General features: G+C 37.9%; 1 long non-coding RNA gene across 1 annotated transcript; it reads left to right on the forward strand.

The window, feature by feature from the left end:
* The first annotated feature begins 29,772 nt into the window (after nt 1-29,772).
* Nucleotides 29,773-117,291, forward strand: LOC310648025. Its single transcript, XR_014494002.1, has 2 exons — nt 29,773-29,857; nt 117,028-117,291. It is a non-coding gene; the product is annotated as an uncharacterized lncRNA (long non-coding RNA).
* Nucleotides 117,292-144,179: the final 26,888 nt, after the last annotated feature.

Genomic DNA, 144,179 nt, shown 5'->3' on the forward strand with positions numbered 1-144,179 from the left:
GATCAGACAAAAGTGTATGTCAAAGATGATACACTACGTTCAATGTTTTTAAACTTTTGTACTTAATAAAATGTGTAAATAAAATAAAATAAAATCAAAGTTGTTTTGCCACCAATACTTGTATTTACAATCTTTAAAGTTCTATAATGCAAAAGAAAGCTGAATTAAGATCATAAACACAGTTACAGTTTCATTTAATGACTGCTTCATTTAATGAATGAGTTGCTAGTCCCAATTATACCCACTAAAGGAAAATTACCTACGTAAATAAAATCTAATTTTCTTATTGATACATAATTTATGCATGGATGCATGCATAAGATGAAAAATCAGGCTTACGACTACAAAGAATGTTGAGTCTTTGTCACTTTAAAGCTCATGAATTAATGAATGTTAAGCATTTGTATTTACTCTGAGATTTTCTTTCTATTCTCTATTTAAGTTTCCTAGTTACTAGCCTTTTTGTGCTTGTGCTGCTCACAGCTGCCTGTTCACACGGACGAAAAAAAGAGGCAGAACAGGAGTGATCTTTTGCTTGGAAAAAAACATTCTTTGCAATTCTTAAAACTCAGGAATGGAAGAAACAATAAATTATGAAAGACTTAGCATACCATAACCATCACTCCATGTGTCAAGTTTCCAACAGACAGAGACAAATAAAGCAGAAATCCAAGGCTTGGAAATTCCTCAATGAACATGTTTATTAATTACAAAGTATCAGCACATCAAAAGTGAAACCAAGCCTGAAGACACACATAACAAAGAAAGTCCAGTTGCCTCTTGAAAAAGCACCTTTAGGACAAATAAAATGAATATATTTCCTCATGTACTTCCTCAAAATATGATTTTCTGCCAAATTATTTGTTCACTTGTCCAGAATATAACCTTTGAAGTAAAATGGCTGATATATCAAAATTTCACCCCTTGTTCCTCCTAATTGTTGTTAAAGTTGGGCTATAATATTCTTAAGAACATGGCATATTAGAGCCATGGTGGCACAGTGGTTAGAATGCAGCAATGCATGCTAGCTCACTGCTCACACCAGGAGTTTGATCCTGACCAGCTCAAAGTTGATTCAGCCTTCAATCCTTCTGATGTCAGTAAAATGAGGACCCAGATTGTTAGGGAAAATATGCTGACTCTGTAAACTGCTTAGAGAGGGCTGTAAAGCACTGTAAAGTGATATATAAGTCTAAGTGCTGTTCTATTGTTATTGCATACTTCAGTGTATCTCAGACTTGGCAACTTTAGGATTTGTGAACTTCAGCATGCCAGCTGGGGAATTCTGGGATCAAAGTTCACAAACCTTAAACTTGCCAAGTTTTAAAAACATTAGCATATTGTGAAGTACTCCTTTAATTTACTCAGTCCTGCCGGCGCAGATCTATGCAAAGTCAAACTTGAGTCAAAGTAAGAAGAAAAAGAGAGCTCTAAGTAATGACAAAATGAAATTTATACTGAGTGCAACATACAGTACAGTATATACACTGTGGAGAAATAGCATACTGGGCTCAAAAGCACAAGAAAACACTTTATTTTATTTATTTCATTTTATTTGCATAAATAATTAAAATAATTCATTTCAAAGCATGGAAGATGTGGGTATTTTAAAAGAAATGCACAAATATAATGATAATAAGCAGTGTATTAAGAAAATAAGGTGTAAATTACTTAGTGTAGAAATATCTTGCAAGTTAGATTTCTTCTTGAAATTCAGATGCTCTTGGTTTCTGACATAATTTTTCATGTGACATAAAGGAACATTCAACTATGTCATCTCCATTTGAAAAATGAGCTGGTTCAAGTAGAACTATACAACAATGAAATGCATGTTTGGCAGGAAATATCTAATCTAAGCAGAAAATGTTAGAGACAATTTATAGGGGGAGGAAGTAAGATACACAAATTTACAAATTAACATAGCTGTCAAGGTTTGAGATTATATCTAAATGAAAGCAAAATTGTATTAATTCAAATTCCATTTAGCAGTATTGCACACTTTTTAGATAGCCTTCTTTACAATGTGCTATATTCTTCTCCCAGTGAAATTCATTCACATTTCTGAAATATACTGTATAAGACTACTTTTTAACCCATGAAAATCTTCTCAAAAGTCAGGGGTCGTCTTATACACCGGGTGCTGAAAATTTAGGGACAGGGCTGGCTGGAAAACCTGGAGCGGATCTCCCATTAAGTCTGCGCAGGGAAAGCAGGACCAATTGGAGAAGAAGCTGCAGTCTGTGATTTTTTACAGGGTTTATAGGGTTTCCTGCCTTAGCAGGGGGTTGGACTAGATGACCTCCAAGGTCCCCTCCAACTTATTATTATTATTATTATTATTATTATTATTATTATTATTATTGTTGTTGTTGTTGTTGTTGTTGTTGTTTAATCCACTTGCACTGTTTTATGTTTACATGTTTGATGACAAACAGCCTTATGTTTATAAGTGACAGTTTTCCTACTAAGCACCTGCATGTCATAAGCATTTGAATTAAAATTACCATATTAAAATCAAATCTGATGTTTTTTAATTTTTATTTAGTGTGCGTTGGAAGAGGGGTAGTCTTATATGGCGAGTATAGCCCAAACCCTATAATTTAACAGGAAATGTAGGGGGTCGTCTTATACGCCCAGTCGTCTTATACGCCGGAAAATACGGTAGGTACAATAGCTATGATTTACATTACAAGGTTTTCAGATGAATTACAAAGACAATGCAGATGGAAAAAATTGTAAGGATTCTAGAAGAAAAATACCATAAGGAATAAAAAGAATAAATCTTTTAAAGCCTACTTTCCCTTTCTTTAGATTACTAAAATATTGGACAGTTGAACTTCTACCCTTCTCACTGCTTTAAGCATTTATTCATTCCATAACAAGTATCAAAATACTCAAAAGAATGAATTTGAATACCCAACAGTGTTACTTCCACCATTAATAGTCTACAATGTGAGATTTCTATGTCTGTTGACCCAGCTGAAAATGAGAGGAGCTCAATTGCATAGTGAAAGAGGTTATGTGAAAAAGAGCTAATATGGTCAATTGCATCCAGATGAGTTTAGTCCATTGCCAGCAAGAGATTTTAGTTTTAAAAAAAGTGGGTAAAGGAGTGACAAATGAACTCCAGTTTTATGTGGCTGTTATCAGATGGTATAATAATATGCCTCACCCTATCCCATTATGAATGGAACATGGTTTACCACAATAGAGTGGGTTTGCTAAATTAGATGGGCTAACCTTCACCATGTTTTCAGCAACTACTGGTATATTGTTAGATCAAACTAGGTCTGGAATGTGTTTACTCAAGAGCTTTTTTCCCCAATGTACCAAGCATGTAGACTGTTTCTAAAGGGAGTCAGTCTCTGCCAGCAGGACTTCTGTGGGGTGTGGGGAGAAAACAGGCCTCTACTGTTATATAAAAACCTGATGGGCTCAGCGAGAACCAGACTAACATATAATAAAGAAGATAGGTGTATGTAGTTTGCCCCCTATTTGCCATCCATTTACAGCTTTTATTTTTTAAAAATATATTGGGAAATCTGATCACAGATCTTCAGATTTATGTGCAGGAAATATGATGATTAGGACATACATGGAACATAAAGATTCCTATTTTTATTTTAAAAAGCAAGCTGAGTTAAGCATAAGAACAATATTTTTTTTAAAAAAATAAACACAGTTTCAAGCCAATGGTTTTAGAGGTCAATTGAAAGACTGCAATAATGGGTCAGCTTCTAGGATTCTTAGATCTTTTCATCAAATAGTCCAGAGGAAGGGAACGGAAAGAATGGAGACCTATAATTTGAAATCTTGATTTTTGTGTGGGAAGGGTTGAAGAGGAGTGGAGAGAGGCAAATCCAGACATTGAAATTAGTCTCCATGTGATGGTACAATGTTTAGACTCTCTCTAAAAATGCTCTTAGGGCAATTGGCTAGAATAAAAAAAGCAAGGTAAGATCTTATTTCCATTTTTTTAAAAAAAATACTTATATTTTAAACTATAAAATATTGTTTTATGTGTTTATTTAAATCAGTTTAAACAATATCTTTCCATCTCACAAATGTGACTTTGGATGGCTGACAAAGATTAAAAATATATAATACAAATACTGTATATCATAAAAAGCCACATTTTACAACCAACTAAAATACAAAGTGGCTGCCAACACCAACAGTTTAGGTTTAATTAATCTCCCAGCACTCATCCCTAGAAAAACGACCAGCTCTTCAAGATTTTCCAAAAGGTAAACAGAGTCTGGGCCAATGAAATCTTGAGAGGTAGAATGTTTCATGGGGAGGGAATAACTATGAAAAAGAGATAATTCCTGGATCTGACTATCCCAGATTGATGGCATCTGTAGCATGCCCCTCCTTCCCAACATAATGAGATGCAATTCAATATTACTCTGTTTGGAAACAATTTCCAGGTTACAATTTTATAGATGGAATTGTGCCACGTTCTTGAATTCAAGAGTTCCTATTTTAATCTGAGATTTCATTTTACAGGTCATTTACTTTATTTCTCCAATGTATTATTTATAACTTTTATTTATCTTCTTATCAATTTTAATTTGGTAATCAAATAATTGTATAGTTTAACAGGGACATGTTTTGACTGAAACTTGAATATAAAATGTCTATAGTAGTTTATCTTGTTAATGGTGTATTAGAATAAATTGTGAATATGATACTTTAGATTTGCTGGTTATTCAAGACTTGTTTCATATCCATCTGTATTTTATTGTTTATATTGGTTTCATCACTCAATGATATTTTCTACATTGTTTTAAATCTGTATTTATATCAATAGAAATTAAAAAAATAAAAAGAAATAGAAAGATACCATGATCCACATTATTGAAAGAAATAAGAAATCTAAGAAATCAAAGCAAGCAAGAAGGGACTTATTACCTCATCCAGCTTCATTCAAAGCTCATCCAAAATCTGACCATGCCATTTCAGTCCTTACTCTGGGCTTGGAACTCAATTTTGAGTAATATGCTGCCCAATGAATAGATGTAAATTATCTCAGAGGTGCTTTTTCAAAAGGCAACTGGACTTCATTTTTTTCAGTTTTCCACTTTGGAAAAACCAAATCCAGTTGCCTTTTGAAAAAGTACCTTTGGGACAACCAGGACTTGGGTGAATGAGAATCTCCATAGGCAGAAATACATTATCTTTAAGATATTGCATGTCCACTCAGAGTGTGATTCTTTCTTTCTCCATAATCACTTATGAGAAATCCATAAAGTCATTCTTCATGAAATTTCTAGCTCTAGTGAGCAAGGGATACTTTTGTAAATCATATTTTATTTAGCTATACATCTGAAAATGGTACTTTTGCTTTTAATGAGGTTGGCATAAACCAAAAGATAATTTGAGGATCATTTTTGTAAATTCCTATTTTCTTCCGGCAAACCTGCTATGACGTATCTCTTTCAACTTTTACTAATATTGGAGGTTAGAATTATAACAAAGTTTATTCAATGACTGGGGATATTGTTCAAACATTCATCTCCATATCAGAGGGCATATTTCTAACAAACAGGAGATTCAAAAGTCATATAATAAGGAAATAAAAAAAATATAGGTGGATGGTAAGGTAAATGGTAGAAAGCGTTTGTGTGTGTATGTGTGTGTTTATTGTTTTGCTGTTGTGTATTGGTGATACAGATTTTTGCAGCCCTACCTATGGCTTCTAAGAAAACTTCCTAAGAACCACAGTTTTGCAGGCTTATCAGAATAAAGAGTCCCTGTGGATTTTACTCCACTAGTTGCTGACTACAGCAGTACTCACCTCCATTTCAAGCCATTGAACCAGCACTGTCCAAAGACATTTCTGCTGTTATGTGGCCAGCATGACATCATGCTGAATGAACAAATGAATGAATGAATGAATGAATGAATGAATGAATGAATGAATGAATGAATGAACCTTTATTGTTAAAGTACAACCATTTATACATTGAGATTGGCTGAGCCTCTATCTATTTATCTACTCACATTTTCATACTTTAGAATTGGTAGGTTGGCAGGAACTGGGGTGTGGCACTCGTTTCTGAACCTAGGCTACTGGCCTTCCAGCTGACAAGCCTGGCATCTTAACAGCTGAGTCACCATGCCATCCATTATCAGAGTACTATAATAAATGTCAGTTAAATGGAATAATACTCAGTATAAATTCAGAAGTTTGTATATATATGTATAGAAGTCTGCAAATAATAGCTTATTTCTAAAGAATTGCATTCATACAGCTACTATCTCACAAACCTAAGGAGAATTCAAGCTGCCGTGAAAGGATATTCAGCTGAAGATAAGGTGTTTCTACAAAACTTTATAGCAAAATTCCATCTTCATTTATAACCAAATGCAGGATTCAGCAATTTGAGGCAGAATATTATAAAGACATTGGGATTTGAATACCTGATTCAGGAGTTTCTTAAATGATTCTTTAAAGAGTTTCATTTGTCAAAGATGAGGGAAGGTTTTATGTCATCATTCTGATAATTCTCTTTGGTGCCATGATAGGATTAATGGTGAATTATTTTGATTGGGAGCCCATTGAAACAGTAAATGGGAAATGAATATTTCAAGGAATCTTCAGCACATGGTAAGTGAACAGGACATAAAGGGAAATGAGACTTTTTGAATAGCTAGACCTAATTTCTTGATTAGGTCAGATAGAACTAATGCCCAGGAACACTTGCATCTATTCACTTTTGAACACTGTCTTGTCCAAAAACAAGAGGAGGAGGGTCACAGTTTAGAGTTGAGGCTTCCTGCCAAAGGAAATTTGCGATTAAAGACTTACACATTTTCATTTCTTTGTAAAAATAATGTGTATCAGTGTCTGTCTGTCTGTCTCTCTCTGTGTGTTTGTATGTGTGCATGTGTTTTCCCTTAGCCATTATGTAAAGTCCTTTCATCTTATCCTTTACCTTTTATCAGTATGCTAGTACATTAGAACTATAAGAAAAATGAACCATATTTTTTCAGGTAAAGATGTGCCAAGCATTTCTAAGTAGCCATGAAAGGTAGGGACATATATTCATCAGCTTCCAAATGTTAGAATAATATAGACAACATCAACATAATTTACATATTAGTGGCCAATGACAGTAATATGGAAAGTAATTAAAGTTTTAAATTATGTATGAATAATATAGACAGCTTAATGGGCAGGCTGTCAAATACAAACATCAAAACTTTAGATGGCTACTTGATGTTAGAATCAGAGTTTCTTGAATCTCTGTGGCAACATCTGGTGGAGAGCTGGATTTCTACAGAAAGTAGCTGGATCTGTAATAATTGTATGAATTGTAATAATTGTAATAATAATTGTAATAATAATTGTAATAATTTTATGAATTGTAGTACAGATACAAAAGTATTCTTTCCATAATTGTTGATGAATTGTTTCCTGTCTATATAATATCATTTTCAAGCCAAATCAGAGTAAGTGCAAGAACTCCCATTCTCCCCCTTGGCTCTGTGACAATGCAATATAATCAGTGTTCCCAGCCCTCACTATGATAACATGGGGGAAAAATTGCTCATTTATCAGAAACTAGGAGTCCAATTATAAACCTGGTTTCTGAAGACATTATTTCAATGCTATTTTCTTGGAAATCTTGAAAATAAGCAAAAGAGAAGGCCTTTCATGCTAGTGAACAGGGCATCAAAAGTTTTTCTTTTATGAATAATATAATTATTATTACTTTGAGGGGAGGATGTTGGCTAAATCCTATTTCACTTTTAATTTCACAAATGATAATTAGACAGGTTTAACATGCAGGGTATTTTGTTTTGCTTTGGTTTTGCAGTTTTTTTAATCTGTCCCTGGATAAATTATTGTTTATATCAATCATGCAGGGAGCAAGATTATATTATTGCTAAACTGGTACAATGGCTATGGTGAAGAAGATGCATTTCTGGAAAAGGGACAAAAAAAGAAACTTCCAGTGTCTATTAAAACAGAACCAAAACTTATCAGACCTGTGGTGAGATACACATAATATATATGCCATTCAAACAAGGAGAGAACTAAAGAATCTAGGTCAATGGGGCAGACCTCAGGAGCCTTTCTACACAAAGGACACAGCAATGCAACAATTCCCCAGTGAATGGCTCCTGTAGTATCAAACATTTTATGGTCATGTTTCAAAACCTGAGATTATTATGAGTATTTCTATTGTATTATTCATTGGTAAGGCAACATGAGTCAGATTTCACTTGAAGCGGCAAAAGGTTGGGATAATTATGTAACCACTGAGAGGGAAAAACATGTAAAACTCAAAAAGGCCTCCCCTCATGTGCCATTAATATACTTAAGCACTGTTGTTCAAGAAGCCCTTTTAAAAAGCTCAATGCTTTATACAGGGATAATATACTTTCTTTTGAAATGCAGCTCCATTATTTAATCTACTAGAGACTGGCTTGGAATCATCCCAAGGTATAAGAATATTTGCAAGAAAAGAATAGGAGGGGAAAGATTTAACATGACATCTCTGTCAGGAAGCACTGTCTGATGACTCATTAACACATTAGCTACAATATATGGTTCACTAGCTTATTTTGAGAATGCCACTGTCAACGCTGCTAACATCGGATGTTCTTGCTTTGACAACAGATGGAAATGTAGCTATTTTATCTATCGCTTTTAGAGTTTGTTGAAGCTGGGAGGGGAAATGTGGATGAAAGTCCAGCTAGTCATAACAATAATAACTCAGCTGTGGGAACCCAAGGTTATTAGGTCCAGAGTTGATAGAGATTTGGCAGGCTGGAGACCTAGGGAGAAAGCTTAGTGCTTCAAGTTAATTGGGGAATGTGATTTATAACCATTAATTGGAGGAGGGAATTGTGCTTTGCTACTTTGTGCCAGGGGAGGGGAATTCAGTTTTTGGCTTCAACTATGTAGTGTCGATACTTTGTTTCTCGAATAAAAGATTCTTTAAGGAAAACAATGCCTCAAAGTTCTTTTGAAGAGATTAATCTATCAGAACCATGACAGCCACAATATTTTGGCATGCAGCTTTCACATGCACCCAGGGCTTTGTAGGGAACAAATAGGACTCTAAGGGGTTTATTTCACACATAGTCTTGTGTAGGACAAGATCTGGTCCTAGATTTCTTACCTCTTTATCTCAGCAGACAAATTTTCAAAGTTCTACAAATTAATAAAAATAACTTTTTGCAATTAAAAAAACACAATTTCTAACCTTTAAAACATGTAGCAAAGGTTAGAATGAATATTTGTTTTTATTAAACTAGACAAATGGGAAAACAGAAACAAGTTTCGGGCTTTTGGTATTTCCTTAGTGCTGTTACAGAGTGGATTCACTGATTTTCCATGAGATACTTTGCCATTCATTCATTTATATAGTTGGCCAATTCAAACAACATGATTTTGAGTGAGATGCAAGAGAACACCATACAAAATAAATGCAACACAAGGAAAATTAACACCATAGATTAAAAATGATTGAAACAATAAAATCAAAATGGCCAAATTAAAATCTACCGCAAGGAAGCCAATTGTGATTTCACCAATCCTGACTCCAAGAGTGCCGAAGATTCATTAGTGACATGCTACTTGCCTACCACCTTCTTTGCTTTTTGATATAATGCTAGTAGTTAGAAACAAAGGAAGTCTAATTATTGTCACTTTTAACAAAGTGTGTAACCTTCCTACTCGAAGTTGCACTTCTTTTTTTACTATAGGAAATGCTGCAAATGTTCACTAGTGTTTCTGAATTTAAACTTGAATTATTTAAAGGAAAGCATTTTAAAGAGGGTAAGAAGAGATAGGGTGGACGGGATATCACGACACCAGCTCAAGCTGCCAGATAGCCCAAACTCTAGGTCTTTAAGAAAAAAATTGTAAATTTAAAAGAACCCAGCCCATAATATGCAATGCAGGTTACTACATTTTAAGGAAGCATATTAAAAAAAGATGGCATCCTCTGCAACTGCTTTGCTTTAAATCGAAGATACATTGCATGGTTGTCTGCCCAGTGGCACTCTACAGGGCAGAATGCCGGCCAATGATGAAGAGATACGAACGGGCACTGCACACAAGGGCACTGCACACAGATGGTCATTTGGGGTCATATGGCTGGATCATGTTATGAACAAAGACATATGGAAGGCCTTCAAAGTTGTTCCAATTCCAGATAAAATGAGAGAAGCCAGCTGAGGCATGTGGTCAGAGCTATGTGGAACCCATTATGAGGGGGCACTTGCACTAAGCCCAGATAGCAGCCCCAAGAATGATAAAAAAGGTGATGGATGGACTGCCTATATGAAGGCATGCAAACTGAAGACCAGAAGAAGTGTCAAGTAACTGTGAACCCTGGGGTGTGATGAGAATAATGCCAAAAAAAGAAGAAGAAGATGATCATATTGGAAAAGATGAAAAAAGGTCAGAAAGTATTTAATCACACAGAACATACTTAAACCAGCATATTTTCTTGTCCAAGATGTACAGGTGACCTCCACACTGGGCAAGTTTAAAAAGTCCCATGTCATATTTATTGAAAAGACAAAAACTTTTCAGCACAGCTCTCTCCCATGTTTTATGCTCCATACCTAAAGCCTGAAAGTCTGAAAAAAGAACTTTTTTGTGCAGAACTGCATAGTCACAAGCTTTCTTTCTATGTGGCAAAGCCATGATCAAGAAATTTCTCTAGAAATTGAACTAAGATCTAGAAATGTGTGCACAATATAAAGGCTCTCCTATCCAGTGTTATGGATCTATGAGAATGTTTAAGGTCAGCTAGATGGACATAAAATATTGGAGTCAGAGTTATAGTTAGTCCCAGTGAACCAAGATCCAATGAACAACTATACTTTGGTCTTGCAAGTAAATACTGCAGAGTGTAGGCTATAGAAATATGGACTTCCTGTTGATATAAAAATATTTTCTACAAAGTGAGATGTATGCAGAGAAGTATGTGAACTATTGGCCCCTGTTTTTATGAATACTATTGCACCAGAAATGCAACTTTAGGTATCACGTTCCAACTTTTTCTATGTGCCACTATGACAGAAAGTTTGAACTGAATTAAATATTGTTACAGATGTGAAATGTCTGCTTTCCATTGTTCCTTATCACTGTTTCATTCCATAAAAGTAAAAATGAATATCTCTCTTACCCTTGTCTCTGCCATTCAGACATTCTCTCTGTGTATCTTAATAATTGCCTGGACATATTAACAAACTGCTTAGAGTTTAGAATTATAAATTAGATGCTAGATTTCAGGGCAATATCACAAGATTTATTCAACTCTCTTCCTTAAACTCCTTGGAAATAAGTAACTCTTGATTAGGAAGCTGCTTTGAAATTGTATAAATTATGTAATAAATATGAGACATTATGATTTACTTTTGAGATGTATTGATAAATTACAAGGAAATAGAAATTGGTATTGGTCAGGAATCCGTGCCAAATAAAACAAGAAACTGCTTCCCCTCACATAGTCGATAAGATCATTCCTAAACATCTGTCACATTCTAAAAAGTTCAGGGAAAGAACCCAAGATTTAATAATACTTTAGATGTTCAAGCATTGGCCTAGACATATCAAATAGATTGCACTATACTAGTCTTTAGTCTCCTGATATTCCTGCAATAAATGGGCCTATACACCATATGTCTTCTGCTTCAGTACAGGTAGTTCTCAGTTTATGTCCACAATTGAGCCCAAAATTCTGTTGCTAAGAGAGAAAGTTGTTAAGTGAATTTTGCCCCATTTTATGACTTTTCTTGCCACAGCTGTTAAGTGAATCACTGCAGTTGTTAAGTTAATAACACAGTTGTTAAGTGAATCTAGCTTCCCCATTGACTTTGCTTGTCAGAAGATCACAAAAGATGATCACATGAACACTGCAGCCATCACAAATATGAACCAATTGCCAAGCTTCCAAATTTTGATCACATGACCATGGGGATGCTGCAACATACGGATCTGTGAAAAATGGTCAAAAGTCATTTTTTTTCAATGATGTTGTAACTTTGAATGTCACTGCATAAACTGTTGTAAGTCAAGGACTACCTGTAATCCTTGAATGTACAATTATTACCAAAGATATTTGAGAGCCTCTAACCTCTTACACTGATGTAATAGATGTTTGAAAACCATGCTGAAATTTAATTTTGTGCTTTGAAGATTAAACAAGGTGAAAACAGGTGAGTAAGGAGTGGAAGTGTCCAAGGGCTGCTTTTAAGAAAACCAATTTCCCCCTCTTTACCCAGATGGAAAACCCAACATATTAACTAAGAAAGTGCTCACACATTATATCAACCCTTCAAAGAGTGTGAAGTCATGATTTAGACATAATTTAAAAACTACATTCACTTTCTGTAATCCTTCCATTAAAAACAAATGCCCTGCAGGATGTATCAACAAGTAACCCTGAGAATAAAGAGAAAAGATAATTGATATACTAACATGTATTGCTTTTAGTTTATTCCTCTGGTGTGCTTTATATACAGACAAATATCACAAAACCCTATCTTTTGGGATGTATTGATTCTTAATTCTTATCTGAACCATTTCCCTGTTTCCTTTCAGGGGCCCTTCAAAGGCTTCATCTAAAAACATAAATGTAAAAAGTGAAAAATGAGTGATCTGTTCCCTGCTTAGAGATTACTTACATGTTATCTTTAAAGAGAACTGTCCTTTTCTCAGGATACAGAGATGTATCCATAGCATTTGTTAAGAGTATATTTTCTGAAAAACCAATATTAAATTGATAGGAAAGATTATTATTTTTTTCTTCTATCCCAGCCAGATGTTTTACACAGAAGAAACTGTAATATTTGAACCTGCACTCATGGGTGTTGCTCTGATTCACAATAGAAAATCAGACTTCCTTAGGCAGGAAAAAAAAGAAAAGAAAAGAAATGATAGGAAATGCTGTACCAAATAAATAAAGGACCATCTACTGGTATTCTGTATTTGACCGTGCATTTATTCAGTGCCTACCTCAATGTCAAGTTACAAGGAGGAAGAAGGTCAAGTTCATTGTTTTGTAGATACTTGCAATTTAAGACATTTCAATGTCTAAATAGTCCTTTTGTGGAACTCCTACGACTCTAGACCAAAGGTGACAGTGTCAAATAGCTTTTGAGTTTTCTAAGATTCCCCTGTTTTCAATCTTTATATTTATTATTGACATTGATTACATTTCTGCCAATAACTAGCAATTTGAAAGCATGCAAATGCAAGCAAATTAATAAGTACTGCTTTGGTGGGAAGGTAACAGTGTTCTGTATGCCTTTGGCATATAGCTCTGCTGGCCACATGACCACAGAAAATATTTTCAGACAATGCTGTCTCCCTCAGCCAAGAAACACATATGAGCACCTTGCCCTAGGATTGGACACAACTGGACAGTGAAAACCTTTTTTTATTTTTTTTTATCCCATTTATATCCTGCCCTTCTCCAAAGACTCAGGGCGGCTTACAATCTAAGAAGCACAAATCAATGTGCTTAGCAATAGCCTCCAATCTATGTATATGCCTGCTTATTAGGGCTTTCGCCCCGCCCCAGCAGCATTTTTACAAAGTCAGCTTATTGCCCCCAACAATCTGGGTCCTCATTTTTACCTACCTCGGAAGGATGGAAGGCTGAGTCAACCTTGAGCCTGGTGGGACTCGAACCTGCGCTAATTGCAAGCAGCTGGTGTTACTTAAGGAGGCATTAGCCCACTGCTCCACCAAGGCTCTTTACCTTTATATATATAATAATGTCCTTTATTTCCAATAATGTAAAGTTTTTGTTAAGACTTTTTCTTGGTATGCTTAGTGTTAAATATAAAGATGCAGAAAAGTGTGAAATTGGGATAACACAATAGTTTTATCTGCTTTGCTGTATATTGTCAGACTAGGGGTCTTTCTGATCCCAAGAGTCTGAGGTGCTGTGTAAGGTATGTGAGAAAGACCTTGAGAGTTTAGGCAAAGAGATTCTGCCAAAGGAATAGTCAGAAAAGAGGCAGCTTAGTCCATAGCTGGATAATGAGCAGGGCAAGATGCTCAGAAGCAGTGGTGGGATTCAGCTAGTTCACATTGGTTTGGCAGAACTGGTAGCTAAATTTTGTTGAGTTTGGAGAACCAGCTGAGTGTACACTGCTTCCAGAAGTCCATTCTAGGCCTTGGAGGCCTGGAGGAGGCCTCCCAGGCTTAGAACGGCCCACCAGAAGTGGGTGGATGCCACTTCCGGAAGTCCATTCTAGGCCTTGGATGCCCAGGCCTGCATCCACACAGAGAACAAGTTGTTCATGTATTTCAATCCCACCACTGCTCAGAAGAGTCTCTCACTAGTTAATGGTTTATAAAGGAGAGGAGAAGGAATGTACTTTCATACTAGCCAGACTGATATCAGCTTTGCAGATACTGTTAACTGCTTCAAGTGGAGAGACAGCAAAGGCTGTAAAGAGCTCCTCCAAAAGTAAAAGTTTTTTTTTTAAAAAATATTTTATTTTTATTTTAACTTTTTAACCATTTTTAATCTACTTTTAACCTATTTTAACCTACTTTTAAACCTGTTTTAACCCTGCTTGACTTTTTATAAAAGTTACAGACTTTTTATAAAAGCATAGAAAGGAGAACAAGAATAATACTAGGAACAATTCTAAAGGAGTTGGCTGCTAAAAATTGTCTACTAACACCACAAACAGTCTCTGTTATATTTGACCAGCTCATGGAACCAAATGGAGGGATCAAAGAATTAAAGTTCCTAACTAGAAAACACGTCAATAAGCTAGCTGAAGAAGTAAGCAGCAAGGCTCACATCCCAAAGCTTACCCATGATGTTTGGTCAGCATGTGTAGACAGGGAGTCTCAGAGTGAGGAGGATGCGATCGAGAGGCTGGTCTAGCAGAGACACAGGATCTTACTCCAAGTTGGTAACACCCCTCTGAATAAGGGTAGGTGGCACAACAGGAGAGTGGTTCTGCTCTCTCTATCCCAACTCTTACACTGCAAGGTATACTCTAACGAGCTAGTAGAGATTTTCTGGCTCCCCGACAGACAAGGCTACAAAAGAATATTGCTAAAATTTGGGCAAACTGTTCTGCCATCAATGTTATTTAGGCTTGAGACTTCATTAAATAAATTTTGTATTTGGCCAAGAAGGGTATTTCACGCCACCCAAATTCAGTCCCTGTTAAAGTCTGGGCAGGGAGCCAAGATAGTGAGGGAGGATGACATTAATCTTGGGAGTTCCAAAACACCAATGGCCAAACAAACAAGCCCTCAATTAACAAGGTTAGGAAAAGACAAGGACAATAAAAATAATATTTAAACCTACAAAATGGAAAGCTTCAGTTTATGGACGATGAAGAAGAGCTGGTTCACCAGTTTGCTACCATCTGCCCAGGAGACCAGGAGATGATTGGTGCAATTGGTCGGGTGTTGAGGTTGGCAGCTGCTGTAACAGAGAGCTTGAATGTTTTGCTCCAAGTGGCCTTTTGCAATTGTCTGAATTTATGTAATAAGTTGTTCATTTAAGTGACTAATTCCTTTTTAAAATTCATTTGAAATATTTAGTATGGAATATATTTATTATATTATAGGAATATATATATATTCAGATTACGAATAAGAATTTCTCATTTGCCAACCTATATTCAGATAATGAAGACTTTAGGAATGATCAGATTTGCACAGGGTTTTGTAACTTTGATTTGGTATAGAATCTATGTTTTAGTCATATTTACTCAGAATGAAACTCAATGTAAATGAGAAAATTAATTTTTAGAGACAAATCCTTAGGACTGTTGGTTTTGGTTAACTGCACTAAGGCTTATGTTTTGATCCTCTCTTTTTGATACAAGAAATAAATCAATATGCTCTTTGTAATAAATAAAAATGCATTTTTCAATATTAATCAGTACATTGGATGTTAAGTCCAGAAAAATAACCCTGTGATATATAGAAACCACATAATAAATGGTTGATAAGAATTTGCGGTCTAAATCTTTCCGTGTTTGCTTAAAAGTATCTTAACGAAGATTATGCTCATCCAAGCATATATAAAAATTGTACTCCTGTGATATAGAAAAGGCAGCCACCACCCTAAAATATAACATCTGGACTCTTAAGGGGAGAGATGGAAAATATGAAAAGAAATGGAGAGCTTGAGAAAAAATGAAGTGAAACCTACAGTTGAAGGGCCAAAAGTTCATCTTCCCTTCAAATTCCAAGTTCCTGTTTCTTATTACCTTTCTGCACGACTGTGGCTGGACCTCGTAACCTCTCTGCTTAGGGTGCTTAGGAAAAGCTGCTCAGTGCATCAGGCAGGAAACCCTTTCTCCTTTGGCCCCCTCCCTTTCAAAGTCCAACAATGCCTCATAAAATATTAGATCACAGATTAAAACAGACAGACTTGAAAGTTCACAAAGCACAAGCCTTGCTTGTTATTCAAAACAATTGTAACCTACCAAAGATTAGAAAGCCAAAGGAGACATACCAAAATAATGCTACCATTTTCAGGATACTGTTTGATGTAAAGCAGAAAAGTGGCTTTTAAGTATTCACTAAAACTTTCTAAGCCTGGCTGACTGGGCAACAGGAACAAAAATATAAATAGTCAATAACCTGCAAAATACGTTTAATTATTTAGCTATGATATTATTTTTTTTCAGCTTTATGGTCTTTCTCTTTTATACGTTGTACGTCTGTAAATAGGATTGCTTCTGCATCTTATTTTTCTGACAACATTTAGTATTTTTATATGCTTTATAGGTTTTCTTTTACAAAGTACAAAATAAAAAGCAGAGCAGTTGGTGATAGGTTTTCATGAAGGAAGTCATGCTTACCTTGCAGGAAATGTTAAACTTATAAACTCATAAACTAAGTTCAAGTAAAACCACAATATAAATTAGGAACAATTATATCCAAGTTCTTATTGCAAAATTCAGTACATTGGATATGGCAGATGCATGATGTTAAGACTTTGGAAAAAGTGCAGAGAAGACCAAGTAAAATGATTAAAGGCCTGGAGACTAAAACATATGAAGAAAGCTTGCAGGATTTGGGTTTGACTAGTCTGGAAAAAAGAAGGACTAAGAGTGGCATGATAGCCGTATTCCAGTATTTGAGAGGCTGCCACAAAAAGAGGGAGTCAAATTATTTTCCAAAGCACCAGAGGGCAGGACAAGAAACAATGGATGGAAACTAATCAAGGAGAGAATAAGCAGAAACTTCCTAATAGTGAGAACAATTAACCAGTGGAACAAGTTGCCTTTAGAAATTGTGGGTACTTCATAACTGCAGATTTTTAAGAAGAGACTGAACAGCCACTTGTCTGAAATGGCATAGGGTCTCCTGCTTGAGTGGGGGGATGGATTAGAAGACCTCCAAGATTCCTTCCAACTCTATTCTAATTATTAGAATGAAATCTGGATGAAATGTACTCAACTTGGAAGAAACCATCTGCAAAATCATTCATGTACTAGCAAGATATAATTTAATATTATGAGATAATAGGTTTAACAGTTTATTTGAATTATTTGACATGTCTTTAAACATTGACAAATTATATATATTCTACAGTACTTAAGGACCTTGTACTGAGGAAATTGAACTACATTTTTTAAAAATGGGGGCATTATTTAGCTTGTAAAAGAAATTTATTTATTTACTTAAGATTTATATTTCTAAATAAACTTGATAATGATCAAGTCAAGTAAAATCCATAAAGTTAATAGTTTTCTCAAGAAATATTTTTGTACGTGTTCAATATATCAGAGAGATCTTTTTAATCTTATTTCATAAGGTCAGAGATCAGTAATGTCTGGTCTTCCAGATGTTTAAGGATTTCAATACCCATCATTCTCAACTATTGGCAATGTATAAAATTAAGGGAGTTCAATGTTCATCATCTAAGTGGATATACAATGTCATTTGTTGCCATAGTTTGCTTGAGTTTCTTATGCACTTACATCATCCAATATTTATTGCAACTAGGCCTGCCATTTATCAAAATTGGCTTGAAGCCAAAGTCTCATATGATCTTACCACTAAGACTCAAAAATAAGACAAATAGATTAGAAGTGAAGAGCTCCAAATTGCATAAATCTTCTTTCCCCTTGCCTTCCTCCTACCCGTCATAACTACCCATCATTCTCGCTTTCCCCATCACTAAAGTGTGAATATACAATGCCTTGAAGACTGAGAGACCCTACAAATCACAGTTACCCAATACTCCTGCCTAAAATTTCACATGTACAAAATCTCTCATCACTCATTCTCATTTGTTGTCCATCTCTCTGGTCTTCAGCTGTTTCCTTCACTACCCATTCTATAAACATAAATTCCACTGGGCTGTTAACTATCTTCTTTCTTTGTATCACTCCAACAGTCTTCCTATCATGGTTCCGATAGATGAGACCAGCAAAATGGACTCCAAGGCAAAAACGTTTCCTTAAAGAACATATTTATTTGGCTACATAGTATCGGCATAATCAAAGGTGAACCCAAGACTGATTTTTCCCCAAAATTTACAATGTTACAAAGTTGAGCTTTCCACCCTAGTAATGTGTCATAAATCACAATTCCCAATTAACTACTTGTGCGGGCTTTCTAACAGAAGCTTTAGCCCACCAAAATGCAACCAGAAATGACTTTGGTTTTCACAGAACACTTTATTTTTTTGACTAATCTAAAAAACAGTCATCCCCCCCATCCCAATTCTGTGGCAACCAAAAACAAAGGAAAAATGGCTTCAGTCAAATTTGTTTGTAGAGTTGACAGCACTTCACATCATACCCGGCACTAAGTCTCCACCAAACCTGTTTACCGTAACAACCACTAGTACTACATATCTTCTCCAAACTCCTTGTCCCTCTTCCCAAACTCATACATAACAAAGAATGTGTTTTGAAATGTCATTTTTCCCATTATCCTCCAAATGCCTTCCAAGTACAACTAAGAAACAGAAAGTATAAAACGTCCTTGAAGAAGTTTTGATTTTCTTTCTCAGATGTATTTTTTGTGTGAAGATATGCTCTAAATTCACCTTTGATTGTATTTCATGCAAAATTTCACTGGCAGATTAAAAGTTCAATAAAACTGTGGAAACAAGGAAAAAGGTTTATTACAAAATGCATTATGGATAAAGCCTGAATCCTATTCTTACAAGGTTATGATTTGGAATAAAGAAAGTATTACAAAAAAAGGTGGAGATAACTTCCTGTGTAACCTATTTCAGCTTTTTTGTCTATCTTGGTACAGTACACCAGAATGGATCCTACCCTGTGGTACTGTCTTATGCACCTTCATCCATCTCACTAGAATAACCTGCATCAAAGGTCATTTTGCTGAACTCTTGTATCTTCTCTCTCAAAAAGAACGCTAATGTACTTAGTACAAGGGGAGAAAGGACATATAGCCTTGATATATTTGAGCAAATGCTTATTTATCTTCAAAAATGGAATAACCCTTGCTGTAACCTCCAACGCTCTGGAGGATTAACCTCAGGCATTTTTTGTGAGTAAGCTGGTCCATCATGATCTTGGTAGTGATGCACAGTTAGGGAGTAAAAAACAAACAAACAATTCTATTGCTAATTCTGTTTTGTCCACGAACAATTCCTCTTCACTCATTATCAGGGGAAGGGGGTAGAAGGGCTGCTGCACACTCCATCTTTGACTAAATACCTAGACAGAATTTTAAAAAAATGTTTCTTAAGTTTGCTTTTGTTCACTTTCATTTCTCCTGCAAGAACTGGAAAAAAAAGTCATAGATGTTCAGCATCAATAATAATTGTCCTGACTAAGCAAAATCCAGAGTATTCTGTGTATTAAGGAAACTATTCTTTATATGAATCAATTTATCAAGATAGAAAAGTGGCAGTTTATTTGTAACAAAGCAGCAAATATAGGAATGCTTGACCTGCATTTTATTTGAATATTTTGCAGGACTAGCTGTCGTTGTCCTATAGATCAGCCTAAATTAGGTGCATGTCAATATTATGATTAATCTGCTTCATTGATTATTTGACAAACTATTATTTTAATAAATTGCTTTAATTGTTTAATAAATTATTATATTTCATTGTATACATTTTAAATTTTTATTGCATTATGCTTTCTGAGGTATGTCAAAAACAGCTAGAGTACTTTTTTAAAAAATAAAAGTAAATAAATATATGAACAAACAAAGTATTTTCACTCATATATGGTATTGTGATAAATTTATAAAGTACATATTACATCCATCCATAAAATAAGTTCTTAAAAAAAGCATTTCTAAAGTTTATTTTGTGGTTTGGAACTCTGTTCTCTGCTTCTTCCTCTTTTCTCGTTTTTTTTAAAAAGGCAAATTCTTTTTTTAAAAAAAACCCAAGTGTGAAGCATTGTTGTGAATGAATTTTAATTATTGGATTAGTAAAATGGGAAACGTTTATGAACCACCTTACAGATTTTGACTAAATATGGATGATGAGGTATACTTGCTGCTTTGGGCATTACACATTAGGGCAGTGTGAACCAACTAAGGTTTGTTTCACCAAAACCATTTAAAGTGTCTTGGTTCAGTTAGGAATTCATGCTAGCAGGTAGAATCACTACGTCCTGAAAATTAGGCATTTTATTGGATTGTAATCCCATTCTGCCTATCCTACCTGCTCCATAAACCACTGGGGCTCCTGGCTAAATTCCTCACTGTGGTTCTACTTTCCCCCATCCCTAGCCCACCCACTCCAAAATATACAGCTTCTCTTTATGAACTTTTGCTACTATTATTTTGGACAAAGAAAAAAAAATCTTATCCAGGTATATCACAATACATTTTCCAAGAAAATAAAATTAAATCACAGGGACTTAATCACAGAGACAAGAAAGAAGATGTGATAAAAGCTGAAAGATAACAGCTCTTTAATGCACCTGGAAAATTAGTGGTAATATAAACTGATAGTTTGGTTACTTACTTTCCTTTATGTAAAACAGCTTAAGTGACAATCTTTTTCATTAACAAAAAAGTAATTATCATTTTTTTCCTTTTGTTTTTAAATAGCAACCACTTAGAATAGCCAATTGCACCACATGCTTCTAAAAGAGAAGGCCGGAATGCTGATGAATTCCTTGAAAAAAATGAAAGAAAGAAAAATGGCAGCTCTTTCTTCTATTCTGTGTTCATCAATCTTTGCCTCAAAATTCTTTGTTGTAGTTTCACTAAGCCTGGCATCCTTAATAAAGAAAATAATGTATTAATGAAATAGTACAGCTGGTGGCCAAATGGTAATAGACTGATTATAGTGGTGCAAACTGAGCAAACTTTTGCCTGTTCTTCTAAAACTTTTGTTTAAATGTTAACTTAATTTCATTTACAGGTTCTTAAGTATGCACTCATACACAGTTTGTGGGATCACTTAAAATTGTAGAGCTGAATTCATACATAACACACCAAATGAATGAAGGAATGATATAACATGGCAGCTAGGAAGTTACATTATTTTAAAATGTCAGTTTTGCTGAGGAGTAAATAAAGATTACTTATAAGACATTATACGGTGTTCAGAACCAATTACATTCCGCCTCCAGGCCAAGAAGGAATGAATAATTCTGTCCCCTTTGTATATATTCCCAAATCAGAAGTATGACATAATCAGCATGGTCATCAGATACTTGACATGGTAGAGGGAACTAACTAAATAATAGCATCCAACTTATGTGTTAAAATTAGTTGAATCAGAAGGCCTGGGGGGATTATATGTAAATGTTCACTTTATCCAGCGTGAAAAATAAAATAAACACAAAATTATAGTACATTCCAGATGCATAAAAAGGACCAATTTCTGGCTGAATAGAAAGTCAATTTGTAATTAGAGTTATCCTACTTTTTTCTCCTCTTTTTGCAATATTCAAATATATCACATATGGGAGATAACAAAAAGATAATTATGGATGTTGGAAAGATTTATTTCTGCAGATAGAATAGAATAGAATAACAGAGTTGGAAGGGACCTTGGAGGTCTTCTAGTCCAACCCCCTGCTCATGCAAGAACCCTTTACCATTTCAGACAAATGTTGTCCAAACTCTTCTTAAAAACTTCCAGTGATGGAGCATTCACAGCTTATGGAGGCAGGTTGTTCCACTGAATAATTGTTCTGTCAGAAAATTTCTTCTTAGTCTAGGATACTTCCATCCTTGATTACTTTCCATCCATTGCTTCTTGTCCTGCCTTTGGAGAATAGCTTGACTCCCTCTTCTTTGTGACAACCTCTGAGATATTGGAACACTACTACACCCCTAGTCCTTCTTTTCAATTAAACTAGACATATTCAATTCCAGTAATCATTCTTTATATGTTTTAGTCTCCAGTCTCCTGATCATCTTTGTTGCTCTTCTCTGCACTCTGTTGCTCTTCTTTGCACTGTCTAATTTGCAACCCTACATAAATAAGGTAAAAATGAATGGATATTATTTTGTATGTATAAGATTTAATTATTTGTTCTTTTTAGAAAAGGCTGCTTTATTAGTTGGTACCTAATCATTATATATATATATATATAAATCTTTATTTCCTGTTTGGGGCCTAGCAAGGTAATCTAAATAGTTAACAAGTATTTGACGCAAGCAAAAAAAAAATATTACACAAATAAGAGCTGCCACTGCTGTGGCTACTGCCTGTAGATGGCCTTGGGCTAGGCTGAAACAGGAAATAAAATTTGTCCCGTGTCTGGGACTAAGCAAGTGTATTCTGAATACTTAACAAACATTTCACACACACACACACACACTGTATGTATATATATATATGTGTATATATATATATATATATATATATATATATATATATATATATGTATGTATGTATATATGTGTGTGTGTGTGTCTGTGTGTCTGTGTCTGTGTCTGTGTCTCTGTGTGTGTGTGTGTCTGTGTCTGTGTCTCTGTGTGTGTGTGTTTGTGTGTGTGTGTTTTCTGAGGTTTTCGCGGGTGTTTGTAGGTAGATCTTTGGTCATTCGGGTTTTTCCCCACGTAAAATTGGAGGTATCAGGGCAACATTTCAATGAAATCTCATCCGTCATCCTCAGGCTGGTGACATATATATGTTGTTGTTGTTGTTAGCTGCAAAGTCGTGTCTGACCCATTGCGACCCTATGGACAACATTCCTTCAGGCCTTCCTGTCCTCTACCATCTTCTGGAGTCCATTTAAGCTCACACCTACTGCTTCAGTTACTCCATCCAGCCACCTCATTCTCTGTGGTCCCCTTCTTCTCTTGCCCTCAATCTTTCCCAGCATTAGGCTCTTCTTCAGTGAGTCTTTCCTTATCATTAGATGGCCAAAGTATTTGAGTTTCAACTACAGGATCTGATCTTCTAAAGAGCAGTCAGGGTTGATCTCCTCTAGGACTGACCGTTTGATCACCTCACAGTCCAAGGGACTCACAGGAGTCTTCTCCAGCACCATATTTCAAAGGCCTCAATTCTTTGTCACTCAGCCTTTCTTATGGTCCAACTTTCACAGCCATACATTGCAACTGGGAAGACCATTGCCTTGAGTATATTTACTTTTGTTGACAGGGTTATGTCTCTGCTTTTTAGTGTGCTGTCTAGATTTTCCATGGCTTTCCTCCCCAGGAGCAAGCATCTTTTAATTTGTTGGCTACAGTCCCCATCTGCAGTGATCTTGGAGCCCAGGAAAATAAAATCTGTCACTACCTCCATTTCTTCCCCATCTATTTGCTGGGAAAAGAAGACAATAGTTGGAACTTATGCTTGAAGTGATAAATGTGTTTTGCATTAAGTATTGAAAAGTATGTTCCTACTAATATTGGCTCAATCATGTTGAAGCTATTTCTTCAGCTCATGGAATTTGCTGGGAAATGTTGGGTTGTAGTAATGCTGGAAAATGCCTTATAAACAATATATTCAGTGGCAATCTTCACCCTAGTCTACAAATGGCATGTAATTCTAACCAATTGCCTTTGAAGATATGCAGTTCTATGTCAGGGAGAATAAACACTACCTACTGCTATTTAAAAGAACCAGGCTCTTTTCAATAATGGAACACCTTTCCCCATATTTATTTATTGAACTTTGTTTTGTAGTGTATGCCTGTGTTCCTAGCTCAGTCAGCATGCCTGTGATTTTACTTGGTTGGTTACTGTGAACTTCCTCAATTAGTTGTAATTCTTGCAGACTCAATGAAATTGGTTCTTTGAGAAGTTTCAGGAAAGTAACTAACAGAAAAAAATACACAATGCTAGTTTTTTTTTTTAAAATAGAAAAGAAACAACACTTCTCAAAATAATAATTTGTCTCTATGTACTAAAGTTACAAGAACAGTATGAGTAGAAAGTGAAGAGCCTTCCCCCCAACAAACACAATCACATACACACAACCTACCTAAAGTGGTCAAAACCTGCTTTGTGGAGAGAATGTTCTCAAAATTGGTCACTGTATTTATATGCTGAAAGCCACACCTTGCAGCACATTTCTTATAAATGAAGATATGATAGTCGTTAAGTTTTGAATCTCCCCTTTCACTTTTGTTATAGTTGTAAATATGAAGAACTTCAAATGAAAGTATCACTTGAACTATTTCCTATAAGGATTTTGTTATTGTTGTTGTTTTATGATGGAAGATTATCCTCCTTTCTCAAGCAAACTGGAAGATCAAAATACAGTCCTGAATTTGTAATGCATGGAATAGGCCCATAGGGTGCCTCAACTGTACCTAAAGAATAAAATAAGGAAACAAATTATCTTCCTCTGTTAAACATTGTAATTGATATAATGGTAATATATGGTGTGACATATATTTAAATTGGTTGCCACAAAAATGTATGGATGTAATTTATCTGCATAGTTAAGGCAATCTGATTCCAACATCCCAGCTGTCTGGGAAAAAAAGCCGTAATGCTGGAAAAAGTGGAATGAAAGAGAAGAATAGGAGGACCAATGGCAAGCTATATGGACTCAATTACAGTGGTGATAAGGACATCATGGGGATACTTGAAACAACAGGTTAGGAATAGATTGTCACTAGAGAAAATATGGTCACTGAGAGTCAAAAACAACTTCATAGTTCATAATCAATTAAACCAGGGATGAATCTTGAGAAAAAGTATGACTGTTATCTAAAAATTACATGATACCACATTACATTTTCATGGATTTGAATAACTAATTGAAGTAGATTTCATTGGTTTAACATGAAATAAATAATCAATGACCAAATTGCATTTATTTTGCATCTTTTTCACTATCTGATTTATCCTTCTTATCCTTATTCAAACACTTCTTAACATTCTTAGTAGTCAATGGAAAAGCATTCTGAAGGCCAGAATTATACTGCTGAGTGTATCTGAACAGTAAAAATATGCTCACCAAAGCTGACAGATCACTTATTAACTTAAAAATCCAAAACGTCTTGGACACAACTCAATCTAGTACTCATTGTCCATTGTTTATTTAAAAACTTGCTTCCCAGATATTGATTTTTTTCCTTTTAAGTGAACATTCCTCAGTTAATTATGATTATTGGAGTGATTAAGGTACTGGCTAGAATCTGGGATACCATGAATTCTGGTTCCCCTTTAGGTACAAAACTAGTTGAATGACCTTAGGCCAAGAACTCTCTCTCTCTCTCAATCCTGGTCCAGACAGTCTCCAAGAATCAAATATGGCTAAACTAAAGGAATACATACATACATACATACATACATACATACATACATACATACATACACACACACACACACACACACATAAAGGTAAAGGTTCCCCTGCACATGCGTGCTAGTTGTTTCCGACACTAGGGGCCGGTGCTCATCTCCGTTTCAAAGCTGAAGAGCCAGCACTTTTCCGAGGACGTCTCCGTGGTCATGTGGCCGGCATGACTAGACGCCAAAGGGGCACAGAACGCTGTTACCTTCCCACCATAGTGGTCCCTATTTTTCTACTTGCATTTTTACGTGCTTTTCAACTGCTAGTTTGGCAGAAGCTGGGACGAGTAACAGGCGCTCACTCTGTTATGCGGCACATATATATCATGTATATATGTATATATATCATGTATATATATATATATATATATATATATATATATATATATATATATATTTGTGTAAATTACTAACAAAGAATTAAAGGGAAACTGAGATGCATTTCTGACTTGTTAGTCGTCATCAGCCAGCTATACCCATCTGAGATTCGAACCAGGGCTGATTGCATATGAGGCAGTGTTATTTGCCTCTAAGCCACAAGGTCTCTCTCGCTCTGTTAGCTTTTTTTCTGCAAGGGAAGATATGTTTCAAATGTTAACTATTTAGATTACCTTGCTAGGCCCCAAACATGGGGCAAATCTTTATTTCCTGTTTTCAGCCTATCTTGAAGGCTATCGAACAGGCAGTAGTCACACCGGACAATTCATATATTTGTGTAAATTACTAACAAAGAATTAAAGGGAAACTGAGATGCATTTCTGACTTGTTAGTCGTCATCAGCCAGCTATACCCATCTGAGATTCGAACCAGGGCTGATTGCATATGAGGCAGTGTTATTTGCCTCTAAGCCACAAGGTCTCTCTCGCTCTGTTAGCTTTTTTTCTGCAAGGGAAGATATGTTTCAAATGTTAACTATTTAGATTACCTTGCTAGGCCCCAAACATGGGGCAAATCTTTATTTCCTGTTTTCAGCCTATCTTGAAGGCTATCGAACAGGCAGTAGTCACACCGGACAATTCATATATTTGTGTAAATTACTAACAAAGAATTAAAGGGAAACTGAGATGCATTTCTGACTTGTTAGTCGTCATCAGCCAGCTATACCCATCTGAGATTCGAACCAGGGCTGATTGCATATGAGGCAGTGTTATTTGCCTCTAAGCCACAAGGTCTCTCTCGCTCTGTTAGCTTTTTTTCTGCAAGGGAAGATATGTTTCAAATGTTAACTATTTAGATTACCTTGCTAGGCCCCAAACATGGGGCAAATCTTTATTTCCTGTTTTCAGCCTATCTTGAAGGCTATCGAACAGGCAGTAGTCACACCGGACAATTCATATATTTGTGTAAATTACTAACAAAGAATTAAAGGGAAACTGAGATGCATTTCTGACTTGTTAGTCATCATCAGCCAGCTATACCCATCTGAGATTCGAACCAGGGCTGATTGCATATGAGGCAGTGTTATTTGCCTCTAAGCCACAAGGTCTCTCTCGCTCTGTTAGCTTTTTTTCTGCAAGGGAAGATATGTTTCAAATGTTAACTATTTAGATTACCTTGCTAGGCCCCAAACATGGGGCAAATCTTTATTTCCTGTTTTCAGCCTATCTTGGCTTAGAGGCAAATAACACTTGGCTTAGAGGCAAATAACACTGCCTCATATGCAATCAGCCCTGGTTCGAATCTCAGATGGGTATAGCTGGCTGATGACGACTAACAAGTCAGAAATGCATCTCAGTTTCCCTTTAATTCTTTGTTAGTAATTTACACAAATATATGAATTGTCCGGTGTGACTACTGCCTGTTCGATAGCCTTCAAGATAGGCTGAAAACAGGAAATAAAGATTTGCCCCATGTTTGGGGCCTAGCAAGGTAATCTAAATAGTTAACATTTGAAACATATCTTCCCTTGCAGAAAAAAAGCTAACAGAGCGAGAGAGACCTTGTGGCTTAGAGGCAAATAACACTGCCTCATATGCAATCAGTCCTGGTTCGAATCTCAGATGGGTATAGCTGGCTGATGACGACTAACAAGTCAGAAATGCATCTCAGTTTCCCTTTAATTCTTTGTTAGTAATTTACACAAATATATGAATTGTCCGGTGTGACTACTGCCTGTTCGATAGCCTTCAAGATAGGCTGAAAACAGGAAATAAAGATTTGCCCCATGTTTGGGGCCTAGCAAGGTAATCTAAATAGTTAACATTTGAAACATATCTTCCCTTGCAGAAAAAAAGCTAACAGAGCGAGAGAGACCTTGTGGCTTAGAGGCAAATAACACTGCCTCATATGCAATCAGCCCTGGTTCGAATCTCAGATGGGTATAGCTGGCTGATGACGACTAACAAGTCAGAAATGCATCTCAGTTTCCCTTTAATTCTTTGTTAGTAATTTACACAAATATATGAATTGTCCGGTGTGACTACTGCCTGTTCGATAGCCTTCAAGATAGGCTGAAAACAGGAAATAAAGATTTGCCCCATGTTTGGGGCCTAGCAAGGTAATCTAAATAGTTAACATTTGAAATATATATATATATATATATATATATATATATATATATATATATATATATATATATATATATATATATATATAATAGATTGTTCTAATCCATTCCTAGATCTTAAATTAAGTTAACCTCAGCTACAATTTTGTGGTCCACATTAAATCATAAAAGATTTGCAAATTATTTTGTTAGAATATCTGGCTCCTTTTTAATTACACCATAAAGTTTAATCAAGCCTTTCAATTGACTGTTAACTTCTACAATTATATAATAATGTAACCTGTAACTTAGCATAACTAGTAATTAACCAAAAGTATTATTGAGATAAAATACTTTTAATTAAATGTATTTAGTTATAAAATGTAAATGAAATAACACAGAAGTTGTTTTCATGTTTCCCATACTTTATAGTTTCCTATACTAGCTGTTGATAACTTTCTGAGGTTAGAGAATGATGATCAATGCTCATATGTATGCTCAGAAAAGTTCTACATGAACCTAGTAAAGATACATGATATAGTCACTATTTTATAGTATCAAAATGGGAAGCAATTGCTCTAAATTATTTTTTATTTCATCAGAAGTTTCTCATAAGAATCACATTCAGTTTCTGTAAAGAGCTGTCTTTATACTTCTTACATTCCAGTAAAAAGTGTAACTTAAGGTGGTTTAAAATGTAAAATAACACTAGTGCCTTTGTGTCTAACAATGTGGTTTTCAGATATCAGCCTATAGAAATAAATGTTTAATAAAAATGCATTTTGAAGTAGTTTCCTGGAATTTTAATAGATGTGTTCCAGTGTTTCTAAGCAGATAGGTTTTCATTGGTGTAGAAGCCAAAGAATGGAAAAGAGGAAGAACCAATAAAAATTGGTTTTCACAAATATTCTTTATGAAAGTTGCTTAAAATATATAAAGAATTCCATGGTATATGGTAAAAGTCAGTTTGTGCCAGGGGCTTGTTGCTGTTACAGATTGAAAGAACATTTATGCATTTTTTTTTTCAGAAAAAAAGGCACAGGAATAGTTATTTGAGAATCATATTCAAGCAGGCATACAAAAATATGTAGGATGGCTTTCTATTTTCCATTATCAAAGAAAATAATTACATTTAGTTTTCAGAGAGACCCTTGATTTTATATGTATGAAGCAATTTAAGAACAACTATATTGCATTAAAAACAGTTTGATTTATATTTTTAACCTTGGATCCCAATATATTTCAATGAGTTTGGAAGGGATGGTAAATGAGAATTTCCCAGATCTTTCTCTTCCCCATCTGTCTCCTGAAAAGTTTATTTATGGATACATTATTTGTTTTTAAGATGTATAGAAGACTCAATCAAAACACCATGGGCATTACACAACAAAGAAAAAAGAACAGTAAGTAAATTTCAAATAAACGTAAGAAAGAAAACAGTAATTGTGCTCAGATGCCCATTTCCAATCATGTATCCTATGATTGATACAGTCAAAGTCTTCACAGAAATCAAATGTTTTTAAGAGGGCACCCAGGCTTGTTTACTTTCAATGGCAGCAAATTCTAAAGTATGGAGGTTTCTAATACTATAAAAGGGAGGTAGGGAAGGAAGGAAGGAAGGAAGGAAGGAAGGAAGGAAGGAAGGAAGGAAGGAAGGAAGGAAGGAAGGAAGGAAGGAAGGAAGGAAGGTGTTCTTGATGTGAAATTTGTGGCTGTTCTCCTCCTCCCAAAGAATACATATGTTCTCCAACTCCATTGGTGCCATACATAGACAGCACCAGTGGACAGAATCACAGTGTTTGGCTAGATTTAGGTAACAATATTGAATTATAAGTAGCTTTATATTAACTTAGGAGGCAGGAAAGGTGGGGAGAAACTCACAAATGAAGGCAGGAAAACAGGAAACAGGGTGGTCCATATGAAAGCCCCAACTTCACTGCCAAGATGATTTGGGTTCATTGTAAAAAATAATCTACCCATTTTCTTCCCTTCTCCTTTTCTTGGTCACATTTTTTGCATTTAATGTTGTGAATATTTCTTTCCTATTGTAAAAGGGTTTCAATAAAGCTAAAAGCTGAACTAAAAAAAGACATCTGAGACCATCTATATGCAAGTCCTATGGCCCCTTACAGACATCACACTTCATGCTTTTTCCATCATTGCCCAATTTCATTATTGTGTTGTATAAGGTTTACATCCTGCAATTACTATAGCAAGATTGCAAACAATTAGCTCAACAAGACTTTGGGCAGTTTTCCACCTTGCTAGTCTGTTCATAACATCACCTGAATGAATGTGAATGATGCCAAGACAATACTTATATATCTCTCATTTCTTCTTGTAATATTGTTCCACACGATTCAGGTGCTGGGTTTTTTTCCCCAGTGTCTCACATTTCTTTTTGATGGAATGCCCCAGAGGAGGCAATAGGAGCTGTGCACTTTGAACCATCAGTTTCCTACTCCTTTCTGATGATATGTAAATAATGTGAGCCAGGCCTTATGGAGTCTTCTCAAAACTCCATGGAAAATACCAGCATTAGTTCCACAAGCAATCAATCATCTCATGTTCAAGCTTCAGTTATACAGATGAAAAAAACTTCCAGCATGAGGCTTCATTCCAAAGGTGGGTGGTTCATAGCGAAAATGCTACAGTCTTGTCTTCACTATCCAAATTAGAAAACATTTTGAAATGATTACCAAAGAAATTAAAGAAATAATGAGAACATTTTGAATACAAATCTTCTTTGAAACTGCATTCAATTTTCTGATCTATGAAAGAAATGGTAAATGTGTTGTTTGTTTGCTTATGAGTCATTGTCTTCCAGTCTTGTGGTTACATAGAAACATAATTTCCATTTTAAAAAGAAATGAAAATTTCTAATTGTAATCATGCCTTGTATTCATTTTCCTACATCAAAGTTTAAGCTAAAAGGCATCTGGGCTACAATTCTGAATGTATGTATGTGTGTGTATGTGTGTGTGTATATATATACACTGCCTGTCGATGGCCTTCAGGTTAGGCTGACACAGGAAATAAAGATTTGTCCCATGTTTGGGGCCTAGCAAGGTAATCTAAAAATAGTTAACAAGCATTTGACATATATCTCCCCTTGCTTCTCAGCTAACAAAGCGAGAGAGATCCTGTGGCTTAGAGGTGAAAACAACTGCCTAATGTGCAATCAGCCCAGGTTCGAATCTCAGAAGGGTATGGCTGACTGATGAAAACTAATAAGTTTGAAATGCATATCAGTCTCCCTTAATTCTTTGTTAACAATTTAAAATTTACACAAATATGAGCTGTCACCGGTGTGACTACTGCCTGTCGATGGCCTTCAGGTTAGGCTGACACAGGAAATAAAGATTTGTCCCATGTTTGGGGCCTAGCAAGGTAATCTAAAAATAGTTAACAAGCATTTGACATATATCTCCCCTTGCTTCTCAGCTAACAAAGCGAGAGAGATCCTGTGGCTTAGAGGTGAAAACAACTGCCTAATGTGCAATCAGCCCAGGTTCGAATCTCAGAAGGGTATGGCTGACTGATGAAAACTAATAAGTTTGAAATGCATATCAGTCTCCCTTAATTCTTTGTTAACAATTTAAAATTTACACAAATATGAGCTGTCACCGGTGTGACTACTGCCTGTCGATGGCCTTCAGGTTAGGCTGACACAGGAAATAAAGATTTGTCCCATGTTTGGGGCCTAGCAAGGTAATCTAAAAATAGTTAACAAGCATTTGACATATATCTCCCCTTGCTTCTCAGCTAACAAAGCGAGAGAGATCCTGTGGCTTAGAGGTGAAAACAACTGCCTAATGTGCAATCAGCCCAGGTTCGAATCTCAGAAGGGTATGGCTGACTGATGAAAACTAATAAGTTTGAAATGCATATCAGTCTCCCTTAATTCTTTGTTAACAATTTAAAATTTACACAAATATGAGCTGTCACCGGTGTGACTACTGCCTGTCGATGGCCTTCAGGTTAGGCTGACACAGGAAATAAAGATTTGTCCCATGTTTGGGGCCTAGCAAGGTAATCTAAAAATAGTTAACAAGCATTTGACATATATCTCCCCTTGCTTCTCAGCTAACAAAGCGAGAGAGATCCTGTGGCTTAGAGGTGAAAACAACTGCCTAATGTGCAATCAGCCCAGGTTCGAATCTCAGAAGGGTATGGCTGACTGATGAAAACTAATAAGTTTGAAATGCATATCAGTCTCCCTTAATTCTTTGTTAACAATTTAAAATTTACACAAATATGAGCTGTCACCGGTGTGACTACTGCCTGTCGATGGCCTTCAGGTTAGGCTGACACAGGAAATAAAGATTTGTCCCATGTTTGGGGCCTAGCAAGGTAATCTAAAAATAGTTAACAAGCATTTGACATATATATATATATATATATATATATATATATATATATATATATATATATATATATGTATGTATGTATTTATGTATGTATGTATGTATGTATATGCAGTGCTTTTTCATCTTGGTGGGCACAGGAGGCAGGGGGGAGGGTGGGCGGCGCTGCTGCGGTCACAAGTGCAAGGGATATTGGTGGCGGGCTGCCCCCCAAGGCCGGAGCTGGCATGGCTGGTGCTGTGGGAGCAGTGGGGCCCGCTCTATATGAAGGGGCTGTGTGGGGTGGGTGGCAGAGGCGGTGCGGGCCAGGCAATGCAAAGATACTATTTTTTCCCTAAAAGTTCCCCTGCACATGCGTGCTAGTCGTTTCTTTTTTATTGAAAAGTTTTAGAATACATTTTAAAAACATAAACTCCCTCCCTCCCCCTCCCCCCCACTTACCCTCCCTCACCTTCCCCCCCCCCGACTTCTCAGAGTTGAATACAGGGTATTAACTTTTACAAACTTAAGCTAAAATATGCTAACTAAAAAAAACCCACATTAAATTCTATCACACTTTAACTCCCCTTAAACATAACTAAATAACTAACTAATAATGAATACCTAATAATACATCATATAAAACTAATACTTATTCATATGCTAAATGAAACTTTTTAGTCACATATTTATTCTGAATATACTCGATCCATCTTCTCCATTCCAGAATATATCTCTGTTGCGATTGTTCTTTCAAATATGCTGAAATCTTTGCCATTTCCGCCAGGTTTGAAACTTTCAAAGTCCACTCTTCTATAGTAGGCAGTTCCTCCTTCTTCCAATATTGCGCTCCTTGCCGCCGTAATTAAATTCAACATCAATTTAGTATCTATAACAGTACAACCTGTAATAATACCCGGCAGAAATAACTGTGGAGAAAACCTTATCTTTTTCTTAAATATCTTCTGCATGTTCCACCAAATTTTAATCCAAAAAGCTTGAATTTTTTACAAGTCCACCATATATGATAATACGTTGTATCATCACAACCACACCTCCAACATTTAGGCTGACAGTTCGGATACATACTTGCTAATTTTTTAGGATCTAAATGCCATCTATGAAACATTTTATAAAAATTGTCTCTTAAATTTTGAGCCTGTGTAAATTTTACATTTCTAACCCATCTTTTCCATTGTTATGACGTCCTGAAAAATTTGGGCCCATTTTATCATACAATCTTTAACAAGTTTAGTTTCTGAGTCTATTTCTATCAATGCATTATATATCCTTCTTATATGTGCTTGACCTTGATCTCTAATTTGTTTTACCAAATTTTCATCAATTATCGAAATACCAACTTTCTGATCTTCCTTCCATCTAGCTTGTAACTTCCCATACTGGAACCAAGTTTGTACTATTTTCCCTTCTTTTAAAATATTATATGGCTTCAATTTCCATACATTCCTTTCCATCCTAAGAATTTCTTTATATGTAGTCACATTATGTTTAAATCCCACATTTATATTTTCTATTGCATGTTTAGGTATTGCCCAAATTGGTATTTTATAATTTAACTTATAACGATATTTTTTCCAAACTCGCAACAGAGCATACCTTAATATATGTCTTAAAGATATTATCCACCTTCTTATCATACAATAAATATACATGCCAACCAAATAACAAATCACAACCCTCAATATTCAATAATCTCCCTTGTGTTAAATTAAACCAGTCACTAATTGATGACAAAGCAGCAGCCTCATAATATAATTTAAAATTGGGCATTTTAAGACCACCTCTTTCACGTACATCTTGCATTATCTTAAATTTTACTCTTGGACTTTTCCCTGCCCAAACAAATTTATTAATACCTTTCTGCCATTCCTCCAAGTTTGAATCCTTTTTAAGTATAGGTATCATTTGAAACAAAAATAAAAACTTTGGCAAAACATTCATTTTCACTGCTGCAATTCTTCCCAATAAAGATAATTGTAATTTTTTTCCATCTAACTCTTTTTGTATTTTTAACCATAACAATTCATAATTATTTTTTATATAATTTCATATTTGAAGCTGAAAGATATACCCCCAAATATTTAATCTTTTAACTATTTCAAATCCAGTTAGTTCTTCTAAAACAACCTTTTGTTCTGTAGTCATATTTTTAGACAATATTTCAGTTTTTTGTGTATTTATCTTAAATCCAGAAACTTTTCCATTTAACAATATTATCTCCATCAAATCTATAACTGAGTAAGTCGGTTGACTTAATGTAATAACCAAGTCATCCGCAAACGTTCTCAATCTATAATCTTGACTTCTTATTTTAATTCCCTTAATTTTATTTGAGTCTCTTATCTTAATCAATAATATTTCCAATGTTAAAACAAACAACAAAGGTGACAACGGACACCCCTGTCTTGTCCCCTTTTCAATGTTACATGCTTCTGTCAAACTGCCATTAATTATTATTTGAGCTGTTTGCTTCTGATATATTGCCCTAATAGGTTGCAAAAAGTTATCCCCAAACTCCATTTTCTCCAGTACCTTAAATAAAAATTGCCAGTCCAATTGATCAAAAGCTTTTTCACCATCCAAATAAATCAGCGCTGCAGGGACCTGGTTATTTCTTTCCAAAAATTCCAATAAATCTACAATATGTCTCACATTATTTTTCATTTGTCTACCACTTATAAATCCTGTTTGGTCACTATGAATCATTTGCTGCATTACCTTCATTAATCTATTTGCTAAAATTTTTGCAAATATCTTGTAATCAGTATTTAAGAGCGATATTGGCCTATAATTTTTGGTTTGGGTAAGATCTTGATCTTCCTTCGGAATCAGCGATATAAAAGCTGTTTTCCACAATGGGGGCACTTCTCCTCTGGATTGGATTGTTCTAAATAATTCTTTTAAAGGTTCCACCATTTCTAACTGTAAATCTTTATAATAAACGGCAGTCAAGCCATCTGTTCCTGGTGCTTTCCCCACCTTTAATTGTTTAATTGCTAAAATAATTTCTTCAGCGTTTATCAGTTGATTCATCCCTTCCCTTTACTCTTGTGTAAGAACAAGGATATTCACTTCTTGTAAATATCTATCTATATCTATACCTTGAATCTTATCCCTAACATATAACTTAGAATAGAATTCAACAAAAGTCTTTTTAATAAGATTTTGCTGAAACACCTCTTTTCCCTTATATACTATTCTATCTATGTTACGTGACTTTTGTTTCTTCCTTAACAAATAAGCTAACCACCTACCCGACTTAGTAGCATTACAAAAAGTATTATGTTTAACATACCATAGGTTGGTTGCCACTTCATCTGCCATCAACATGTTAAACTGACCTCTTAACAAAATAATTGCTTCTTTGATCCTCTTATCAGATGGATTCAAAATTAGAGCCTTCTCTTTCCTCTTAATTTCCTCCTCTAACTCTTTTCGCTTATATTCCAATTTACACCTATGTTTATTATTCAAATATATTAACACTCCTCTCATATAAGCTTTACTTGCATCCCAAACCATTTCAATAGAAGTATCCTTATACATATTTGTATTAAAAAATTATTTCATCTGTTTTTTACATTCATCCACATTTTCTTGATATCTAAACAGATTTTCATTCAATCTCCAAGACCTCCTCTCTCCACTCTCTTTTTCCAATTCCAACCATACTGGACTATGATCTGATAAAGTTATTGGACATATCTTAATCTTCTTGATCCTAGAAAAAAATCATTAGTAGTTAATACAAAGTCAATCCTGGAAAAGGATTGATGTCTATAAGAAAAAAAGGTAAAATCTTTTTCTTCCAAATTTCTTTCTCTCCAAACATCTCTCAATTCCAAGTCATCTTTCATCTCAAAAAAAGATTTAGGCAATCTAGCATGATTTGGTATGCTTTTGAAAAGACCTTTTTTGTCTTTCTGTGTGTCCAGGACTCCATTCCAATCTCCCATCAAAATACACGATTTATAATCCCATTGAATTATCTTACTATGTAAAAGTTTATAAAATTCTCCTTGCTGTTGATTAGGAGCATATAACACAACCAAAAGTATTTTCTTGCCTTCTATTAAAAGTTCAATTATAATATATCTTCCTTGTTTATCTGTTTCAATTAAAGTAGCTGTTAAATTCTTCTTCATGTAAATGACTACTCCATTTTTCTTATCTGGAGCAGACACACTAAACTGTGTACCCGATCTAGAGTTTATCAGATATTTCTGATCAACTGCACGAATATGCATTTCTTGTAAACAAATAACATCATTTTTAAATTGTTTCAAATACTGAAAAACTTTCTTTCTCTTCTGCGGGGAATTTAATCCATTAACATTCCAGGTTAGAAACTTTGTCACCATCTTTTGTGACCTGAAGCTTTCGGAGTGCCTCTTGCAGAACCACCTTGACCTGCCTCTTTGGTCTCGCTCCTCCCACAGCTTCACTATAAGTAAATTCTTGAGATATGATTGCAGCTTTCTGTTGTTCTTGTTCTTGTCTCATTCATCTAATTGCAGCCCTTGTTATTCTTTGTTCTTTAACCTCTTCTGTCAATGTCTGGGGCTGCTCAACTTCTACAATTAGCTGAGAATCTTTAACCATCTGTGAAGTAACTCCTTCCTCTCCTTGTTTACTCTCCACTTGAGTCTGACACTCTCCTTCCTTCCTTCCTTTAAATTCTGGAGATGGCGGAGGACCTGCCTTCAATATGTTAGAATAAAAATCTCGTGCCTTCAAAACTGTATTAAGACGATATCTCGTGCCAGCATAATTCACCACCAAGCCTACTGGTATCTCCCATCTAAACTGAAGCTGCCGTTTCTTTAATTCATCTGCCAAAAAGAAATTCTTGGAGGAATCTCTTTCAGAAGTAAAACTTCTTGCTCAGCAACTTTAAATCTATCATTATAAAAAGCTTGGATAATCACATTTCTGATCGATCTCTTTGTAAAATAGACCACCACATCTCTAGGTAATTTTCTTTGTCTGGCAATCCAAGAATTAACACGAAATATTTTGTCTATATCACCCATAATATCTTCCACTTGACGCTCCAAGATCGGTTCGAGGACTTGTGCCAATAACTCTTTCAAATTTTCCTTTGGGTCCTCTTTCAATCCTCTAAATCTCAAAGCAAACTCCATATCTCTATATTGTATCATAACTACATCATCATCAATCTTTTCCATCTTATTTTCAGCTTCCAACATTTTACCATCCAATCTCAAATTATTTTGATTCAGCTCTTCCACACAATCATCTAGGCGCTCAATACAGACTGCAAGCCCCTGAAATGCAGCTAAAATGTCTGCTCTTATTTCAGTATTCTTCTCCTCAATAAGTTCAGCTATTTGCTGGGATTGTATTTTTAAAGCATCTTGTAAATCTTTTAATGTTAATGCGGGTGCAGGTGCCACAGGAGGAGGCATCAAAGCCTGTAATGAAGAATGCTGAACTGGTGAAGCACCAGCACTTCTAGGAACAGAAGCTTTGGTTGATTTAGAAGCCATCTTATCACCCAGTTAATTTCCGTTGTGCACTTTCACTTTCCACACCACTTGCAACTTTTTCTTTCAAAGTAAACCAGAGTTAAAGTTCAAATACTTGCTGTTTCCTGCACAGCTGTGCCTGCATCCAAGTAATCCAAAGTTAATTGTTGATTGCAGGGATGGTTGAAGCATCCTGCTCCGCTCCAAAGCCTTGGAGCAGAGGAGTCCCCGAGTCCAGAGCAAATTCAGGCTTTGGGGGGTCTCTCACCCTTCAACCCCCAGAATTTAAACTCTTGGGGTCTAGGGGAGCTCTACCCCTACCTGAATGCTCACCCTCCCCTCTTCTCCCAAGGAGAGGGTTTCCGAGCCGGAAAACAGCTGATCATTGCTGTTTTAGCAGTTCCATGGAAAGCAACGGGGCTGATGGCCGAAACAGCCGCCATCGACAGAGCCTTGCCACCCAGAAGTCCCGTGCTAGTCATTTCTGACTCTAGGGGCCAATGCTCATCTCTGTTTCAAAGCAGAAGAGCAAGTGCTTGTCTGAGGATGTCTCCATGGTCATGTGGCCGGCATAACTAGATGCCAAAGGCTCATGGAACGCTGTTACCTTCCCACTGTAGTGGTCCCTATTTTTCTACTTGCATTTTGACGTGCTTTTGAACTGCTAGGTTGGCAGAAGCTGGGATGAGTAACAGGCGCTCACTCTGTTATGTGGCACTCGGGATTCGACCCGCCAAACTGCCGATCTTCTGATCAACAAGCTCAGCATCCTAACCGACTGAGCCACCGCGTCCCTTGTAATTTCTAGCATCAGCTAAATTAGACATATTAGATTGAGAAAAATGTTTCTCATTTCTTTCCTGTTACCTTTATTGATTTCATTGCAGAGATGTTAACATAGGAAATAGATTATTTTGTTATCTAATTTTACCTTCCAAAAGACAGAAGCAGATAAAAAATGTGAGGTTCTTTCCTGTTGGCTTTTTTGAATTAGCTGTTTTAGATTTTAAATGTTTAGTTCCTAAAGAAGTAACCCTGTAAATAATTTTAATGTGCTCCTCTAGTTCAGGCTCTTTTATGACTCAAGGACTTCAACTGCCAGAATTCCTGAGCCAGCATGGCTCAGCTTGGAAACCTCTCCCTTTCCCCTCAGCATGGCTGGCTCAGGATTTCTGGGAGTTGAAGTCCACAACTCATAAAAAAGGGCCAAGATTGCCTAGCCCTGCAATAGGCTTTCAGAGGGAGCTTTTTTTTTTAAAAGGTGCCAGAATGCCGTTCTGAGAATTCTATGAGAAAAAAGCCCTGTGTATATGTATGTATGTATCTATGTATTTATATATGTATATGTATGTATATATTTATGACATATATATGTATGTACATATGTATATCAGCAAAAAATGAATATATATATGTGTGCGTGTGTGTGTGTTTGTTTGTGTGTGTGTGTCCTATTGAAATAAATGAAATATCTTAATATCAACTACTTTTATTCACATTTTTAAGACAAACAAATAACCTAAGTAGCATAACCTAACTATAAACAAAATACAATCTTAAATTACAAAGTAGAATTGATAATATTATTACAATAATTATGTTGGAATAGAACATATATTAGCTTGTCCTCCATGTAGAAACACTGCACATTAATGAGCAGATCTGACTAATTTTATTTTCAGGAAATGTCATTTGAAGACTAATATATAGATACCTGAAAATTATTTCCCTAATGGACTGTGGATTGAGAAATTTCAGTGGTCTCATGATTAGATATGAGCCTGACAGTCATTTAGTTCAATTTCTGCCTGCATTTTACAGAGGAATAAAACACAAGAATGGATTGTTTGCATACATGGCCTAGTTTCTGTACCACTCCCAAGTGCTAAAATACCCATGATGTTGTTGTTAGCTGCGAAGTCGTGTCCGACCCATCGCGACCCTATGGACAACATTCCTCCAGGCCTTCCTGTCCTCTACCATCTTCTGGAGTCCATTTAAGCTCACACCTACTGCTTCAGTGACTCCATCCAGCCACCTCATTCTCTGTCATCCCCTTCTTCTATTGCCCTCGATCTTTCCCAGCATTAGGCTCTTCTCCAGTGATTCCTTCCTTCTCATTAGGTGGCCAAAGTACTTGAGTTTTAGCTTCAGGATCTGGCCTTCTAAAGAGCAGTCAGGATTGATCTCCTTTAGGACTGACCGGTTTGATCGCCTTGCAGTCCAAGGGACCCGCAGGAGTCTTCTCCAGCACCACAGTTCAAAGGCCTCAATTCTTTGGCGCTCAGCCTTTCTTATGGTCCAACTTTCACTGCCATACATTGCAACTGGGAAGACCATAGCCTTGACTATACGCACTTTTGTTGACAGGGTGGTCTCTGCTTTTTAGTGTGCTGTCTAGATTTGCCATGGCTTTCCTCCCCAGGAGCAAGCGTCTTTTAATTTCTTGGCTACAGTCCCCATCTGCAGTGATCTTGGAGCCCAGGAAAATAAAATCTGTCACTACCTCCATTTCTTCCCCATCTATTTGCCAGGAATTGAGAGGGCCAGATGCCATGATCTTGGTTTTCTTAATGTTAAGTTTCAACCCAACTTTTGCACTCTCCTTCTTCACCTGCAACAAGAGGCTCTTTATTTCCTCTTCACTTTCTGCCATTAGAGTGGTATCATCTGCGTATCTTAGGTTGTTGATATTTCTTCCGGCAATCTTAATTCCAACTTTTGATTCATCTAGCCCTGCCTTTCTCATGATGTGCTCTGCATATAAGTTAAATAGGCAGGGCGACAGTGTACAGCCTTGCCGGACTCCTTTCCCAATTTTGAACCAATCAGTGGTTCCGTGTCCAGTTCTCACTGTTGCTTCTTGACCCGTATATAGGTTTCTCAAGAGACAAATAAGATGGTCTGGTACTCCCATCTCTTTAAGAACTTGCCACAGTTTGTTATGATCCACACAATCAAAGGCTTTAGCATAGTCAATGAAGCAGAAGTAGATGTTTTTCTGGAACTCCCTAGCTTTCTCCATGATCCAGCGTATGTTAGCAATTTGATCTCTAGTTCCTCTGCCTCTTCGAAATCCTGCCTGTACTTCTGGTAGTTCTCGATCCACATACTGCTGAAGTCTAGCTTGTAGGATTTTAAGCATGACTTTACTAGCATGAGAAATGAGTGCAATGGTGCGATAGTTTGAACATTCTTTGGCACTGCCTTTCTTTGGAATTGGAATGTAAACTGATCTTTTCCAATCCTGAGGCCACTGTTGAGTTTTCCAAATTTGCTGGCAAATTGAGTGTAGCACTTTTACTGCATTGTCTTTTAAGATTTTGAATAGCTCAGCTGGAATACTGTCACTTCCACTAGCTTTGTTGTTGCTCAGCTTTTCTAAGGCCCACTTGACTTCACATTCTAGGATGTCTGGCTCGAGGTCAGTGACCACCTCATTGTGATTATCAGGGATGTTAAGCTCATTCTTGTATAGTTCTTCTGTGTAATTTTGCCACCTCTTCTTAATCTCTTCTGCCTCTGTTAGGTCCCTGCCATTTTGGTCCTTTATCATGCCCATTTTTGCATTAAACGTTCCCTTCATTTCTCCAATTTTCTTGAAAAGATCTCTGGTCCTCCCTATTCTATTGTTTTCTTCTATTTCTTTGCACTGTTCATTTAAGAAGGCATTCTTATCTCTTCTAGCTATTCTCTGGAATTCTGCATTCAATTGGGTGTATCTTTCTTTTTCTCCCTTGCCTTTCGCTTCCCTCCTTTCCTCAGCTATTTGCAAAGCTTCCTCAGACAGCCATTTTGCTTTCTTGCATTTCTTTTTCTTTGGGATGGTTTTGGTTGCTACCTGTTTTACAATGTCGCGAACCTCTGTCCATAGTTCTTCAGGCACTCTGTCTATCAGATCTAATTCCTTAAATCTATTTGTCACCTCTACTGTATATTCAACAGGGATATGATTTAATTCATACCTGAGTGGCCTAGTGCTTTTCCCTACTTTCTTCAGTTTAAGCCTAAACTTTGCAAGGAGAAGCTCATGGTCTGAGCCACAGTCAGCTCCTGGTCTTGTTTTTACTGACTGTATAGAGCTTCTCCATCTTTGGCTGCAGAGCATATAGTCAATCTGATTTCTGTGTTGACCATCTGGTGATGTCCATGTGTAGAGCCGTCTCTTGGGTTGTTGGAAAAGAGTGTTTGCTATGACCATCGTATTCTCTTGACAGAATTCTATCAGCCTGTGCCCTGCTTCATTTTGCACTCCAAGGCCAAACTTGCCTGTTATTCCAGTTATCTTTTGGCTTCCTACTTTAGCATTCCAATCCCCCATGATGATAAGAACATCATTTTTTGGTGCTAGTTCTATAAGGTGCTGTAGGGCTTCATAGAACCGGTCAATTTCATCCTCTTCAGCTCTGGTGGTTGGGGCATAGACTTGGACTACTGTGATATTGAATGGTTTGCCTTGGATTCGAACTGAGATCATTCTGTCATTTTGAGGATTGTATCCCAGTATTGTTTTTCCTACTCTTTTATTGACTATGAAGGCTACTCCATTTCTTCTGAAGGATTCTTGCCCACAGTAGTATACCTGATGGTCATCTGAATTAAATTCACCCATTCCTGTCCATTTTAGTTCACTGATACCTAAGATGTCAATGTTCAGTCTTGTCATCTCTTGTTTGACCACGTCCAGCTTTCCTTGATTCATGGATCTTACATTCCAGGTTCCTATGGAGAAAAAATCTTTACAGCATCGGACTTTCCTTTCACCACCAGACACATCCACAGCTGAGCGTCCTTTCGGCTTTGGCCCAGTCGCTTCATTCTTTCTGGCACTACTAGTACTAGCCCTCTGCTCTTCCCCAGTAGCATATTGGACGCCTTCCGACCTGAGGGGCTCATCTTCCGGCGTCATATCATTTTGCCTTTTGTTACTGTCCATAGGGTTTTCATGGCAAAGATACTGGAGTGGTTTGCCATTTCCTTCTCCAGTGGATCACGTTTTGTCAGAACTCTCTGCTATGACCTGTCCGTCTTGGGTGGCCCTGCACGGCATAGCTCATAGCTTCATTGAATTAGGCAAGCCCCTTCGCCACGACAAGGCAGTAATCCATGAAGGGGATTACCCATGATACCTAGACACAAATATAATTCATTTCTGGCCATTTTAAATAGCTTTAACCTTATCTTACGCTATACAGAATTGGTTAAAATTGGTCTCAGTTTGACTTGGTATTCAATTGAATTGGATACATGCACTTTTTGTGAAATAGCCCTGTGAAGAAATATATAGCAATGTATATGACATAATGAAATATATAGCAATGTATATGATACTCTATGAAAACATGGAGTGGAGAAAAACTCAGAATTGGTGTGGTCACTTTCTGCCCATGCAGGAAATCCACAAAACTATATTTTCATGTATATACAGACTCTGCTTAAAAAGAAAAGAAGGAACTTCTTATGAAGGAGTCTACCATAATGTGTTCGTCTCACACAGTTGTATTAAAGCTATTCCATGTGGTCCAAATTCAAGCAACTGTGGTTGATTTTTATCAGCAAATACCAGAATGTCATGGATGTTCCTGCTCATCCTTCACAAACTTGAACAAATTTGTTCGTAACACTCTTTGGACCACCACAGCCAGGTAGGAAATGCTTATTTCCATAGTGTGGCAAAAAAGATACACAATTTGTTCAACTGAGATGTTCTGTGTTGTTTCATATCCTTCATTGGCAATATCTGGCTGTAACAGCAATCTTAAATATGCTGAAATATTAGAAATCTATATTACATTCAATGGGACCTTTTGGGGGGTAGTTGCATATAAAATTGCAGTGAAGCAAATGTCTGATTAACTTTCGGGGATAAAATGAACGTCCTACCTATTGAATGTTGTTACCAGTCATTTTGTTTTTTGCTTACCTACAGAAAGTTGTTGATTGTTTAGGCTTTTAAATAATTTTAAAAGTAAATGCTATAGCATCAATATAAAGGATGTTTCTTCTCTACTCAGATTATTGATCTGAAATGGTAGAGTACATATAAGGCTTGTTTTTATAATGAAAAAAATAAAGTATTTTTGGAGAAAAAAAGGCAAGAACTTTATCTTCAGGTGAGGATATTTTCATGATGTATAACTATCATTTCTCTATCATTATTGATTCATTAACAGAATAAATTGTCCTCTGATCCAGCCTATGACTGAGTCCAGCTCACAGAACTACTCTGACAACTAACAAATCATGAAAGAAGTTAAGATAAAATTTGGCAAACACTCACTTCTCTGAAGGAAAAACAACTATCTAATCCAGAAAACTCACAATCATTAAGAAAGTAGATCTCTTGATGTGAGGACAGATTTAAAAAAAACAACAACTTTGGAATGACAAAGCCAACCCTGAAGTAAACATTAAACTTGAGTCATAACCAGACTTGACCTTGGATTAACTAATTACCTTTCAGACCTTTGGCCTTTCCACTTATAAATTATGACACTGTAACTGGGATGTCTAAACATTCAAACAGAGGAATAACATTTTGAAGTGGGTGAACTTGTTCCATTGAAAGATGGATGAACATCAGATCAAGGCATTTTGTGTGGTCTGAAATGAATGGAAAGAGTTTTCCTGTTTTTTCCCCATTAATCTTTACAAAGATCATCCACTGTGCTGACATCATAATCTCATAATGTCTTGTGTACCACTGATGAGACACAAGGCATTTGGGGGGAGGGAACTACCTTCTTTCTGCACTTCAGAAAGGCTAATAAAAAAGGAAATAACCTTAAAAATCTCATAAAGATTCTTAACAAAACAAAGGAGTTATTGTCCATTTTATCTTACTGTATCTTACTTTTATCTATTTTTATTAAAAGGGCATTATCAGTAAAAAGATGGGAAGACTAATAACAATATTTTTTCAGAACCAGCTGAGTGATCTAAATCATTTTTTAATTTTTTTTAAATATTCCAATTATATATAATATTGAATTTATATGATATTGTCAATATTATCTAGTGGTAAAGATGCTCACTAGGAAGGTTGGGAATTCAATCCTAGGTAGTGGCAGATGTTGTTGTTTTTTTCCTAGAGCACAAAGAAAAAAAATATCTGCTGTGAACTCCCCATTGCATTAGGAAGGGCATCCAGCCAGTAAATGTTCAGCTCTGTTGGAAGAAAAGTCTTCATCATAGTTCCATCCAAGCCAGGGATAAACAACATGGTGACTGCTTTGGGAAGAGGGTTACAGTTTATTGCAGAGGAAAGCCAGACAGGAAGATGGATCCAGGAAAAAGGACTGAACACATGTAGGTAGAGGGTTTTTATACCCCCTGGACTCTATTGTTTGGAGTTATTTCCTGTTTCAGCCTTTGTATTTCCTGTGTCACGTATTCTATCCTGAGTCTAGGTGTGACTTTCTAGGAATCTTGCTAGGAATCTTGCTGGTTGTGTGTATGTCCCAGCCCCTGCCTCCCTGGGGCTGGGGTATGCCTTTGTCTTTCCAAAGCTCCTGGCTCCAACCTTCTTGATAGCTCACATTTGCATGTCTATAGATCTGGTTTTCTGCTTGGGGGGAGCTGACTTCCCACAGCTCCATCCAGGTTGCCCTGATTCTACCCCAAATCAAGGGATTACAGGGTCATAAAAAGATATAATTTGAATATTGAAATATATCAAATTAAAAAAGTTAAACAGGTATAGGAAATTTTGGTTCCCAAGTTTCCTTTCAATCTTCTTGAATAGAAAGTATTGCATAAAGATAGTTTCAATCTTAAGAGTATTTGTAAATGATAAATCTCTGTGCAAATTGGTTTCCAAGAAAAATTGCACATCATTCTCAACTGGATTATGAGTTCCATAGTACAAAAATAAGATTACACACAGACAAACACAGAAATACATACACAAACACACACACACATACACACACACAAACACACACACACAGAGAGACAGAGACAGAGAGACAGAGAGAGACAGAGAGAGACAGAGAGACAGAGAAATGTTTATCTCCTGGATAAAGGTGCAGGAGAAAAGAACACGAAAATTTTCTCTCTTTTATTGAAAAAGAAAGTCCATATCTGTTTTATTTTGTCCTGGACACGCAAAGTCATTAAATCTATGATGGTGGAAAGATGAAGGAATTTCACAGAAAATATTAAGGGAGATTGAGTATGATTTACACTACTTTTGAAGTGTTTTTTTTCAAAACACATTCATTATGTTTGGATACAATCAAGTGTCCAGGGCTGATTTTGATTTTTCTTTTATGTTGCCTAGTGCTTAATCTTTTCAATAATTGGCAGAGTGGCTACATAAAAATGCTTGGCAGAGGTTGTGGGTGGCAGAATGTTATTCATTCTAGAAGCAAACACGTTTTCCAAGGAGCAAATTGAGGGACCACGCAACCTTAGGCAAACAGATCCTTTATTTCACAATGTTTTTTTACAAAAGGAAACATGGTTTGTAATAATAGAATAGAATAGAATAGAATAGAATAGAATAGAATAGAATAGAATAGAATAGAATAGAATAGAATAGAATAGAATAGAATAGAAGCTGGAAGGGACCTTGGAGGTCTTCTAGTCCAGCCCCCCACCCCCACCCCCAAGCAGGAGAACCTATATGATCTCAGACAAGTGACTGTCTAAATTTTTCTTAAAAATCTCCATTGATGGAGAGCCCATGATTTCTGGAGGCAAGCTGTTCCACTGAAGGGGTTTTAGCTTTTAATATTGTTTTAATTGTTGGGCTTATGTAATTTAATCTATTTTAATTTATACTATTTTTATATTATATTTCATGCTGCCCTGTAAACCGCCCTGAGTCCTTCGGGAATAGGGCAGTATAAAAATTTAATTAATTAAATAAATAAATAAATAATTGCCCTCACTGTCAGGAAGTTTCTCCATAATTCCAGGTTGCTTCTCTCTTTGATCAGTTTCTAACTATTATTCTTGTCCTGCCTTCTAGTGCTTTGGTGAATAATGTGATCTCCTCTTCTCTGTGGCAGCCCCTCAAATACTGGAATACTGCTGTCATATTGCCCCTATTTCTTCTTTTCTTTAGACTAGCCAGACCCAAGTCCTGCAGCCATTCTTATTGTTTTAGTCTCCAGGCCTTTGATCACATTAGTTGCTCTTCTCTGAATTTTTTCCAGACTCTCCACATCTTTTTTGTGATATGCATGTTTTCTTTGAGGGGGAGGCTGTGTGTCTGTGTGTTTCCATCTAAGGGGAGAAATCAATTGCTCAATTTTAGTGGGGCTGTTTCTGGTTGGGTTGGATTGGGCAGAAGGGGTTTGTTAGTTGTATGCTGCTTCTTTCTTTGAGTATTGTATTTCCTTCTATATGTGCCATATCTCTACTTGTCTTCCTCCAAGGGTTTATCAGTAGGGTCAAATTATCTGGGAGTTATTTGTTCATTAATTGGTTCAGTTTGGTTATAGCTTTATTTTGTAGATTGGGGTTTGGCTAGAGTTGCCTCTAAATTCCTTACTTTTTCCTCCAGTAGTTTACATAGTTTACATCTAATGCATGTATAGTTTGAGTGTTCTTTGGGCATAAGCACATACATGGTACATGTACTGCATACCACAATAGTGTCAGTCACCTGCTCCATGAGTTTGTTGTTTGAAAATCCCTCCTTTTGGTTTTTGCCATCTGCAGGCCTTGATCTACCACTCTCTGTAGCACCGTCTGTGGGCCCTTGTCTACTGCCATCTGTAACACTTGGTCTGCTGCCACCTGTAGGCCCTGGCCTACTGTGCAGCAGCATTCCACTGCCCCCACCAACAGTTCCATGGCCACATGGCTCCCATTTTCTGGTCTGTCACACTGGTGTTCTGCTTCCTTCAGCAAACAGGGCTGCCTGGATGGTTCACAGTAAGCTCTCCTCTTCTCTTCCTGGCTGGCTCTTCTCCACTATCTCACCGGCTCTCCTGTTTTTCCTCTCTGCTGGTCATTGCACTGCCCTTAGTTGGCTTTCCTCTTCCCCCATAGCTGATTCTCCTCTTTGCTCTGCAGATATTTCTTCTCCTTTTCTCTTCTTCAGTCTTTTTTATTTTTCTGACTTATCTTTCCCTCTTTCCCTTTTTTCCTACTGTTTTCTCTTAGTTTAAGATAACTTAGTTTAATAGCAACTTCTCTTCCCATGATGTAACCAAGCTTTCTCTGTGGCCACCATCTTGCTTAATTTATTCACTTAACTGCTTTAAGAATGGACTGCCAATTTATTTTACAGCTTTGGAACAAACTGGCCTAAAGTTCCAGTTTCATTTGAAAACTTACCTGTTTTTGATTCGCAATGAGTTAAAATAACATGTTCCATGTATTAGTAAATGAAACATAATACATTTATCCCTGATCTACCCTGTTTTCTGCTTTATGCAAAAAAAAATCACTTTCATCTAATAAATACTTTTCTAAGTAAAAGCAAAGCATTTGATTCTGTGTCTTGAACTTGCAAAATATATTTTTGGTACATAGTGTTATATACTATGCATATGTTTTTATACATTTGTTCTTTTATATTGCTTTTTAATTATTCTTAATTACTCAGAGATGGGCATCCATATAAACTGAAGAAATAAATAATACTTTAATAAATAACAATACAAGAAAACAAGTTGAATTTACATTGATCCATAGTAAAATTGACATCTATGTACAGTACACTGTTCTGCTTGATTATCAAAGCTAGAAGCAGTTTAATTTGGGAGAGAGTGTGAACCATATGATGCCTGCAAGTGAAGGATGAACAAATGATTATTCTGATATCGATTTTTGAAATGTAGATTTAGTGTTTCAGAAGGTAATGCAATATGTCAGGATTAATCTGGTACCTTTCTCCAGAGATGATAGCATCCATAGCCAAAAGAAAGTACAGGACAAATGGAAAGAGCTAGCATTGCCTTCCTATGTCTCTTCAGAGAAGTGAAGCCATGTTGATATGGAAAGAAGCTTCATTGTCAATTTTGGCTTTTGTCCTCAAACATTAGTAACCGTGCTTGTTCTTTTTCAAAGTGCTATTGAATTTCATGCTATTGGCAAGCAGTTCCATGCTGCTTTTTATATGAACACCGCTTGGTTCATACCAGTCATGTCTTTCCAGCCATTGCTATTCCCTCTCTTGTTCACAGTTATGTCACATTGACTCCAGCTCTTGTCAGTAAACTCCTGAGCACAGCATGCAGGATCATAGGGGGTGAATTAAAATAAAGGTTAATGTCATTTTTAATGGTTGGCTGGTACTTTAAAAAGACCAAGGAGGGAAAGATAGCTTCTGAAGTTTGATATATTTATTACAAAACATATCATCAGGGAGAAGCCCCAACCACAGCTGTCAAAGTTGTCATCGGGAGGAGGGGGGAAGTGGGATTAAAAGTGGCTCAAACTACAGCTGTAGCCAGCAGGGCAGTAACTCACTTCTGGCTCAAGCTGACATGATCAGAGGAGCAAGAAGTGTTCAATATACATATTTTCTAAAATATGGCATATTTCATATCCAGAAGAATCTCTAACTTCTAGCTTAAAATTGGTATCTGTTTGGAAATCAGGGCGGGATATAAATGGGATTAAAAAAAAATCAGCTAATAGAAAGGAAAAGTGTAGGGGAGTTTGCATTTTAATTCTCCGCTGTTTCATTAATTCATCCACAACACTTGGAAGCTCCAGCTGATCCAATATGTCCATGGTCACTATTGCCAATTTGCTTCTGAGTACAGCTCATGCTACTGGTTGTCATCTATAAAATACTTCCTGCATGGTTATTTGGGGGACTGTCCGTCTTCAATGGTTTCTGCTCATCCTGTAGGAGTGGGAGTCGTTTAGACTGTTCTATTAAACAATGTTACCTAATGACATACCACAATTATACCTCTTGCAGCTCATGATGTTTGGAACAGCTTGGTTCTAGCTGGCAGGACATATAATTTCAGTAGATATCCAACTAAAAGCCAGGAATGAAAGAGTTTAGAAGCTGAAATTTTGGATTAGAGAACAGGATTAAAGCCCTGCCCAGCAAGACCTGCTCATTCTTTTGAATGTCTTTGCACTAGTAAGTGTCTTTAACATGATTCTGCAGATAAAATTGTGCTTATTTGTATGTGACAACTATTGGTGCAATTCACAGCTCCTTTGAAGCATGGAGAAATATAAAAGACCATTTCAAATTATTTTTATTTCAAAGGAAAAGCAGCACAACACACTTTAGCCTTCTGTAATTGTATTGCTCATAAATTGTAAAATAATTTCATAAATAGGTCAAATACTGCCATCAGATTGATATTACTAGCACATTAAACAATGTGATTCAAGGAACAAACACCACATTTTACAATGCCTTACTAAGCTGATTATCTACACTGGAAGCTGCACATGTAGCTTTTAGCATGGCCAAGTTTCTATTATTAACTAAAAATGCACTCCAGAAGTTTTCGGGGATTTTGGAAAATCCTTTCAATTAAAAGTTGAAATAGGTGGGATTATAACAAAGTTTAAAAGATATGTTAAAATGCAAAATGCCCAATAAAGTAATGTGAGACCAAAAATAATTATTTCAAAGGCACCTAGTATTTTTTTTCTCCTGCATGCTTGTGTGTAAAAAAGTGTGAGTGAGAAGCTCACACTTCAAAAAGCACCACAAAATAAACAGATTACCAAATTGCAAATGAGAGACTGATTTTAAATCAGATTGCATGAGGAGGGACTCCCTAAGGATCGCCCTTCCTTATAATATTATTAGGATTTGCACATGCTCTGAAAAAAAATTGAGATGAGCAGTTAATTGATGTTATTATTAAAACAATTGGTGTCCTTATATTTGCATGCACTTTATGTGCACAGGTGGGATAGTTGCTGTTCTATAGCATAAAGCAGCCACTCATTTATTTTAAATATAACAGGTTTGTGATACTAACTAAACACTGAATTATTGTGAAATTAAATCTGTGGGTGGCTTTCAAGTGAAGATTTGAGCTGTTCGTAGCCTCACTTCAATAAGCCTTAAAATAATCTTTCCAGTCTGCACCTCCCTGTAGCATCAAGATGCCTGATACTTGCAGCTGCACTGCACTAAATACAACCATTTCAGGGTCCTTCCCACATCTTTCCAGTGAAGTGAAATGGCCAATAAAATGAATGATGATTTGTCTGGAGGCAGCTTTAGTCCTCCATTCAAGGTAGCTGCACAATGGAAAGGGATATCGCTCCACTCAAGCCAGTTAGAGATGAACAGCTTTGAATGTTGGCAGCTACTATCCATTTTGTGTAAATCCAGTCTATTCAATTTGAAAATTATTGCATATTTTCAAAAGGAACTTACTCCTGTAGTCATTTTTATATGCAGTTAACCATATGATATGTTTTTGAGCACTTTATTGAAACTAACAATGATGTCCTAAAATTCTGCATCATCATCATCATCATCATCATCATCAGGCAATTCCACACTGCAGTCTAAGCTGCTTTTTCTCCAGTGCTGCTCTTTGATGCTTCTTAGGTAAACTGCAGAAATTTGCAAATTGAAGTATGTAAGCCACAGGGCTTGCTTTTTGTTCTTCACATCAGGGCAGAAAAGTGAAGCCTTACTGTTGCCTCTTATGAAGACCAACCTACCACTGCCTGCCATTTCCTTTCTAGAACTAATGTGCTAGAGGTGGCTTACACTGGCTCATATTGGTTGAGATTGGAGCTGAACCATGTACTTAATGCACTGATCAGCTGTCTTGGAGCTAGTGTTGTGAGGTTGTGGTGGTAATAAAGCCAATTCTGTGCATGTGAGAATGACTTTGGGAGACAGAGCAAAGAGATGCAACCAAGGGAACAGTCAGATAGTCCAAAACCCCTTGATCATCAGCGATCAACACCCATATGAGCATAGATTATCACCATGACTACCACTAAATCAACAATCAAACAATACCCAGTCAAGGAACTACCAACACAGACAAACATGCTAACAGTAAACAACAGCCTAATCAAGTAACCAGCAAGAGCACTCCTACCAACACTGACAGGGCAAGCTACTTGTATATAAAAATAAGAGCAAACCCCACTCCCTTCTAGCACTGATGATGTTACCTAATTTGGTAATGGAATGTCTACCAAAAAACCTCCAGGCTCAGAGAGCACCAAGGACCCCACCTTTATGATCACATGCTATAGGAAGATATAGCACTAGAAACCATGCATCATAAAATCATGATGGTAACTCCACCTTTATATACTTGCATGTGTTTGAAAGAGTGGACTTGTGTCATAGCTTCACAACATACTTCTCATCATGTTGGCATTATGTTTGGGAACCAATGCTTGTGCCCATCCTGAGTATTTTATAGATACCAAGGTTAAATATTCATTTGATTTGACAAGTGACGATTTAATTGATTTTACCCAATGCTGTCAATATAATTTGTTTTGAGGGTTTTTTCCCCCACTGCTATCATGGAAGTATTATTTTTATAGTTTTTTTTATGAATTATTTATTCCACTGAGAAAAAAGAACAACAAAAATAATTTCATGTACTGTTGCATGTACTGTCAACCATTAAAGTAAAGGGATTTGTTCTTAAGTTACTGTACATGTAGATGAAGGAGCACATACAAACCCTGTTCAAATCCTGCATGAACAGTTGTGATTTTGGAAGTAAGAAAATAAAAAAAACATGAACAGATATTTTGAAATTGATTGGCTTGAAAGCTCAAGGATCTGATTTAGAACGGACCACTTTTAGTAGTTCTTTATCAATGTATGTACATTATACTTCCCTTTTATACATGTGCACATGCCAACAAAATTATTAGGGAAAAATTCATCATTACTCCCAGTCACTGCACAGATGCAAGAAAGAATCTGTGACAGATTTATGTTTTATGCTGTGCGATGCCACCAGGTGGGAGGTCAGCTTTTTGTCTGTTTTTGAGACATGGTCCTATTTCATCTTAACAAATAGACTCCAATACCCTAATGAACGCACTGATTTATCTTCCCTTAACAGATTTACCCTTAGATAATAGATCTAGTTTTCTGTTAGCTTTAAAAGCGGCATCTAGCCTGAGCCTTCTAACAACTTAATCAATCACTGATGTTTTCAGTATATTTGGTTTGCTCCTCATTTAACTTAAATCGTTCCTCTGTGTGTATGTGTATGTGCCTGCAGCAAATTATCATTCATATTTTGCATTCATTCAAAATAAAATTCAAATTCATACAAAATAATTTTAAATATTATAGTTTAAAGTAAAGTATTCCAAGTGTGACCTTACTAAAACTTTGTAAAGTGGTACTACACACACACACACACACACACACATTACAAGAATGTGTGTGTGTGTGTGTGTAGTACCACTTTTCAAAGTCTTAGTAAGAACATACTTGGAATACTGCATCCAATTCTGGTCACCACAATATAAAAAAAAGATGCTGAGACTCTGGAAAGAGTGCAAAGAAGGGCAACAAAAAATAAGGAGTAGGGATTACACGATAGCACTGCTCCAATATTTGAGGGGCTCCTACAAAGATGAGGGGGTCAAACTATTTTCCAAAGTACCAAAAGTCAAGTCAATAAACAATGGTTGAAAATTAACCAAGGACAGAAAAAAACCTAGAACTAAGGAGAAATTTCCTAATGGTGATAGCAATCAACCAATTGAATAGTTTGCCTTCAGAAATTGTGGATGTTCCATCACTGAAGGATTTTGAAAAGAGTCTGAACAACCATTTGTCTGAAATGATATAGAGTCTTCTCTTGAGCAGGGGATGGACTAGAAGACCTCCGAGGTCCCTTCCAACTTTCTATTCTATTCTATTCTATTCTGTTCTGTTCTGTTCTGTTCCGTTCCGTTCCGTTCCGTTCCGTTCCGCTCCATTCCATTCCATTCCATTCCATTCCATTCCATTCCATTCCATTCCATTCCATTCCATTCCATTCCATTCTATTCTATTCTATTCTATTCTATTCTATTCTATTCTATTCTGTTCTATTCTATTCTATTCTATTATGAGAATTTATTTACAGCTTCTTTAAGTATGCTCTTTCCTCAAAGGAAAAAAAAGAGTGATACATTATTGTCCTTTAAGACAAGCAATTATATGTTTTCATAAGATTAGAATGTGTGTCTCTTATGAACTGCCATTTATGACACACAAACACAGATTACTTTTGGTTCTAGGTTCCCAGTGGGGTTTGGTGAACTAATTGTGACTGCTTCTCATTATACCACATGACAGAAGGGTAATGTCAGCCTGTTCTTCATAAGCAACTGAACTAGATTAGGATCTGTGTCAGAATACCAAACAGTTGATTTAGCAGTAAAGCATGATAGTCTATTACTCTCCCTTCACAACCTGGGAATCACAATTATTTCATTGGGATAAAATGCCTCATTGAGCTGCAATGCATCAAGGTGTTCTAGTAAAAATAAAAACTAATAAAATCTGAAGTGATGAAAATGAAAAAAAATGAACTAGAAACGCACAAACCACTTTTAGTTTTATCTGTTGTCATAGCTCTGCATCATAGAATTGTTAATATCCATAAAGGGGTAGAAGTATTTAAAAGAAGTATTTCTTCTTTTAAAAGAAATACATGTTTAATAGAAATACATGTCCACATATACACAAACTTTCTTTCCATGGTTCAGAAAGAAAGCAGGGTGCAAATTGTTCAGAATGATGACTTTTCCCCACATACAATGTGGGAAATGACTGAAGTTCCATGCCAGAAATATTTGTCCTACTGAATTTGTCTTATATGCAAATAGAAAGGGGAGAAAAAGTCTTCCTAAGAAAATGAAATTGGCTACCACTACTTTCAGATTAGTTTCAAGTTGGAGGGCATTTCTATATGAGGCTCCTGCCAGTTATTACCAGTTCTGGATGTGACCTATTTTATTTATTTATTTGTCAAATTTTAAAAGTGCCCATCTTCCTCACAGAGGAAGAATGGGACAACTCGTGCCAGTCAGCTTGCTGCAGGACAATTCACTGCAGGACAATTTAACAATTCAATTTAATTATCTAAAATAAATAAATAAATTAAAAAAACATTTCATTTGTCCCTCCTTTTGCAACCTTTCATTAATGATTCTATTCCACCATTTCTATTATCACAATTCTTGTCCCACAGTGTGTTGGCCATGGCAAGTTTTCTCACAGTGAGATGGGCATGGAGAGATGGCTGCAGTGAGATGGGCCATGCTGAATTGGCCATGGGGAGTTGTCTGCAGTGAATTGTCATAGACCCCCACAAGGGTGCAGGGCAGTGAACAGATTAAATATGAAACACAAAAAGCAATTGCATGAAGTTGTCTGGTTTTATATATTTATTTTTCCATAAAGCCTAAAAAAGGTAACAGAAGATATGAGTTGATGCTGTGTAAAGAAATTATTTTAGATGTGTGAAGTTTTGTTTCTTCAGAAGCTGTGACAGCTTGGAATTCACAGCATTTCTTTATTCTTTGTTGGTAGCATTGTAAAACTACAGAACTGAAGATAGCTGATTTCAGACTGATTTTATGGAACTGAGCAGTAACAGTGGTGGTGATGGAGTTGAAATAAAGTTTGCAAATGAGTGTGATTAAACCCAGTGATAAATGCATACATTAACATGCCATCCGTTAAACTAGCACTCTTTAAATACATTGGAATACAAGTTTCTATCACTCCTGGACAGAATAAACATGATAAGAATTGTAGACCAATGCTTCTGGAAGGAATCAGGATTGCAAAAGCTGTGTTAGTCTCCAAGACAATGACGGACTTAAATTTCTGTGCCCTGCTGATAATTGATTTCAATTATATGTCCAATCTTATCAGACTTTCTTGATCCCAAATGAATATATTTCATATTTATTAAACTATGCTATTGATAACTTTCTTTGATGAGCTTTCCCTCTTTTTTCTTACTGGATTACTATGGTTTTCCCTAAATAAATTAATAAAAGAAAAAAAAAATATGATAAGCATTAATGTCAATACCAAAGTCCTGATAAGACTCCAGATGTTTTCAGCTTCCGGTTCCTGTTAAGCAGTGAAGCAGTTGAGGGATTCAGAAAGCTGAGCCCTTCAGCTGAATTTATTTCTGTTTGGGGACCCTAAATGGGCCAGAAGCTGCCCCGGAGAGGTGGCAATGAAGGAAGTATGTACCATGGACCTAGGAGAGATGGCGGTCTCTCCGAACGGTCGAGGAGAAACCTACCAGAAACCAACTGAAGAAAGGCTAGCCTAACTTCAGAGTGTAGCCCAAGCTGCAAACAATGGAAGTCAAAAGCTCTACTTTAAGCTGATTGTAAACAGTGCGTTTGAATCTGGGTAAGAATATTGATTTTCTCTATCCTACCTACTTTTCTGAAGAAGAAAATTCCCAAAAATAAAAGACCTCTGAGAGCAGAAGGAGGGGGTTCCCCCCCACACCTTTTGGCTATTGGAAGTAGCAAATTTTACCCTTTAGGGAGGGAAAACACTAGAAAGATCTGTAAAGTGAACCAACACTGACTTCTACTGGTGGACAAGGATTATTTGGGGACAAATTTGTGTCTCTGACCTTCAAAGTTCTCAATAAACACAGCTGTGTAGATAAAGTGAGTCTAACTAATCTGAGGCAATGAATACTTTACAAGAGGAAATATATGATAAGTGGCAACCATTTCATAGGACAATGATTTTAAACTACAAAGAAATACAGAACAATTTTGAAAGTATGGATCTACTTATCTCCAATTTAATTTTACTCCAAGAAAACTCTCAGGAAAATATAGCAGAGATGACTGAACATAATTCTGAGGATAGATAGAAACTTAAAGATGGAACCTTATAAAACAAAAGAATATGATTCAATTCAAGTGGAAGAAAAGATAACTTACATTTCAATGCTCCAAAGCAACTTAGAGGATAAGAAAAAGGACTGGAAAAATATTCTACAGAGATATGAGGAAAAACACCAGAACTGGAGAGACAAAAGATGAAAAGAGAGGTGGAGAGAAAAAGAAGGAAAAAGATTCCTAATAAAAAGGAGTGGGCAAATGCTGGTTTACCTTCTTCATCTACAGTAACACCTATGACTAAACAGGAAAATCTTTTGATTCAGCAAAGTACATTGATTAAGAATGACACTGGGCAGAGAAAAAAGATTAAAATGGAAACTAAGAAAATAGATGATGGGACCTATCACAGAGAATACTTAAAAAAGAAGCATTTGTTCAAATATGGTTAAAGAAATAGAAATTTTTTGGAATATACCACTTTTAGAGGGATGAATGGTGGAGCAGTGGGCTAATGCCTCCTTAAGTAACACCAGCTGCCTGCAATTAGTGCAGGTTCAAGCCCCACCAGGCTCAAGGTTGAATCAGCCTTCCATCCTTCCGAGGTAGGTAAAATGAGGACCCAGATTGTTGGGGGCAATAAGCTGACTTTGTAATAATGCCGCTGGGGGGGGCAAAAGCCCTAATAAGCAGGCATATACATAGAATGAAGGCTATTGCTAAGCACATTGGTTTGTGCTTTAAATTGTAAGCCGCCCTGAGTCTTCGGAGAAGGGCAGGATATAAATGGGATTAAAAACAAAAACAAAAAAAAAACAACAAACTAATATAGTATGCTTCTTTCCTTACTGTAAAAAAAAGGGGGGGGAACTGAAATGACTTAAATAAAGCAAATGTTTTAGGTACTTAAATGTGACTGAATTTAAGAAAAGTATAAAAAATGTTTTGAATTAGAGTTAAGGGATTAGAGGACTAGTTCTATTGAATGGAATGTTTAAAGATTAAATAGATTAAATATATTCTTAGCTATGGTTAAAAAGAATAAGAAATAAGAAAGTTAATAAATATATATTAACTTAGGAGGGATATATATTTTAAGTAGTATGTTATTTCTTAGGCCTCATTGTTTTTGCTTTTTCCCACTTCTTTTTTTGTTTCTCTCTCTCTTCTTATTCTTTTATCTATTTCTTAAGAAGTATAAAAGGGTGAGAGGGCTTATATGGAAAAAATAGAATTAAATCTGACAATGTAAATGTAATTAATCATTGAGAAAATTGTCACTAGTATATTTAGAACTTAGTGGGAGAAATAAACTAAAATAAGTATTGTAACAGGATTTATGATAAGGCAACCAAAATGACTAATAAGAAAAGAAATATTATAATAATATGATTATTTTTCTTTAGGAATAGTGGAAAAACTATATACTCAACTGTTATTTATCAAAATAATAAGAATTGTATTAACCTAATGTTTGCAAAAAAGGATACTTTGGGGAAAGAGGAAATCAACTAAAATTAACATATGGAATATAGATAATAGAAATTAATTGTTAAAGATTGTTCTACAAATGTAACCCAGACAACACACTGTTTACCAATTATTGAGTGATTTATGCTTTGTTTAAAAAATCAATTAAGGTAAAGGTAAAGGTTCCCCCGCACACGCGTGCTAGTCGTTTCTGACTCTAGGGGCCGGTGCTCATCTCCGTTTCAAAGCCGAAGAGCCAGTGCTTGTCCGAGGACGTCTCTGTGGTCATGTGGCCGGCATGACTAGATGCCAAAGGCGCACGGAACGCTGTTACCTTCTCACCGTAGTGGTCCCTATTTTTCTACTTGCATTTTTACGTGCTTTTGAACTGCTAGGTTGGCAGAAGCTGGGACGAGTAACAGGCACTCACTCTGTTATGTGGCACTAGGGATTCGACCCACCAAACTGCCGACCTTCTGATCGACAAGCTCAGCATCCTAACCCACTGAGCCACCGCGTCCCTAAAAAAATCAATTATATATATACATACATACATATGTTGCTCCTACACCTTTAGTTCTATGTGGGAAAACCCAAATGACCAAAGATCTACATACAAACACCCGCGAAAACCTCAGAAAACAAATATATATATATATATATATATATATATATATATATATATATATATATATATATATACACACACACACACACACACACACAAAAGACTTGAAATGTTTGCACGAGCCATTTTTTAAAATTGAAATCAAACCATCATTTTGAATTTCCCATAATGCCTTGATAGGCTGACTGAAAAATGGAAACTGGCTCTAGCTCATTGTTTGTTTCCTTATTATTAAGAAATAGGACCATCATATACAGGCTGAAACAATCTGGATGACCCTCAGAACCAAGAATGGTGCAAATACTGAATGTAGAAATGCCATAATGATTCTCTGGTTTAAATAATAGCATTAAAACTTGAGAGGCTGAATCTCAGTTTGACCCTGAAGATTCAGCCTCAGTTTGTAAAATGAAGGGAAAAAAAACAGCTGTATTAATGTTATTTTAGGAACCAACTAATTCCAGGACTTCCATAGAAGAAAGTATATATAACTCAGATGAAGTTCTTGATGCTCTCTGAGCTTGGTTTTTTGCTTGCAAGAATTTCATTACTCAACTAGGGAACAGAATTAAAATATTACTGGAAGGGACCTTGGAGATCTTCTAGTCCAGCCCCCTGCTGAAGCAGGAGACCCTATACCAGGTGTGTCAAGCTTATGGCCCGTGGGCCAGATGCGTCATCTGGAAGCCATGCCCATCCCTTTGCCGGCAATGGCAAAATAGTCCCAATATGTCTCACAACGTCATGTGAAGTCGCAAGTTTGACATGTCTGCCCTATACCATTTCAAACAGGAGACTGTCCAGTCTTTTCTTAAAAACCTCCAATGATGAAACACCTACAACTTCTGAAGGCAAGCTATTCCACTGGCCAATTTTTTGCACTGATAGCAAGTTTCTCCTTAATTGCTTCTCTCCTTGATTAGTTTCTATCCATTGTTTCTTGTCTTGCCTTCTGGTGGCTTTGTAAAATAAGTTGATCCCTCTTTGTGAAAGCCCCTCAAATACTGGAACACCATTACCATGTCACCCTAGTCATTTTTTTTTCTCTAGACTATCCATATCCACTGGCCTCCCCCTCCCCTTTATAGGAGAATGGCAGAACCCAAATAACCTAAACACAAGGAATATTTGTAATTTGAAATTGTGGGTTTAGATAGATAGATAGATACCTTTATTAAGAACAATTTAAATGGAAAAAGTGTGAAAATATCTAGTTCTCTAGAATCTACAACTGAGCGTAATGATACCAAAATAAGTGGATGGGCATAAGAAAGAAGTCCCTAAATTAGATCAGAGGTTTCAGATATGAGGTTGGAAAAATAAAATTTGTCTGAAGATGATTGCAGACTGAATGCATGGTCAGGTTGTTCCCAGAATTCTGTGATAACATAAAAAATGCTGCTAAACCCTTCCACTGTGTAAATAATAATAATAATAATAATAATAATAATAATAATAATAATAATAATAATAATAATAACAACAACAACAACAACAACAACAACAACAACAACAACAACAATAATAATAATAATAATAATAATAATAATAATAATAATAATAATATAATGTTGGAAGGGACCTTGGAGGTCATCTAGTCCAACCCCCTGCTCAGGCAGGAAACCCTATACCATTTCAGAGAAATGGCTGTCCAATCTCTTCTTATCAGTTAGTCTACTTCTTTTGTGGATGAAGCAAGAAAGCAAAATGCAGAACGTAAGAAGATTATGATCTTTCCAATACTGGAACACATGTTTATTGCACTGAGAACTAGTCACTTGAATTCCAATAACATAATAATCAGTTTTGGGTGTATGCACCAATTGAGCATTAAATTTACAAAATGCAGACTCTGTCTTTCCTAATATAGAAAAATATCTTCCTAAATAAAGTGCAGTTTAGTTACATAGGGAGGCAGTGGATGCATTCCCCTAGACAAGTGGAGTTGCCCGTATAAATTCAAGGGAATTGAAACAATACATCACATATTGCCTTTTTCATAAGGACTTTCATTAAAATACAATAGCCCTGTGCTGTAGTATTAACCTGGGAGATGAGATGAATTTTATATCATTTTATTTCTTTTAGATGTAAAATATTGCACGGTTCTCTGGGTAGCCAGTTTCTATGTAGCTGTTGTGGAAACATGACAACTGATCATTCAATAGGATACCTTTGATGGAACTAGCTCTTGCTGTAATATAACAGTGTTTTACTGTTTAGATTTAATCATAAATAAAAATGTGTGTGTGTGTGTGTGTGTGTGTGTGTGAAACACATTAATGTGGATTTCTGCACTGATCAGGCGACTGGAGTTAATGGCTTATAAGGCCAATTCCAATACAGCTATTCTTAGATTCTGAGATTTCTTAGGGATTTATAATGCTTGACTGGAACATAAATTTTTATATTGCATCTTTTTGAACTGGAATAGGATTAAGTTTCTGCCCTCTTCCAACTTTCTTTTTCCCCCCAGCAATGATCATCATAATAATTTATAAAGTAGTATAGATAGTATATCTAAGCCATGAATACATCTTGTACAGTTCCAGCAAGGAAAGACTGATAATACAGAAAAAGCAAATCTGCATGGACTGCATGGACTGCATATTGCATCAACATACTGCATCAAATTTCATTTCAAATTCCCTTCCTCTCTATGTGTACCATGCAACTGGTTATGAAGGCCCAGCAGACATTATATTTTTTGAGATTTCTCAGGAAACAACAACTGAATGAAAACCTGCTGGTGACCTTCTACCATTGCTCCATAGAGCAAACTCTCTCTGAGTTTGTTAAAGTCAGCTTTTTTGAAGTTCAAGACACTGGTTGGATTGTTTTCTGTTGCTAGTGTTTGCATTATATTAAATTCCAGTATGATGTGATCGCTTTTGCCCAAGGTTCTGGTAACTTCTAATCCCTCTATCACTTAGTAAGAATTAAGTCTAGTATGGCTTTACGTCTAGTTCCCTCCATCTTTTGGATGACAAAGTTGTCAACTACATTGGTTAGGAATCTGTTTGATCTCCCACTCACTGCAGAGTTTGTCTCCCAGTTGATATCTGGATAGTTGAAGTCTCCCATTACTACTGTGGTATGCTTCCTACATACATTTGTTAACTGGTTGCCAAAGTCTTCATCTATTTCTTCTGATTGGTTGGGTGGTTGATAATATATACCTATGGTAATGTCACTTTTTTTTCTCTTTTATATTGACCCATATGCATTCTGGAGAGATTTTATCTTTGATCATGTGCATTTCTGTAGATATGTAGTGTTCTCTTACATATAGTGCAACTCCCCTTCCTCCTTTTGTAGACCTGTTTATTTTGAACAATTTGTATCCATTCATCAGTGCATTCCTTTCATGGGTTTTGTCTCAGCAGGTTTCTGTAATGCCAACTATGTCTTACCCTCCCTTGTGTACTATTGCTTCTAGTTTGTCTTGTTTGTTCCCTAAGCTTTGAACATTTGTATATAAGCATTTAAGATTTTTATGCCTGGCTGTGGGTATGTTTCCTGCATCTCCTGAATGTTGTTTGCTTTTTTTTGTTCTTTTCTCTCATCTCTGCTCACCTCATTGTTTGATTTATAACCTTGGGATTTATGATTGGTTTTGCATTCTAGAGATTCTAAAGATTGGTCATCCTCCCCCCTCAATTTTAGTTTAAAGCCCTCACGGTTGAGTTGGGTCAGGTTTTTTTCCCTGTTTTCATGAGGTGCAACCCATCCCTTGCCAAAAGTTCTTCGCAAAGGAAATGTAGTCCATGATCCAGGAATGTGTCTATGTATCCGTGTGTCTGTGTATCTATGTGTATCTATATCTATAAAAGTAAAACAGGTCCAATTATCTTAAATTATTCTTTATGAAGTTTCTCAAAGTGTACAGTGGTCACACTGTTTTTTTTAGTCATAGGAATGTGAGTAGAAAAGTTATGGACATGCTTAAAATGCACCCACATGGAATAATCAGCAATCATTAACCTCATGAAATTCTGTTCTCTTTAATATAATTTTGTTTCCTTTGTAGAACTTCACACTTTTATTTTTTTCAGAATAAGAAGACAGACCTCATGCTTATGCAAAGTTACTCTGAAAGGAACCCGATAGAGATAAGGTAAGGAAAACAAATGGCATTGTCACACAAACTGGAAAGCAAAATGTTACATTGTGCTTAAAAGTCATGGTGCAAGATCTTGAAAATTTAACCTTTGTGTAGATTATTCATGGGAACATATGCTTAGAAAGCTTTCTCATTGTGTCAGAGGACTACTAATAATAATCTCTCTGGTGAAAAATACATAATCACTCATTTATAATTCTTATCAAAATGAATTTTAAAAAAGCTTTCGGTCCTCCCTTCCCTCCAATGGCTTGAACATAAATCTAAAGGAATGACACATTTTTGGATTAACTTTTCAAATTTTATTCTGTTCCCACATCATCCCTAAAACAGAAAATAACATTACTTTTCAAAGCTGTACTATATCTCAAAAAAACAAAAACAAAAAGAAAACCCAACTTAAAAGAGCCTTGGTGGAGCAGTGGGCTAATGCCTCCTTAAGTAAAACCAGCTGCCTGCAATTAGTGCAGGTTCGCATCCCACCAGGCTCAAGGTTGACTCAGCCTTCCATCCTTCCGAGGTAGGTAAAATGAGGACCCAGATTGTTGGGGGCAATTAAGCTGAATTTGTAATAATGCCGCTTGGGGGGAGGTGAAAGCCCTAATAAGCAGGCATATACATAGAATGAAGCCTAATAAGCAGGCATATACATAGAATGAAGTGATTTGTGCTTTAGATTGTAAGCCGCCCTGAGTCTTCGGAGAAGAGCGGGATATAAATGGGATTTTAAAAAAAATGTAGGATGATTTTTTTTCTGCTAAAATCATCTGTATGTTGAATCACAATGCGACAGATGTCTCTGACTATGAATGGCTGCTCCTCCATTGCCCCCACAGTTGATTGCTACCCTCTTCAATGCTCCACTGCAACAGGCCATGGCCTCTAGCTGTAATTCATTTTGTTCAACCTGAGGCACTCATCCCTTTATTCTGATGAAGGGATCCTTCTTAGATCCTTTCTTAGAGGAACCCTTTTTATTTTCCTTCCTTTCCTTCTCTTTTCATTTAGGTGAAGCAATAAATAATGCAATGAACAGCATTTGGTGTCTCTGAAGTGTGTAGATGAATATGTACACTAGCTCTTCCTAGACGTGAGTTTAAACAGTAAGTCAGAACCACCACTGAAGTTTTTTAAAGAAGAAATTGGACAACCATTTGATATTGAGATTGGACAGCCATTTGTCTGAAACGGTAATAGGGTCTCCTGCTTGTTGGGGGCAATAAGCTGACTTTGTAATAATGCCGCTTTGTGGGGGTGAAAGCCCTAATAAGCAGGCATATTCATAGAATGAAGGCTATTGCTAAGCACATTGATTTGTGCTTAAATTGTAAGCCGCCCTGAGTCTTCGGAGAAGGGTGGGATATAAATGGGATTAAAATAAAAATAAATAAATAAATAAATAAAATAAAATAAAAGAGTTGGATTAAAAGACCTCCAGGGTTCCTTCCAACTCTCTTATTCTGTTAAAACAAATCAATTAATCCCAATGGAGACCACTTTCTATGTGTTGCCAAAGAATGCAGAGAAACACATAAATATGCATTAACATGCAATATTAAAGCAATTTAGAAAAGAGATGTTTGTTGGCAATTGGTTAGATCTCTTTGTGAAGTCCTTGCATTGCATGCAGAAAGATTTTGGCTCAGTTCTGGGGGATGAGAAAAATCTCTACATTAGAAAGCTGTGAGCGGCCAGAGAAGGCAATTGTGGTAACAAGGGTAAGATTGCCAATGGCTATACTTAACAGACTCTTAGAACATGGAAAGTGTTGATCCATTTCTCCAGTATTCTGGCAAAATTCACTGGAAACCCACAACTATTATTATCTCTTTTAAAATTGTAGAAATTAACTTTTAAATGTTTGTTAAGCATTCAGAATACACTTGCTTAGTCCCAGACACTGGACAAATCTTATTTTCTGTTTCAGCCTAGCCCAAGGCCATCTACAGGCAGTAGCCAGAGCAGTGGCAGCTCATATTTGTGTAAATATTTTGGCTTGCTAACAAAGAATAAAGGGAGACCTATATGATCATTTCAAACTTATTTGTTCTCATCAGTCAGCCATACCCTTCTGAGATTCGAACCTGGGCCAACTGCATCTTAAGCAGTTGTTTTAACCCCTAGGCCACAGGCTCTCTCTTTTTGTCTGTTAGCTGAGAAGCAAGGAAGATATGTGTTAAATGTTTGTTAAGCATTCAGAATACACTTGCTTAGTCCCAGACACAGGACAAATCTTATTTTCTGTTTCAGCCTAGCCCAAGGCCATCTCCCTTTATTCTTTGTTAGCAAGCAAAAAAATTTACATATATAGTTTAGCAGAACACGGGGAATAGCTAGAAAACTGGTAAGTTCTTTCATCTCTTCATTATCACTCAAACTTGATTTTCTGTTATTCCATTTCAGTGTTCTACAATGCTTTTACAAGCACAGTATGAGGAAGAAAGATTAGATAAAATCACACACAGATCACAGCTTCTCTTATTACCAAGTTTTAGGGCTAAAAAGGCCTGTTTTCCTCCTTTGGGAAAGACTTTAAGTGCTTTTTGCACACAGCTTTCTAACCTTTCTGTGACTATATTCACTTCTAGCCAAGACTGCTGAGAGTTGAGGGAAAATGCAAGTAACAAATCTCAAGGATATCAGGTAGGATCTCTTTATCTGCCTCTTTTAATGTCAAGAAAATAGTAAAATGGTAAGTAATAGACCAGAATAGGAATAGTTACTACATATTATTTCTTGCACAGGGATATACAAAGTGTACATGTGTCACATTAAATAATGAATGAAAGGCAATGTAACACTCATAAAATATTTATGTGTTGTCTTTCAATCAAATGGGAAATAACACAGCACCTGGGCTTTGCCAGGAGTATGCTGGTATAAAGAGAAAAAATACATTTTTTAAGCTTGAAAATTTGGCGTAGCAACCAACAGATAAAGAAAATAATACTGTAATGCCTTTAGTTTTGGGGGAGAGACTGGGGCAGGGGAGGGAGATAAAGATGCATGCATATTTATAAATGGGGAAAAAAATTGCTCATCCTTTCCACATACAGGTAAGATATACTCGTTTACATATGCCTGGCAGAGTACAGAATGTCATAGATTAGAGGCTTTATCATTTGCCACATGAGTGCATGAAGCTTTATATAAACTGCTAGACAACACTTTGAACAACTATATTCTGAGGAGAACTTGAGGCCTAGTAAGTTATACAAGGCTGAGCAAAAACAGTAATGATTGATTCAAAAAAAAAATAAAGAAGGGAAATAAAATTAAAATAGTCATCTGGTTTTTCTTTTCTTTTCTTTTTAGGACAAGAAGAACACAAAGGTAGATACTTTCTACTTGATCATATATATCTGAAAATTCACAGCAGATTCAAATGACCCCATGGCTACCCCCATATTTTGCTTAACCTTTCAAAATGGATTGACTATTTCTAGTTGAATACGGTTACCGGGACATATGCCAAATCAGTGATATTCTTGGTATGCGTAGTTAATATAGAAGTACAAAGAAATATCTATTCAATATCTGGGAATCCTTTAGGCAAAACAACTTGGTGACAGAAAGAAAAAGAGAAAGAGAGAATTTTTAAAATATAGAATTAAAATTAAATAGGTGAAACCTGGCTCAAAACAGTAACTGTGAGAAAGGGACCTTGGAGTCCTAGTGGATGATCACTTGAATATGAGCCAGCAGTGTGCAGCAGTAGCCAAAAAAAGCTAACACAATCCTGGATTGTATAAATAGAGGCATAGAATCAAGATCATATGAAGTATTAGTACTGCTTTATAAAACCCTAGTAAGACTACACCTGGAATACTGCAACCAATTTTAGTCACCATATTACAAAAAAAGATGTTGAGACTTTGGAAAAAAATCAGAGAAGAGCAACTAAGATGAGCAAAAGCCTGAAGACTAAAACATATGAAGAACGGCTGCAGGACTTGGGTTTGACTAGTCTAAAGAAAAGAAGAAATAGGGGTGGAATGATAGCAGTATTCCAGTATTTGAGGTGCTGCCACAAAGAAGAGGGAGTCAAATTATTCTCCACAGCACCAGAGAGTTGGAACAATGATTGGAAACTGATCAAAGAGAGAAGCAACCTGGAATAAAGTAGAAACTTCCTAACAGTGAGGACAATTAACCAGTGGAACAGCTTACCCTCAAAAATTGTGGGCACTCCATCACTGGAGGTTTTTAAGAAGAGACTAGACAGTCACTTGTCTGAAATTGTATAGGTCCTCCTGCTTGAGCAGGGGACTGGACTAGAAGACCTCCAAGGTCCCTTCCAGCTCTATTCTATTCTATACTAAGGATTAAAAGATTACATTACAGTGAAGAGCTTAATAAACATAGAGAAACTAAATGGGAATTGGGGAAAGCTGGAAGGATTCAGTCTTTATCCAGCCATACTATGTACTGGCTCCTGTTCCTATTGCACATCAGAGTTAATCCAATTTTTTCAGTGATACCTCTTGCTGTGCAACAAGAAATGCCAGGCTCTGGCCAGATGGGGCCAATTCCCAAGAGTGGTGCATCCCAGGCAAAAGGCAATGCTATTCACAGGTTTTCCATGCAGAACACTCATGCTGACAACACTCTCACTACTAAATGAGGGGATGTCACAAAGACATCTGCTCCAGCACAGAACATTTCCTGTGAGCTCTGCTTGAGATGGTACTCATTTATCTGAGTCTGCCAAGAACAGCAGATACTCCCTTGCCAATCCACAAGATGCATGGGCAATGAGAACATTGAGAGATCCATCTGACACAGCTTGCATAGAACAGAATCAGCTCTTTGAGCATTAAAACTTAGCCACTCTTGAACTAGTACATGAGACACTCAACACATTTTTTTTTGGCAAGTGATTGTTGGCCACATTTGATAAACCAGAATTTTGAAAAGTGATAATGTCACCACTTAGACAGGACTGCAAAATGCTCTACTGGAAGCATCTGTGATCCCAGATACACAAATGTGATGACATTCTTGAGAGGGACACTTGACATAACAAGCATCAGCTCTATTCAACTTTGAATTGTCAGCAGATGTTTAGCTTCAATAAAGTAATAAATTGTGAATTAGAACATGTATAAAAAACAGAAACAAAATTTTTATTTAGTTAAAAATAATATTTTTCAAGAATATATATTGTGATACTGAACAACACAGAGCAGGGAATATTCATTTCAGAAATAGCTTTTATATTTGCCTATGTCACATTTTAAATTCTAAGCACTTAAAAGGCAGGGAACAGCCTTCTGCTTTTCTGAAAAGCAGGGGCTGAATTTATTTTCCACCTTGACATGAACTTCAGGAGGCAAGACATTTAGGTTGGAAAGTCTCTTCCCTTCACAATATTCCCTCTCTTGACGATCTTCCAGTATGAAACAAGAGGCATTACTCACTACTTTTTTTCCAGACAATTTCAGTTCAGCCTGGGCAAAGGAGAGAACTATCATTTTCCATGTTGACCTTCATGGCAAAAGGCTATCAGTGCAGGTTGGAAAATATCTAGTTAGTTCCCACTGTTGCTAGAAACAGAGTATCTACAGAATTTTGCATCTTCACTCTTTGGGGAATCAGCTCTCACAGTCACTCAACCTGAAGTACTTTCACTTATTCACTGGAAAAAATACAAGTCTGTCAAAGCATCTAATGTCAGTGGGAAGGAGAAAGAGTCCCACTTAAAGGTGTCATGTAGGCCAGATAAGGCCTATAGACTAGAGCAGTGGTGGCGAAACTTTTAGAGACCGAGTGCCCAAACTGCAACCCCAAACCCACTTATTTATCACTAGGTGCCAGGTGGGCATGGCCCACTGGGTGGGTGTGGCTGTGGTGGTCATGGAAGATTGAGTGGGTGTGGCCAAGGTGGGTGTGGTCACCTCAATGTTGCTTGTGGGGAGGGACACCTGTGGAGGGTGGGCAGGGTTGGGGAAGCTCCAGGAGGTCTCTGGCAGGTCGGGCGGCAGGCAGGAGACTCATCCTGTGGGGTGATGCCATTGCCATGGGGCAAGGCAAGGGCTGGGGCAGCTGCTGCCTGACACCATTGGCCCCCACACACAGAGGCCAGTGAGCGCATGGGGGCCAATGGTGTCCGTCACTAGCCACAGCCTCCCGGCCCCTCGACAGGCACACTCTGGGGCTGCACAGCCCATCGCCAGCAGTTCAAAGAAGCCACCTTTAAGATGGATAGTCGGCCAACAGCTGAGAAGGTGATGCAGTGGGTCGTGCCTGGGAAAAGGAAAGCATTCGAGGCCAGGAGGGACAGGATGGGGGGGAGGGAAACCAGCTGTTCCAGGATGCATTCAGCCACATGGGACCTTGGTGAATTAGCAGGCGGCTGGTTGAAGAGGGACACTTGCTACCTCTGGGGCATGGCACAGGTACCCACAGAGAGGGCTCTGAGTGCTGCCTCTGGCACCCGTGCCATAGGTTCACCACCACTGGACTAGAGTTTCCTGACTCCTGCTACAGATGACAGAGGTATTATAACTGGTGGCAGCACCTAGCAATTTTACCAATTTTAAATAAAGGATTTCCTGGTGGTCTCCATTGAGGAATTGAAATCCCAGGAAACCTCTTCTGAACTGACAAAATGAACATGTCCTTCTAATTCAAAAGGCATTGTCCTTAAATAATTAATGCCTTTCCCCCAAACAATATCTGTTTGGGAAGACTCTACACATAACAAAGTGTTGGTATTGTTGGGAAACAATATTTTTATTTTAAACAATATTTTTATTTTAAACATTTGCAGAAGGGCTCCACTCACAACACTATTTTCACTTTTGGCATTGGCCCATCCAACTGATACACAAACCTGAGATTTCCATTCAAAAATGGTAAGAAATTCCCCTGAATTTATGATTTAACGAAAGTAATCCTCAGCAAGTGACAACAAGTGTCAGGGCTTGAAGGTCAACAGGGTCAATTCTAGTTACTACTTGGATTTGAGACAGCAGTAAACATCAGGACTAGACTTGAAGGCTAAAAACATCCCTGAAGAAGATAATTATGAACCCCTCCCTATTGCTGTCAAGAAAATAACTTGGGCATTTCTCTAAGCTTTGTTCTCAACTAAATGAAACAGTGGAAGTTGCCATAATGGAGAAAACTTGACCAAAAAACCTGCCTGTTTACTCAATCTGCTTTCCTGCAGTTGACTGATGATGGGAAACTTCAAACCCCTTCTCTCTTTTCTTACAATGTATCCATAAACATTCCTGGATAGTGCCTCCAATATGAAACACTTCCAAATACAAGTCTGCCCCCTACCAGACTTTCCCCCTTGGGGAAAAAAATGTTTGCTATGAAATAGGACACAAGACCATTCTGGAATTCCTTTGTGCAGCCTAAAAAGAAAAAGCTGAGTGTTTAGTGTTACCTCAGCATAAAATGAGCTAAGGATGTAATTGTAGCACCCTTAGTAGAGAGACAATCCAGTTCACTTATCAGTAAGCATACTTTGAATTATTGCGTTCCCACTGGGATGGAGGAGGTTGGGCCTATTGTTTTTCAGAACAGTCAAATCTGAGAGGAAAAAAAATGATGCAAGTAATTAGGGTTTCCTGGCCATGAAGCTGATTTCCTCAACCATTGTTTGTAATCAGGCAGGAAACCTCTTGGCACAAGTTCCGCAGAAGCCCACCAGGTAATTGTGTCAGCTTTATCACTTCCTGAGCAAATGTGTATAGGATGTAGCTATACAAACAATCAGATTTTTCAACCAAGCTCCCTTTCAGAGCAGAAGATGAGTGAGAATTTAACATTTTGATGACTGCTTCAATATAATCAACTGGCTGGAAATCAGCCAGAACACTAATGGGCAACACAATGGACAGACTGGTGAGGCTGTTGTTTAGTTTGTAATGAGAAAAAAAAAGAAGGTAGGAAAGTGTATGCCAACTGGCATTTCCAGCATATAGTCTCGTTAATAAGGCCTGAACATTGTGACAGAACTTGAAAAGACTGGGTGTTTACTTTTTTCTTTAAAAAATGGTTCTGGCTTTTTAAAAGAATCTTTACAAAGAGCACAATGATCTGGATTTGGATTTAAGCCATTTCCATTGAGCAAATTAAATACCTATATCTAATTTCCAATGCCCTGTGATGCAGATATGGCAGGGTATATTAAATCTACAACATACAATTGTGAGGGCATCAGTCCTGTGTTGCTGCAGGCATGAACTGGTGATCTGCAGCCTTTAGACTAATTATATGTGGCTCTTGGACCAATTTCAAAAACACTTTGTAAGCAATCAATTCAGATCTCTGTCAGAAACAATCTATCCCTTCTGCATGAGGAAGAAGAGAGAAAACAATGGGGTACGTGATGCTGGAAAGTGGGAAAGTAAAAGAGAGGAAAAGAAAATAGTGCCTTTTTGTTGTTATTCTAACCTAGACATTGCTTGAACCAGCACTTAATGGTATGCAATGCAACCCCAACAGATTACTACTTTAGAATGCGTGCTGCCTCCAACATTTTAAAAATAAAATGAATAAAATGAAGACCACATCTGTCTTATTGGAGTGGACTAATGATCTAGTGCAGGGGTAGGCAACCTTGGCTCTTTTATGACTCGTGGACTTCAACTCCCAGAATTCCTGACCCAGCATGGCTGGGTCAGGAATTCTGGAAGTTGAAGTCCACGAGTCATAAAAGAGCCAAGGTTGCCTACCCCTGATCTAGTGTAACCTTGTGTATCATGACAGAATAAGTCAAACTTCCAAGTTTATAAAGATGGTGGCCAAATCTGTAAATAGCATTGTGGAGTAGCATCTGATATGAAAAAGCAAAGCAAAGGGGAAAAAAACATAGTTGATGACAGAATGATGAAGTCCATTTTTTGGGTAACAAAATTGTTTAGTGTTTTATATATCACTGCTGATAACACTATCAATACTGATACACTAAACAATTTTGGTACCACAGTATGAATGACTGTTTCCTATTGTAATAATCTATATTTTAAATTATGATCCTTAAAGAAGATCCTCTATATGCCAGCCCTAACAGCTAGAATTTAGGGTCATGATAACAAAGAAACAACCTTTGTTATACTGACAACTGCTATAACATTCATTTATCAGATGCAGCAATGAGCCAATATGAATATATTCTTCAGGTATGAGATTGCTCTCATTATCTATTTTTAACATGGTTTAAACTTTTATTTCTCTTCTAATTATTTATAATTATTAATTTTTATCTTTATTATTTAATACATTATTTACTTATTTATTTAGTATTTATATTTAACCTTTTAGTACTGGTTTCTATCCATTTATAGATGTTTTCCCCTCTCCCAATATTTTTAGATAACTGTTTCCTTTGTATTTTTGCTTTTGTTCTTGTTGGGAAATAGAATGCCAAAGTTGGAAGTAGAAAGGAGAAAATTGTGGGTGGATTGGATGCCTAGGAAATTGAAATGAAGTAGAAGAATGACTTATCAAAATCATGCAAGTACAAAATGGTTTCCCCTATTTTATAGATTCTCTATGAAAAAGGAAAACTGGAGATTGAAGAAGTAGGATAGAAAGAGTATTGATGCTTTCGAACATTGGTTTTGAGTGTCATGCATAGTCAAGAAAACAAACAAATTGATCATAGAATGAATCAAATCAGAGGCAAAAATAACCAGCTCAGTTATCATACTTTGGACCTAATATGCAAATTCTTAGCTCTCTGAGAAGATGTATCAAAAGAGAAAAGTGTGATTAGCAACAAGATGGATGGACTCAATTATGGCAGCAATGGGATTTTCATTGGGAAACCTGAAAGACCAAGTTGGAGAAAGATTCTTCTGAAGAAAATCTGTCTCCATGGTTGTTAAAAATTGACACCAAACTTGATGGATTACCACCACCACCACCATTATCATGATCATGATCGTCATCATCATCATCATCATCATCATCATCTCATCTACATATTAAGAAATGAACTAATTTAACAAATTATTCTGGACCAAACTAGATATAATATATCATAGGATACGCTTTCTTTGTAACATGTCACTGTCATATGATGACTGTCTTGAATAGGACTGTGTCAAATAAACTTTAAGGTTTTATTTCTGGTCATCAAAACTAGATCAGTTTTGGATCTAATATTCACAATGGAAAGAATCTATCTGTGTATATGTATGTGTAAACTGAAATCCACTGGGCAGCTACTTGTTTTCTTAAAAAGGGAAAAAAAATAAGAATCCAAATTCTAAAGAAATGAACAATGTCACATCTAGTTTGGCCCAAGGGTGATCATGAACAGAAAACCATCCTTTTGCTTCTCTGAACCTGTTCACAAAGGACTTAACTTTCTTCCTGATCAATTCCTTGATGCAATTCAATTATCAAAACCACATTCTCCACTGGGGGGACCTGCCCTATTTGGCCACAAGGTGTTTTTATTCCTTTGAGAGCAAAATTGGAATGCTGCTTATAATTGAGATCCATTACTTTAGTCTGCCCAGAGAACCTCAGGCACATGTAATGTTATCCTCCTTGAAATGGACGCAAATGTTATCAAAATAAACCTGTCAAACAGTCACTCGTTCTCCCACTCCCTTCTGCTGCCATTCCTAACAATTAGTCCAACTGAAAGACTAGACTGGTTCTGATTGAAGAAAAAGGAGGGGGTAACAGGAAGAATGGAAAAGCCCTCAATTAAGCTGAACAAGATTGAGATGGAGTTTTATATTTAGATGGCATTTTAAGTTCTGTGTTGTTATTGAATCCTGCATTCAATTACACTTCAGCTGCGCTGTTAATGATCTCTTACATAAATATACTGTATCCAGGGACAAGTGTAAGGTGGTTCTCAAGAGGTCATTCTGTTTGCAAAAACAGATAAGATGCAGTGTTGGTTCAAGCATTCTGGTTAACTCGACTTAAAAAAAACACAGTTTGGTGAACCTTTTTCTTCACACAATACAGATTTGTTAAAATGTATATTGTTAAAATGGTATATGGACTTTAAATTGTCACACATCCTGGAATATTTTCTTGTTTAGCCCCAGATATCAAGGCATATTAGTTGATTATTCTAATGGAAGTCAAAGATATTAGTGCTCATAATGAATGATTTTATTTTAGAGCAAAGTTTCTCAACTTCCTGCAATTTTAAGTTGTGTGTGCTTCAACTCCAATTCTGGGAATTTAATTCTCAAAGTTATTGAGATTGAGAAATACTGTTGTAGAAGAACTGTGAACTTTATTGTTCTTAAAGATACAAAGAGTGTGAACCTACTAGATCAGGGGTGTCAAACTTTTGGCCTGTGGGCCGGTTGCATCATATGGATGCCATGCTCATCCCAGCTCTGGCAATGCAAAACGTTGTGATACGTCATGCCATGTCATGTGACATGGTGAGTTTGACACCCGTGTATTAAATGGTTTACTGATCATAGTATATTTATTTATTTTATTTATTAATGGGACTTATATCCCGCCCTATCTCCCGAGGGACTCAGGGCGGCTAACAACAACAAAAATTAAAGGTCTCTGTACAGTAAATTAAAATTTAAAATTGAAATAAATTAAAGATTAGAGTTAAAATTGTAAACATAATTAAAATCCCTGTCAGTCCAGGTCAGCCAGGTGGAAAAGGAGTGTTTTGAGGCCGCGGCGAAAGGACCGGAGATCTTGGGCCATCCGAAGCTCAGGGGGGAGCTGGTTCCACAGGGCTGGCGCTCCCACAGAGAAGGCTCTTCCCCTGGGGGTCGCAAGCCGACATTGTCTAGCCGACGGTACCCTGAGGAGGCCTTCTCTGTGTGAGCGTACTGGGTGATGGGAATTCGTTCCCGGCAGCAGATGGTCCTGCAAGTATCCCGGGCCTAAGCCATGTAGGGCTTTAAAGGTAAGTACCAGCACCTTAAATCTCACCCGGAGGGCAACCGGTAGCCAATGCAGCTCACGCAGGAGGGGGTGTAATATGGGAGTATCGGGGTGCTCCCATCACTACCCATGCAGCTGCACTCTGCACCAGTTGAAGCTTCTGAGTGGTCTTCAAGGGCAGCCCCATGTAGAGAGCATTGCAGTAGTCTATATGGGAGGTAACGAGTGCGTGGGTGACTGTACGTAGGGCATCTCAGTCCAGAAAGGGGCACAACTGGTGTACCAGGCGAATCTGGGCAAATGCAAATATGAATTGTAAGTGCTGCTAAATGTTAACTATGGTTAATATAGTTTAATGATTTGGTTTTGTTCGTTAAATTTTATTCTGGTTTTTAATTTTTGTGAGCTGCCCAGAGTTACTGTTAGCCCTGTGACATAATCTAGACAAAAACCAAAAACAGGAATACTGCTTTCATCTTTATTGTATGATTATGGTAACAGAATCTTATAAGACTAAATTTATTATTTATTTTATTTTATCCCACCATAATTATTTTTATAAATTATTATTTATATTTTATTTTTATAAAATAAATTTATAAAATTATTTTTATGAATAAACCAAAGTGGGGAACATACCTAATATTCCTTCCTTCTCCTATTTTCTAAACAACAATCTTATGAGATGGGTTGGGCTGAGAAAGAGTGACTGCCCAAAGTCACCTAGCTGGCTTTTGTGCCTAAAGCAGGATTAGAACTCAGTCTTTCTTCCCTCTTTTCTTCTTTTCTCTGGAAAATTAAGGAAGGTCTCTTCTGAAATGTGTCCTTTTTCATTCTGTGGACTGAAATATATTTTACACATATATTCAGAAGGTCTCTTCTGAAATGTGTCCTTTTTCATTCTGTGGACTGAAATATATTTTACACATATCTTTCCTGAAGTCATTTGCACAAACCATTACTGTATAGTCAATTATGGCTAATGGGAAGCTGTACAAAATGACTGACTGAATGAATGAATGAACACATTCATGCAAATTAATAATGAATATGAAGAATATGGTGATTCTCCCTTCTAATTGTTCATTTAAGTAGGGCAATTATATGAAGCTTTTTGCAAAGACTATCTGGGTGTACTATGTATAAGTTCATACAGATTCAGTGGGCTATTTCACAAAAGGCAACATTCCTTATGCAATCGTACCATTAGACATACCTTATGAAACATTAGTTTGGTCCTCATCTTCAAGTACATTACCCAGTTCTCCCTACATGTTTTTAGGCAAAATCCAGTAAATACCTCCCCACTACAACCTATGGATATGAAAATCCCACATGAAATCAAATAGATGTTGCCTAACTTTAACATTTTGTTATTTCTTGTCTGTATATGGAGGTGACATACTCTGAGTGATGTTTTGATGGCAGCAATATAATAAATGCTTTATAATGAACCTAGCTTTCTACTATACAATTGAAGAAACTGTTTTTTTAAAAAAAAATGAGGGAAAGACATACAAAATAGGCATAGTCCTTCCATTAAGGAGAAGACATGTGTCCAGGTGGCAGATAATAGAATGTGGTGCATATATATTCTTACCTGATACGTCACAAACTATTTTATCATTTTCAGTTGTAGTGAAGAATGTGTCACCACAACTGAATGTGGAAGTTTTAAAGAAGAGACTGGACAGCCATTTGTCTGAAATGGTATAGGGTTTCCTGCCTGAGCAGGGGGTTGGACTAGATGACCTCCAAGGTCCCTTCAAACTTTATTATTATTGTTACTGGATTGAAGAAAATTTCAGATAGCAATAGCAATAGCACTTAGACTTATATACTGTACCGCTTCACAGTGCTTTACAGCCCTCTCTAAGCAGTTTACAGAGTCAGCATATTGCCCTCCAAAAATCTGGGTCCTCATTTTACTGACCTTGGAAAGAATGGAAGGTTGAGTCAACCTTGAGCTGATGAGACTCAAACTGCCAAACTGCTGGCAGCCAGAAGTCAGCAGAAATAGCCTGCAGTACTGCATTCTAACCACTGAGCCACAATCTAACTACCTTTTGTATGTTGAACAAGAGAGGTTGAGTTTCACTCAGAGAGTCAAATCTCTCAGGCAAACTCCAATAGATGTTGGTCATTTATTAATTAATAAATTAAGTGACTTTAGGTGGCAGACAATAAAAACAATCATAAAATCAAAGTATTAAAACAAGTACAATTGAAAGACATCAAAATATTAATAAGTTAAGAAAATTGTATTTATTTATTAAATGGTATATGGGCTATTAAGGGACGCGGTGGCTCAGTGGGTTAGGACGCTGAACTTGTCGATCGGAAGGTCGGCAGTTTGGCGGGTCGAATCCCGAGTGCTGCGTAGCAGAGTGAGCGCCTGTTACTCGTCCCAGCTTCTGCCAACCTAGCAGTTCGAAAGCACGTAAAAATGCAAGTAGAAAAATAGGGACCGCTATGGTGGGAAGGTAACAGCGTTCCGTGCTAGTCATGCCGGCCACATGACCACGGAGATGTCCTCGGACAAGCGCTGGCTCTTCGGCTATGAAACGGAGATGAGCACCGGCCCCTAGAGTCGGAAATGACTAGCACGCATGTGCGGGGGAACCTTTACCTTTACCCTTTTATATGGGCTATTATATAAACATGTTGTCAATCACTAGCTTGAGGGCGTCCTCAGATTTTGTGTTCTTTATGCTTAGTGCCTGGAGCAGAACCGTGGAAATACAATTCAGTTATTTTAAAAGTAAAGGATTTCTTCAGGAAGTGTTTTATGTGAGAGCAAGATACAGAAAACCATTATTACTCAGTAATATTCAAGATTATTTGTATTGTATATTGTCAGCTATCCCAGTAGGTTCAAATTGACTCTGTTTATCAGATATTTGTCAATTGACCATGGTTTCTTCAATAAATGGAGCTCACAAAAACAAGTATAAAAATAACATCAAATGTAAACATTCCAGTTCACTTTAATTTTAAATATCCTAAAAATGTCAAAACATTAATGGTGCAGAAAAGATAACTCACTCCTAGGTTTTTCTAATATTGCATTTGAAGAATTGTAAGGAGGAAGAATCACCCCAATTTCCAAATAGATCAATAACTTATTTGCTATTGTGCTTCATCAACTGGGCTGTATTTTTTTAATATTTTCTTTCTATTATCTTTTGTAAGCGCTCTCTCTCTCTCTCTCTCTCTCTCTCTCTCTCTCTCTCTCTCTCTCTCTCTCTCTCCCTCCTTTGAATTAGTTTTTGACTCTTGGTGAGTGCCTGAGCTAGTTCCTGAAGTATTTTGGGGGCAAGATTTTAGAAGTGCTTTGCCATTGCCTTTTCCTAGGATTGATTGATTGGCCCAAGTTCATCTGGCTGGCTTAGTGTCTAAAGGGGCACCAATGCTCAGATCCAGTTTCTAGCCTGATATGATGGTCCTATTGGGAGCTGGTTCAGATAATAAAGATGAGCCCGAACCAGGGCCATCAGACAAGGGTAGCATGAATCCCCAGGAGCACCCAAAAAGCTTGGGGGCTGAAGAAGTTGAGGTCCAATATCTATCTGGCATTGGGGGAAGTGGTTGACTGGATGGTCAGCTGCCTGCAGTAACAGAAAAAGAGTATCAGTTGCCATTGGTTAGCATTGGTGGCAACAATCACCTCTGATGAGGAACAGCTGCCTCAACCACCCAATCCATGGATGTGAAGATAGGTGCATAGGGAGGTATAGAGGAGGTTGGCAAGGTTACTCAGGAGGAAGCAGCCTGTTCCCTGCTAATGAGAAACACCAAGGTTGGAGTGATTTAGCCAGGTGGGGGAAAGGTGCATTTGTCGGAGGCAACTGATTGTTTCTTCAATGCATTCTCTTCAATTTTGTGAAATTTGGACCCTGCTTCATAGATGTCTGATCTTGATTTGGCTTTGTGGTCTTTAGACCTTGTTTTGTCGACTTCAGACTTTGTTCTTATCTTGTCAGTTACAGACCCTGCTCTGTGGAGTTTGGACTTTGTTCTCACCTTGTAAATTTTGGACTTTGTCTTGTTTTGTGGATTTTGGAACCTGCTCTGTGGACTTCAGACTTTGCTCTTGCCTTGTGGAATTGCAGACTTTGCTCTCATGGATATAAGACCTTGTCCTTGGAATTGTGCTTTCACAGCTTGTGGGGAATTGCTCTTAGAGAAATTGGGGCTTGACTTAACCAGCAAACTATGAAAAATTTTAGGGGCTGTCAGGTTGTTTTGGGGAACTGCTTAATTCATGTACAGTTGTGCAAGAAACATTATATTAGCACCTGCTACCTTTTGCGTGACTTGGGTCAGAACACCTGATGCCTTAACCACTATACCAAACTATTTCTCTCATAGCTGACTACTCATTTAAAAAAATGTATCAGTTTCCAAATCCAACATCTTCAAGAGGTTCGATACAAAACTCAAAAGATTATTCTACCTTGGACAGATACCCACTTGTCTTTAGAGCAGCTTATTAGTATTTATTCCCTTTCATTCAGTTCATTTTTATCCAGAGCAACTGTTATTTATTGTGAAATAAGTTGGCCTTGCTCCTGTTGAAAGGAACAATGCAACAAATCACAAATTGAATGACAAAAAAATGTGGGATAGGATCTTAGTAACTCTCAGAATAATATATTTGGCATTCTTGTGAATGGATGAGAGATAAACAATGTACTACTTTGAAGACTTTCACTGAAAGCAATTGCACTAAAATGATTTGGCGAGCAGAGTTCATATTTTAAAGCTGAAAATAAAGATATATGAGCAAAACCTATTCCAGAAATTGTATTAATTCAATAAAATATTGATTTTAATTTGCTGAAGAAGTTCTCTTTAACATCCTTCAATCCTTATAAATTTATAACAGGAAAGCAAAGGGTTAAGTCAGTATTAAAATTAACTCCTAATCATAGGTAATTATTAATAATTGGTGTGCACTGCTCAGAGTCACTTTGTGTTTGATTGGGACTCATAAGTGTGTGAGATGGGCAGCCATATAAATGTGCATAATAGATAAATAAATGAAAAGGCTCTGGATGAAGAAGAAGAACTTTCAACAAATTTGAAAAAAGAAAAAGATGGAGGAGAGCTATTTTTTAAGGGACTGTGCTCTGTAGCTTGAAGGCAACTTAGGGGAAGCCCTTGTCTTTGTGAACGCTGGACCTCAGAAAGTGAGTATGTCTTCAAGAGAGTCTTTTCTAATGTCTTTAGTGTCTACATATGTCCAATTCTATTGTATTTATTCTAGGATTTGTCTAATTCTAGACTGAAACTGGACAGCTCACAATAAAACAAAACAAAGAAAGAAATACAATAAAGATTGAAAAGAGGAACAAGATATTAAATCCAGCCACTCAACCATGACAGAAAACACAAAGAAACCATCCATTCTCCACAATTAAAAGAGATTACATCCCAAATGTAAAGAGCAAAGGAGACATTCCTCAGCACTCATGGATAGTTGTCTCTCAGGTAGCTCTTGAACCCAACAAAATATTCTGTGGATGAAATCTCTTGTTGGGTTCCATCAACAAGAGCTGGAGAAGAGGCCTCACAACAAACACAGCAACAAGAACCTCCCATCAGTCAAGAACTAGAACAGTATTCACTAATTAATGGCCTCTTTAGAGAGCGTCCTCCCCCCCCAGAACTAGATTAGTCCAAGGGATCTGAGCCAGCCACACCCCTACAAACCCAATGTTCAGAGTAGTGGCAAGGAATGAGAGGCTAAATGTAGTTGCCATGTAGCAATTGGTTCCCCAAACCCTATAGTCTACCACACCATCTTCCACCAATGAGACAATTCCTTGAATACTGCTGTTTTCAAAGTTCCTGTTAGCCCTGGTGGATCCACTGAACTCACCTCACCAGTCCAGGGCTGGCTAGGCTCATTAATGGATGATCATCTCAGGCCTCCAGCTTCTGAAATTAGCATCACCAGCTCCCAGGGCTCTTGGGCTACCTAAATCTCCAAAGTTTCTTCAATTGTTTCTGGTTCCAGTGATATCTGTGCAGCTTGCAGCCCCTACACCCAACACACACACACACACACACACACACACACACACACACACACACACACATTTTCCCTACAGTAGACAATGCTCCAGATGTTCCAAGAGCTTTGTGTCATAGCAGGGTGCTGGTAAGTTGTATGAAAACCTATCATCTCCTCTCTCACTGGGAAGGGTAACTCCCACATCCACAGTGATTGTGGGAAATAAAAAACATAATAATAATAATAATAATAATAATAATAATAATAATAATAATAATAATAATAATAATAATAATTTAAAAAAACCAGAAAAACACTGCACCAAGCCCTAACTTAAACCACAACCCTTTAAGTCATTTTATTCAGTATCAGGTTATCCTGAGAAGAGATAACCAAATCCAGACTAATTTAAAAATTTGAAAATTAAACCAACACCTTAAATATTGCAGCAGTTTTTCCCCACACAGGCACAATATCCTTCATGTTTTCTGTACCCTTTATGGGCTGAGCTGCCACATTATCTACCAATTTTCAAACACTTTTCAAATGTGACTCTATTTAAAGTGCACTTTACTAATTGAGTCCCAGGTAGCTAGAGAACACATAACTGTTGTCTAAAATGGTTCTTGAAGTTGATGTGATGGGGTCTCCAACAGCAGCCTGGATTTTATTGCTTCATTTAAATCAGAGCTCTTCTGGAATAGCAAGAATAACACTGCACTGAATATAATTTACTTTCTAATACACCATTTTTAAAATAAGATCACCATAACTTGCTTTTAATATGTATGATTTTAATAGTTTTAATATTTTTAATATGCTGATTTAATTTTTGATAGGGAGCTATCCAGAGTTTGGTATAACATGGGCAGCTACATAAATATTTTAAATAAATAAATGAAATCTTAAGTTTATTTTCCCCTTCATGGATTACTGCCTTGTCGTGGTGAAGGGGCTTGCGTAATTCAATGAAGCTATGAGCTATGCCGTGCAGGGCCACCCAAGACGGACAGGTCATAGCAGAGAGTTCTGACAAAACGTGATCCACTGGAGAAGGAAATGGCAACCCACTCCAGTATCTTTGCCATGAAAACCCTATGGACAGTACCAAAAGGCAAAACGATATGACGCTGGAAGATGAGCCCCTCAGGTCGGAAGGCATCCAATATGCTACTGGGGAAGAGCAGAGGGCTAGTACTAGTAGCGCCAGAAAGAATGAAGCGACTGGGCCAAAGCCGAAAGGACGCTCAGCTGTGGATGTGTCTGGTGGTGAAAGGAAAGTCCGATGCTGTAAAGATTTTTTCTCCATAGGAACCTGGAATGTAAGATCCATGAATCAAGGAAAACTGGACATGGTCAAACAAGAGATGACAAGACTGAACATTGACATCTTAGGTATCAGCAAACTAAAATGGACAGGAATGGGTGAATTTAATTCAGATGACCATCAGGTATACTACTGTGGGCAAGAATCCTTCAGAAGAAATGGAGTAGCCTTCATAGTCAATAAAAGAGTAGGAAAAGCAATACTGGCATACAATCCTCAAAGTGACAGAATGATCTCAGTTCGAATCCAAGGCAAACCATTCAATATCACAGTAGTCCAAGTCTATGCCCCAACCACCAGTGCTGAAGAGGATGAAATTGACCAGTTCTATGAAGCACTACAGCACCTTATAGAACTAACACCAAAAAATGATGTTCTTATCATCATGGGGGATTGGAATGCTAAAGTAGGAAGCCAAAAGATAACTGGAATAACAGGCAAGTTTGGCCTTGGAGTGCAAAATGAAGCAGGGCACAGGCTGATAGAATTCTGTCAAGAGAATGCGATGGTCATAGCAAACACTCTTTTCCAACAACCCAAGAGACGGCTCTACACATGGACATCACCAGACGGTCAACACAGAAATCAGATTGACTATGTGCTCTGCAGCCAAAGATGGAGAAGCTCTATACAGTCAGTAAAAACAAGACCAGGAGCTGACTGTGGCTCAGACCATGAGCTTCTCCTTGCAAAGTTTAGGCTTAAACTGAAGAAAGTAGGGAAAAGCACTAGGCCACTCAGGTATGAATTAAATCATATCCCTGTTGAATATACAGTAAAGATGACAAATAGATTTAAGGAATTAGATCTGATAGACAGAGTGCCTGAAGAACTATGGACAGAGGTTCACAACATTGTACAAGAGGTAGCAACTAAAACCATCCCAAAGAAAAAGAAATACAAGAAAGCAAAATGGCTGTCTGAGGAAGCTTTGCAAATAGCTGAGGAAAGGAGGGAAGCGAAAGGCACGGGAGAAAAAGAAAGATACGCCAAATTGAATGCAGAATTCCAGAGAATAGCTAGAAGAGATAAGAATGCCTTCTTAAATGAACAGTGCAAAGAAATAGAAGAAAACAATAGAATAGGGAGGACCAGAGATCTTTTCAAGAAAATTGGAGAAATGAAGGGAACGTTTAATGCAAAAATGGGCATGATAAAGGACCAAAATGGCAGGGACCTAACAGAGGCAGAAGAGATTAAGAAGAGATGGCAAAATTACACAGAAGAACTATACAAGAATGAGCTTAACGTCCCTGATAATCACAATGAGGTGGTCACTGACCTCGAGCCAGACATCCTAGAATGTGAAGTGAAGTGGGCCTTAGAAACGCTGAGCAACAACAAAGCTAGTGGAAGTGACAGTATTAAAGCTGAGCTATTCAAAATCTTAAAAGACAGTGCAGTAAAAGTGCTACTCTCAATTTGCCAGCAAATTTGGAAAACTCAACAGTGGCCACAGGATTGGAAAAGATCAGTTTACATTCCAATTCCAAAGAAAGGCAGTGCCAAAGAATGTTCAAACTATCGCACCATTGCACTCATTTCTCATGCTAGTAAAGTCATGCTTAAAATCCTACAAGCTAGACTTCAGCAGTATGTGGATCGAGAACTACCAGAAGTACAGGCAGGATTTCGAAGAGGCAGAGGAACTAGAGATCAAATTGCCAACATACGCTGTATCATGGAGAAAGCTAGGGAGTTCCAGAAAAACATCTACTTCTGCTTCATTGACTATGCTAAAGCCTTTGATTGTGTGGATCATAACAAACTGTGGCAAGTTCTTAAAGAGATGGGAGTACCAGACCATCTTATTTGTCTCTTGAGAAATCTATATGCGGGTCAAGAAGCAACAGTGAGAACTGGACACGGAACCACTGATTGGTTCAAAATTGGGAAAGGAGTCCGGCAAGGCTGTATACTGTCGCCCTGCCTATTTAACTTATATGCAGAACACATCATGAGAAAGGCAGGGCTAGATGAATCAAAAGTTGGAATTAAGATTGCCGGAAGAAATATCAACAACCTAAGATACGCAGATGATACCACTCTAATGGCAGAAAGTGAAGAAGAACTAAAGAGCCTCTTGTTGCAGGTGAAGAAGGAGAGTGCAAAAGTTGGGTTGAAACTTAACATTAAGAAAACCAAGATCATGGCATCTGGCCCTCTCAATTCCTGGCAAATAGATGGGGAAGAAATGGAGGTAGTGACAGATTTTATTTTCCTGGGCTCCAAGATCACTGCAGATGGGGACTGTAGCCAAGAAATTAAAAGACGCTTGCTCCTGGGGAGGAAAGCCATGGCAAATCTAGACAGCACACTAAAAAGCAGAGACATCACCCTGTCAACAAAAGTTCGTATAGTCAAGGCTATGGTCTTCCCAGTTGCAATGTATGGCAGTGAAAGCTGGACCATAAGAAAGGCTGAGCGCCAAAGAATTGAGGCCTTTGAACTGTGGTGCTGGAGAAGACTCCTGCGAGTCCCTTGGACTGCAAGGCGATCAAACCGGTCAGTCCTACAGGAGATCAATCCTGACTGCTCTTTAGAAGGCCAGATCCTGAAGCTAAAACTCAAGTACTTTGGCCACCTAATGAGAAGGAAGGACTCACTGGAGAAGAGCCTAATGCTGGGAAAGATCGAGGGCAATAGAAGAAGGGGACGACAGAGAATGAGGTGGCTGGATGGAGTCACTGAAGCAGTAGGAGTGAGCTTAAATGGACTCCAGAAGATGGTAGAGGACAGGAAGGCCTGGAGGAATGTTGTCCATAGGGTCGCGATGGGTTGGACACGACTTCGCAGCTAACAACAACAAAGTTTATTTTGTCTCATGCTAACAGAAATCTATTTTAATACAAGTAGGATTTCAACTCTTTTCTCACGATTCTAAATTTGGACTCAGGAAAATGATGCAGTCCAAACTCTTGAAACAAACTTATCCTTTAAGTTTTGAATTATCATGACTAATAGAAGATTTTTGGTAAAAAGGGAAATGGATGTAAGCTAAAAGTTACAAGCAAAGTAGAGATATCTGTATTTAGGGATGGCATGATAAGGCTACAAATGCCAGATGTTCTTCATCAGGCTTTCTTTTTGACCTATCACTGTACCAGCCAGCTTCTGTTGCCTCCCTAATTAAAAGAGTATTAACAGGAAGACACAATAATTATGTAAGCAATTCCTGCTGCTGCTGAGCATGGCTTTCCAGCAGGTGCCAAATTTTCCAAAATGGTTTACCAATATATCTGCCATGGCCAAATCTCCAATGGTTCAAGGTAGCAAAGCATATCACCCCAGTAGTCAGGTTTAATGTCTTACTAAGTGTGACATCACAGAAATAGGATAATAATTTCAAGGTGCATGTGCTGTTCTTTCATTATCTCTGGTTTAGTCTTCCAAGCTTTCGGACTTATGTTGGAACTCAGCCTCAGAGAACTGATAGCATGGGGAAACAACAGCAAATGACTTAACAGACGGCCATCAACATCCACAAAATCCATCTTAGGCCCATACTCTTGAATATCTTCATAAATGACTTAGATAATGGAAGAGAAGAGGAACACATCAAATTTGCAGACAGGAATATGCTGACAGGAATAGCCAACACCCCAGAAAACAACCTCAGGATCCAAAAAGATCTTGACAGACTTGAACAATGGGCCTGATCCAACAACATGAAATTTCATGTGGAGAAAAGCAAGGTTTTACAGCTAGGCAGGAGAAACCAAAGGTAAAGTACAGATTAGGCAAAACCTGGCTCAGAAACAGTAACTGTGAAAGGGACCTTGACGTCCTAGTGGATAATCATTTAAACATGAGCCAGAAGTTTGTGGCAGCAGCCAAAAAAGCTAACACAATCCTTGGTTGTATAAAGAGAGGCATATAATCAAAATCACATGATGTATCAGTACTGCTTATAAATCCTTAGTAAAACCACCCCTGGAATATTACATCCAGTTTTGGTCACCACTTTACAAAAAACATGTTGAGACTTTGGGAAAAGTGAAAAGAAGTGTAATTAAGATGGAGACAAAAAAAATGAAGAATGTTTGCAGGAATTGGGAATGGTCAGTATAGAGAAAAGAAGGACTAAGGGTGACCTGATAGCAATTTTCAAGTATTTGAGGGACTACCACAAAGAAGAGGGGGTCAAATTATTCTCCATAGCACCAGAAGGCAAGACAAGATACAATGGATGGAAACTAATCAAGGAGAGAAGCAACCTGGAATTAAGGAGAAACTTCCTAACTGTGAGGACAATTAACCAATGTAACAGCTTGTCTTCAGAAGTTGTAGGTGCTTCAATACTGGAGGATTTTAAGAAAAGACTGGACAGCCACCTTTCTGAAATGGTGTAGAGTCTCTTGCTTAAGTAGGAGATTGGACTAGAAGACCTCCAAGGTCCCTTCCAGCTCTATTAATTGATTGATCCTGATCAACAAATAAAAAGACACACACAACCAGGCATCATATTAATACTAGATATAGAATAGCCCAAAGCACACATTCTGGTAGAGAAAAGTTCCTGAGGATGGGCTCCAGCATATGTCCGAAAGCTTGGTCCCAGTGACCAACCAGATTGGATCCAGTAGAGTTGTGCTGAAGAAAATGTGGGACGAAAAATTTCCTACTCAAGGCAAATAACTGTCTCTGCCAAGTTCAAACTTGTCCCTAAGTAATATTATCAGGCAAAGAATCATCATATTCATATGTTCTTATTTTTTATTGTTAAAATGATGCTGCTTCTTAAATGAAATCCTTAGACACAACCATACCTGCATTACAAAATCACATAACTTTTCAAGTGAAGAAACTTAGGTGGTTTTTTTATTAAAAAAAACCACCTAAATATTTGCATACTGTCCAGCAAAGGGACAGTTCCTTTTGTTGGTTCTCTATACACACAGATTTGCTAGGAGCATCAGTGCTTTAACATATCTGTTTTAAACACTGCTCTGTTTATCAAATCCAAGAATGTTTCCACCTCGCCTCAATGTGGCAGACTGCCACATAGTTGGTGATTGGCGCCCACAATTCTGAAAGTGTGAGAGAGAAATCAACAAGAGCCTAAGAAACAAGGCCAGCATTGATCTGACTGGACAAAACCACAAGTGTATGAAATATTTCTGTCTCACTCACTTATTCACTCTCTCACACACACGCACAAACACACAAATCAATAATCTCTCCTGCACACAGCTGCCCAACTCCCAGTCATCAACACAGCAGACCAGACATTCTTTGTTTATTTTTTCTGATAGATTCCCCAATAATCTGTTTCATATTACCTTTACTTACAAAAATATCGAGACAAAGCATAAAGGCCACCATAGATGCCCACAGAAGCACACAGATGCACATTAGGGAAGTAGGATACTTTCTCTCTCTCTCTCTCTCTCTCTCTCTCTCTCTCTCTCTCTCTCTCTCTCTCTCTCTCTCTCTCTCTCTCTGTGTGTGTGTGTGTGTGTGAGTGTGTGTGTGTGCAAGAATCATATATTGTGATGTGTGCTTCCCTTTTCGCATGGTAGTCTCCAAAATAAATCTTTCTTGAAATTGCTTTGGGCAATTTGGGCAAAATTAGGGAATCATTTTGACTGCTTTATGAAAACTTCACACTGTTCAGGGCATCTGTCTTTCTCCCCACACACACCTTAATAAGTGGGGCTCTTGATTACATTTTCCTTAAAATAAGTGGGAAACATCTGGAAGTATGTGTGGACAAAAAAAAACAGAAGACTTCTTCACAAAATTTTGAGTATAAACCCTCATAATTATTAGACAGATTGGAATCTGATGAAATTAGTTAGGCTGAATAAGACTGACTCATTACTACACCATTGCCTTTATATTTATTTATCTATATTCAATGTATATTTAACATAACAGGCTGCTTTATGTGTGTGCAAACTATTTGGTGCTTAGTCATTTAAGCTGAGATATGTTTTATAGGTCTAACATACAGTATATGATCTTAGGGTTCTGTTTCAATTGCTGTATCAATAAGATAGAAGTACCTTTCAAACACAATCAGGGCACTAATAATTTAAAATATCAAGGTAAAATCATAAACTTCCTTTTGTTCTTTAAACTTCTCAATGCCTGGCTTTGGAGGATCTTGTCAGTTCTACTCAATTATAATTTTCTTCCACTCAATGTAGCCATTCTTCTTTATGTATTTGTCTTACAGTTCAATCTTCGTTCCCTCTCTCTTTATAACCAGACCTCCTCAACATACTTCTTTTGTCCTGGTCATTCATACTCATACCTATTTCATTCCTTACGTTAAAACTTGTTTTCTACTTCTTAACTATCCCTCTCTCAATATTATGTTTCTACTGCTATAGCAATTTTCACTTCCATATAACTAGGGCAGGAATATCCATTTTCCATATTTTGACAATTGTTTATTTATTTATTATTTATTTATTAAATTTAAATGCCACTCATGTCACAATCAGACAAGTCTTGGCAGCTTACAAAAGATAAAAGGCTCAAATATTTTCTCTGTTTGCAGTCACTTTGTTTCCTTTCCCTCCCCCCCCCCCCCTTTTAGGCCCAGTCTTGACACTACCAAATAATTTTCTACCCTACATTTTTTCAGTCTTTCATCAGAAGCAAAAAAAAAAAAATATCAGTCATAGTTTTAGATACATATTCATTCATTTGTTATATCTGTAAAAGTATGAATAAACTTATGTCTATATCACATATTCATAACAAGTCACAACGGACTTGATCCCAGTCACATTTCTAATTCTTTCTTGGGTTTTTGAATAGTCTAATACTTTTTATGTAGTTTTTTATCTCATTCTACCCATCTATCCATTATTTGTTTATTGATTTACTTTTAAAATAAAAAGTCGTGGTCATTCGTGGTTTCGGGGTGCGGTATCATCAGTACGCTGATGATGCCCAACTTTTTTTCTCCACCCCGAACCAACCCAGTGATGCCCTCGCCGTAATGTCCCGTTGCCTGGAGGCGGTCCAGGTCTGGATGGGGAGAAACAGGCTTCGTCTCAATCCTGCCAAGACTGAGTGGCTGTGCGCATTGGCATCTCAGGCTAACCAAACTATCCCACCTTTAACGATGGGGGGTGAGGTGTTACCCCCCGTTGATAGGGCTTGCAACTTGGGCATCCTCCTGGACTCACGGCTCAATTTTGAAGATCATATAGGAGCCGTGACAAGGGGGGCTTTTGCCCAGGTTCGCCTGGTGTACCAGTTGCGACCCTACCTGGACCGAGATGCCCTATGCACAGTCACTCATGCACTCGTGACCTCCCGTTTAGACTACTGCAACACTCTCTACATGGGGCTGCCCTTCAGGACCACTCGGAGGCTTCAACTGGTGCAGAATGTGGCTGCGCGAGTTGTGATGGGGGTTTCCCAATACTCCCATGTAACACCTCTACTCCGTGAGCTGCATTGGCTTCCGGTTGCCCTCTGGGTGAGATTCAAGGTGCTGGTGATGACCTATAAAGCCTTGAATAGCTTGGGTCCTGGATATTTGAGGGGAACACCTGCTCCCAGCATCAAGTTCCCTTCATCCAGTGCGCTCGCACAGGGAGGGTCTTCTCAGGGTGCTGCCGGTAAAAGATTGCCGGTGGATAACACCCAGGGGGAGGGCCTTCTCAGTGGGTGCACCTGCCCTCTGGAACCAGCTGCCCGTGGAGCTCAGGACTGCCCCTGACCTGCGTTCATTCCACCGGGACCTGAAGACTTGGCTCTTTGAGCTCTCTGGCCCAGGCTGAGAATTTTAACTGGGGTTTTATTTTAAGGGATAATTTAATCTTTTTAATTGTCTTTTAACTTTTGTATTTTGTATTGGTGTGATTTTAAAATGCCCTGTAAACTGCCCTGAGTCTTTCGGGAAAGGGCGGTATATAAATCTAATAAAATTAAAATTAAATTAAAATTAAAATACTAACAGATAAAGACCAAAACTCAGAGATAATTACAATGTAAATGAGTACATTCTCAAAGAAAGAAAAGCATAAAATGTGTTTTAAAAAGTAAAAATGCAACAGTAAAAATATAAAAAGACAAAGTATAATATATCACTAATATACAGCTACACTTTTATGTATATTTATGTAATGTAAATATTATTCAACTGCATATAGATAGATAGATAGATAGATAGATAGATAGATAGATAGATAGATAGATAGATAGATAGATTTTTTGGATTGCTAACAAAGAATTAAAGGGAGACTGATATGGCCATTTCAAACAGTTGTTCTCATCAGTGAGCCATACCCTTCTGAGATTCGAACCTGGGCCGACTGCATCTTAAGCAGTTGATTTAACCCCTAGGCCACAGGCTCTCTGTCTCTGTCTGTCGGTCTGTCTGTCTGTCTGTCTGTCTGTCTCTCTCTCTCTCTCTCTCTCTCTCTCTCTATTAGCTGAGAAGCAAGGAGGATATGTGTTAAATATTTGTTAAGCATTCAGAATACACTTGCTTAGTCCCAGACATGGGACAAATCTTATTTCCTGCTTCAGCCTAGCCCAAGGCCATCCACAGGCAGTAGCCACAGCAGTGGCAGCTCATATTTGTGTAAATGTTTTGGCTTGCTAACAAAGAATAAAGGGAGACTGATGATCATTTCAAACTTATTTGTTCTCATCAGTCAGCCATACCCTTATGTGTGTGTGTGTGTGTGTGTGTGTGCGTGTGTGTGTGTTCCGTCATCATCAGGCTGGTGGCTTCTGCTTCCTTCTTCTGGGAGAAGCATGTGGCTGTTTGTTCCTCTTTTTTAAACTGCCAGAGGGGGTGTGTTCTGTGGCTGGAGGTGTGCTCTGATTGGGTGGGGGAGTAAGTGTGTTCTGATTGGGTGGGAGTGTGTTTTGAATGGTGGGTGTGTTCTGATTGGGTGGGGGTGTGTTTTGAGTGGATGGGCTGGTCTCAGCTGCCAGCCTTAGACCTGAGCTGGTGAGTTGTGCTGCTTTTGTTCGGCTTCGTGTTTGTGGTGGTGCCATGTTTTTATAGTGGGTGTCAGTTTGCTTATTGTGTGGTTTGGAGGGGTTTAAAGTGGCTGATGTTGCAGCTGTAGTTAGGTTTCTGTTTTGTGGTTGTGCCTCGTTATCATTGTGGGTTCGGATTTGCTTTTTGAATGGTTGTGTGGTGGTGATGTCATGTGGTGTTATGAGTTTGGGTCTATCATTCTTGGTGGTTGGGACTCGTCTGTCAATCAAGGCGGGTTTCCAAATGGTTGGTAGGCGAGAGGTATCATCTCGTTTGTTTATGCTGTGGGGGCGTTTTTCTATCTCAATGGCTTCTCTGATTATTCTGTTGTTAAAATGTTCAATTTTGGCGATAGTTTTGGTTTTTTTAAAATCAATTTCATGTCCCGTGGCTTCAAAGTGTTGGACCAGGGATGACGTTTGTTCTCCTTTTCTGAGTGAGTTTTTGTGCTCTTCAATGCATGCACTTATTCTTCTGTTGGTCTGTCCGATGTATGTGGTGGGGCAGGTGGTGCATGGGATTTCGTATACTCCTTGGTTTTCTAAGCCAATTATGTCCTTGGGGTTTCTTAGGATGGTTGATATTTTTCTGTCTGTGTAGAATGCTGTTTTGATGTTGTGTTTTTGGAGAACCTTACTGATTCTGTCTGTGGTCCCTTTTAAGTATGGGAGGAGGGCTTTGCCATTTTCTTGTTCTCTGTCTTGGGTTTTTGTGGGTGTCTCTCTTCGGATTAAGTTGGTAATCGTGTTTCTTTGGAATCCATTGGCTGTTAGTACATTAGTGAGAGTGTGTAGTTCGGTTTTTTGGTGTTGTTCGTCAGCTAGGTGTTTTGTTCTGGAGATGAGTATCTTGGCTACGGAGTTGATCTGTGCTGGGTGGTGGTGTGAGAGTGCATTCAGATAGCGGTTTGTGTGTGTGTTTTTATGGTAGATAGTGTGTCCTAGGGAGCCGTTGGATTTCTTGTAGACTAAGACATCAAGGAAGGGAAGTTGATTGTTAGCTTCTGTTTCCATAGTGAATTGTATTTTGGGGTGTAGGCTATTGAGGTGTGTGAGGAAGTCATCCAGTTTTTCTTTGCCGTGTGGCCAGATTACGAAGGTGTCATCTACGTATCTGAGCCAGAGTTTGGGTTTGTGGTTGGATTTTTCTAGAGCGAGGGTTTCAAAGTGTTCCATGTAGAGGTTTGCGATGACAGGTGAAAGGGGTGATCCCATGGGTGCGCCTTCCATTTGTTTGTATCTTTGTCCATTGTAGATGAAGTATGTGTTAGATAGGCAGTGGTTGGTCAGATCTAGGATGTGTTTTGGGGGGTTGTATTTATTTAGGATAGCTGTCAAGGCTTCTTTGATTGGCATTTGGGTGAAGAGGGATACGACATCGAAGCTCACAAGTAGGTCACAGTGCTGTAAGTTTAGTTTACTTATGATCTCTATGAATTGGAATGAATCTTGTACGTGTGAGGTGATGGAATTTGCATAAGGCTGTAGTTGTTTGGCAAGAAATTTGGCTAGATTTTGTAGAGGTGAGCCTATGGAGCTGACTATGGGTCTGAGTGGGGTTCCTTCTTTGTGTATCTTGGGCAGACCATAGAGCTTAGGACATCTGGATGATTTTTCTCTGGGAATGATTGTTTTCTGGATCTCTTCACTGATGGGGGTGGCTTTTATTTTGGATTTTGTGGTTTTTTCCAGGTAGGTGGTGGGATCTGTCTTGAGGAGTTTGTATGTGGAGTCTTGGAGTAGGTTGGATAATTTGGTATGGTAGTCAGATGAGTTCATTACCACCGTGGCGTTGCCTTTGTCTGCTGGCAGAATGATTATGCTGGTGTCATTTTTTAGGTTAAGTAGTGCTGTCTGTTCCTCTTTGGGTAAGTTGCTTTTGGGTGGTTTGCTGGTGCAGAGGATGTTGGTCACTTCGAGTCTGATTTTGTTGGCGTCATCAGGGTTAATTTTGGTCAGGCTGGATTCAACTCCGCATATAATGGTTTCCGTGGGAATGTGTTTGGGAGCGACTGCAAAATTAAATCCTTTAGACAGGACGTTGGTTTCGGCTTTGGTGAGAATCCTATCTGAGATGTTGTGCACAGTTTGTTTCATGTGTTGCTGTGAGAGAGGAGGGGTTTGTTTCTGGCGTTCCTTTAGTCTTCGGAGTTTATTGGTGTGTGTGTCTGTTTTGTAGGCAGTCTCTGTTTCAGCTCTCCAGACAGCGATTTGTTTGAATTTGTCCCAAAGTGTGGGGTGGATCTTGTTGCTGAGTTTGAGGTGAAGTGTGAGGAGGTCTCTGTTGATTCGGTCCAGGAGGAATCTTTTTGTGTGGAGTTCATTTCTGATTAGGGCCAGTTCAGTTCTTATCAGGATGCGTTTGATGGCTGCAGAGTTGGAGTGGAATTTCAATTGGAAGGATGTGGGGATTAAATTTTGATCTCGGCAGTTGCATAGGAATGTGAGGTCACACAGAATGGAAGCTCTTCGTACTTCGAGTTTTTCATAGGTCCTAGTTAGCTGGTGGATTTCCTCCCCGTAGAGGTAAGATATTTGTTTTCTGAGGTTTTCGCGGGTGTTCGTATGTGCATCTTTGGTTATTCGGGTTTTTCCCCGCGTAGAACTAAAGGTGTAGGGGCGACGTTTCGACGGAATCCCATCCGTCATCATCAGGCTGGTGGCTTCTGCTTCCTTCTTCTGGGAGAAGCATGTGGCTGTTTGTTCCTCTTTTTTAAACTGCCAGAGGGGGTGTGTTCTGTGGGTGGTGTGCTCTGATTGGGTGGGGGAGTAAGTGTGTTTTGATTGGGTGGGAGTGTGTTTTGAATGGTGGGTGTGTTCTGATTGGGTGGGGGTGTGTTTTGAGTGGATGGGCTGGTCTCACATTACACATTACACATTACACATTACACTTATATGACTATCTTTCTTTTTAGCTTACTGTATTTTGCACAAATAAGTAGCGCTTTTCATTATTTTTGTACATACAAATTTTATGTCTAGAAGAAATCCACTATATGGCTGGAAAAATGGGATAGAGAGTAAGAACTTAACTTGTATTACTAAGCAGAACAAATCAGCCCAGACAACATGTTGTTCATTACGTACTAATGAATTGTAATAATAGAAAATTAATAAAATACTACAAAAAAGAAGAAAAATAAATTGATGGCAAGTATAATCAAGTCTTCATTCCATTAATTTCAGTAAAGTGTCCATACATTTATCTTTTGAATGCTGCAATATTAGTCTTTTGGCCTTAGTAAGGATATGTAAAATCCACTTATGTTGTCCAGCTGCCAGATACCATGTAATTGGTATGTAATTCAAGAGAATATTATCCTCTGAAATTTTAGCTTTTGTTACACAATCATATTTATATAGTCCATTAATTTCTCCCAAAACATAAGTATAGAATATTATAAAAACATGTGTATTAAAGAAGCATTATGCTTATTATAGCTCCAACAGAAAGCTGTCTTAGTTCTCTTGTATAAAAATGTGGTGGAGTCCAATATATTCTAAATATTATTTTTATTCCATCAATCCATCCATTTATTTCCCTTGATCACATTCATTCAGACTTTTACAATTTCTCCCTTCTCCCATGCTAAACATAGGTGGTGTAACATTAAACTTTCACCAATGTTCTACTTTTTATATATTCACAATAAATATAAACCCAATTCATATTTACTGAAATAAATGATAGTCTTCTCACTCATTATTAAAAACTATAGTCACTTTCCTGTATGTATTCATCATCTCCACTTCAAAATTTCAGTTCATATTTATTCAGACTTTCTTTCTCTTTTTCTTTCTTTCTTTCTTTCTTTCTTTCTTTCTTTCTTTCTTTCTTTCTTTCTTTCTTTCTTTCTCTTTCTTCTTTTTTCTTTCTTTCTTTCTTTCTTTCTTTCTTTCTTTCTTTCTTTCTTTCTTTCTTTCTTTCTTCCTTCCCCTCCATCCCTCCTTCCCTCTCTCTCTCTCTCCTTCCCTCCCTCCCTCCCTTCCATTCTTTATTATTTACTCTTTTACATTTCAGTTCACAATCTTCCATATATTATGGTTGTTATCAAGTAAGTCAATAAGTTATCTTCCCCGCCCACTATGATTTTGATCAATAGAAGTTTTCACATATTTTTAGTCAAATAAAAAGGTATAAACCACAAATAGTAAGGACATTAATATTTAATAGTACAAGTTTGGGTAATTTGTGGGGGACCCACAGACTGCTATCTACTTCAACCTGGAGGCAGAAACAATATACTGACACACAAGCAAGATATACTTTTGAATTTTTTCCCTAAAATTTACCCTGGTATACTCAGTTCCAGAGAAAAATCTGAAGTAGATTTAAGAAGAATATTATGCTGTGATATAATAATGAATTGAAATTACTTATACTTTTGTTCATTGCTATTTAGTTATATTATGCAATACATATTATATTTATGACATTTTATGTAAAATAGTGGAAAGTGACAATTTAGGGGAAGAAAAGAAAATGAAAGAAGAGAGAGAGAGAGAAGTGCTTCATACCAACAGGAGAGTAACAATTTTCAAATCTTAACCTAACTGAATAATAGATGATATCCCGTATAAAGAAAGGGGTTTGGTTTATACTATTACCCACTGAATTCATATAACTAGAGAGAAAGGACTATTGCAGAAGACACACTAATCTGAAAGCTGGGCAATAGACAATATGCCTCTCTTAAAAAGAACAGAAAAACCATAGGAAATTCCTGGCTCCAAGCAAATACAGTTAAGTCCAAAGCTACCAGTTCATTAAATTATAATATGTTGGTATTATCTGTGCAGGGTCTTGTTTACTTGTCTTTCAAAGACCCTTAGAGTTTATTAGCTGAAATTATTTGATTGACATAATGATTTAAATGGAAGCTTTGTTATGTTGTTCAAGCGATTTTGTTCAGGTTGAGAGCTGTGCTTCTCTTTTGAATATCAAAAAGTAGGCGCACTCAGGACAAAGTGGCAGGCCAGGGCAAAACTAATCTGATTCAATTTAAAGTTAAACATTAAATTAATGAAACACCAAACAGAATGAAAGCAGTCAAGGAGTGTAATTGTATACTTTTTCATTCTTATATCTCCTTATCTGGATTCAAGAGCACCATTGAAAAGTTAGCTTTTCTAAATGGCTATGCTATTGTAGAAGAATTGATCATGGAATTTGATGTGTGTGTGTGGGGGGGGAGAAGCACCTGAATTTAATCTTAACTGATCCAGCACAGTTCCTCTTATAGTTTTACAATCTAGAGAACATCTGTATTGGATTTTTAGATGGTGAAAATCCGTCTATAGTACACTCTAGCACCATGGTGGCGAACCTATGGCACGCGTGACACAGGTGGCACACAGAGCCCGCACTGTGGGCATGCCCCAGTCCTGGGCCTTCAGCTGGGTTTTATAAAACCTTTTCACTTTAGGCCTCTGCCGCTGTGTGCAAAACAAAAAAAAGGTTCAATCAATCAATCAATTTCAACTTCTCTCAGGAAAAAAAAAGATCTCGCAAAGTTGGAATTGATTGATTGAACTTTTTAGTCCCACCCAGTCTGCCATCACCACTGCAGCCACGCCCACCCAACGGCCATGCCCACCCAATGGGCCACACCCACCCAGCACCCGATGATACATGAGTGGATTTTGGGTTGCAGTTTGGGCACTCGGTCTCTTAAAGATTTGCCATCACTGCTCTAGCATATAGCTAAGTTGACAGCACCTGTTGCCCTTTTATACCAAGAGGAGTAAGATGAAAGTAACTTCTCTGACAGTCTGTGCAATTCACATTTTCAAAAGTATAAAGCACCAAATGATTACAGAAACATGATGACTAATTAGTTCAAATTACAGTGAACTTCATGTTTATAGCTTCAGGGAAACATTACCAGTTTATCACCTTGCACTGCCACAACCATTAATAGATATTACTTCTCATAGTCATAGTGCTTTTTTTTTTTAGAAAGGTGGAGGAGGCTTGCTTAAATATAACATTCCAATAATACATTGAGATGAATCACTATGGTGGCAACTTAGGAAGCCACTTTTAATTTTAATTACTAACCTCTGCAATTAATGACAAATTTACCCAAAGGTACATCTGCACTTTTAACTAATTATATTCTACTTCTTCAATGGCTCTGTGTTAGTAGTGGGTAGATCAGAGATACAAATGACTTTGTTCTGGCTGTCTCAAAGGTCTCAGACTATAATGTGTTGATAAGATGTAACATAATATACAAAGAAAGGGCCATTAAACAAAAGAATTGGGTATGTGGGTAGAGAAGTGTAGGCAGGAGTTAACATAATAGAGAGGATGCTCCCTGTAGGCAGAAGTTATCAGAATAGAGACAATATTCTCTGTATCTACCATTATTCAAGATGATGGTTTTTCAGTTGCATTAGGAACCTGTGTCTATGTAAGTATATAATTACATGACACACATAAATGCATACAGCAAATATATCGGTAGTCCACATTGACTCACAATGCTTCTTCATTCTCTTCTTGGACATCACACAGGCTGCAGAAAGGCAGCACTTTCCTTAGGTTTTTGGACCAAGTCAGATTATTTTGGTCCTTTATAAATAAGAAGCTCTCCAGAGTCTGACAGATATGAAGATGTCAGTAATTGATCAAGATTTTTTCTTATTCAAAGTATGCATACATTCTATTGTTGAACTGTTGCCTTCCATATATAGATGTCTTATTACCCATATTATGCTGTCAGTTTGCTAAAGGAGAAACAGGAAAAAAAGTATCAGGGTACAGAGCTTAGAAAACTTCCAGTTCAGCAGATAACCCAAGAATTCCAGGATCTGCCAGAAGCTACTTTGATATTTTTACCACTATACCATACAATTCTGCATTCATCATACTCACATCTTAAAAACAACCAAAACTGGCCCTTTATTTCCTTTGTTGGGAACATTGCTTTAGAAATTCAACTTGAGTCAATAATCAAAGCAACATTTTCCCTCAAAAGTCATGGTGAGTAATAAGTTTAGAAATTTTAAACAATGATCAAAATGACAATCTGCAAATTAAAACAAACAAATAAATATAATAAAAGACTACTTAACAATCTAGTGACCTTAATAGCACCCAAAATCTGTTTCCTAGCCACACTGCTAGTGTGGGTAGGCATATAATAAACACAGCAAGATGGTTTGCAGCAAAATTATTCAAGATGAAATCATCTAAGCATCATTTACTAGTCATTTTATAAAACAATACAGTTCTAAGACATTCCACATGACAAACTCAAATAAAAGGCAAACAACTATTTTAATGTCTAGTCCTGACAACTCTTGACTATTATCTTGAAAGCATGCTAACAATAGGCTTGTATTTGTTTCTAACATATCATTGTACACATCATTTCAAAGAGCTAACAGTTTTACAATTCAGCCTATGATAACATCTGTGCAGCTTACAAACAGCAATAAAACTCATGTTGTTTCCCAAAACAAAATCCTACACTGATCAATAATTTTATTGAGCTCTAGCCTCACTCTTCTGCATGTGGATATTAGTTTAGGTAAGGACCCAATACATTAAAAAAGATATTCAATTGTTGGAGGGAATATACAGAGTTAAGATTCAGATAACAGCATATAATTACTAAAAACAAATGGTAGTAGAGGTACATTTTGCAAAAATGATATGATTTTATTTGCAGGTGAGTACTTTTCAAAGCATCCTAAAGATGCAAATATCAAAGCAATGGTGGTAGAGGAGGAATCTTCACATTCCTGAAAACTACAAAGAAAAATTAATAAATTTAGTTTATATGCTGGAAGAAAAATTGAGATGGAGATAGATGATAGATTTTATCAAAGCTTTAGAAAGGAGAATTCAAACTTAAAATAAAAAAGAATTTCCTGATGATGAGAACTAGTAAATAGCGGAATAGCCTGTCCCTTGGACCTGTATGAGCTTCAGCACTGGAGATTTTCAAACAAAGGTTGAACATTCATTTATCTGGGGTAGCATGAATATCTGGGAAGAGAAGACCTCCAAAATCCATTCCAATGCTACATTTCTGTGATTCTAAGTCTCTGCTCCCTGAACTTTCAAATTATGGGCTAAAAATGTTAGCCCTGTCTACTCTGGATAGGTTCTGGAAGCGATTTTGCAGTGCAAAATTACCAGAAGCACTCCAAAGTCTTGGGCAACAGTTGCCCAATTCTATCTGAAAATGTGTGAGACTGAATCTTGAAGGATTTTGCATGTGCTCTTTTGCTACAATTTGCCACATTCTCATTCCTAACCACAACAAAGAAAGATTAAGCCTGCTTGCCAGTTTCCATGTTCTGCATTCTCCTTTACAATTGCTATTTACTTTTTTTTGTTATAAGTCATGCACCCTAATTGCATAGACATAAGCTTCCTCTCTAATTTTGGCCCTCTTAAAAGCTCTGACTCTGGTTCTGAAAAGTGCTCAAGCAATTTAAAGGAGTGCATAAGTGACCTTGTGTATGAATCATTATAATCTTGTCTACAAATGTATTTGTTCAGGCAGTTGATTCTCTTTTTCCTTCACCCTGTTATTTTTCCCCCTTCAGCTGTTAATGCCAAGCCCCCGTAAGTGTCCTATTAGAAAGTTATTTTAAAATATACAATTGAGAAGCTATAGGAAAGAAGGGTAAAAATGTGCTGCTTGACCTCCCTCCCCCTCCCCTTCCCAAAACAAAAGCAAAATACTTTCAGAGAAATTAGTTTAACCAGAAGAGCAGCAAAATCCTTGGCTTCTTCATAGCCCTCCCTCTATATCCTTGCTTTCCAGTGGTGTAAGGTTTTGTTTGTGGGTTTTTTTTTTCCTAAAGGCTGAGAAAATAAAAGAGAATTGCTGATGCAGAAAGTACAAACAAAAATCAAAGCGTTAGCCAGTACAAGAGTAGAATGTACTCTTTTTTTCCTATTTTTTAAGCAGTAGCCTGCGGCCACTTTCAAAAAGGAGCACATATCATTACACAACATGTAATTACTTTGCTTGCCAGTTAAATGCAGGCCAGGCAGTAGGCCCAATTTGTCTGAATTAAAAAGTTACTAGGAAACATTCTCCTTACCAGTCTGCTTGCAGGAAAAAAATATATTAGTAGATAACAATCACTCCCTAAAAATATTGTTTTAGAAAAAACAATGTTTGCCTTTTCCTGATTAACATCAGCAGAAAGAATCCAATGGTATCAATAAAAGAATAAAAATGATGGGCTTTACTTTCTGCAAATAAAAAGATCCAGTAACTTTGCAACTGATAAACTGAAGTTGGAAATCAACCCTGTGCATAATTGTTTATAAGCAGAGAAAGCAGGAGATCCGAATTGGATCTCTCTCTCTCTCTCTCTCTCTCTCTCTCTCTCTCTCTCTCTCTCTCTCTCTCTCTCTCTCTCTCTCTCTCTCTCTCTCTCTCATCATCATCATGTATAATTTATCTATCATCATATAGCTAGCTAGCTAGCTAAGTAGTTATCTCAATTGAAAACTTCAGGGACTTCAATAACAGGTAAGAAATTCAGTTATTTGCCCTCTCCCCCAATATTTTCATGTAGCCATGTTTAAAGACTTGCACTCTATATCAGGATTCACTAAATGAGAAAAGGATTCCAGTCATGGCATTAAAACCTCATACCAGTATCTTTTGTTCTTCTGGATTCATTAGCACAAATTACTGAGAAGAAAATAAGAAAGTGTTGAAATAAGGAATGAATCTGTTCTTGTTCTCCTTTGAAGTCAACAGGTCCTGTATTTTTATATGTAAAGCATACAATTTTAGTTAGAAGAGAAATAGAAATTCATTAAATGAAGATATAAATATATGTTTAGAAAAGGAGAGAAAGCTGAATCCTCCAGGGCATTACCAGAAGGCAATAAAGAATTAGCTAATTAATAATTAGCTTTACTGAACTATAGTTACATCAGAGAATGACATCTAATGTGGAATTAAGAGTATGTGATCTCTGTTGGTTCAAGGTTTAATGTCATATGACAAAAATGGGCATAACGAGGTTAAATAACTCTTTGGGAAAGGAATTTCAAGAGTATCAAAGTACTCATAACTTCTTGCCCATTTTGTGCTTCAAAGCCCCAAAATAAAAGATTAGTCATGTTATTAATCACCAACTCAGGGGCTCAGGAAAATATGAGAAGAACACTGGTGGATGCCTGGTTTCCACCATTTGCACCTTTGAACTAGAGGATCACATTCTCCTTTAGTAAAGTGAGTTTCGGTGTAAAGATTGTGACACTCAAAATGCTTATAAAAATGCACTCCTAGTTACTGATTTAACTAGTAATCATCATTTCATCAGATTTACAATTGTCTCAGTTATCACACTGACTTGGATCAAGAATCAAACAGTCTAAATTACCAGATAGTTAATGAAGGGAGAATCAATGATTGTGCTGCTATACTGATTGACCTGGATTTTTCACTGGTCTAGTCTAGATTGCATGGTCTGAGAATTGAAAAAAATATATATATATGGTTCCATGCTTATCTGTAAGGATTATTTCCAGAAAGTTAGAGTACCAAATTTCTACTTGAACAAAGGATACATGTGTTGTGGAATCCAAAATGATTTAATTGTTTCCCTTTACTGTTCAATTCCTATCTGAAATCATTGGAAAAAAGATTTAAAGTATAATAAGCAAGTGGAAAGATTAGAAGAATGTAGGGTAATTTTGGATTTTAGTGATTGCTATTGACTCTTTTTCTAATATAAGAAAACATTTTCCCATACCAGAAAATAGTATAGAAAACTAAATTTAGGTTATTGTGGATTTACATCATAGAAGAAACCAATTAGGCAGAAATCAACTGCATCCATGCCAGCTAAATGCAAGGACAACTGTTGCACTGTATTTCTTTCTGAGACTAAGAAAGCCTTCTGTAATCTCCAAGCCTTTTGTTAGAGGAATATTGTTAGAAAATTAAATTTATATCAAGACGCCAATAATACTATATTTCTTCAAACTACGTTTTTCAGTCAGGGTTTTTTTTAAATGGCAGCTTGATTTGGAATTGTGATTTAATTGTTTCACTGAAAATGATGTGGAGCAAAAAGGATTCTGGAAGACAGCTAAATATTTCTTGCCTACATAATTTAGGGGCATCTCAGCCATGTGTAAAATAATTCTAAACTTGTTACACATTTAGTGAATAACATCTGGATGCGTGGATAAACACTCACAAGTGTCTTGTGTGATTTATGGTTCCATTTTTCTGCTTATGCCCAGGGCCAATTTTCTTTCCCATTGTATCTCCCCATGTCAAACCATTCCACTCCTCATTTGTTCAACTTTGTCATTTTAAGTATTTTAAGGTAGCTTTAGCTTTCTTCCCCTCCTTATAAATCCAGCCTAAATGCTTTATGCTGGTAGCCGTACTATCTGCTTGATTAATAGATTTATTGCTGCTTGGAGAAGTTCCAAAATAGCAGAACTTCAAAATAACTATCATAATGTGGCTCTGAGAAAATAAAGTGAAATAGCAATTTAATATTTAAATATTTAAATATTACTATTCGGAAAAAAGAAGCCCTATCTCTAGCTGTTCAAATGTTTCCACTGTTTTAAATATATGTAAATTTCCCAAAAGCAATTCTACCAAAAAGAAGAAATAGAAGCTTCCTTGTATATTTGACACCTTCTATTTCACCATTGGCTTCTTATAATCACATATTTACTATGCTCTCTATAAATGGGAATTTTATGTTCTTCGCCAGGTATCATTCCATTGGCCCTAGAGATCATACCCATTACTGTGGAAAGTTAATTTTTTTGTTCAGATAATGGGAACTTGGCAAGTGGTCAAACTCATGTATGACCAATACCAGACTTCAGTTATTGTTATACTAAAAGTCTGAGAAGTGTCATCTCAGAATCTGCCAAATGTGGGTACAGGAAAAATGGCCATCAACACACGAAAGACTATTGATTTTATTTATACTCCAACTTTCTTATCATAAACCACTTGAGGTACAGTATATAACAATCAAAAACACAAATATAAATTATTAAAATTGTTTAAAATAATTAAAACTAATTATTGAAACATAAGGAGAGGCTGAAGAAGAAGATCATAACTCCTTTGCTAAAATAGGAAAATGGGAGTTTAGAGGTACTTTTGAAGCCTCCGTTGAGGCTAGAATTGACAATTTACAACTTGAGATCTTCTGGAAGCCACCAAATATCTTTATAGGCAATGCATCCAGACAGCCTTGCTCTTTTAATCTGCACTTTTTTGAGTAGGCATATGTGACACCTGTATTTGTTTGGAACCCAACAGAGTTTTAGATTCATCATCTGAAACAGCTGTAAGATACTATTTATCTCAGAAATATGATCACTATTAGTCCTTAATATATTTGTGGCTTTTGGCTTTGTCTGCCCCAGGGGATTTACAGAAAGAAGAAAAAGTGAGGGCAAAACATAACTCTCCATTTTCTATGGTAAGGGTTTTGTTTGTTTGCTTGTTTGTTCATTTGTTTGAATGGCTGAAAGGGACTAACTTAAATACAAAAAATAACTTTGCTAGCAACATGAAATATGCTCTCATATATATAAAGGAGCCTTGGTGGAGCAGTGGGCTAATGCCTCCTTAAGTAACACCAGCTGCCTGCAATTAGTGCAGGTTCGCATCCCACCAGGCTCAAGGTAGACTCAGCCTTCCATCCTTCCGAGGTAGGTAAAATGAGGACCCAGATTGTTGGGGGCAATTAAGCTGACTTTTTAATAATGCCGCTTGGGGTGTGTGTGAAAGCCCTAATAAACAGGCATATACATAGAATGAAGGCTACTGTTAAGCTTGTAAGCCGCCCTGAGTCTTCGGAGAAGGTCGGGATATAAATGGAATTAAAATAAAAATAAAAAATAAATAAATAAAGACCATAGTCTTATTTATATTGATTTTGAAAACTAGTTTATTTCAAAAATACATATTTTGAACATCAAATGATTCAGTGTTGAATGTCATCACATATTCTTGGAGGTAATCAGTGGAATAGTCAATATGTTAGTAAGCAATGAATCATGTTGCTGCATGCACAATCCAGGAGTTCTTTTTCACCAAAGATCACTGCTACCTATTGAACCCTACATAAGAATCAGTGGTGGTATTCTAATATGTGAACAACTGGTTCTCTGTGTGGATGCCGCTTCCGGAAGTCCATTCTGGGCCTGGGCAACAAAAAATTAGCTACTGGTTCTGCCAAAGTGGTGCGAACTGGCTGAATCCTACCACTGATAAGAATGGTTTGGTTCCTTTTCTTTTGCATTTCTAAAGGGTACTGATGTTGTGGTAAAATTGGAATAATATAGGGATTAGAGTAATATAAGAATGCATTCAAATACATGCACAACTACACTCACTCAGTCACTCACATACATTCACACAAAATCAGGTGGCTATGTCAGTCCTTTTGATGTAGAGAGCCAGACCATGCATATTTAAATTTCATAAAATTATTGCATCATGATACCAATTTGCATCCAGAATAATCCATAAAATCCACTTTTTAAGTTTCTTACCCATTTTTTTTAAAAAAGAAAAGAACAGAAATATACAGAACATAGCATGAATCACCCCAGTCTATGTATCTATAAAAGCTCCATCGACTGATCTGGAATTAGCCATTTGGCACACACTTTTACAATTCTTGACGTATTTGTCTGAAGAGGTCTCAATCACAATGATGGCATAATTAGTTTGTAGTTCAATTTTATTTGCACCAACTGTGATGGAAAGACCTTCTAGATATTATAAATATAATAGCCACACGATTCTGGCACATATATGTATTTTGACCTTGAAGTCTAGTAAAGAGCCATTTGTGCCTCATGAATACTTGCAACAGGACAAATGATGTCTTATTACACTCCTGTCTGACTGAATGGAGTGTGAGGCCACATTGTCATCTGGTGTAAATCAAAATAGCTCATGTAAAATGAATGGAACGCTGCCAATCTAAACTAGTTTGCCCCCCACCCCTAGCTTGTGTATTTCTTTGCACTATCTAATCTCTCTCTCTTCCATTTTATATAGCACAACGACAAAGACAAGAAACAACAATGTCACATTGTCTCTTTATGTAACTCTGTTGAAAAAAAAAGCTGATAAACAGATTTTCAAAATAAGCATGAGGGAAAGAAATGAGCGCTGATGATATTTGACATGATTTCTTTATGTGATATTTGCTTGGGCTGACTTTTCATTTAAAATGCCAGGATAAGCACTTTCAGGCACTGATTGAACTCAAAAGTTTCCCCACAGGAAATGGTATGAATGTTCCGTAAGTAGTCATTGGAAATGTTAAAACATATGCTGCTCATACCATATAAAAACATTTGGACTGTAATGGTATAAAAAGGAATTTTAAAGAAAACATACATGCACAATAGATACTTAAAAATGGTTTTCCTTCAGAATTGTGCACACTATCTATTGCAGTGCTGAAATCTGCATGGGAGCAATAGAAATGCTTAGATTAGAAATTCATAGATTTCAGACAATTACACTCCTCTCTGTTATAAGCAAACATCTCATCTAGAGTCAAAGGGCTGGGCCAGTAACTTGGTCACAGTCTGCTTGTAGTACAACAACGGATAAATTTTCAGCCTGTTATCTTTGGTTGATTGCTTCTGTAACCAGCAAAAGAGGTGTAGATGAACAGGGTCTGTCATCTGGCTGCCAAATCAGGAGCCTGTTGAAAAGCAGTCACTACAGATTGCAGGTTTTCTATTGCTGTTAAAGATGTATAAAAGATCAGGCATGGTCATATAAAGGAGTTGTTAGATAAAGCATATACCTCTTTTCAGAAAGTTGAGAAGGCAGGGCAAAAGCTGTGCTAAAAATGTCAAAATGAAACAAACAAAAACAGTAACCCCCCCCCCCCCCGCAAAGCAGATGCAATAGTAACCTCCACAAAATTCCCCTGTATTTCTATACATAGCGTGTAGAACTATTATTGTTCTGTTATATATAGAGGGAGCATATGTTCTTTATTACAAAAGAACATATTATTTATTTCAGAAACCTGTTCTTTTTGATGGTTTAACTACATTTTATTGAATAAATTAATAATTTAATTATACATTTATTTCAGGTTATATTTTTTAGCAACTTCTTTCTTTCTTTCTTTCTTTCTTTCTTTCTTTCTTTCTTTCTTTCTTTCTTTCTTTCTTTCTTTCTTTTAATGCATGTTTGCCCAATTAGCACATTTGGTTTAGCAAGGTCTAATTATAAGTCTGTGTAGGGCATTTGAAAAGTAAAACAGCCACATCCTTCAAAAGTCTTAAGATAGCTGCTTCAAAAATTCAAAAATGTATATGTATACAGAACTATTTCACTAGCAATCCTAGGGAATGTGTTAATTTGTAGATATATTCTCACATAACTAGGGACAGCTAGTTCCAGCTTCTCCTGAAATAGTTGTGTAGCCTTCCAGAAGACACAGCTGCTTTAACCCTTTAAGAAGGACCTTTTTGCTCAGGAAGCTTGTTTTGCAAAGTACTGATTTCTATTTCTTTGCACACTTCAAGTGCATAACTTTTTCAGGGTGAGTTGCTAATTGATGCTTCCGGATAATATAATGAAGATCAACTGATCTTTTCTTAAAAAAATTATAAATCCAATTAATAGAAGAATGAGCCTCAAGGTAGAGAGTCGGCACTGAACAGATGGAAATTTGATATGAAAATTTGATTCCAAAACATGAAGCAGATCTGAATAAAAGTGTCTTTAAAAGTATAAAAATGTGAGCTGGGATTATATTTATGAAGGATCAGGTCAACCAATAGAGGCCTTTGCACTCCAATACTCAGAAGATGAAATCAAATCATATGGGAAAACATTGAGAGTTCAGAGAGCATCTTCCTTCCTTCCTTCCTTCCTTCCTTCCTTCCTTCCTTCCTTCCTTCCTTCCTTCCTTCCTTCCTTCTCACACAAGTAATTCTGTGTGGCTTGCAAAGATTAAAACATGGAGAAACCCACAACATACACCCCACTCACAAAAGAGCATATTTATAATAGCAGTGTTTCTCTATCCACCTGGCCCAAACGCCTGGTGAAACAGCCATTACCTTAATGCTTAATTAAAGGCAAACAGGTCTGGGATCATCCAAATCTTTGGAGAAACACTATTCCACAATACTGGCAGTCTCTACTGTGAAAGGGCACACTCCAGGTCCAACAAGATTGCACTGTTTGATAGAAGGGACCTGAAACATGTCCTCTATACCATATCTGCTTGAACAAGCAGAAACAATAGAAGGAAGGAAGTCCTATTAGTAACCTAGTCCATGCTATGGAGGGATTTATAGGTATTCAGAAACCTAATGGGAGCCAGCGCAGCTTGTATGGAAGTCGTGTTATATGGGTGTAATGATGAATGGCATAAAGTGCCCATGTCACTGTATTATGTACCAGCTTGTTTTTTCTGAGTGTTCTTAAGGGCAGTCTTGGGTAGAGCATGTTATAGTAATCCAAAGGTAAGGTGACCAAGGCAAGAGTCACCATCATCAAGTGTGATGCGTATACATCATGGGTGTCAAACTCGCCACGTCATGTGATGTGTCACGATATATCGCGACTGCTTTTGCATTGCTGGGAATGGCAGTTTGACACCCCTGGTATAGATGATATCTTTGAAGGACATAGGGAAGCTCCATTGCCAAGGCAGCCATCAGATAAACAAGCCATATACCAAGAAAGTGGTTTATTAAAATGACCCACAGAATTCCATCCAAAATTCACATGAACAGGGAGGAAAGGAAGTACATTCAGACCTGCAAGTTTTGGTAACTATAGCTGTCCTAATAGAAGTAGTTTTATATTTACATGACTCTAGGTCTGTTTCTTAGTCTGGTATATTTCATAGGATTGACAGCAAGGCCTTCCAACCTAGGAATGGGTGCAATTAGTGCACAAGGTAAACTTGTGTAAAAGCCCCATTGGCCATGGCAGCTCCCTGGTCTTTGAGCAGGGGCTGAAAGTTCAGGTGGACCTCCACATTATTCATCAACTCTGATTGGGGAAGTGCACCCCCATGCAGAAAGATGTAAAAGCCTGTTTCACCAGAGTTGAGCTAAACCTATTCTTCCTATCCAGAGCCCAGGCACTAGGAAAGGACTTTGACAGCATTGCTTGGTCAGCCTAGGTTAGATATATGTAGCAGGGCATCATTAAGTATTGATAACTTTGTACCGCATGGCAAAAGATGTCCTCATCCAGCAGCTTCATGTACATGTTAAATAGGAATGAAGAAAGGGACCTCAGGCTTGACCTCTCCCCCACTAATAACACCCAGAAATGGTCCTGAAAAAAGGACTATTAACATGGTGCTTCCTACTCCTAAACCCTTAAACTGCCCAGAAGGATATTATCATCAATGATACAAAAAGCTGCTGAGAAACCCGGCATCCTGAGTCTAATGAATACAGTTTCAATTCTATAACCAGCCCTGAAGCCTAATTGAAAAATGTCCAGATAATTTGTTTCTCCTGGAGCTATAAGCCAACCATCTTGTCAACCAACTTCTCTAAAAAAGAAGTATGGAAGGAGTAGACAGCTGTGTCCTTCAATATGCAGAGAATCATCCTCTACTATGGAGAAGCATTTACCTCTTTAAAAATATCACTGTGTCCTGTGAAAGCCAGAGATTTTAAATCATTTCTCCTGATGTAGCATTCCACTTGACAATCTTTCAGCTTCTTCCCTTATTCAATAATTTCTACCAATCACCAAGGCATCACTGAATAAAAAGTGTGTTACAAGTGGCTTAGATTTACTTCTTTCTGGACTTGCCTTTAGCTTTTAATGTTCTTTTCCCAGTAGGAAGTTTTTCTATAAATTGCTTTATTCACAAATTCCATCAGCATACTGTTCATGATCCTACAAAGAAATCCATTTCAGAAATTATCTCCAAAGGTATCAAAATCTCACTGGCAATACTATATATAAAGCAAGAGTTATCTGAACATTTTGATACAGTTCTACCTAATTCCTACTCCCTTAAAAGAGTACTGCTACTGAAAAATAATATTGGGAACAGCCAGATGAAATAAAATATTGTAAGAGTGAACTCAGGTGATGAGTGCTAACAGGATTGGGCAAAAACTTGCAGATTAAGAAGCTACTAGGAGATATGAACAATTTCCCCCAAGATTTGCAGGAGTACAACATATGTAATACACACTCTTACAAATCTCAATGCATTTGACTTGTTTGATCAGGTCTCAATTGCAGTGAATCTTTGCCTAAATAACATTTAAGTTCTATTTACACAAATAAGGATATTAACAGCTTCCATGTCCTTCTTTGGCCAGTGCACTACACCAGTAGGGTATCTGATTGCTGGCAGGGCATATGTGTTGATGGCACGGATATTGTTCTTTCCATTGAGCTGGATCTTCAGGACCTATCTCATCCCTTGAGGTATTTGGATGTTGCTGTCTTCCATACCTCCTCCTGGTTCTCATCTGACTGTGTTATCTCATCTGACTAAGTTACCAAATAACTGCTTTGTATGTCTACTACATGGTCTGCTGGTAGTTCCACCCCATCAGTCTTAACTACTTTCCCTCTCTTGACTATCACCTGGCCACACTTCTCCAGTACGAATGACATCCCAATGTTTGCACAGTAGATCCATGTCAAGTAGATTGGCGAGTTGATGATTCTTTCACTCTTAGCATACAACTTGATATCATTTATGTAGAGGAAGTGGCTGATGGTAATTCCACTCTTGAAGTTATATCTATATCCAGTCTTTGTGATTATCTGAATGAGGAGGTTCAAATCTAGGCAAAACAGTGGCAGGGACAGTACCTCACCTTCATATAAATTATTATGCAAAATCACGTATGACCAATACAAGACATTAAAGAGATGTAATTTTAAGTGTTGGTAGATTTTCTCTTGATTATTTTCTCTAGATTTTTAAATGGGACAGTCAGTTTGGTATACTGGTTAAAGCACAAGGTGTTAGACCATGACTTATAGTCCTTCCTTGGGCACAAAGGCATGTGTCTGACTCTCTCAGCCTAAGATAAAGGGTTTCAGCGAACCACTTGCAAAATCTTGCTGAGAAAACTGCAAAGTCCAGGTAGTTACTGGGAGTCAAAAACTGACTTAAAGGCTGTATGAATCTTTATATCATTTATATCTATCTATTTGCTGCCCAGATCTGATAGCCCTATAGGAAAGGATTAATGAGAATACGTGTACTGACACAGTGATGAACAATAATCAGTACCCACCATTACCATAAAACTGCATGCAAGATTGTCGTTGCACTCTCCATCTTATTGAAATGGAAAGAAAGCAATGTGAATTATCTGCATGCTGAAAAGGTTAATGTCTAGACTAAATGCCTTCTATTAGAAAGTGACTTTTTCATTTTTTTACTAAAATAACCAGTTAGATGTTTCGTTTTTGCTGGAAGGAGGTAGCCATATCATGAACCTCTTCTTTCTGTTACACTCCATAGAGGGTATAAACAGTGATAGGATTCAAATATGTGAACAACTTGTTCTCTCTGTGGGTGCCACTTCCAGAAGTCCATTCTGGGCCTGGGCAACAAAAAATTAGCTACCAGTTGTGCTGATGTGGTATGAACCGGCAGAATCCCACCACTGAGCATAAATCTTCTTTTGTAAAACCATCAGTTTATTGGGGCTTTGGTCTGGACATTGTAACTAGCTTCCTCTGCAGAAGGCAGGGATTCAGCTTCTCCTGAAGTTCCAGAAACAATGGCCAGGGTGGGCAAAAGAGCACAGGAAAGTAGATATGTTTATGTCATTTAAAGTAGACAACAGTAACTGGGCAGCTTCCAGTCCTTCAGTATGTCACCATCAGTATCTCTGAGGAGGAATCATAAATTGTTTGCAATGAAAAACATGTATTGGAGGAAGAAGAAAGTATTCCAAACTGTAATACCTATGTTATCCCTGTGGTGGGTTGGAGGTGATATAATGGAAATGTCATAAGAATGTCTTCTTTCAAATATTTACTGAGGTAAATAGTTTCTGTTTAATGGAAATGCAATTAGGTTAGCAACAAATGAATATAGTGTTTTGCTAATGCCACAGGCTGAGAAATGTCTGAGAAATTCTGTGCAATTTAAACATATGCCTGAGTTGTAAAACTCTGGACAACCATAAGATTGAAGCAAGATATAATGGTCAGTCCTTGAGCGGCAGAATGGAGAGAAGCAGCAACAGATTAGGCAATGTTCAGATAAGAGGCAACTTAGCTCACAAAAGAAAAGGGGGCATGGCAAACATCACAGAAGGTTTCATGGGTTGTAAAAGCAAAGGGGGAAGGAGGTGCACTTTCAGACTTTCCTTATATTGTTATTGTAATCTTGTAGAAAATTAGTATTGGTGCTTCTTGCTTGAATTACTTCAACACAAAATTGATGATGGGTTTTTTTGCATCATTTTGGACAATTGAATGGTTGCCTAGAATTCTGCATCTCAGATATAGTATGTCCAGAATAGTAGAATTTAATAGAATTTTAAATAGAAAGAAAAAAGCCAGTCCAAATTACTCTGACTGTGTGTGGTGTATGTGTTTTTGTGCTGTTTAATGGAAATGCAATTAGGAAAAATTAGCCATAATCCTCATGTCAGTGTTTCTTTCTTTTTTGAATTCTAATTCATTATTCCATGTAGAAACATAAGCGGAGAAAGATTTTAGTTCTGCTATGGGTGAGAAAGCCTCCAGGTGCAATCAATCAAATCATGCTTGCCTTGCATTCCACTCTCATTTTGGACCATGTGAGCATCAAAAGAGTGTATCAGTTAACACTTTGGAACAAATGGTTGATCATTTCTAATTCCATTTGTAATTCTTTGTATAGTGATAGTGTTAATCACAATGATCTATCTCAGTGTTACATATGGGATTGTTTAGAGTATAGAATAAAAATTCCAGCATTTATATGTTAGTATCTTTAGGACAAAGTGTCTCAGTTACGAGGTGAAAAGTAAAAGGCAGAGTTACTTTTTTTTCTGTTTTAGTTTTGTAACCTTAATACCTTAGTGTCATTTGGCAGACTATATTTACAATCAGCTGTAGTCTTCCTCATATTACTTTATTCTTTGTAAAATTCACCAATTTTCTACATTCTTTAATATTAAACAATATTCCCACAAAAATACAGCCCATTTTTCTATTTAGTTCCAATGTTTTTAAAGCACTTTCACCAAAATTAATCTTTAAAAAGTACTGTCTGCTTTATCTGTTTAAATTTTCTTGCATCAGTACTTGTTAAGCTTTTTGCTGTAAAAAAAGAAAATTCTTCAAATTCTTTAAAACTTTTTCCCCCCTTCTTTAATCCTGAAAGAATGTTGATTCATCAAGAGGTTTTCTCTTATCCTGCCAAACAGAGGATCTCTCTTTAACTGCAAATTGTTTACATTTGATTTTAAGAAGTGAGACTTTTGTGAATCTTATGTCCATTACAGATTGCACTGTGGTTGTGTGCCTAATTGGAATCTCTTGACACCCAGCCTCTCAACTGATAAGCTGAGCACCTCAATTCTTCTGGTCTCCTCATGGGCTCTCGGACAATTTACCACAGCCAACTTGCCACGGCCAACTTACTATGGCCAACTTGCTGCAGGACAACTCACCGCGGCCAACTTGCCATAGAACAACTTGTTGCTGGACAGAAGTTATACTAATAAGAAAGAAATGGTGGAATAGAATGATTAAATAAAGGATGCAAAAGGAGGGACAGAATGAAATGTGAGCAACAAAAATTAAAATATTTTTTATTTATTTTAAATTAGAATTGTTAAATTGTTCCGCAGTGAGTTGTCCCATGGCAAGTTGGCTGTGGGAAGTTGTCTTATTCCTCTCCTCATGAGAAGCCGTACAAGTGGATGGTCTCATTATCTCTCTTAGTGCGGAGAGACTCTGATGACCAAAATTCACTATCTGACCACCTATCTCAACCACAATGCTTTCCATGCTCCTCTAGTTTGCCATGGAACCTCACCCAGAACCCTTTTGCTTACAGCTTTGGAGCTGATAACATATTAGCCAACCATTGCTTAGCTGGGCTGACCAATTATCTGGGACTGAAAAAGTCAGTGCTCAGCAAATATTCTATGTCCCTCTTTCAAACTTTACCAATTACTGAATGTTTTCAGTAGTCTATGAACTAATCAACACTGTTTCTCACTTTTCTCAAAAAAAGAGAAGAAAATAGCTCTCCTTCCTTTGAACACATGAATATAGTCAATTTGTTTGGCCATTTCTATTTATATGGTATTTGTCAATTTGTCAATGGTATTTGATTGGCAAAATATTCTTCCTGATTGGTTTGATGATGCTGGGGAAACGCAATGTAGCTTTGATTTAGACAGAACTAATGCCCTGAAAATCCTCAAAATCCTCATCTCTCCATGGTCTTTAGTGAGCTTTTCTGGTGAAGTGAGTTTTCCCAGAAAATCCTGAATGTGTGATAGGAATATAAATTTGCACATCAGCAGAACTACATTAAAGATTTTTTTTCTTGAATTGTCCTGGGTGAACCATGAACTGGCAGCTATGAGGCATGACAGACAAACTCTTCAATAACAAATCTTACATCCCAAAATGCTGAATAAATTGTTGCAATGCAGGATGTATCTGTCTCTGAAGTGATGGAAGAAATAAAAGCTGGGTATCCAAGAGATAATGAACAAGTGAAGTATTAATGCATCAATACTGGTTTACAGTCCATGTTATACAGTTGACAGGGGGATGCAAAACAGCAGAGCAAGGAAAAACATTGTGTTAGGACTTATTATATCTCTCCTAAAGATAAATGTGAGCTCTGAGCATACACATCATTCAAAGACATAATATTAATGCTGGGTGCCTTGCATTGTGTTTGTAAATAGCTGTATGGTGGAAGCTTGGTTATTGTTTACTTATTAAAAAGAAAGGGGTATTTGTACATGATATCTCCATAGTATTGGATATGAAGTTTATTGCAAGCCATTATTGTGCAGGAAAACAAACCTCTCCAATCCTGTTTGATAAAAGAGAACATTTCCATAAGTGAAATCCACATGCTAGTAGTTTTCTATTTATGCAATTACAAGGTGATTGAGGAGAATGTCTTTCCTTGCAAATCCTTTCCTTTGACTTTTGCTATTTTCAGTTTTCCTGAAGTCACTCAAAAACTCCATCAAGAGATGTTTGAATGAAATTTGCAAAAATATAAGCAAACAGGCAGAGAAACAGAAACAATATCTTATTTCTGCACATTATTATATCCATTTAAGGTTGCGGGGGGGGAGGAAAGTATTTAACAAATCTTCAGAAATCGTATGATTTCTTTGTAAACTAAGTCAGTTCAGGCTGGCAGGCCAATCGTCAGCATTTTGTGTGAGAAAAAGTCTGGAATTCATCAAACTAGATTTCTGAAATGTAACATCTAAAAATGACACATTTTGATGGTTTTAAACTGTAAAGCAAAACAGTTTTTTTGTTGTTGCTGCTGTTTTGTTTCCCTATTTTAGCCAAACTGCCATGGTCAAAAGATCCTTCCAAAACTGGGGCTCAATTTTTAAAAAGTAACTGGACAACATACAAAAAAATGGGAGTGAAAGTAAATATAACTAATGTTGAATTAGTTGAATGCAGTAATATTACTACAAGTTGTCTTAGAAAGTTATCTTTTTTGCTGTCTTACTAATTATAATTTGACACAAGAAATTTTCAGAGGGATTCCAGCATAGTAGTAGAAGGGCTGGTACTTCTAGTACTCCTTGACTTCCAACCATAATTGAGGCCAGATTTATGGACCTAAGTCAGGGGTCTTCAAACTTGGCCCTTTTATGACGTGTAGACTTCAACTCCCAGAATTCCTCAGCCAGCGTGCCTGGCTGAGGAATTCTGGGAGTTGAAGTCCACACGTCATAAAAGGGCCATGTTTGAAAACCCTGACCTAAGTTGTGCTGGCCATTAGGCAGGTTATCATATGAACATACCCAATGTTACAACATTTTTTTGGCTGTCTTTAGACAAATACCATGGTTGTTAATGGAAAGCTGCAATCATTAAGCAATTAATGCAGTCATTAAGCAAACTCATTTTCACCAATGGGTGTTTTTGCTGGAAATCAGAAGTAAACCTTAGTTTCTGGTTCATGTGAGTGCAGGATGTGGCAAACAGCCATAAATGCAAGCTGGTTGTGCTGAAGGTACAAAATGCAATCATGTAACCATGGTGTATATGTGTGTGTGTTTGTGTGTGAGAGTGAGACAGACAGACAGACAGACAGACAGACAGACACTGTTGGAATTTCTAATCTGGTCTGTATGTACCTCTTTGGGGTCTGTTGTAACTCTGAACAGTCTCAAAGTGGTCATAAGGTGAGAATTATCAGTATGCAGCTCTATTATAAATATTGTACGCTATTGCTGTAAAACAACATTTTGAGGCAACTTGCTATTCTTAAAGTTTCTCTGCCTCATCCTAATGTATATAAGAGTTTTGTATATTGTAAGGGTTTTTGGATTGTAGAGGTCCACCAAGTAAACTGCTGCCTGACATTTTGCCAAGTATTTCTGATTTCAAAGGTAAGGCAAATTGGGACCTTCAGGAGTGGACCATTTAAGTCTTGACAATGGACCATAGAACAGTTTTCATGAAGCCAGAAAGTGTTTGTGTGTGTGTTAAAAAGTCAAGAAAGTAGCTGCAACTATGTAACTAGAGAGAGAAAGGGGGGAAGAGAGATAGGTATGTATGTATGTATGTATGTATGTATGTAGGTAGGTAGGTATGTATGTAGGTAGGTAGGTAGGTAGGTAGGTAGGTAGACAGACAGACAGGCAGATAACCTTTGCCATTTTTACTGTGAACACAATGGCACACATTAAAATGAAATTTAGTTGCTTGCTCTCAAAGTGTACACATACATAACGCACATTTACACATACTATATACCAGTGTTTTTCAACCACTGTTCCGCGGCACACTAGTGTGCCGCGAGATGTTGCCTGGTGTGCCGTGGGAAAAATTGAAAAAACACTGACCTAGGAGACAGCGGTGAGAGGAGGAGGAGGAGGAGGAGGAGGAACAGCCGTGGGCGGAGCGGCGCTACAAGACTCTCTGGCGGGGAGCGCTGGGCACCGGAGCCTTGGCTAAGCTGACGGCCCTACTTCGCTGGAAGCAAAAGCTTGGGAAAAGAAGTGGGCTCGACCTCTCTAGGCACCAGGGCTCCATGGCAGCGTAGCTCCGCCCCATTCTCTGGCTTCGGAGGGTCTCTTGCTGAAGAGAGAGAAGCTGGGGAGAGGCGACCAGCTCGCTTATCGGAAGAGGATGGATGAGCGGCCAGCCCGGCTCACCTGAGCTGTCGCGTGGTTGGTTGCCTGCAACGTTCAAAAAAGCTCTTCTTCCCCAGCACGCGCCGCTTACTCCTTACTCCCCGCGCAGCTGAGGATGCGAGACTCCCGCCTGGTCGGCTGCCTGGCTCCGCTTTCTTTGCTCGCCGCGACCCCTCGCCCCAGCCCGAAATAGAGGGATCTGACCGCTTCGCTCTTGGAGGCTTCGCTTGCGTCTGAAAAATTACATGGCTGATTTTTTTTAACCTGTCCTTTTGATACATTGCATAATAAAATGTCCTTTGGACCAAAGCAATTAAAAACCTTTGGGGTTTCCCCCCCCCTGGAGTGAAGTGCTTTTGATGGTAAAGGTGAGAAAGAAAGAAAAAAGGAAGGGAAAAAAGGAGAAAGGGGGAAGGGGAAAAGGGAGGGAGAAAGAAAAAAAGGAGAATAGAAAAGAAAGAGAGAGAGAGAGAGGAAGGAAGGAAGGAAGGAAGGAAGGAAGGAAGGAAGGAAGGAAGGAAGGAAGGAAGGAAGGAAGGAAGGAAGGAAAAAAAGCAGGAAGAAAAATTAAAAAGAAATGCAAGTAGCTTCCAGTTTCCACAACAGGTAGAAAGCAAGAAATTGAGAGAGGGAGGGAAAGAAAGTGGGAGAGAGAAAGGCAGGAAAGAAAGGAAGGAAGATAGAAAGAAAGAAAGAGAAAAGAAAGAGAAAGAAAGAAAAAAAGAAAGAAAGAAAGAAAGAAAGAAAGAAAGAAAGAAAGAAAGAAAGAAAGAAAGAAAGAAAAATAAATGAAGGAGAAAAATGCAGAAAGAAAAATTAAAAAGAAATGCAAGTAGCTTCCAATTTCCACAACAAGTAGAAAGCAAGAAATTGAGAGAGGGAGGGAAAGAAAGTGGGAGAGAGAAAGGAAGGAAGGAAGATAAAGAAAGAAAAGAGAGGGAGGGAAGAGAGGGAAGGAAGGAAGGAAGAAAGAAAAGAAGAGAAAAAAGAAAATACAGAAAGATAAATTAAAAAGAAATGCAAGCTTTCCTTTTCCTTCACAGCAAAAACAAACAAAAGCCCCAAAATAAAATAAAATAAAATAAAGAGAATAATAATAATAATAATAATAATAATAATAATAATAATAATAATAATAATAATAATAATAATAAGTTGGAAGGGACCTTGGAGGTCATCTAGTCCAACCCCTTGAGAACACAGGCCATCCTCGACTTACGACCGTTCATGTAGCGACCGTGGGGAGGTCCAACGGTGCGGAAAACGGTGGAGTGCCTCATGATTTTTTTCATGAAACAAGTGTGCCTTTGCCCAAAAAAGGTTGAAAAACACTGCTATATACAACATATGAAAGACACACCCCTTTTTAAGTCCTATGCTTAGACTGCAAGTTTGCAGCTGTCTTTTATGATTTCCCCTGTAAATACCACTGCATGAAATTTGGCTTAATGTCATTCTGCTATCTTTGCAATAACAGGTGATTTAGTTAATCTTTCCATATCTTTTGACCTGCCACTTCCTTTTTTCATTTTGTAGATCCCTTGGCATTTTGGTTTTACTCAAAGCTAGTATTATAAACAGATTTTGAAAGTTTGCCTCTACTGAATGACCTTGAAGTTGGGGAAGTTTATTTTACTTCCCCTGCCTCACTATATATATACAATTGACTTGTGGTGCATCTTTTGATCAACCAAACAACCATAGTGAAGGCTTAAAATTTATTCTTTTTCAGTGCTTCTCCATTATCCTGTTTCTTGTAGGTTCTACTTTAGTTCATTTTCATAAAATGCTGAGCAGAGAAAATAGTCATACATATAGGAGATTAAGCCAGGTCTGCCAATTTGTGATTTACGCTTCTGTGGTAAACTCCATTTTATTTAATTTGTTCCATGTGCTGCAGAAAGTGCTATTCAAAGCAAATAAATCGTACCTAGGTATAACTACTTGGAGCAAGTGTGTTTTTTTCCAGGTTTACTGGAGTCTGAATTCAGCAGTGTAGGTTCATGTTGCTATTTCACCCTCATTGAATATCATCTGCATTGCTAGAAAGAACAAAAGAATCTCTATTACTAGATATGTGTCTTGTCATTTCCATTTCCATTTGTAATTTTTAAACCCATGCAATCTAATTTTCATCTTAATAATTATTTATTTAAGCAGCAACATTATTCTCATTTAAATATGCCATTCAAAATGTATTTTTGTTGAATGTATTTTATTTCCAAACTTGCACTATAAATTCTATTTTCTAGTGCTGAGCTCCATCACAACATTTGGAGAAATGCAAAACAGAAAGATATTTACCTTTTGCTATGGAATAATAATTGAGATGATGATGATGATGATGATATTGGAAGAGATCTTGGGGGTCTTCTAGTCCAACCCCCTGCTCAGTCAGGAAACCCTATACCATTTCAAACAGATGGTTGTCCTGTCTCTTCTTAAAAACTTCCAGAGTTGGAGCATTCACAACTTCTGGAGGCAGGTTGTTCCACTGATTAATTGTTCTAACTATCAGGAAGTTTCTCCTTAGTTCTAGGTTGCTTCTCTCCTTGATTTGTTTCCATCTATTGCTCCTTGTCCTGCCTTCAGGTGCTTTGGAGAATACCTTGGCTCCATCTTGTGGCAACCCCTGAGATATTGGAACAGTTACCATGTCACCCCTAGTCCTTCTCTTCATTAAACTAGACATACCCAATTACAGCAACCATTCCTTATATGTTTTAGCTTCCAGTCCCATAATCATCTTTGTTGCTCTTCTCTGCACTCTTTCTAGAGTCTCAACATCCTTTTTACATCATGGGGATCAAAACTGGATGCAATATTCCAAGTGTGGCCTTACAAAGGCATTGTAAAGTGGTATTAACACCTAACATGATCTTGATTCTATCCCTCTGTTAATGCAGCCTAGCACTGTGTTGGCTTTTTTGGCAGCTGTAGCACACTGCTGGCTCATATTTAAGAGATTGTCCACTAGGACTCTGAGATCACTCTCACAGTTACTACTATTGAGCAAGATACCACCTATATTATACCTGTGCATTTGATTTTTCCTGCCTAAATGTATAACCTTATTATTTTCACCATTGAATTTCATTTTGTTAGATAGCGCCCAGTGTTCAAACCTGTCCAGATTCTCCTGTATCTTAAGCCTATCTTCTGGAGTATTGGCTATTCCTGCCAGCTTGGTGTTGTCTGCAAATTTGATGAGTTCCCCATCTATCCCCTCATCCAAATTGTTGATGAAGATGTTGAACAGCATTGGGCCCAGAACAGAGCCCTGGGGCACCCCACCACACACTTCCTTTCATGTACTGTAGATGCAGTTCCATTGAGGACCACACGCCTAGTACAGCCTGTCAGCCATCTATGAATCCATCTGGTGGTGCTGCTATCTAACCCACATTTTTCTATCTTATCTAGTAGTAGGTTGTGATCTACTTTATCAAATTCCTTACTGAAGTCCAAGTAAATTATATCTACAGCATTCCTCTGGTCCACTAATTTTGTCACTTGGTCAAAGAATGCAATAAGATTTGTCTGATATGATCTGTTTTTGACAAACCCATATTGGCTTTTAGTGATGACTTTGTTTGCATCAAGGTGTTCGCTAATTTGTTGTTTGATTATCTTTTCCAGAATCTTCCCAGGTATTGAGGTCAGGCTGATAGGTCTGTAATTTCCTGGATCTATTTTTTGAAGATGGGAACTACATCAGCTCTCTTCCAGTCCTCTGGTAGTTCCCCAGTGCTCCAGGATCTTTGAAATATATAGTTCAATGGTTCTGAGATCACATCTGCCAGTTCCTTGAGAACCTTGGGGTGTAATCCATCTGGTCCTGGTGATTTGAACTCGTCTAGGCTGGACAGGTGCTCACTTACCATTACCATCATTTTACTTCTGTTTATACTCCTTTCTTTTTCTTCCTTTTTATTTTTTATAAGCTCCTTGGAGTAGCCCCATGACAAGATAGTTGGTGATAGATAGATAGATAGATAGATAGATAGATAGATAGATAGATAGATAGATAGATAGATAAGAAAGAAAGAAAGAAAGAAAGAAAGAAAGAAAGAAAGAAAGAAAGAAAGAAAGAAAGAAAGAAAGAAAGAAAGAGAAAGAAAGAATATAATCCCTTTAAATTAATTCAATGAATTTCTCAGGATAAATAATTCAGTGCTATAATATCTATACTAGATCAAAATTGAATCTGTATGAAATCAACAATCTGAGAATAGAATAGAATAGAATAGAATAGAATAGAATAGAATAGAATAGAATAGAATAGAATAGAATAGAATAGAATAGAATAGAATAGAATAGAATAGAATAGAATAGAATAGTGTGCTGCAGCTGCCAAAAAAGACAACACAGTGCTAGGCTGTCACCCCTAGTCCTTCTCTTCATTAAACTAGACATACCCAATTACAGCAACCATTCCTTATATGTTTTAGCTTCCAGTCCCATAATCATCTTTGTTGCTCTTCTCTGCACTCTTTCTAGAGTCTCAACATCCTTTTTACATCATGGGGATCAAAACTGGATGCAATATTCCAAGTGTGGCCTTACAAAGGCATTGTAAAGTGGTATTAACACCTAACATGATCTTGATTCTATCCCTCTGTTAATGCAGCCTAGCACTGTGTTGGCTTTTTTGGCAGCTGTAGCACACTGCTGGCTCATATTTAAGAGATTGTCCACTAGGACTCTGAGATCTCTCTCACAGTTACTACTATTAAGCAAGATACCACCTATACTATACCTGTGCATTTGGTTTTTCTTGACTAAATGTAGAAGTGTAATGTGCAACTCAGGCTACTTTGTGTGAGAATTCAGACAGATCAGATTATTTAAATTAAACATCTCAAGTAACTCTACTTGACTTCAACATTCCTTCAGTTATTACTTAGTGTCATGGATATTTACGGTGCTTTTTTTGAAAAAAAAAAAAGGTGCCGGAACTCACACACTCATACAACCTGCCTTGCCTACCCTACAAGGTTTACCTTTGTAGTTGAAAAAAAAATCTTCAATTTTTACTGTATCTAAAAGACTAGGATTTTATTCCAGGTAACTTAATACTATTAATGTTTCCATGCACTGTGTGGCTTTAAATTACAAGAAGGCATTTTATTAATCTTTTTGGACATTTACCACTGGCATACCCATTTAGTTTAATGAGTGGATATGTCAGCTTTCTGTGAGGAATGAAATTGGCCCAATAAAACAAAATTTGGTTTCTTGTAAAAGACCGAATTATTTTTAAGAAGTTGTCTAATAAGGTGGAAAAAATATATTTGGAGTTTAATATGGATACTGACTTGAAACAAATTAAAGTTGAAACTTTGTCAGTGAACAGATTACTTTTAATTTACCTTTAATTTAAACCCAATTTAATAAATAGCTCTGATTAAACCTCATACTGTAGGTCTACCTTTACATCTGACCAATACATAATTAATATATATTATTAATAATAATCCCTCCAAATCACAAGACATTGGCTTTATTCTTATTCTTCCCCTCTGCAGTTTGAATATAAAGTATAAAAGACTAAAAAGAGATTTCTGTAGACATCCAAGTCTTTGAGCTACTCAACAAACTGAAACAGCAAAGTTTCGCTGTTGGGAAAGCTTCCACCCCAGCCGCCTTTCTTTCCTCTCGCTTCACCTCTTTTTAACCTCACACCCCACCTTCTGTAAGGGAAGGCAAAAGGCTCACTCACCCTCTCGTGAAAGATGGCCTCCATGTTTATGTGTCTCTCACTGCCACCATCTGCTTCCATACCACATGGTCCAACCCAGTCAATCAAGCCATGCTCTGGCTGTGGTGCTCCAGTGCCTCATGGCTCCTCCTAGAAGAGGCATATAGCACCAGATGGCACCCTACTCGCACCATACCACCACTGGGGCATTTTCAAAAGCAATCGAGGATAAGGATAGCAATGATAGGAAAAGAATGCAATTCTGGAAAATCCATCGAAAAAAGGTGCCAGAACTCAATTCCAGTGTGTTCTATGACAAAAAAAGCCCTGAATATTTAGGCTCCACATTTTGTGTTTCTGTTTCAGGGGGTGAGGATGAGTGATTAAGTAGTTGGCAGCTGCACACAGGAACTGTACAACTCTGTGTAAGACTTTTCAAGGAGCTGGAATCAAGCACATGCTGGAAGTGTGCTGAGGTCAGAGGTGAGCAGCAAAGAAACAAGAACAGGAAACATGAATAGCTGTATATGCAGAAGAGGTGAGGAACAAGGAAACAGGAATAGGGTTACTGGGAAAGTATGCATTTACCATGCAAAAGTCAGGTAAATCAAGATCAGGGGGCATTGTGATGCCATAGAATTCTGAAGAATATGCCAAAGTTGAGGTCAGGAAGAAGCCAAAATTAGAAACAATCCCATTAATTTGAGTCCTGGAGCACAGAACACAGAGCACGGGACCAGATTCCAATGTTGCTTCCAGAAACTGAGAGGTGGCAGTCCTGTGGCCTTTTCAAGCTGTGAGTGATGATGATCAGGTAGCCAATCTATTAGGCTACCCACCTACTTGCATGTTAACCACTTTTGCAAAGCACAGAGACTTGGTGATGTGAACTGGATGGTCCGCCATGCCACCTGACACTTATGTTGGTTGTGAAGTCTCTGTGCTGGTTAGGAGAGGCTTTGCAGCAGTCATTTAGGAAAATAGAAGGGTTCAGCTTATTCTGAGGACTTCTCTTAGCTTGTTCCTTGGGTGATGACAATGCTGATCTTGTTAGCTTTGTTCTCATCATCCTAGTAGGGATATTAGGAATCTACTGTATTGTTGAATGAGAATGCAAGTCAGGGGACTTATGATGCATTACAGCTCAGAATTACTACACCCCATGGCTGCTTGGCTCAGTAACTTATAAATTATGCAGGATTGCCTTGTGCTTCCTTCCTTTTCTTATCTTTTGTCACAGCCAACAATAACATATAAAATACAGTGGGAAAAAATATTAGTTATAAGCACCATGCATTTAAGAGAATGAAAAGAGCCTACATCTGTTGTAGAACAGCGTGCTTGCCAGATTACTGTGGGAATTATAAGACATTGATGCTTCAGGGCAAAGACGTTTACCAACAATGGGGTTATAGAGTACACTTGCTTACAAGAATATAGTTATTAGCAGCTATTTGCATTGCTAAGATCAGTAATTTGGATGAGCTCTCTGGCACTGGCCACCTAACCATGTAAGTCTCAGGCATTTTGGTTCCAGACATATACTGGGATTTGTATCTTCATTATGATTTTTATTATAGGAGGCTGGAAAGAGATCCTAACATTTGGAGGTCAAAATTTGCTTATAACAACTGGCATCAAAATTGAAAAGGAAATTTATTTGATAGAACTGAGGTTAACCTTGTATGCACTGGACTGGAGCAAGAACTCTGCTTCAAAGTCTTCATTCCTCAGCTTTGTATCAAAAGATTTTCATTTAAAAATAGATGGGGAGTGTGAGATCCATCTCTATTGAGGACAGCCAATTATCAAAATGGCTGCTTTTTTTCTCCACACAACTGCAGGCATTATTATATAGGCAAAGCATAGTGGTAATTCACATGCAACTGTAAACTATGGTTTATTTTTAATTTTATATATTTTTATTGTTATTACCAGGACACATCAGAGTTTTTTTAAAAAAAATATTGGGCACTATAGGTACTATTTCTTTTTCACATCTCTTAAAAAGGTTTAATTTAAAAATCTTCTTCTTAAATTTTGTTTCTGTATGCTTCTCAGATAATTTATTAATAATACTATAAGTATTACTATTTTATTATGCTATTATACAAAAACATAATATTATTCATATTAATAGCATATAATAAAATAATTAGTGAATTAACCCTTACATTTACATGTTATTTTCTACCCTTCTCCTCATTTCAAACTGTGGACTGCAAATCTTATTTGGGAAGAGAAGCCACAGTTGACAGATTCAGATAAAGCTGATGAAAGCAAATAAGAAAAAAAAGAAAATAATGCAATTTATTTTAATCAAAGATCAACACAACACAGACCAGTCAAGATAAAAAATGGCATTTAAATACCAACAATATAAAAAATAAACATCTGAAGAAACTCATATGGAAATATTATTCAAAAGAACCCAAAGTCACTTATTTGTAGATATTGGCAGCTGTTATACAAAACTTTGCAATATTGTGCGTAACAAAAGCTTTATTGTCTGGGAAAAAATAAACATATATTTTGTCAGTTTAACCTGGAACATGTAAGTAACAAACAGGGGCAGTCCTGTGTGGCTGAGGTTTCAAAATAATGAAGATGGCAGACTGGATTCTGCAACTGAAATGTTACCCTTTAAAAAAAAGAAACAAGTGTTTCGTGCACATAGAAAATGAGTGGGGTTGTGATCATCTTGATTTTTTTGACCCACACCTCTCCCTATAGATGCTCTGATAGTCATTATGTAAGGAGCAAAGTAAGAATACACGAAAGATGGATTCAACAGCACTGGAGCGAAAAGGACAGTTCCAAAAGTGGAGGGACTTCATTAAATTTTCTTTATAACAGACATGTCAAATACAAGGCCTGCGGGCTGCATCCAGCCCGCCATGTGGTTCCATCTGGCACAGGGACCTGCTCTGGAAACAAAGGACCAGCCCATGGCAGCTCAGCCTAGCCCAGGTTGACCAGGCACTGATCTACAACCTGGTGCATCAAAGCCAGGATGCACTCAGCCTTAAATCCACGGAGCAGCCCTGGAAAAAGCAATGGGTGCCCCCACCCTGCCCTCTGGGTGTGCATGCAAGAGGCAGAGAGCAGGCAGAGTCCGGTATCTCTGCTGGCTGTCTTGCCCCACAGGCTGACTTCACCCAGGATGCCAGTGTTGACCATCTCTTATGCACACATCCAGGGGGTGGGGCAGAGGCGGCAGGGCAGCCCTGGTCTTGGCTTCCTCAGCTGGAGAGAATGGATCCCCCCAGCCCCACCCGGGCCACCACAGGCACCCCCTGACATGAGCAATATTGAGCTGGCCCTGCCCACCCTGGCCACGTCCACCCTAGTATGCCCACCCCAGCCATGCCCACTCTGCCCCTCCAAGGTCAACCACAACCCTGATGCGGCCCTCAATGAAATCGAATTTGACACCCCAGCTTTATAAGAATGCTGAGGGTAAATTTTGGTACTTCACTCTGATAAAGAATCTTTATTGGGATGGCAAAGTAAGTAATGATATATAACTAGCCAGTTATTATATGTTATTTATTTATTTGTTTTTATATACCGCCCTTCTCCCGAGGGACTCGGGGCGGTGTACAGAGTAAGGTATGTATACAGTTGAACAATAGTAAAAACAATAGTAAAAAGCAACTGAGACCCCAAGAGCTATCAGGCCAGGCCGGCCTGCTGGAACAGGTAAGTTTTTAAGTCGTGCCGGAAGGTGCGAAGGTCGGGGGCCGTCCGGATTTCGGTAGGCAAGCAGTTCCAGAGGGTTGGCGCACCCACTGAGAATGCCCTCCCCCTGGGGGCCACCACCCGACATTCTTTGAGCGGTGGCACCCTGAGGAGGCCCTCTCTGTGGGAGCGCACAGGACGGAGGGGCATTGATGTTGGCAGAAGGTGCTCCCGTAGGTAGTCCGGACCCATGCCATGTAGGGCTTTGTATGTCATTGTTAGCACCTTGAATTTCATAGGGAAGGCAACCAGAAGCCAGTGCAGCTCACGGAGGAGAGGTGTGATATGGGAGTATCGGGAGGCCCCCAAAAGTGTTCGTGCAGCTGCACTCTGCACCAGTTGAAGCTTCCAAGTGGCTCTCAAGGGCAGCCCCATGTAGAGAGCATTACAGTAGTCAAGGCGAGAGGTCACAAGTGCATGGGTGACTGTACGTAAGGCATCCAGGTCCAGATAAGGTCGTAGTTGGCGCACCAGTCGAACCCGGGAGAAGGCCCCCTTGGTCACAGCTCCTATGTGATCTTCCAAGGTTAGCTGTGAGTCTAGGAGGACACCCAGGTTGCGGGCCCTATCAACAGGGGGTAATAACTCATCCCCGATGTTAAGGGATGGAATGTCCTGAGTATCCTGGCTTGCCGGTATGTACAGCCATTCAGTCTTGTCCGGGTTGAGTTGAAGCCTGTTCCTCCCCATCCATTCCCGGACAGGCTTCCAGGCAACGGGACATCACGTCGAGGGCATCACTGATGCTGTTTGGAGTTGAGATGAAAAGCTGGGTGTCATCAGCATACTGATGGTACCCTACTCCAAAACCACGAATGATCTCACCCAGCAGTTTCATGTAGATGTTGAACAGGAGAGGCGAGAGAACCGACCCCTGAGGGACTCCGCAAACGAGAGGCCTCGGAGTCGACCTCTGTCCTCCTGCCAGCACCGACTGCGAGCGACCCAGGAGAAAGGAGGAGAACCACCGCAGAACCGTGCCTCCCACTCCCAGTCCCCTGAGGCGCCGCAGCAAGATACCATGGTCGATGGTATCGAAAGCCGCCGAAAGGTCTAATAAGACTAGGACAGAGGAATGGCCCCTGTCCCGGGCCCTCCAGAGATCATTCATCAGAGCGACCAATGCCGTCTCCGTGCTGTAGCCCGGCCTGAAGCCCGATTGGCATGGGTCTAGATAAACTGCTTCCTCCAGGACCTGAGGAAGTTGATGCGCCACCACACTCTCAACAACCTTCGCAAGGAAGCGAAGGTTGGAGACTGGACGAAAGTTATTCAATGAGGTTGGGTCCAAGGTGGGCTTCTTGAGGAGAGGTCTCACCACCGCCTCCTTCAAGGAGGTGGGAAAGTGACCCTCACTCAGAGAAGCAGAGATGACCACTTGCAACCAGCCACGTGTCCCCTCTCGAGCTGCATAAGCCAGCCAGGAAGGGCACGGGTCCAGTAAGCATGTGGAGGAGCTCAACCTCCTCATAATCCTGTCCACTTCCTTTGGAGTCACAGGATCAAATTCCTCCCAGATGACGTCGACAAGACTGCCCATGTCCTGTTCCTCCGACTCTGCCCAGTTGGAGTCCAGGCTGGTTCGAATCCGAGCAATTTTATCCAACAGATATTGACCGAATTCCTCGGCTCGACCCTGTAAGGGTTCCTCCCTCACCTCTTGGTTCAGAAGGGAGCGAGTCACTCTGAACAGGACAGCCGGGTGATTATCTGCGGACACGATGAGGGTGGAGAAGTAATTGGATTTCGCCACCCTTATCGCTGCAAGATAAGACCTGGTGAGGATTCTTAGTTGCAATCGGTCGGATTCGGATCGACTGGATCTCCAACGGCTCTCTAGGCCCCGTCTCCGACGCTTCATCTCCCGGAGCTCCGCGGTGAACCATGGGGCTCGCTGGGATCTGCGCCGGGTCAGGGGCCGCAGGGGTACAACTCGGTCCAGAGCCTCCGTGGCTGCCCTTTCCCAGGCTTCCACTAAGGCGTCCACCGAGCTGTGAGCAGGGAGTGCAGGTGGGTTCCCAAGCACTGCTTGGAACCTATCAGGGTCCATTAGGCGCCTGGGGCGGTACCATCTGGTTGGCACTGTGTACCCATGGCGGGGGGTGGCAAAGGGGAAGTCTAGCCGTAGGAGGTGATGATCGGTCCATGACAGGGGCGTAACGGTTGTGGAGCCCCCACCAATATCATCACACCACCGTCCAGATAAGAACACCAAGTCGGGGGTGTGGCCTCCCTCATGCGTCGGTCCAGAAATTATTTGCAACAGGTCCATGGCCATCATGGAAGCCATGAACTCCCGAGCTAGTTCGGACGATCCTCCCAGGGACGGTAGGTTGAAGTCGCCCAAGACCATGAGTTTGGGGAAGTCAACCACCAACCCTGAGAGGACATCGAGTAGCTTAGGCAGGGCTGCCGCTGCACGATTAGGTGGAAGGTACGCCAGCAGCAGGCCCAACTGCGCCCCCAGACCGTATCTCAGAAAGAGAGACTCACACCCGACTATCTGAGGGACGGTGGTCTCCCGCGGGCTAAGGGTCTCCTTGATGATTACTGCCACTCCTCCGTCCCTACCATGGGCCTGAGGTTGGTGCAGCACCTGGAAACCAGGTGGGCAGAGGTCAACCAGAGGGACACCACCCTCTGGGCCCAGCCAGGTTTCCGTGATGCAAGCCAGGTCCGCGTGCTCACTCTCCACTAGGTCTCGAACAAGGGGAGCCTTGTTCACAACGGACCTGGCATTTAGGTAGACCGGCCTGAGCTTAGGAGGCTGCACATCTTCGCTCCTGGGTCCTCGGGGGAAGTACAAAGGGTCAGAGCACCTCACCGCTTGTAGAGAGCGGAGATGACCCTCCCGGTGTCGATATGGCCCTCTGCTTGTGCACCTTCTGCCGTTCCCCACCATCCTGGGAATTGGTTGTCTGTCGTCAGCTCGCCACTGGGCTTTGTCGGCGACTGGCTCTCGTTCCTCACCTTCGTGAACGGTCGTAGGCCTGGCCTGCGCTATGGTAGTTGGAAGGCCCCCCTTCACCGAACAACCATAGTCTTTTCCCGCCCCCCTCCCTAACCCGACAAAGAACTTAACTAGGAACTTAACCAGGGGCCTCTTGTTGGACTTATGCTGGAGGCCCCTGACCCTGCCCGGCCATCTCTCAGAGGCCCAATGGTCTGGCCCATCATCGAGGTTGGATGTAGTGTAGGCGGGTCACACCCAGGAGAGGGGGCAACCCCTGAGGGCGTGTAGGTCTGTGCTGGAATATTGGAGTAGCATAGAGTTACAAGGGTTTTTGGGAAGGCAGTCCCCTGGATGGAGAATTGGCAGGAGGGTCGAGTCAGGTAAGTGGGTATCTGACCGTCACCCAGCCACTGCCACTTGGCTGGGTGAACCCCAGAAGCAGGCCACTCCCCATCCTCTCACGATGGGTTGTGACTCTGTTTCCGGGGGTGGTCCAGAACCCACTCTGGGTGAAGCATACCCCATAGAGCTCTCACCTCTATGGGGCTGCAGGTGTAAGGTCAAGCTACTCTGCCACCGTGGCTTGCACCCAGGCCCATCATGTCCTGTGGGGAGAAGGTGGGCAGGGAGGTTGAGAGTTGGTAGAGGCAAGGTGATGACGGCTTCGGTGGTCCAGTCGCCGCTGTCTCCACTGATCAGCTGGATCGTGGCGTCTTTTTGGTTGAGGATTGGCACGGAGACACCGTCGGCACCCAGGGTGCGGGCCGGAGACGCCACGCCGCATCTATTAATGCTGCCATCGAAGGTTCTTGGTAAAAGTGGTCGACCGGGGCCGCAGCTCCATAGGCCCCTGTTGGTTGGGGACCGTCCAGAGCTCGGCCTCCGAGAGGTACGGGAGTCCCATTTTGCTGCCTCCGTTCCACGCGCCTTGAAGAAGGCGGACCATGCCGCGTCCCAGGAGCTCGGGGATGCTGTTGTCGATGTTGCCGCCGTCGCCGTCATCGTCGATGGTGTCTTCACTGATCAGCTCGTCCGCGGCTCGATCGGGGGCCGGAGAAGCTGTCACCGATGCTGTTGCCCTCGCTGCTGCTGTTTCCGCCATACAGCTGATCCGCGCTGATTCCGCCGCATAGCTGATCTGCGGCGATTTGTTAAGGCCGATTCCGCTGCACAGCTGATCTGCGGCGATACGTTCAAGGTCGATTCCGCCGCACAGCTGATCTGCGGCGATTTGTTAAGGCCAATTCCGCCACACAGCTGATCTCTGGCGATTTGTTAAGGGCCGATTCCGCTGCACAGCTGATCCGCGGCGATACGTTCAAGGGCCGATTCCGCCGCACAGCTGATCTGCGGCGATTTGTTAAGGCCAATTCTGCCACACAGCTGATCTCCGGCGATTTGTTAAGGCCAATTCCGCCACACAGCTGATCTCCGGCGCTTTGTTCAGGGGCCGATTCCGCCGCACAGCTGATCTGCGGCAATGTTCTAGTTCTTCTTTGATATGTTCTGAGATCAGACCAATTTCATTTTGGAGAAGAGGAATCAACCCTTGTCTTAAAATATTGGTTGTCACAAAACCTATGTACAAAATTCCAATAAAAATAAAGTTTTTGAATCCCCATAATATATCTGACTTCTTGCTATAGTAATGTTATTGGAATTTTCTATACAAGCAAGTAGGAGGACTATAAATCATGTTTGGATTTGATTATTCTATGTGTTTTGTCTCTTGTAGGTATACATACATACATACATACAATATATATTGGTTCCTAGTTGTAAACTGCCCACAATCATATGGGAATCAGGTGGCAAATTAAATTAAATTATATTAAATTAATAACACTGCCTCCATGCTTATGAATAAGAATTTAGGCCAATGTATCTCCCATTGGCAATAATGGCTGGGAATGATGGAAAGTGTAGTGAAACATATTGCATGGAATATGTTGATGAAAATTGTGCCAACAAATAAGTCCCACTGACCACAGATGATTCATTCACAATGAGCAATCATACAAACTTAGTTTTTCCTTACTTTGAAAATATTACTACAAGTATAATTCTATGGCACTTTCATTTGAATAGTTCTCCTTTCCTCCAAGTCATTTCCACAGATATAGATGCACTTGATGTATCTGATCCTTAGATTTAATTAATGCAGCTTTTCCTCATTGAATGTAGAAATTGTTTCACCCTTCAGACATCAAAAGTAACATGTATTGAGGGTCTGATCAACCTTTTTCTCAAGATATAAATTACACTTGGAATTAATCCAAATTTCAAAGAGACATTTTCTACTTCTGTACATAATCTTTAGAATACATGGACTATGTTTTGTATATGCAATCAATTGTTTAGAAAGGGGCCTAATGCATTTCACATTAAATGAATCAGAAAGCTAATCTGAAAATTTGGATATACTTGGCATTAATACTATAGTTGTCAGGTCATCTGTTATATATCATCTTTTATTTTTGGGAACAACAAGAATTTGTAACCCTTCATCTAAGAGATCAATGTGCTAATAAAGTTATTGTTATAAGTGGTTTATTCTAATTTACTTTTCCTTTATTCTTTTTTGCATAGCACTATCAAATGATACCAGATTAGACTGAGTTAGATCAAGCAAGCTGACAATATATCAATGGTACAATACAAGTTATCAAGATTACTTACATGCTTTGATTGCTCTAAGGTAGATAAAAATGAGATTTAAAAAGATTTCAGCTAAGATTTTGTTTAGTGCATAAAGTATATATTTGCTTAGAGGAGAAAATGTCTTTATACAGTATAATCAGAATTAACCCACATGCAAATATATTGTAGCTACAGGTAATCCTTGATTTACAAAATAATAATAATAATAATAATAATAATAATAATAATAATAATAATAATAATAATAATAATAATAATAATAACAACAACAACAACAACCCGAGGCTGCACCTGGACAGCTATCGAGTGTGGTACCTATGGTTATGGGATTCCAAGTCTTTGGATTGGTAGTGGCTTAGCCACCATGAACCAACCCAGGCACCTCCCATCACCAATGATGAGAAGAAGAAAAAAATTCCATACTGCATCGGTCATCGCCCAGGTCAACAAGGACCATGTCAGATGCTATGGCTCCTGGACATCTGTCAAAAAATGGGCCACAGTGCTCAGTTGTTACTGCTGGGGAACCAGAGCGTACAAAGCTGTTGTGATTCAGCATCAGCCTGTGGTTCTGGCAGCTGAGTTGGATGATTCTGAAGAGGAGGAAGAGGAGGGGTTTGGAGAGCCTTTGGTGTCAGAGGGAGGTTCTGATGCACTGCAGGACTCTCAGCCTGGCCCCTCCCATCTTGTTCAGACTCAGCCGTGTGAGCACGAGGGATTGGAAGAAGACGATCCACAACTGGCTCTTTTCAGGGATGCTAGGAGCAGGAGGCAATCTAGCAGAGCAGAACAGAGGAAGGCAATGAGGCAACTCGGGAGAAGGCAATGAGAAGCCACGCCTTGGGACTGCTGATAAAAGGAGAAGGTATGGAAGGTGCTGGTTGCTGAAGGCAACTGTTTGAGGATCTTCTGCTAGAGTCCTGGTCTGTTATTCTTGTTTAACTCTTGTCTGAACTTTTGGTTTAAGTCTTGTTTGAACTTTTAGTTTAACTTTTGTTTGAACTCTTTGTAAATACATTTGGTTTGGTTTTTTCCAGCCTGTTGACTATAAAAAGGGGTTGTCCCTGACATCCAAACAGGGCTGGTTGTAGGCTGGAACAGAACAAAAGCAACTGAAACAAAAGCAGAAAACCTGGACAACCAAAGAAAATCGAGAAATCATCAGGCAGAATGAACAGTCAGGGGATTTCAAAAAAGAATGATGCAACTGTGGAAGGAAAAGCACCCAGAAAGTGACATAACCAAACATTGATTAATGGATCAAAGACGTTTCACCATCCGTAATAAAGTTTTTACAGATGTGGAAATTCAACATCTAGGAACATTGGCTAAAAATAAAACAACAAGCAATGATGATGAACAGGCGGAAGAAATTGTTCCAATACCTGAACAAGCTGACCAACCAACTGACCAACCAGCGGAAGAAGCCATCACACAGGATGAAGACTTCCTGTGCAACAACTCTAAAGTGTACAGCTAAGTAATCTAGTGAAAATGCTGAAAGAAAAGCTTGAAAACCACATAAAAGAAAACACAGAAAGAAAAAGACTGCCTGCCATCTGTGAAGTGCATAGCAAACGAGTGAAAGATTTACTAAATGCTGTGAACATTTTAATTTCCATCCCATCCAGCACACTATTAGAAACAAACCAACTAATGTACAGTACAGCCACCGTTATAACTGCAGAATTGGGTTATAAAATGCCAAAAAAAAGCCCACTGGAACACCAAAGTGAAAAATTCGACTTGAAAATAAAACAAACAAACAAACAAAAAAAAACTATGAGGAGATGTCAGCAAATTGAAATACTTAAAAGAAGGAAAACTAAAGAATGAAAAGCTGAAAAATAGTTTATACAAAAAATATAATTTCGAGGAAAAAACAATAATGGAAGTCATGGAAAACTAAAACAGCATGTAATAGCAACAGCAAAGAAATTTGAAAGATATGAAGGATGAATAAAACAATGCCATGAAAACGTCCAGTTCAGAAGAAACCAGCACCTCTTCAACAGTCACTTGACAAAAATAAAGTCCAAACTACTGTTTTACCACGTAAAGAAAAAAATCTTAAACTTTTGGAAAGAACTGTGGGGAAACCCAGTGGAACATAATAAAACTGTCTCCTGGATCAAAGATATCCAAAAACAAGCAACACAAAACAAAATGGAAAATATTTTAATAACCACTGATATGGTTGCAAAACAAGTAAAGAAGGTCAAGAACTGGAGTGCACCTGGACTGGACGAGCTGCATGGATACTGGTTGAAACACTTCACCAGGCTCCATCACCGCATGGCCACTCAGTTTGATGAAATGCTTCAAAATGCCACAAGTGAAGAATGGTTAACAGCTGGTCAAACATACTTGATAATGAAAGATCCTGAAAAGAGCACAGAACCAAGCAACTACCGCCCAATTATTTGTCTGCCAACAATGGTCAAACTTTTTACAAAAAATACTGGCTAATTCAGTATTCAATCATCTGATTGAAAACAATTTCTATCCCACAGAACAAAAAGGAAATTATAAAAAAATCAAAAGGAACAAAAGATCAGTTGCTCATTGACAAAATGGTACTTAAAATGCAAAACAACAAAAAACAAATTTAAATATGGCGTGGATTGATTACAAGAAAGCATTTGACTCATTACCCCACAGTTGGATTAATGCGTGCTTGAAAAACTTTGGAATCAGCAAAAACTTCTGTACATTTTTGAAAACAAAAATGGAAAACAGTTCTAACAGCAAATGGGGAGAACATTGGTGAAATCAACATCAGACGAGGAGTCTTCCAAGGGGACTCACTTTCACCACTACTGTTCAACATCGCATTAATTCCATTGACAATATTACAAAACACAAAACTGGGATACCACATCTCAAGCCAGCATGGCAAGATAAACCTTGGTGGAGCAGTGGGCTAATGCCTCCTTAAGTAACACCAGCTGCCTGCAATTAGTGCAGGTTCGCATCCCACCAGGCTCAAGGTTGACTCAGCCTTCCATCCTTCCGAGGTAGGTAAAATGAGGACCCAGATTGTTGGGGGCAATAAGCTGACTTTGTAATAATGCTGCTTAATAAGCAGGTATATACACAGAATGAAGGCTATTGCTAAGCACATTATGCTTTAGATTGTAAGCCACCCTGAGTCTTCGGAGAAGGGCGGGATATAAATGGGATTTTAAAAAAAACACATCTATTATACATGGATGACTTAAAACTGTATGCGAAAAGCCACACTGAACTGGAATCAATACTCAGTGCAGTTCAACTGTTTAGCAGCGACAGTTTCAGCATCCCCATAGTCACATGATCAAAATACACTTGGCAGCTGACTCATATTTATGACAGCCTTGGAAGTGGTGCCTTATTATTCTGTTCCCATGGCACTTTTACACCTGCAGGTTGGCCTGTTTCAACCATCCAGATGGACAGTTGGGGTGGGGTTACTCTGGACACTTTTGACCACTTGATTCACATGGACTTACAACTGTGTGATTCACTTAAGGACTGCCATAAAAATGGTTGCAACTTATGACAAATTTCTGTTGCTAAGTGAGAAAATTGTTAAGTGAGTTTTGCCCCATTTTATGACCTTTCTTGGCATAGTTAAGTGAATCACTGCATTAAGTTAATAACATCGTTGTCTTTGCTTGTCAGAAGGTTGCAAAAGAAGATTACATGACCCCAGAACACTGCAACTGTCATACAGATCATCCCGGAGACTGCATGTCTGGGCAGCCAGCGACTGGCAGACACCCTAATTAAGCAATCTCAAGCACCATTCAAAGACACGTGAAAACAGTTCAAGTAAAGGGCCCAATACATTACAGAGGGTGAAGCTTGGGGTGCTGATGTGTATTTCCTTTGCTTTATTTCCTGCTCTATCCTCTTTGATGATTCTCTAATAGGCTGAGAATGGAACGTATCTGAGATCATCTGCCTTATCTCCAGCTGTGGATGGAGCGGTGCAGACACCTAACAAGGCAGTCTATTGTAATCTTAGATACTGCAGCTCCGTTCACTTCTATGGGAAATTCCACTGTGGGTGATCATTATGTTTCATCTTTAACAGTTACAATGTTTATGACCATTGCATGGCATCACCCAAAAGATTTCAGGTCCTAAACCTTTATTGCACTTATTGAATTAGCAGATAGTTTGAAATACAATTCACTTACATTTTTAAAGCAATATATTGAAACATTAATTGCATTAGAAATATTTTTAGATTTTAAGCTTTGGAAAACACAGAACATTTTACAATGTCGATGGATTGCCAACTTTATTACTTTTCTTTTAATGTATTTCTCATTTTTACTTTATCCAGAGGCAAGATATGAACATTCTGACATGCAACCAGATGTATAATATTTTCATAGTGCCAGTTATGATACTGGAATAGTGCCAGAAAAATGCCACCAAGTAACTCCTTTCAATGAAAAATTTATTTCCTGTTAAATGAGTTATGAAGTGGGAGTAAAAGAAGAAATCCTTTCCCTATGGCACTCCTTGAGGAGGAAAAATACATAACAGTAAATGATATATCATCAAACATTCATGCAAATGCCAAATGCAACCATTATATCACAGGCACAGCAATATAATATATTATCACTCAGTTGTCTCTTTGGAAAATAGAAACACATGGTTCATTTTACTCTAGAAGTCCCCTTAGCACAATAAATTGTTCATACTAGATGAGCTGGGAATGCATGTCAGGCAGAAATAATTAAGGGGTAGGAAATACCTAATGAAAAACGCTGAGGGACATATTATGGGGGGGGGAAATCAGAAATCTAAACAGATTGGCATTAAAAATTGTCGACAGTAAGACACTTGTTCATAACATTCAGTCCATCCACATGATCCAAGATATGGCTTTTCATTTTTTGGTGCTTAACAATCTTGAATGTGTCCAAGGACCCACAGTGGCAAAAAATAGAACAGTATGAAAACATTGGGAAAGGCCTATGGAAGGAAGAAAGAATAAATGAGCCTTAAGGAAGAAGTTTCAGAAAAAAATATTACCGGTATGTCATGAAAAAAGGAAACTATTGGGAAATTAACTCAAAATAACTCTGCTTTGTTTCAGTTTGATGCTGCATACTATGAAAGAGAGAGAAACACTAGCACATTTTTTTAGATTTGGTTGTTCTACCTAACATCAATAAACAGCATTCCTGGAACATCTGTAATGCCTGATCCTTGAACTTACCTACCTTAAAGGACAGACAGTTGTGTGTCACAGGTATGAACATCTTAGATTTTTGTGCTTTTTCGGTGTAACATTTTTCTTCATTGGTATTTTAACATGTCAAAACAGTTTTAGGGCATATATGACAGTTCTGAGTGCTTTCTCTTTTAGAATGGTAGAAAGCTGTGACACAAAACATTAGAATTATACTCAGAAAGCAATTTGAGGGTGATAAAGCCTGGTACAGAAGCTACGTATGGCTATGAAGTGGAAGACTGCTGAAGTACTGACTGGGCAAATGCTTCCATATCTCCTGTATCTGCCCAACCAGTCCTAGTTGACTAAGTGGGTGGATTCAGGTTTCTTCAATTAAACAATGCCATCAATCACTTCTCTATAGTAATGTCTGCCCCCCTGACTGAGATTCCTCTAGAGATTTTTTATCCCCCCCCCCTATCTTATTGGTATTTTGAAGGGCCCTAAAAGCATGGCTCTTTGCCTAGGTCTTTATTGAGCTTATTCATGCCCCCTTTTTTCTTTCTTTGTTCCCATCTGGCTTTACTTGCTCCAGTGACAAGATTTTCAGTGTTATGAAGGTTTACCCCTGCCCAGCAGTATTTGTTTTGCCTTATTTTCATAACATATATGATAATGTTCTTGTAACAGATATTTACTAGAAGATAAAAATGTCTATTCTATTCTATTCTATTCTATTCTATTCTATTCTATTCTATTCTATTCTATTCTATTCTATTCTATTCTATTCTATTCTATTCTATTCTATTCTAAATAATAATTCTATTATTATTATAATAGTATAATATAATAACAACAACAACAACAACAACAATAATAATGTTGGAAGGGACCTTGGAGGTCATCTAGTCCAACCCCCTGCTCAGGCAGGAAACCCTATACCATTTCACACAAATGGCTGTCCAGTCTCTTCTTAAAAACTTCCAGTGTTTGAGCATTCATCGCTTCTGGAGGAAGGTTGTTCTACTGGTTAATTGTTCTAACTGTCAGGAAGTTTCTCCTTAGTTCTAGGTTGCTTCTCTCCTTGATTAGTTTCCATCCGTTGCTTCTTGTCCTGCCTTCAGGTGCTTTGGAGAATAACTTGACTCCCTCTTCTTTTTGGCAGCCCCTGAGATATTGGAACAGTGCTATCATGTCCCCCCTGTTTTTTCTCTTCATTAAACTAGACATACCCAATTCCAGCAACCGTTCCCTATATGTTTTAGCCTCCATTCCCCTGATCATCTTTGTTGCTCTTCTCTGCACTCTTTCTAGAGTCTCAACATCTTTTTTACATCGTAGTGACCAAAACTGGATGCAGTATTCCAAGTGTGTAAAGTGGTATTAATATTTCATGTGATCTTGAGTCTATCTCTCTGTTAATGCAGCCTAGCACTGTGTTGTCTTTTTTGGCAGCTGCAGCACACTATTCTATTCTATTCTATTCTATTCTATTCTATTCTATTCTATTCTATTCTATTCTATTCTATTCTATTCTATTCTATTCTATTCTATTCTATTCTATTCTATTCTCAGATTGTTGATTTCATACAGATTCAATTTTGATCTAGTATAGATATTATAGCACTGAATTATTTATCCTGAGAAATTCATTGAATTAATTTAAAGGGATTATATTCTTTCTTTCTCTTTCTTTCTTTCTTTCTTTCTTTCTTTCTTTCTTTCTTTCTTTCTTTCTTTCTTTTATATCTATCTATCTATCTATCTATCTATCTATCTATCTATCTATCTATCTATCTATCTATCTATCACCAACTATCTTGTCATGGGGCTACTCCAAGGAGCTTATAAAAAATAAAAAGGAAGAAAAAGAAAGGAGTATAAACAGAAGTAAAATAATGGTAATGGTAAGTAATGGTAAGTGAGCACCTGTCCAGCCTAGACGAGTTCAAATCACCAGGACCAGATGGATTACACCCCAAGGTCCTCAAGGAACTGGCAGATGTGATCTCAGAACCATTGAACTATATATTTCAAAGATCCTGGAGCACTGGGGAACTACCAGACCTATCAGCCTGACCTCAATACCTGGGAAGATTCTGGAAAAGATAATCAAACAACAAATTAGCAAACACCTTGATGCAAACAAAGTCATCACTAAAAGCCAATATGGGTTTGTCAAAAACAGATCATATCAGACAAATCTTATTGCATTCTTTGACCAAGTGACAAAATTAGTGGACCAGAGGAATGCTGTAGATATAATTTACTTGGACTTCAGTAAGGAATTTGATAAAGTAGATCACAACCTACTACTAGATAAGATAGAAAAATGTGGGTTAGATAGCAGCACCACCAGATGGATTCATAGATGGCTGACAGGCTGTACTAGGCGTGTGGTCCTCAATGGAACTGCATCTACAGTACATGAAAGGAAGTGTGTGGTGGGGTGCCCCAGGGCTCTGTTCTGGGCCCAATGCTGTTCAACATCTTCATCAACAATTTGGATGAGGGGATAGATGGGGAACTCATCAAATTTGCAGACAACACCAAGCTGGCAGGAATAGCCAATACTCCAGAAGATAGGCTTAAGATACAGGAGAATCTGGACAGGTTTGAACACTGGGCGCTATCTAACAAAATGAAATTCAATGGTGAAAATAATAAGGTTATACATTTAGGCAGGAAAAATCAAATGCACAGGTATAATATAGGTGGTATCTTGCTCAATAGTAGTAACTGTGAGAGTGATCTCAGAGTCCTAGTGGACAATCACTTCAATATGAGCCAGCAGTGTGCTGTATCTGCCAAAAAAGCCAACACAGTGCTAGGATGCATTAACAGAGGGATAGAATCAAGATCACGTGAAGTACTAATACCACTTTACAATGCCTTGGTAAGGCCACACCTGGAATACTGCATCCAGTTTTGGTCACCACGATGTATAAAAGATGTTGAGACTCTAGAAAGGGTACAGAGAAGAGCAACAAAGATGATTGGGGGACTGGAGGCTAAAACATATAGGGAACGGTTGCTGGAATTGGGTATGTCTAGTTTAATGAAGAGAAAAACCAGCGGGGACATGATAGCACTGTTCCAATATCTCAGGGCCTGCCACAAAGAAGAGGGAGTCAAGTTATTCTCCAAAGCACCTGAAGGCAGGACAAGAAGCAATGGATGAAAACTAGTCAAGGAGAGAAGCAACCTAGAACTAAGGAGAAACTTCCTGACAGTTAGAACAATTAACTAGTGGAACAACCTTCCTCCAGAAGCGATGAATGCTCCAACACTGGAAGCTTTTAAGAAGAGACTGGACCGCCATTTGTGTGAAATGGTATAGGGTTTCCTGCCTGAGCAGGGGTTGGACTAGATGACCTCTAAGGTCCCTTCCAAATAATAATAATAATAATAATAATAATAATAATAATAATAATAATAATAATAATAATAATAATAATAATAAAAAAAATGCAAAAGGAACACAACAAAAATACTTCAATATTAGCAAAATGATGGATGAGAACAGAGGGCAAGGATGGGGGGAGGTGGAATCTGCCATCAGTCCAACAGCTATCTTCACTGTGGAACTGAAATTATATAGTTCTATTGATAATCATTGGTTGATCTTCCCTAAATTACTTAAATCCTTCTTTTCGAAGCTTTGACTTCATAATGAAGATTCATCTTTCCAGGTTGAATTAGACAGTCATTTGTCTGGGATGGTATGAGGATTCCAAAAAAGGGGTTTGGACTAGAAGATGACAATGATCCCTTCCTAACCTATAATTCTATGAGGAGTACTCACTGCATAGTGTTATATAAGGGAAAGAAAATAATAAGAAATGAAAGTACTTAACAAAGGCAACACAAGGAAAGTCTGACTGCTACTCCACTCTTCTTAGTGGTTGGGTTCCAACTATTCAGAGATAAGAAATACATTTAAAATTGTAGAGGCTGATTATTATTTTTTCCAAATTCCTGATTTTACCTACTGTAAAACTATTGGGAACTGAGTTGAAAAGCAAGAAGGACAGCTCTTTTAAGTTTGAAAGCCCCTGATCCAAATGAAAGATGAAGAAGACACTTAATATTCTGAGCGTAATTTCCATTTTTTCAGATAAAAGAATCAAAAGACAAGTTGATATTTAGGTGATATAGTGATTATTGTGGATGTCTCTTAACCTTGGGTGAAAAACATATTTGGATGGGTATCGAAACCAGCAATTTTATATAGCATAGCTCATAGCTTCATTGAATTATGCAAGCCCCTTCGGCACAACAAGGCAGCAATCCATGAAGGGGATCCCTTCATGGATTACTGCCTTGTTGTGGCGAAGGGGCTTGCGTAATTCAATGAAGCTATGAGCTGTGCTGTGCAGGGCCACCCAAGACAAACAGGTCATAGCAGAGAGTTCTGACAAAACGTGATCCACTGGAGAAGGAAATGGCAACCCAGGTTCGAATCTCAGAAGGGTATGGCTGACTGATGAGAACAAATAAGTTTGAAATGATCATATTGGTCTCCCTTTATTCTTTGTTAGCAAGCCAAAAAACAAAAAACAAAAGACAAATATGAGCTGCCACTGCTGTGGCTACTGCCTGTAGATGGCCTTGGGCTAGGCTGAAACAGGAAATAAGATTTGTCCCGTGTCTGGGACCAAGCAAGTGTATTCTGAATGCTTAACAAACATTTAACACATATCTCCCTTGCTTCTCAGCTAACAAAGAGAGAGAGAGAGCCTGTGGCCTAGGGGTTAAAACAACTGCTTAAGATGCAGTCAGCCCAGGTTCGAATCTCAGAAGGGTATGGCTGACTGATGAGAACAAATAAGTTTGAAATGATCATATCGGTCTCCCTTTATTCTTTGTTAGCAAGCCAAAAAAAATTACACACACACACACACACACACACACACACACACACATATATTTAAATATTATTGTTGGTGGCATTAGTCTGGATTTGTCATTTTTCTCCACCTATTGAATCATTCCCAAGGACCTAAGAGAGGCAGATGTTATTTGATTATGTTAATAGTATCAGAACAGACTACAAGTTGTTCCAAGTAAAGCTGCCTTTTTGAATTGACTGTGATGTTGTCAGTACAAGTGGTGTTCAAGTGATGTTTCATATGTTAAATTATTATAGTTGGTCACATAGTCACCAAGTATTTAGATTGAATTTAGCATTTTTATCCACCTTTCCAAGAATCTGTAATAGGAAGATGTTGTTTTTAATAATATTAAAGGTATTTTTTTCAGGATGTAAGTTGTTCCAAGAAAGATTGCCTTTTGCAACTAACTAATGCTGATTTTGTCAATGCTGATGGTGTCAAAGGAGTACTCCAAATATATTGGGATTGCATCCAAAAGCACCCATTACTATTGGTATTATCTTTGCTTTCTTTTGCCACAATCATTCTACTTATATTTGCAGGTCTTTGCATTTTATTATTGTCTTCAGTTCTTTCCCTTCTATTCTGCTGTCTCCAGATACTCCCACGTACTCTATCCACTAATAATTAGATCTCAGGTTTTTATAGGTAAGGTGCTTCTTTGTTTGACCATGCAATACTTGTTTTCTAATGTATCTTTTCTATTCTTCATTTGGTCTCTTTTGTAGACTAGTTTGTTCTTTACAGTATTCAGTAAGCCTTTATGGTATACTAGCTTCAATCTTCTTCATTGTCCTTTAAATATTATTCTTCCTTTTTTCTGTTTTTTTATTATTTCATAACATAAAATACAATAATACAAAAGTAAATAGTAGGAAAAATAGGGGAGGGGAAGGGAAAGGGAGAAGTGTAGAGAATGGGGGGGGAGAAAAAAAGGCATTGACTTCCAACTCCCTCTGGTGCAATAGAATAAGACAGCATCTTCAAATCTCAACTTTTTACTTTTACATAACAGTATAAACTATCCATTTCTATAAAAAAACAAATCTGTCTAATCAGTAAAGCCCAAAATCAAAGTTTCATTTTTTTTCTACCTCAAGCATAAAGTTCAGAAGCGGTTTCCAAATAGAAACAAAGGTACTTGTGCCTTTTTCTTTACATTTACATTTCCAACATTTATTTGAAATACCTTTATACTTTCTTAATAACTTGTCTGGTGTTAAATATCAATGATACGGCATCTTATAGAAATTTTCTTTTAAATTTCCTTCAAATATTCTTCCAATGCACTTTTTTCTTCATCTGTCATCTGATGTATTTGCAACATTCCACGCCCACCTATTTTCTTTAGTAACATCTGTCAAATGTCACTGCTGAAGGGTATGATTCATTGTCATTATTTTTCTAGTTTTCCTGTACAGAGCTTTTTTATTATTTCAGAATGCTAAGTATGCTAACTTGTGATATCTCTGTTCCTTATTTGCTAATTTTCTAGGAGGAAGCATTTTCTCTGAGTATCTCTGCTATTCTGAACAATGTCTCTTTTAATTCCAAATACAGCGTGACCTTGTTTGCTTTCTCAGAATTAAAACAGAGTAAAACATTCATTTTAAATTGAAACTTTTGCTTTAAGTTAACTACTAAAGGATTATTTAGATGTATCTGCACATCCTTAATGTTAGACATAAGAAGAACCATCAGTCTTAGTGCTTGATTAATAGTTGTCTATTTTTATTGGATCATACTTTATGTAATGTGCTGTTAATGTAGGACACTAATATACAGTATACACAGTATAAACTGTACAGAACAATTACATTAGCTCCTCATATGGTGAACGTAATCTGTTTTGTTCTAACATTCTCCTTCCGCCTTTTATCTTCATGTATCATTATTATCACTATGATGATTCAAGCTACTGTTATAGGGGTTAAACAAATTCAAACAAATGTTAAATAACATAGCGCTGCTTGCAGAAGCTTAGCTTTAAAGGGCCAATTTCTAACTTAAATTAAACAGAAATAATGGGAAATCCTTTGGAGAAATAGTATAGACTTAGAATACAAATCTTGCAAATTCCAATAATAAAATAAGCTAAATATCTCATTGATTTAATATTTAGCTAACAGAAGGAAATTTGGGAAAATTGGATCCAGTTGCCTTTCAGCCTGCTTTGTATAAAGACAAAAAAAAATGCCCAAAACATTGAAATAGATTTGAACTTTTACCAGAACATGACAACTCATAATTTATAATGATCCATAAACATAGTATTCACATACACAAAAATAAAATAAATATTTATGCTTTTTTTAAAAAAAATGAGTTGAGGAATAAAAGATATATACCACAAATCCTATATATAAATTTATCATTTTAAAACATACAGTACATCTCAAAATATCCTGTTGCCTGAACTTCAGATTTCCAAAGCTGAAGTGATAGATTTCTCTCTGTAAAATCCCAATATTTTATACTCAATATAAAATTTGTCTCTTGTAATAATAATCACTGTTCTTTGTTTTTAGTCTCAGTTTATTTCATAATGACAGATTCTTGATGG

This window comes from Vipera ursinii, assembly GCF_947247035.1.
Source record: "Vipera ursinii genome assembly, chromosome: 1".
In the NCBI taxonomy this organism is placed as follows: domain Eukaryota; kingdom Metazoa; phylum Chordata; class Lepidosauria; order Squamata; family Viperidae; genus Vipera; species Vipera ursinii.